The sequence below is a fragment of the Lissotriton vulgaris genome, chromosome 4_1 (assembly GCF_964263255.1).
Source record: "Lissotriton vulgaris chromosome 4_1, aLisVul1.2, whole genome shotgun sequence".
Lineage (NCBI taxonomy): Eukaryota > Metazoa > Chordata > Amphibia > Caudata > Salamandridae > Lissotriton > Lissotriton vulgaris.
In genome coordinates, this window is record NC_141691.1 from 664,120,909 (window position 1) to 664,265,087 (window position 144,179).

Genomic DNA, 144,179 nt, shown 5'->3' on the forward strand with positions numbered 1-144,179 from the left:
GTCATGTGACAGGCAGACCTGCCCTTAGGGCAGGTATGCCTGCCACATGGCACCTGTGCCTGTTTTGGGGGTGCCAGAGGGTGTCAAAGTGACACCCCCTGCACCCTTGTGAATTCTTTATTTACCGATTCGGTAAATACCGAATCGGTAATGCCTAATCATTCCTATGGGCTTCAAAGCCCATAGGAATGAATGGGCATTACCGATTCGGTATTTACCGAATCGGTAATTAAAGAATTGTTAAGGATTCGGTAACGAATCCAGATGTTGGGACCTACATACCATTTACCGATTTTGAAATACCGAATCGGTAGGATTCGGTATTTTAAAATCGGTAAATGGCATTTACCTACATCGGGCCCCAAGTCTCTAGAGGCAGCTTTAAATGTGTCCCAAATGAGTTGAAGGGATGACAGTGGGGATTCATTTCCTGCAAATATTCTGGATGCAAAATCAAGAAAGGCAGGTGGAAATTTAGGATCTAATAGAAGAGAGTTATTAAATCTCCATCTCCTAGAACCTTTGATGGGAGGAAGCAAATCTAAGCTCAAAGAAACTGGGGCAAGAGCAGAGCTTAATATAGAGCCTATATCAGAAAGATATAATCTGTCCGGGATTGAGAGGAATGAGCAGGTAACTAGCAGGTGTATTCTTGTAATGTGGGATGGCTCCAGGAGTCTACGAGAGATCTCTGAGAGATATTGGAGGTAAAATTGAGTGTGCATGGAAGAAAGTGAGAATCTAGAGGTAGATCTTCTATCTATAAAGGGATCAATAATCATATTACAATCACCACCCAAAATTAAGTAATCATCAGTATATTGCATCAAAGAGGAGAGGGTTTGGGGCAGAAAAGTTTATCTTGGTTAGTGGGAGCCTTTATATTAATAATGGTTAAAGGAATCTTGTTAATCAGTAAAGATGCTGTAACCCATCTACCTTAATAATAATTATCTTGACTAATGAGCTGAACGTCCAAACGCTTGTGGCAAAGAATAGCAACACCATTACGCTTCCCTGAACCTCGTGATGCAAAAACAGGGCCTACCCAATGACGACGTAATTTAGTCAACTCTGTATCTGTTACATGAACTTCTTGCAATAGAGCTATATCTCCTTTTAAATTTGCAATATGAGATAAAACTCGCTGACGTTTAATGGGAGAACCCAAACCATTAACATGCCACAATATTATATTTAAAGACATCTAAATATAGGTATAAAAAACGAAACTTTGATAAGAACAATTATATGCATGGATAAATAATAGTACATCATAAATCAGATTATTGTATTGAAAAATTGTGAAAGAGAAATTTTAACGCTAGAAAAATTAAAAATATAAGGTAGGAAGAGAAGTGAAAATAAGAGAAGAAATATAATAAGTTAAAAAAGAAATAGGAGAAAAACCAGCAATTAAGATGAGATGGGAGATTAGAAAAATAAAGGAAAGAAAGAAGGAAACAAAAGGATAAAAGAGCAGAATAGACAGAAATTGATTAAACACAATACAGAAGGAAATGGAAAAAATTATAAAAACATACCACAAAAAGAGCTGAAACAAGGGGATGGTGAAGCCACATGAGGAAAACAGCACGATCAGGCCGGAAAACTCCAGGACAACAACGGAGAAGGGAGACATCATCCAGGCGAAATAATGGGGTCCCATAACCGAGGACCATAAGAAACCTTATCTAAAGACAAAGGGAAAAGTTAATACATGAAAGAGAATTAACAATAACAAATACCAAACTACATGAAGTATAAACGGGTTAAAGATTCACAACAGAACAACATAAGGACATTCAAGACATTGATGAACGAGGAATCTCCATGGCGTCTTCTTTACATGAGTCCAAGAAGACTTTTAGTCAGGCCGGATCTTCGTACGATGTTGTTTTGTTATTAAAAGTCGCCTTCATAAGACAGGGATGGAATAGACCATATTGAGCATTCAAATTGCGTAGGGCTTGTCTCATATCCAAGAATTGTTTCTGTCTGTCAGCAGTCACTTTAGCATAGTCGAGAGAAAAAGATGTTGGCACCTTGCCAGGAAATTCTTCCCTTACTCTTCCCTTACTCTTAGCATCATGTAGGACCTTGAGTAGATCTGTATTTCTAAAAAATATAGAATAACACCACGTGGTTTCATAGTAGATGACATCGCTTTTGGTGTTTGTCCCAACCCATGGGCCCTTTGAATGTTTAGTTTTGGTGAATCAGGAAGACCTAGTAGAGTTGGAAGAAAGGATTGAAAAAAGCTAAGTGGATCTGTACCTTCAAGACCCTCCACTAGGCCATTATGGGTAAATTGTTACGCCAATTGCGATTTTCCAAGTATTCGATTTGCTGTTTAAGATGTAAAATCCGAACACGTCATTCCAAATGCACAGTTTTTGCTCTATTTGAGACCATTTATCTTCAAGACATTGGAGACGGATATTGGTCTCCTCCATGTGTGGTTGAGGGCGCATATTTCCTGAAGAAGTAGTTCCATGGATAATGGCGATGAAGAGTTAGGAGGTCAAGGTGCATCTATTTTATTCCATTTAGTAGAGACTACTGTTGAGGCAGGAACAGCTTTTGAAGATTGTTTGGGAGTATTACGAGGCGTGGTGGATAACGTGCTACTTATGTGAGGGAAATTAGGGTCTGCGTCCGCTGTGTCTTGCAAAACACTGAAAGGATTGTAGTCTTCCACACTCTCCAGAGAATTAACCGAATTTTGTGTAAGACGTTCCTTTGCCATGCAACACGTTAACAGGAAACTCTTGTGGAGAAATAATTGGAGTAGAAGAGCAATGAAGCCTGTAAGGATTTCAAATACATTGAAAATAGGCCAGGAGATAAATGAGCGTTATCTCCATGAAAATGTAGTCAAGTTGTGACCATATCCCAAGTAACTCAAGAATATGTGAAAACAGTGAGGAAATATATGCAGATATCAATGAAACTAATGTGCAGCAGGTGACCGATAAGGAGAAAAGCCCCGGCGTCGCCTTAAAAGGAAAAAAAATGGCGGCCACATTGAAGCGAGCGTTTCTGAGAATTGCAATATAAATAAGGACAGCACTCACCTTGGGCTTTAATGTTCAGAACAACTGGTAGCGCTTGCCATCACACTTCTCTGCCGAGTGTTTCAAGGTCCAAAATATCCATTAGAAAGCCTGGAGAAATCTCAGCTTCTCACGGTGTTGCAGAGCTCCGTACGCGAGCAGCCATCTTCTTGGGCTCAGAAGTCATGCCCGCCCCCTATTATATCTTACCCTAATGGAGGGATACTCAGGCCCCTTAGGCATTGCGGGAATCAGGCAACCATGCTGTGTGCTATCTCTGTAAATAAAGATGCATACTTATGGCAAAATGAGCGCAATCTAAGGTAATATACAAAGGGAGGATAGAACCATACTCATGGCCTATTGTGCGCACCTCTGCAACCTTTCATCGCATGTGGGCATGGCACGTGCATGCATCACTCCAAAACAGCAAGTCACAGCATCATGTGCAGAGGAGGGCTTGTGAGATAATGTTAGCAACAATGAAAGAGTGGTATAGTGATAGGCAGGCCAAGGGGCTCATGGAGCCCCCATATTGGAAAATTAATTTCCAAGTCGGTTAAACGTGCAAAAATAGGGGGGCCAAGTGTCTTATTTAAAGAAAACATGCCATAATGATAAAAATGTCAAATAGGCTCGTGAGACACAAAAAAGTAGTGAGCACAGTTGTTGGTTCATAAGTTTAAAAACAAAATAACTGAAGACCAAATTTATAGGCCAAGTCCCCAAGAAAGCCAATATCTTAAAGGAGGGTCAAATTCAAGATGGGAAACTAAGTGTATGATTGTTCAGACCACCCTAACCACTGCATTAGACGCTCTGTATGGCATAGTACATGGAAAAAAATGTATAGCAAAAAGAGCCACAAAAGAGAGAAAAAAGAGGGGCACTCTGGAGCAAATAAGGTTGATCAAGTTTACTCCATGGAATATCATCATTGAGGCCCATAATGTGTTTATGGAGGCGAATTATCCAATATTATTCTCTATAAAGCAAAGTGGTTTTGCTTGTATTATGCTGTGTCTCCAGTATTGTCCATTCAACGTCATTGGGAGTGTGATGAACTGAGCACTCATTTTTGTGGTGATCCTACTGCATCTAATACCACTTCTGTGTTCATTTATGTGGGTTTCAATGAGTCTTGTGATCACCACTATGTACCTACGTCTGCAAGGGCAAATGATGCAGTTTTTGTATTGCTTGGGCGACTAATCAATGTCCAAGTGTGTGTATCATCTAGAGCTACCTCTTTGGTTGGCTTTGTGAAATTGCAGACAGAACAGGTGCCACATGGGTATGGTCCCTTAACTGGTGGCAGATTCCATAAGCTAAGCTGTACTCTTTGTAGTGTGGGTTTGGTCTGATATGGACCACTATATCTCTCAAGTTACTAGTCCAGTTGAAAGCAAGCAGGGGAATATAGATATCAAGGGAACCAGGTTTTAGCATGCCCCAGCGTTTATGTATAATCGTTTTAATTTTGTAGGGAACTGGAGGTGCAGGTGGTCACGCATGTAAGCGTGTTGTTAGGTTCTTTTGGTCTGGTCTCAAGCAGGGATTCCCGCTTGTTGTTCCATGGCCCTTTTATTAGCATGATTAATGATATGTTGTGGATAATTCCTTGCTCTCAAGTTGTCTGTCAAGGAAATGGGCTGGTTCTCAAAATCCTTGAATATGCTGTAATTATGGCAAATCCTCAAAAATTGTCCAAACTGGAGATTGTTCGAAGAGTCTTAGGGTGGTGACTGTCATATAGTATTATAGTAATCAATGGGCTTTTAGAATTATATGTTAACCTTGTTTGTGACATTGTAACACAGCCTTGATTACACCTTTGAAAGATTTTCCCCATAATATGGCTAAAAGGTCCAGGCCATGACTGCCTTTACTGCTTCCTCTGCTAGTACCTCCATTTCCTGGTCCAAGTATTTCACTGTTCTGTTTGCTGACAGACAGGGTAGATGTGGCAGGATTCTGAACCGAATCCACTCTGGCGTCTCAGGGAACAGGATGGCACTCGTTATTTTTTTTTGGTTTAAATTTGTTTTATTGGTTTTAGAGAAACACAAATACAATGCCTTGCTATCTTGAGTCCACGAGATAATGCAAGTAACAGATGGAAGCAGCCTCCTTACATAAAGATGCACGCGACCTACATGTGCAGTTAGACCCCCCAGTGTCCTCTGGTTGAGTTGCCATAATGGCAAACAGATCTAGCCAATGGACTCCTATGAACCCAAACAAAAGGTAGTTAAGTCAACAAACCCCCCCACCCCAACCAGTGTGCCGAAATGTGTGAATGAGAGAGGCCGGATTCTGCAGCGGTGTCGTTTGCGTCTGTTAGACGTAGTGGGCGGAGGTATCTCGGGCACATTATTTCATTGAACTCTTGGGATAGAAGTATTAGTAGTGGTTGCCAAATTGTGTGGAAAGTGGCCGTGGTCTGCGTTAGTGTGGCTTGAATACGTTCCATCCCCAGTGTGTACCAAAGTTTGAGCAACCAACCTGTGTGAGTGGGCCGCGTATTAGTCCCTGAAATAGACAGAATGTGTTGGGAAGCTGCCTGCAATGCCAGACACATTTGTCGCCCCAAGTGGATTTCAGTGGGAAAGTGAGTGTGTTTGGAAGGCCTAGAATGGTGTAGGCTGGTAACCGTGGGATTTCGGTATCCAGGGAGGTGTCGATATCATTCAGGACAGACGACCAGTATGCCGTGACCTCTTTGCTGTCCCACAGAGGGAGCAATTCCCCACACCCCCTCCAACAGGTCGAGCTGCAGGACGGGTTTCCCCTATGTAACCGAGCAGGGGTTGAGTACCAATATGTAGCCAGTTTCATAGCCGATTCCCTACTCACTGTGTTCCTAGCCACATGGGTGGCCCTATAGTAAATTGACTGCCACTCCTGGGGTGTCAGTGCTCTCCCTAATTTCCCTTCCCAGGGCTTCTGGCTGGCCGACTGGTGTGACTCGGAGGGAGGAAAAAGCATCTTATAAAGATCTGTAATCAAGCCATGGTCTGAGTCTTCTGTAACTAGCCATTTTTCAAAGCTTGTCATTCCCCTATCGACTAAGGGGCTGATCTCGGGTTGCGTGAGCCAATGCCGGAGTTGGAATATTGAAAAAGCTGTGGCGATTTGACATCATAGAACTGTGACAATTTGGAGAATAGCAGGAAGCTCTCTGTGTCCAAAAGATGTCCCGTCGATCTGCAGGTGGAGCCTCGCCATTGAGGAAACATATGGGCAAATGTGCCTGGAGAGAAGTCCGGCTTATCCAGTAGAGGGTTAGCGGGGACGGGAATGACGTGAGTGCCCGCTTGGTAGCCTCTGAGTCCCACACCCCCAGTATTGTGCGTGTTATGGGCAATTTCTGAAGATAGCGCGGCCTGTGTGCACGGCGGAGGAATAGTATTTTTCGAGAAGGAGGTCTGGGTTATTGCCCTATCTTGGAAGAGCCACCTCTTCTCTGATTCGGGCCTGTACCACTCCACCAGATATCGTAACTGTGCCGCTTGAAAATATTGTTGCAAATTTGGATTCCCCAGGCCCCTTTCATCCATCCCACAAAAGCTAATTGTCTATGCATTCGTGCCCTTTTCCCCATCCAGATAAAGTGCTGGATCGCCTCTTGCAGCGTCTTGATAGTCCCGGCGGGAGTTAGCACTGGAATAGTCTGAAAGATGTAGAGTATCTTGGAAAGTGCCGACATTTTTACAGCCCCGATCCTCCCCAGCAAGGACAGTGGTTGTTTCTGCCATCGACTAGGTTTGCTACGTATCTGTGATGTTAGTTTGGCGTAGTTGAGGGCCACCTTTTGTTCCCTGGATAGTGTGAGGACAATACCTAGGTAAGGAACTTGCCCTTGAACCAGTAGTCCCCCTCCATATGTGGGCTTGCCGTGTTGTATGTGGGCGTTGTCACCAAGTGGCAAGATCAACGATTTCCCCCTATTCATCCTAAGGCCCGACACTGCGCCGAAGGTCTCCACCTTGTCTAGAAAGGCCGGTCGCGATCGCACAGGATCATCAAGCGTCGCCAAAATATCATCAGCAATGTAAATGTATGTAAATGTATAGGCATTTATATAGCGCACTACTTACCCGGAGGGTCCCAAGGCGCTTCGACCGCTGCGAAACCCTTCCTGGCTTCCCTGAGAGATGGTCCCTTAATGGGTATCTCCAGGGTGAGACCAGGCATCCCCGGCGGTCTGGTGGGGCCGTTAGTGAAGATGAGGCAAGCTAATGCCCAGAGTTGCCGAGTGTGATCGCTGATCAGAGTGGGCACCGAGGCGAGAGAATTATCGAGTCCGCTGACCCTGGTCCAGAAACCTGCCGCGCCGGGAATCGAACCCTGGTCCCGGGCCGTCCTCTGCTCTCGGGTCTGCCGCCTCTAACCAGTGAGCCACACTACTTCACTCAGCGTAGAGGCCTATTGGATGTTGCTCTCCGCTGAAGGTTATGCCGCAAATTGAAGGGTTATCTCGCACCCTCTGTGCTAGCGGCTCGATATAAAGGGCGAACAGGAGGGGTGAGAGTGGGCACCCCTGTCTGGTGCCACATTGGATTTCGAAGGGGTGTGAACTCAAGCCATTGATACGGATCCTCGCTTGTGGGCGAAGGTAGTAGCTTGCAACCCATGCTTGAAAGCGTTCCCCAACTCCAAAGTTTATGAGAACCTTCTCGAGAAAACCCCATGGACGCGATCGAACGCTTTCTCAGCGTCTAGGCTCAGGACCATAGAATCTGATTGTTGGAAATGGGTTTTGTCAATCAAGTGGAGGATACGTTTGGGATTGTCACTACATTGTCGACTGGGGATGAAACCCGACTGGTCCGGTTCTATGATCCCCAGAAGACAAGGTCCCAACCTGGAAGCTAGTACCCCTGTGAACAGTTTGAGATCAAGGTTAAGTAAGGAAATTGGCCGGTAAGTGGAGCACTGGGTGGTATCCTTGCCCGGCTTAGGCAGCACTATAATGTCAGCCTCTAGCATGTCAGGTGGGATGGAACCAGGGCCCTGGAATTAGTTAAAGAGTTTAGTAAGAATCTGGGCCAGAAGCGGACAGAAACTTTTATAAAAACTAGAGGAGAAGCCATTTGGGCCTAGTGATTTCAGGGTTTTGAGGCGGGAAATGGTGCTGACTACCTCCTTAAGTCTGATGGGTGCGTCTAAGGACCCTACATTTGCTGCATTCAGCGGTGTGGTGGATGTGCCCTGTAGATAAACATTGGCACTGTCTACTGGTGTGGGGTGCGCTTTGTAAAGAGAAGCATAATAGTCCCTGAATGCCCCCACTATTTGTGCCTCGTCGTGGATCTCCTCCCCTTCCTTGCTGTGTAAGGTTAGAATTTTTGAGCGCTGGACCTTAGCCCGAAGTGCGCTCGCTAGGAGGCGTCCTGTTTTGTTCTCTCCCACGTAGTATGTGTGTCGCAGTCAAAGGGCAGCGTATTCATCCCGATCTGTATCCAAACTAGCCAGTTGAACTCTTGCGATTTTTAGCTGTTTCCAAATTCTTGGAGCCCCTGTTCGACTGTGCACCCGTTACAGTTCAACCACCTTGGCCGTCAAGGCTTCCCGTTCTGTTTTGTGGTCTTTGGCCTCGGCCGCCGAAATGGCTATTAGTTCGCCCCTCACCACCTCTTTTAACACCCCCCACACCGCTGTCACAGGTGTGTCCGGACGGTCATTAAGTGCTATATAATCAGTAATACGTTTGTGGATTTGTTGGACTAACTCCTCACGTTGTAGTAAAGGTTCCCTCAACCTCCACCGACCGGTTAGTCGCTTGATACGTGGGACTCTAAGCGTTATTTCCACAGCCTCTGGATCATAAATGGCAGCTGGGTTGATATCCACATCCACTATCCTATCCCCCAATTCAGAGGAGCCTATGAAATGGTCTAGTCGGGTGTACGTGTTGTGCACATGAGAATAAAAAGTGTATTGGGAGGTCTCGGGTCCCTCAGCCCTCTTTGTGTCAGTCACTCTGTCCCGCCCTCGAAATGGGACCTGTATTGCCAAAACGGTGGCCCGATCTGTCCTTTTCTGTATTCATCCCCAAGTTGAAGTCTCCCCCCATAAGTAGGACAGAGTCGGGGGAGCGTAGGGTTTCAGACAGCATTTTTGATCAAGGGCTCCTGATTCGTGTTAGGGGCATAGAGGGAGCCTACCGTCAACGTCATGCATCCCACCATAATGCTGTGAGCAAGGAGTCTACCCTTAATCTCCCCAACTTTATCTCCAACCTGACCGCGAAAGTGCTTGGCAAACAGAAGTGCGACCTCTGCCTTTTTGTCAAGAGTTGAGGTGAAGAACTGATGAGGGAACGCACAAGATCTCATCCTATGCCAATCTCTAGGGAGTGAGTGGGTTTCTTGGATTAAGCAGATCTCAGCGCCTGAGTTTTCTAAATATGACAGTACAGCACGACGCTTAATAGAGTTGTTGAGCCCCTTCACATTCAATGTAAGAACCTTCAACGTGGCATCAGACATCCTAATTCCAGGAGGTAATCCCTGCACAGCCTATTATCCGCCTGTCGCCATGTACCCGGCGCGTGGGCCACAGCCCCTATCGACACACTGGTTCCCTCCCACCCCCCTGCCCCGCAATTCTCCCAACTTCCACTCCCCAACCTGACCACCCACCTTCCCCCTCCCCCTCCCCCCTCCCCAACAAGCCAACTGTTGAGCGTCCCTCTGCTTGAGAAATGGCTCACCTCCTCCCCCTACCCTAACCCCAACACCCCCTCCCCCCACATGCACCCTAACCCCAACATAGAAACCCCAATGTCGTGTCATAGCCCCAGGCCAGATAACCTGCAACACAGGCCTGTGGTGAAGTTAAGTAAGGAAACTTGTGGCAATGGTGACCTTTCCGGCCCCCCGTCCACCTTCCTCCCCGACCAGCATGGTTGTGATGCGAAAGAGACCCCTCGCCTGGCAAGGTCATTCCGCTGCCAATGCGTCTCTGGACACCTCTTGGATGGCTGAGGCCTGTTCCCGGGCCACGGTGGCGGGATCCGGTTTCAAGGTGGCTCCTGGCGATCGTCTGCAGCCAACCTTTTGCCACCCACTCTGTGAAGGTGGCTGTGGTAGTTCTTGTGAAGGTCGTTGCGAGACATCTTGTGAGGGGAGTTCCTCGTTAAGTTCAATTCCTAGCAGGGCACAGGTGTCTTGTAAGTATCTCATCTGATGCAGGGACCCATTCAACTTAAAGATCAGTCTGAAGGGGTGCCCCCATGATTAGGGGACCCCCTTATCACACAGGAATGTTGAGACCACTTTAAATGCTTTCAGTTTATGTAGAGTGATGGCCGAGAGATCCTGATAAAGTGCCACTGGCTGCCCCTGGTACTTGAGAGGTTGGTTCCCGGAGGATTCTCTCTATTAAAGGGAAATTGGGCAGGAAGGCTACGATGTCAGGTGGGGGGGCAGGTGCGCGACGCGCCAGGCCGACTCTGTGCACTCTGTCTATACGAATGTCGAATTCATTTGCCTCCCCCAGGATCTCCTGAAACATGTCCTGTAAGAAGCCAACAATACACTCCCGCTCCACTTCAGATGGCACACTGCGAACCCTGAAGTTGTTCCGTCTGGATCTGTTTTCGAGGTCCTCCACATGCGCCTGCAGATCCACTTGTTGTTCACGAAGGCGAATGAGTTCTGCCCCTGGACTGTTCCGCCTCTTTGACAGCCGCAACCCGCTCGCCTAACCAATCAACGTCTCAGCGAAGTTCGCAATGCTCACCGGCCATTTCCTGCTTCAGTGCTTGAAAGTCCTCACGCAAGGAATAGAGTTTTGAGGAAGGACTTGGTTATGGGTACCTCCCCGCCCTCCTGGCCTGCGAATTGCTTAGTTGATGGAGAGGGGGGCCTTTGTCACCCTTGGGGGGGCCCTTGATGAGCATGTCGGTGAGCGTGCGCCCACCTCTTCTCCCCGTGGTGGCCATGTTCTGCCGCCGAGCTGTACCCTTCCAGGCAGCTAGGTCTCCTAGAAGCTCTCGAGCCACCTGTATGTATGACCTGTTCACTGGCCGGGGTCTGTGTCGCTGTAGATGGCTATGGCGATGGGGAGCAGCCCCCGTTATTTTCTCGGCCTTCCTCGTGAATCCGACCTGGTGCTAGTACCTTGTCACCCACCAGGAGTGCAGCTCATAGGGCCCCCTATCACACCAGGGATCTGGGGGACAACCACCGGCCCTTCAGAGAATCCCCTTTGGCTCTCCCCGCACGTGCTGATGGGGTCCGAGGATAGGAAGGCGGGCTCTGGTGTGGGAGATGATCCCAGAGGCGACTAGGGTATGGGCTCGGGAGAGTGCCAGCTCAGGGCCAGTCGGACCCCGCACTATCGCTTGGGGGGGTGCTCTGTGAGTCCTGTGTGGGCTGGTTCTTGATAAATGAGCAGTTCTGACTGTCTTCTCTTGCGGGCGGTTCGCCGCCTCTGCTGGGCCGCTGCGGGCAGCTTCCTGCACTACTGTACTCTCCCCAATGTGCCCCTCTATCACCGGGTGTCACGGGGGGGAGCTCGCTCCCCGTCCGATGTCAACCGGTGCTGGGATCAGGCGGCCGCCATCCTGCGGGTATCTGCCAGGGCTGAGTGGGGTTGCAGCTGGGACAGTCAGTTAGGCCTCAAGCCTCGGCCTGGATTTTCGTGCTGCCGAGATCGGACCCTAATGCGATCTAGGCATCCAGCTCTGCACTTCGCCCGCCGCCTCTCACGTCCCCGCCGCAGGGTCTGCGCTTCACCTCCTCTCCCAAAGGCGCTCAGCATCAGCAGGAGCTTGCCAGTTTCCGGACACACACGATAGGATCCACGGCCTACCCAGGATCGTCAGGCCCAGGCGCCCGGGTCTTGATTTTTCACAACAGCCGCCAAGGGGGTCCTGCGGCAGCAGCCAGCTGCTCCGGTCTCCAGCGCCGATCCCTCTTTCGCTCTGGCCCCTCACCTCTGGCCCCTCCAGGCCGGGAACCTGCAGATGGGAGTGAGCTGATGTCAGGCCTGGGGCACTCGTGGGACTTAGGCGTCCGCTTCACCGCCCCCGGCCCACGCAGCCGCCATTTCGCAGCGGCGGACCTCAGAACACAGCGTCGGCCGCACAATGTCTCACAGTGCTCCAGGCTACGTCGCAGGTGAACTCCTCGTGTCTCTCCGGTACTCCCGGCTCCGAACCTCAACAAACGGGGGTATTAATGCAAAGAAAAGGCCGGTATAGGGGACCCGGAGCGGGGAGCCTCGAGGTCTTGCTGTCACTCAGGTCGCCATCTTGGCCACGCCCACTGCACTCGTTCGTTTAACGAATTCCTGTATGGCTCCATTTACAGATTCGGTTGAGTGGTATCCACAGGTGAGTACTGCTCCAACTGATCACAAATGCACCTGGAATTACCCAGTACAGGGCCGCCTGACCTAACTTTTTGAAAGCACAAACAACAGCTTTGAAAATCAGGTGGCGACTCAGGCAGGTACTGTGAGCACAATAGCAGCTCTACCCCAGGTCACTCCCTCCTACGAGATGGGGAGAATCTGCAACACTCACGCCAAATGACCCACAGTCTGCTTTGCCCTCGAAACCTCTTTCCACATCTGACACCCCTCTCCGTAACTGGCCTGTGCCTCCTGGCTCCCTTATACCACTTGCTAAGATTTTCTAGCAAATGGCAGCAGAACAATCATGTGGAAAACAGCTGTAATGGTATTTGTGCATGCACAATTTCTACTTTTACAGTGATACTCTGACTGAGGGCCACAATATTATTAAGATTGCATGCTATCTAAGTGTGTTAGCGCTTTACCTCGTGCACATTTCAGAGTCCATAAACTGTGATCCGATTATTCGAATTTCACAACTGAGGTTAGTAAACAAACCAATACATTCAAATGGCGTGAAGCAAATTAGGCTCCACAACGAATACAGGGAATGATTACGTTTCAAACCATGGAGGGTTTTGGAGGTTAAAGGTTTACAGAAGGCAGAATAATAAAGTTAGTATCAATTAATCAAAGATAAATGCATAAAATAATATGTATTTCAAATTGAATGAGAGTCATATACGTAAGAGGACAAACTAGAATGAAGTCACCTCAAAGGGAAGGGTTCAGAAACGTAAATGTAAATTGATACTTGTGTAGCGCACTACTCACCCGCAAGGATCTCAAGGCGCTTGCACAAATACCGCTGTGGAACCCATCCTGGCTTTCCCTGTGAGGCGTCCACTCCTGGGCACCCCCAAGGTGGAGGCCAGGCATCCTTAGCGTTGTGGAGATTAAGCAAGCTATTGCCCAGAGTTGCAGAGTGGGACTCCATGATTGGAATAGGCACCGAGGCGACAATTATCAGGTCCGTGGAATATTTGAGCACAAGACCCACCGAGGCGGGGAATTGAACTCTGGTCCCGGGCTAGACCTCTGCATCAGGGTCTGCCGCTCTAACCATTGAGCCACACTTCTCCACTCTTCCGCTCTAACCATTGAGCCACACTTCTCCACGTTAGTTCTTCCAGAAAGAGAGTAATCTAAATCTCCTAATCTGCTCTGAGCGGCATCAACAAACAGACTGCCTCATTAGATACTGTGCACTAACTTAGATCACACGATTCTAAAAATTGCTACACCTACACACAGTAATCATGAAAAAATGCTATTAGGTTAAAGAGAAGTGATATAATTGTATGATTGTTAACTTCTCAGGACCTTTACAATAGATCTTCTCTCAGCCTCCTTCAAATTTACACTATATGTAGCAAGATGAGATACAGGGACCAGCCAGTACTCTGCAGGTCACTTTGCGAATACGCTGCTCATTATAACATTCAATGATTATCACAGTGAAAAGAAAACTTTTCATATAGGAAAGAAAACAAAAGAACATTGCTTTCTATAATTAGGACTCCAGCGTTTTCTAGAAATTAAATGCACGTGTCACAAAGGAAGATGACAACCTACGTTAGCTATTTTAAACGCAGGCCTACATTAGCTATGGTAAATCTGAACATGAATAAAACAGTTAATAACATTTGTGTGTCTATGAGTTAATGGTGATTTAATGCAAAAACAGTTATAATAAAAGAGAAATTTGAAGTGTCGCCTTTCTTTTTCAATATCTCTGTCAATCTGCTTTACATTTTCAGTACACGTTTTTAAAACCGGTCTTTAATGCAGTGAATAATATTAATTTAAAAATGAGCCCTATACCCATGGAGCTGTCATCTACTTTTTTACATGCTGTTTTTATCTGTGAGAAATTCCCTTATGCTGACTACCTATGACATTATCGGGACTGCTTCAAAAAGCTGACCTATCCTCTAGAGTACCTAAGGTGCAGCATCATTTGTGCTTCATCCATCATAGTCAAGGTATTTTTTTCTGAATAAGTAAAAAGCAACATTTATCAAGAGCTCAGCAAACAACAATTACCCCCAGGTCCCTCCGTCCTCGACACCTTCATAATATAACTAGTGGAGATGTCCATCTCCCGACAGAAAAAAACAACAAGAGGCATGCTGGGACACTAATACTGCCCCTCCCCCCGGGAGTACATAAGCAGTACTTACCCAGCAGACCTCCTGTTCTTTTTTTCTGTCTGTCGACAGAAAGATGGTGTGCTGATGCTGCTCCTGCTGGGCTTGAGTGGCTTCTCTTCTTCCCCCCCGCCCTGCTGCCTGGCTGTTTGGGCGCGGGGTTCCCTGGACTGCCTCCTGGCCTGCCGGGCTTGCTGGGAGTCAGTCTGTCTTGGAGCCGGTGTTCTGCTGTGCTCTTCGTGCACCTACCGGTCCTTTGCGGCTGGGGCTGGAGTTCCAGGGAAGTTGCTTCCGGGTCGCGGGCTCGTCTTCCCGAGCTTGGCCGGGGAGACGTGCCTCTCTCGATGGGCTCCTGCTGTTCCTGGCTGTGGAGAATGTGGGGTGGGGGCCTTGTTCCTGGGGTTGGCCCCCGCCCTGGGTGAGTCCCGCTTGCGGGGTTTTCTTTCCTTCTAGCATGTGGGAGCCTGCTTGGTTTGGACGGCTACCTTTCTCCCTGTGCTTTGCGTTGATGCCGCGCGCTGTGCTTGCACTGTGGGGGGCTTGCTGATGGTGGGCATGTGGAGTCCTTTCAGCTGCTCTTGGGGGGGGGCGTGTGCTGTGTCACGTTGTTCCCTTCTGCTGCCTGTACGCATTCCCCATTACTCGCACTCGTGTGCTTTCTGCTGCTGCACTGCAAGTTTTATTTTTCCTTCCTGCCGATTTCCAGTTGGATTCTTCCGGTAGCTGGCCCGGCTCTGTGCCTCTGCGACCCCCGCACTGCCCCCGGGCTGTCTCGGGTGCGGGGCTGGCGCTGCCCCTCGGCTGAAGGGCTATTTCTGCTGGGTTCCGGTTTGCCCCTCTGTCTGTGGCGCGCCCGGTGCTTTGGTGGCTTTCCTTCTGTGGCTGGGACGTCCCGTTCTTCTGAGGCTGCTTGTTTGGAGTCCGGGCTTCTGTCTCGGTGGCTGTGGGTCTTTCCGGGTTCCTGCGGGTCCCCTCGGCCTCTTCTCCTTCTCGGTTCGTTCTGGTACTGGTACCGATACAATGTCTCTTCCGGACACCCACGTGGCAGTTCTTCTTCTTCGTGGGGATGTGTGGCTCGCTGGTTGGAGCGGCTGACCCTGATGCAGAGGTCTGGCCGGGGACCGGGATTCGCTTCCCCGCCTAGGGCGGTCTTGGGCTCTTGCTTCACCGGACCTGGTCCTTCTCACCTCGGTGCCTGTTTCTTTGATGGTGTCCCTCTCTGCAACTCTGAGCTGGGGCTTGCTTATTCTCCACTTCGCTGGGATTGCCTGGCTGGGGTCCCTGTGGGCCTCGTCCGTTTGGCCCTGGCCTTTCCGTGCTTGGCCGGTTGGGTTTCGTGGGTTGGCGTCCCTGGGTTACTTTCTTTTTGCGTACTGCTGGATGGCCTTATGGCTGGGGGTCTCGGGCGCTGAGTTGCTTCCCTGTTCCTCGCCTGTCGGTGTTCGGGGGTCTCTAGGGCTGCTCGTGCTGGGCTTTGGCTTTGCCTGCGCCCTTCTCTGGGTCTGTGCTGTTTTTTCCCTGTGCGGATGCCGGCCTTGTGCTGTTGGCCCCCGCTCTGGCTGACTCGCCCCCTTTTCTTCTTCTATGAGTCTCGTGGGCTGGTCCTGGATGTGGTGGCTGGCTAGCCTTCTGGGTGTGCCATGTTCTGGCGTCCTTGTCTCCTGGAGGTGCCGTGGTTTGTGCCGGGGCCTCCTGCTTTGGGGGCTTGCGTTTGGCGCTGTGCTTCATCCCCTCTTCGTTTTTGGGTTGTCATGCTGCTGCCACCGGTGCCCGAGCTGCTTGCTTCCTGTGTGTTCTCAGTGGCTGGTGCTTCTGCGTGCTTGTGATGCTCAGACGCACTGGTGTTCTCTGGTGCTCCCCCCCTCCTCCCGCGGTGCTTGGGTGTCTGGTGGGTGCTGGTCGGTCGGGCGCTGTGGTTCCTGTGCTCCTCTTTTTTATCTGCGGGGTCGCGTTCTGTTCCTGGCCGGCTGCCTTGCCACCTGCCCTCCCCGGCTCTGGTCTGTTCTCGGGGGCGGGTATTTCACGGGGCTTCTCGTTTGGGGGTGCCCCTGCTCTTGGCCACTGTGCGCTTGGGGGGTTTTTCCCCTCCGGGGTTGGCGGGGGTTCCTGTCGCCTCTGTGGGGGCTGGTTCCTTTCGCTTGCTCTGCCTTTTGTTGCTTGCTCCTGGGGTTTTCTCTGTTTGTTGGGTACTCCCTGATTGCTTGCTTGTGCCTTGCCCTCTGCTGCTCGTCTGTTTTGGTCGCTTCTTCGACATCTGCCTTCTCTGTGGGGGGCTTTGTCTCCTCGGCGGGCTGGCTGTGGTGGCCTTGCTCCGGTGGTGCCCTGGTTCTTCGCCTTCCCTTCCTGGCTTCTTTGGGGTTGGTCGGCTTTTGGGCTGCTCCTGGTTCCTGTCCTTGGTTGCTTGCCGGTGTGGTGCCAGGGGCCCTCTGGGGTGCTTTGTCCCCTCTACCTGTGCTTGGTTGGCTTGTGCTGCCTTGGGTGCGGCTGTTCTGTTCTGTTCCGCCTTGCCTGCGCCTGTCCTCCTCTGTTCCCTGCGGTTTTGCTGGGTCTGGCCTGGTTGATGGCTGCTTGTGCGCCCGTCTGGGTCTTCCTGGTGCTCTGGGCTTCCCTTTGCTCCGGCCTGGGGCTTTCGGTGTTTGTTCTGGGGCCTTTTGTGTGCCTGGCCAGGTTGCTTCTGCTCTGGCTCTCCCCGTGCTTACCTTTGGTTTGCTTCTGGTGTTCCTGGCCGCCCCTCCTGTTTCAGACGTTGGTGCCTGCCTGGTTTCTTCCTGGCTGCTGCCGTGTCCTGTCGTGTCACCTGTTCTCCTGTGTGGTGTGCTGTCCCCATGCTCCGCTGTCTGCTCGGTGGGTGTGCTTGGTCGGGCCGGGTTGGTTCCTACTTAGCCTCCTGGGGCTGCTGGGTACTGTTGGCTTCTTGGTCCTTCTGCTCGCGGGGGTGTTTGCTCCCTGGCTTTTTCTATTCTCGTCTGGTCCCCTTGGTGGGTGCCTGGATGTGGTTTTTGGCTGGGGCGTTCCGCTCCGGCCTGTTGGGCTCCTTTTTGGGCTCTGCCTCCTTGCTGGCCTCCCTTTGGGTCCTGGCGGGGTGTTCTGCGTTGGGGCCGCTTCCTTGGGGTTCCTTTTGGGCCTTCTCCTGCTGTTGGTTCTCTTACCGGGTTTGTTTTCCCGGTGTTGTGGGCCTGTGTGGGGTTCTGTGGCTCCGGTTCTGCCGGCTTCTTGCTGGTTGTGTGTGGCCTCGGGCTGTGCCTCCTGGGTTCTGGATGTGCTGTCCCTTTTCGGCCTGCTCGGGGGGTTTTTTGCCGACCTTTTCCAGGTTGTTTCCTGGTTGTGTGGTCCTGGCTCGCTTCTTCCTCCCTTGTTTCCCAGGCTTTGTTCCCGGTGTGGGTCTGTTTGGGTGCCCCTCCCTCCTTGGTTGGTGTGCGGTTCTGTGGGGCTCGTGCCTCTGCGAGTCCCTCCCTCCTGGCTGCGGGTTGTCTGTGGTTTCCTGCTGCTTGGTCCTCTGCTCTCCTTCGGGGGTTTGCTTGGGCCTGCTGTTCCTCCTGCGTGGTCGGGTGGCTTGGCTCTGGTCCTGGCTTCCCGGTTGTGTTGGCGTTTGTTGTCCTCATTTTTTGCGGTTTGCTTGGCTCCTCTCCGGCGTTGCTGGGTTGGGGCCTTGTGGTGTTGGTCTGGGTGCTGTGCTCCCTGGGCTTTCTTTTTCCCGCTGCTCCTGCCCTTGCTGCTGGCCTGGGTTTGGGGTTCCTGGGCGGTCCTTTGTCTTTTGGGCGCCTTCTTTGTGCTGCCCTCTGTGCCTCGTTGGACGGCTGCTGGGGTTTCCCGGTTGCTCTGTGCTCCCCTCCTGCCTTGTGTTCCATCCCTTTGGGGTTGGGGTTTTCTGGGCTTGTGGTCGGTTTCTCTGTTCCCGACCTGGTTGTGTCTTTGTTGCTGGTTTCCGGTCTTGTTGGCCTCTCCTTGTTTGATGGGCTTTCGGCTGGGTTCCGGGGTTCCGTCCTGTCCCTGTATTTTGGGTCGGGTTTTCGGTCCTGTTCGGCTGCTGGGTGCTTGTTGCCTCCTGGGCCTTCTCGGGGGGGTTTTCCTCCTCGGTTCATTTGGGCTCGTGTCCTTTCTTTTGCGAGTTTGGCCGTGTTTCTCCTTCCTTTTTGGGCTGGGTGCTTGTGCCTGCGCTCTGTTGGCCGTTCCTTCTTTGGCTTCTTCCGGGTTGTCTCGTCTTCCTGGTGGATCTGCCTGGCCCTGTGTGTCCTTCCTGCTGGTTCTGGCCTGGGCGGTCTTCTCCGGTGGGTTGTTTTGGCTGGTCTTGGTGTCCTGGTCCTGGTCCCGGTACCGGTTGCCTGTTTTTCGGGTTGGCGGCCTCCTTTCTTTGGTGCCCTGGCCTTGTTTCTTTCTCCCCGGTCCTTGTCCCTGCTGTCTTGTTCGGGGTTGCGGGCCGGATGTTGCCTGCGGTCTTCCTTTCCTCCTTCTCGGTGCTCCCTTGGGTGACTGCTTTGTTGTGGTTTCCTGGGTGTGTTTCTGCGTGCGGAAGGCCGGGTTTCTGCTTTGGTATTCTCCACTAGTTATATTATGAAGGTGTCGAGGACGGAGGGACCTGGGGGTAATGTCCTATTACATATGGTAATCTTCATTACTCCGGGTCCCGTAGTCCTCGACACCTTCATACGCCCCTCCCTCCCTCCCGGGCGGCCGGCCTTCCTGTCTGGGCTTGTTAGTACAGGAGGTCTGCTGGGTAAGTACTGCTTATGTACTCCCGGGGGGAGGGGCAGTATTAGTGTCCCAGCATGCCTCTTGTTGTTTTTTTCTGTCGGGAGATGGACATCTCCACTAGTTATATTATGAAGGTGTCGAGGACTACGGGACCCGGAGTAATGAAGATTACCATATGTAATAGGACATTGAGTGTGTGCTAAACCTCCACATTGCCCTCTGCATCCTGACAGAGATTCAGTCTTCGTTGCACATCGTGTGGCTGCAACAGCCACCCTTTTTGACTGCTAGACTGTGGGATACTCTTTGTAGGTGCAGGACTGTGATCTTCCCACTGGGGTTGTGGGCGGTGGTGCTGGAATTTGAATGTGGAACAGACACTGTTCTCTGCTGGTCTATCCCGGATACAGGGGTTTAGAGACACCATCAGGGATGGGCAATATCTGAGTAGAGCATTCGGCGGACAGTGGAATGATGCTCAGCGCATCACGCATGAGGCCACCCTGACAAAGGCGCTCCTTCAGGGAGTGCACTTTACAAAGTAGTCTGCAGTGATCAACAAAGTGGGACATGTTTTGTAGCGAGACAAGGGCTCGGAGTAGCAAACATTTCCGGAATTACATGTGAAAGCCCCCTGACCGACTCTCACAAGGATGTAGCAGAACCCTAAGAGGACCAAAGCGTTTTCTTTTTATTTTTGGAATGTGTATTTGCTGTGATTTATTTCTATATAGTACATATAATATCATACAATTTTTCTGCACGAACGAGGAGCCATTTATTTGTACTTTTTGAAGCATGATCTACCATTCAAACATTATCAGCTGTTTTCTAGGATTCGAATATAAATTTCGCTCACAGACACTGTTCCTTGATGCTAAGGACAATGGAAATCGTGGACTGTCAGGAAGGTATATATTCTCAGATCTCTTCAATTGTCTATTTCACAGTCAGATCATAGTTGTGCTTCCATTATGTTCTTTTATGGGAGGTCAGAACTAACAGCTATCTGCAAAGGGGCAAAGCATCAAAATGGTGCAGTGAACCATCTCTGCTTTACAGACATAATGCTGGTAAACCATTGTGCGGGCAGCGCAAAAAGTCAATTCAAGTGTGGGTATTCCATGTTGGTATTGACAGTTCTGCCATGAAATCACCGACTCACCAACATGTTCAAAATTGTCTTGAAAGATAATCTTGACCTTTTCATTGTTTGAGTGAAACGGATTCATATTCTCCAAACTCATCATCTTCAACTTCATGTTTTCCCTGAGGTTTTCAGAAGTTAGGCTGTGGGTCTCAGTCACTAAGTGAGCAGTGACTGAGCTGCTGCACCGCTTAAACAGTTGGAGCTAGTAGAACAAATAGGTGCTCCTAAGGGATCCTTGGCTCGTTTTCAGTAGTCTGACTGAGAAGAATGGGAATATCAGGAAAAATGCAAGAGGTACTGTAACAACCAACCAGACAAAAATATAATAATAGAAATAAACAATGTAAAGGTCCAAATCAATGTTTATTAAAGAGGTAAATATTGTAAAATTTTACAAAAAATAAAACGAACAATACAAGGAGTTGAACAGCAAAGAGTGAAAAGCACAAATGTCCACAGCAAAAGTGTCAGATTGTCACTAGAGAAGGAAGAAAATCTCCAAAAAATGGTAAAGCCACCTTATGAATGTGTTTAGGGGACAAGGAACTATAGATAGGCTGTCTCATGAGCATCAATGCTCATCTTGGATGAAGAGCTATGGGTGGTGAGGAATTGAAATGCAGTTTAAATCAGCCCCTGCAGATGGAATCAGTAGGTAGTGTCCATTGTGCCAATGCCAAACCTAGAAGCAGGTGGACAGAAGTATCTGTAAACCAGACACATGGACAGGTAAGACTCCAGCTGAGAAGGGGCCTGGCAATTGTGGAGTTCAATATGTGATTCTCAGAAGCTTGCCAATCCTAGCCTTGGTACATCTGGCTCAAAGTTGCTGCAGCCTCTCCGGCTTCAGTAGTCCAAATACTGAAACATGCCAAGCTAGATGAATAGGTTATTTTGCAGCAACCAATCCAAATGTACACATCTACTTCTTGCTGTCATAGCTCCAAGTATGTGGGTTGGGTGTTTTTTGAGCCAGCCTCCAATTTGATTTGAGGTGCTGTAGGTTTGAACTGGGATAAAGGATGGAATTTTCCAGTTCTGATGAGCTTGAGGACTGGTCTCAATAAAATGTGTCTATTAGTGATTAGTTGCTTTCTGGCTCCAGTATCTTCTCACCTTACCTGCCCTTGGTCTTCAGGAGTTATGAACCCAGAATGTAATTAGACAGTGACCCATCCGCCCCGGAGGTCAATCAGGAACCTGTCTTTCATAGCTCTTGAAACATGGCCTGGAGAATGAGGCTCCCCTCCAGAGCTTGTAACACCTCTGCCAGTTTTCTTTCCACAGGCAACAAGGATTTTTCTAAGCAACATCAGATGGGAAATTATCTTTTCTAAGTACTCAAGGCTTCTTCTGGAGGCTCAACCTGTCCCAAATGACTAATTTATGCTGTCTCAGATACCACTTTATCTGCAATCTAAGATATTTACTACTCTGAGAGGGGGACCTCTGGTGGAGTCTCCCACAGTGCTCATTAGGTAAATCCCTTAAGGCAGAGGGTGTTGTAAGAAAGAATGGAATGACCTCCCAACCTCATGGCCTGCAAAACAGTTAAGCCCAGTCCACTACAAAGCCATTCATTTCATATCACAGACTGGGCTTCACACAGACTTGGCAATCAGATGAATCAGTGGCCAGTTGAAGACCCAGTAGTTGGACAGAATAGACTAGGTTTGTGAGGCTTTTCGCGCCTTTGGGGAAATTGAGCTAACTTCTCTCCATTCTGTCCAAACTTTTCGGGCAGTTTGAACTGGTCACAGAGGTAATTGGTAATTGGATATATAACCATCACAGAAGGTATAGTGCCTCATTAGTTCTCCTGGCTGGAAAGACCCTACAAAATATTTGCATACCTTAAAACCTGAATGAAATAACGTTGTTCTGTTTTCAGGTTTAATCTTTTCTGAACAAACTGCATACATGGTGTGCTTTTAATGGCAGAAGTTGCCATCAAACAATAGATTAAATTTAAGATAAAATTGTACTTTTCTTTATGAGAGATAGGCTGTTAGCTTGTCACATGAAAACTAGGTCATGTGACAAAAATATCCCTATGCACACCCATATAAACAACACATATCAGTAGGGCAAAGGGGGTGCTGAGCTACTACAGTTTGCATGTAATGTGTAGTTTATTAGTATATGACACACCTCAGCCTGGTAACCCCCTATAGCCGTTCCACTATAGCAGGGATTGTATTGAAAGTTCAAAACGAAGTCTCCTAGCAGAGCACATGTGGTTGAGATCTGCCCGGAAGTCATCAGACCAGAGGAGCAGACAAAAACTCTTGCTGTATAAAATTAATAGAGCGATTGATGGACGGAGTGCCTCAGCAAATCAAACACTCACCCCCAGTCAACTGATCTGGGTTTAATCCACCAGCCATGTCTTCCCTGGACCGGAAACAAGCATCCTGGGACCGGTTTCGGATTCATAATCCTCATCAGCCAACCGATCTTGAATACAGTGGTAGAGTGAGCAAGGGACCCACGTCTGGGCATACCCTGCCAACTCAGGGCGAACAGAGCGATACCAAAGGGGATGATGGCTGGAGTGCCTGAGCAAATTAAACACTCACTCACAGTCAACTGATCTGGGTTTAATCCATCATCATTCTTTAGCTCACTCCACCACCCCAGTTCAGACATGGCCATATGCAAATCAGTCTGACCCTGTGCCTCATGGGAACAGTCTAGCCAGAACTGCCAAGCCATGTCTTCCCTGGACCAGAAACAAGCATCCTGGGACCGGTTTCGGATACATAATCCTCATCAGCCAGGCTATCTTAAATCCAGTGGTAGAGTGAGCAAGGGACCCACATCTGGGCATACCATGCCAACTCAGGGCGAACAAAGTGATACCAAAGGGGATGATGGACGGAGTGCCTGAGCAAATCAAACACTTACCCCCAGTCAACTGATCTGGGTTTATTCCATCATCATTTTTTAGCTCACTCCCCCACCCCAGTTCAGACATGGCCATATGCAAATCAGTCTGACCCTGTGCCTCATGGGAACAGTCCAGCCCAAACTGCCAAGCCATGTCTTTCCTCGTCCGGAAACAAGCATCCTGGTACCAGTTTCAGATTCATAATCCTCATCAGCCAGGCTATCTTAAATCCTGTGGTAGAGTGAACAAGGGACCCACGTCTGGACATACCCTGCCAACTCAGAGCGAACAAAGGGATACCAAAGGGGACGATGGACGGAGTGCCTGAGCAAATCAAACACTCACCCCCAGTCAACTGATCTGGGTTTAATCCAGTATTATTCTTAAGCTCACTCCACAACCCAAGTTCAGACAGACATGGCCATATGCAAATCAGTCTAACCCTGTGCCTCATGGGAACATTCCAGCCCAAACTGCCTAGCCATGTCTTCCCTGGACCGGAAACAAGCATTCTGGGACCAGTATCGGATTCATAATCCTCATCAACCAGGCTATCTTGAATCCAGTGGCAGAGTGAGCAAGGGACCCACGTCTGGGCATACTCTGCCAACTCAGGGCGAACAAAGCGATACCAAATAGGATGATGGACAGAGTGCCTGAGCAAATCAAACACTCACCCCCAGTCAGCTGATCTGAGTTTAATCCATCATCATTCTTTAGCTCACTCCGCCACCCCAGTTCACACCGAGTGGGACGGGTATGCTCAGACGTGAGTCCCGTGCGCTCCTTGCCACTAGAATCAAGCTAAACTGGCTGATGATGGCTAATAGCCAGAAATAGGTCCTAGCATGCTTGATTCGGTCCAGGGAAGACATGGCTTGGCAGTTTGGGCTGGACTGTTCCCATAAGGCACAGGGTCAAGACTGATTTGTATATGGCAATGTGTTAGACCTGGCACCTTGGCGTGAGTCTCCCTTCCACTTTTTGCTGATGTGCCTCAGATGTTTTGCTGGTGTTCGCTGCTCAGGGCACTGTGCCACGGCCAATCCGTGCCGCTGTGCAAGTGCTCCCAATGTAAAGTGTATTCGTGTAATTGATTTCCATGATTGGCTTTGGATTTACTGTCAGTCCCCAGTAAAGTGCACCAGGAGTGCCAGGGCTTGTAAATACCGATACAGCTTGTGGGCCTGCAGCGCTGGTTGTGCCACCCACAGAAGCTGCCCTGTAAAATATGTCTAAGGTCTGCCATTGCAGAACCTGCGTGCAGTCTGGTACTGTCATGCTGGCTGGCAAGTGCACACACTTACCAGCCTCTAACCCTTCCCTTTACTTCATATCAGTCACCCCTTTGGTAGGCCCACGGGCAGGGTGCATTGTAAGCATAAGGTAGGACAAGCCCTGATGTGCGTGGCATCTCCTAATAGTGAATTACAGCCATTCTTGTTTTTCACTATTGCAAGGCTACCTGTTCTCGTAGGCCAGAATGGGCTGCTCAATTATTACACTCTATAATTCCAGTAGACTCAGGGAACATGGTAGGAAATCAAGTTTAGTATGCCTGAACTCAGAATAATATAATACTTATTTTAGTAAAGTTTATTTTAATATCCTGTGTTTGCAAATGCTACTTTTAGAAAGTTAGCATTTGCTTGCCTAACCATCTCGGCCCGCCTCTGCTCGTATGTGTATTTGCTGTCTGGGTTGTGTGAGTGACAGGGCTGGGGAAGACAGGTGGTGAATAGAAAGATTACACCAGGATGGGTGGGGGGAGTGCCCCTTGACTCTGAATAGGCCTGTGCTCTGCCACCTCAATACCGGCTCTGCCCCCTGGGGAGCGGCTGACGACTCTGCCCTACACCTTGTAAGAAGAGAGGGGAAGATCGTCAACAGAGTACTCCTGGACTGTACTTGTCGTCACAATGCTGGCTCCAACTCCTGCGGAGCGTCTGTGGGGCCTGCCCTGCTCAGTGAAAGGAAAACCCAGAATTCGCAAAACAAAGTACTCAATTGCTGAGATGGACTATGCAAAGGCCCCCCTGGCCGGGAAAGACCAAAGAAACGGTGCATAAAAAGAGGAGCTCCGCTCCAATCAAATCAGATCCAGTTTTGATCATGACAAACCTCTGCCTGACTAAAAGGACCAAGAGTAGCTGAAGGAAGGAAACCTGCAGTGGTGCCTTGCTGAGAACGGAGAGGAAAAGACCAGAGAGGACTTTGAAGACTTGTGCCTGAAACGATCTCCAAGGGCTTGATCTTGAGCTTGCCCCCTGAACTGTACCCCAGGACCAGTGGGTTCAATTCTGCTTGCGCCCATCGGCTGCTGGGCCCTTAAGTTCTTTTCCCTCGCCAGAGTCGTGACTCGGGTGCCTTCGCCCTCCTGAGGTCGTGACAGCTCGGAGCCTGGCCGCCCCGCCGTAGAGAGCCCCGCTCAAGCTTGAGTCGCTCTCCTCATCACTGCCGGGCCGCCCGCTCTCCTGACACCTCCCCTGCTACGGAGCACGTTGTGCGCCTCTAATCTTCTCCCGCCGGAATCTGCATGGAGCGCATCTGATAGCCCCGGACGGTCCGTACGTCGAAACGTACCCGACTATCTTCCTTTGCCCTCCTGCATACCAAGGCCCGTGCCGCACCTCAAGAAGGCCTTCTGTACATTAGTACCGGAGGCCCGGTGCTGCACCTGTCTGCCCGAGAACGCGACGACCCACACAGATCCACAGGTACTACCCGGCGTACTAAGAAGAAGTACGTCCCACAGGCCTGAACGGCGCCTCGCCCTGTGAGTTGCTCCAGACCCCGGATCTCCGCAACCCTCAGCCGTCCCGCTCACCCGCCTCGCACCTCGAGGGGGCTTTGAGCCAGATAAATCCCCGGAGAACCGCCAGCCTTGTCCCGGGTCGGCCCTCACCTGAGGCCGCGCCTGAAATGCCTCGGAGACCCGCAACAAGGTACACTTGAACTCGATCCCGAGTTCACATCGGATCCAGGGTCCGCAACGTTTGTTTCCCCTGTCGTCCATCATTCACCGCGGGTCTCTTCTCTAGCGCGAAGCGCGCATCGACCCACAGCATACCTTGCTGACAAAGAACACTTTAGAACAATTGCCTATTTAAATCTGGTGGCCTAATTTGCTAAACGTTATACATGGTCTTGTGATAATCCTGCATATGAAGTATATCTTTTACATAAAGTCTACGTATTTTTGATACAACCTTACGACTAGTGTCCGTCTGTGGTGGGTCAGTGGGTTTACTGTATGTTATCATAAATGCTTAACCAACTATCGCCCTGAAGATTAGCCTAGTCTGCTCGCGCCACCCTACATAGAGGGTGAGCAAGGGTTATTTCTAAGGAGTAGTTCTCTCACCCTGACTAGAGGAGAGGGTCCCTGTTTGTCACAAGTGCATACCTGTGCCAACCAGATACCCCAGAGTCTAACACCATGTCTGAACTGGGGTGGCGTGGTGAGCAAAATAACAATGGATTAAACCAAAATCTGTGACTGGGGTGAATGTTTTGCCATTGTGCAACATTGCGTTCATCAACTGTTATTTTTACATTTGTCACCTCGAGTGGGACGGGTATGCTCAGACGTGAGTCCCGTGCTCACCATGCCAAGTGAATCAAGCTATCCTGGCTAATGACGGCTGACAGCCAGAAACCGGTCCTAGGGTGCTTGACTCTGGTCCAGGGAAGAAATGGCTTTGCAGTTTGGGCAGGACTGTTCCCATGAGGCACAGGGTCCAGACTGATTTGCATATGTCCATGTCTGAACTGGGGTGGTGTGGTGAGCAAAATAACAATGTATTAAACCCAGATATGTGACTGGAGTGAATCTTTTGCCATTGTGCAACATTCCGTCCATCAACTGTTGTTTTTGCATTTGTCATCTGAGCGGGACGGGTATGCTCAGAAGTGAGTCCCGTGCTCTCCATGCCACTGGAATCAAGCTATCCTGGCTGATGACGGTTGATAGCCAGAAACAGGTCCTCGGATGCTTGATTCCGGTCCAAGGAAGACATAGCTTGGCAGTTCGGGCAAGACTTTTCCCATGAGGCACAGGGTCAAGACTGATTTGCATACGGCCATGTCTGGACTTGGGGTGGCGCGGTGAGCTCTTAAGGATGGATTAAACCCAGATCTGTGACTGGGGTGAATGTTTTGCCATTGTGCAGCATTCCGTCCATCAACTGTTGTTTTTGCATTTGTCACCCCAAGTGGGACGGGTATGGTCAGACGTGAGTCCCGTGCTCTCAGCGAAGACATGGCTCGGCAGTTCCAGCTGGACTGTTCCCATGAAGCACAGGGACAAGACTGATATTCATATGGCCATGTCTGTACTGGGGTGGCATGGTGAGTAAAATAACAATGGATTAAACCTAGATCTGTGACTGGGGTGAATGTTTTGCCATTGTACAACATTCCGTCCATCAACTGTTGTTTTTGCATTTGTCACCCCCGAGTGGGATGGGTATGCTCAGACGTGAGTCCTGTGCTCTCAATGCCACTGGAATCAAGGTATCCTGGCTGATGACATCTTATAGCCAGAAACTGGTCCTAGTATGCTTGATTCCGGTCCAGGGAAGACATGGCTTGGCAGTTTGGGCTGGTCTGTTCCCATGAGGCACAGGGTCAAGACTGATTTGCATATGGCCCTGTCTCAATTAGGGTGGAGTGGTGGGCAAAATAACAATGGATTAAACCCAGATCTGTGACTGGGGGGAATGTTTTGCCATTGTGCATTATTCCGTCCATCAACTGTTGTTTTTGCATTTGTCACCCCGAGTGGGATGGGTATGCTCAGACAAGAGTCCCGTGCTCTCCATGCCACTGGAAACAAGCTATCCTGGCTGTTGACGGCTGATAGCCAGAAACCAGTCCTAGGATGCTTGATTCCGGTCCAGGGATGACATGGCTTGGCAGTTCGGGCTGGACTGTTCCCATGAGGCACAGGGTCATGGGTCAAGACTGATTTACATATGGCCAGGTCTGAACTGGGGTGGTGGGTTGAGCAAAATAAGGATGGATTAAACCCAGATCTGTGACTGGGGTGAATGTTTTGCCATTGTGCAACATTCCGTCCATCAACTTTTTTTGCATTTGTCACCCCAAGTGGGACGGGTATGCTCAGATGTGAGTCCCGTGCTCTCCATGCCACTGGTATCAAGCTATCCTGGCTGATGACAGCTTATAGCCAGAATTCGATCCTAGGATACTTGATTCCGGTCCAGAGAAGACATGGCTTGGCAGTTTGTGCCTTACTTTTCCCATGAGGCACAGGGTCAAGACTGATTTGCATATGGCCATGTCTGAACTGGGGTGGCGTGGTGAGCAAAATAACAATGGATTAAACCCAGATCTGTGACTGGGGTAAATGTTTTGCCATTGTGCAACATTCCGTCCATCAACTGTTGTTTTTGTATAAAATGAATAGGTTTAGTGGGACACGCTACACAAATACATTTAGGCACACACATCCTATGCTACCTTAAGTTGAAGACAAAGTTAAACATGATCTGTCCAGGCCACACATATTTAGCACACATGTAACTTGAAGCCTAAAGGACTACTGCCAAATACATAAAAGAACATGCTAAACAAAGAGGAGTCTATTTTCTCCTATACATTTAAACTAGTTTAAATGTGAGCTGCATAACTTTAAAAACCAAAATGTCATGAATTTGGGAAATAGCTGATGCTCTAGTCAAAAACTTCAGTTACCAGAATGCGGTATTAAATGCATTCTTTGTCAGGCCTCAGAATATGTGTTATTCGTAGTACTTTGGGGAATCCTTGAGTGCACTTTCTTTGTTTCACATTTTCCACATGATGTTGTGTGTGACGGTACAAGAAAACACATGGTTTGCCTTAACCTAACTGTAAATTCTAATATTGTACAAAAAGGAATCCAGAGTTCCTCTTATAAGGACGGAATCTCTGGAATTATGTTTGGAATATAACTTTTTGCTAGACAGGAAGCAAGTGACTCTGCATGTTCCTTGCTCCAATTGGCTTTGTTGCTGCCTGAATTGATCTGTCTGGTTACTTTAAAGGGGTTTTCTGCGTCAGATATTTCCCTCTAAGCAAATGAAGTTTTCTGCAGTCTACTTTCAATTTCTTCCTCCTCCTCTTCTCAAATCTGGACTTGGAGGCAGAAAGAGAAAGCAGAATGCCTTGTCGTTTCATCATGAACTATCTCTCATTGATTTCAAGAAGACGTTCTCTTGACAGAACCCTTACTAAAGCACTACCAAATTAATGCATCTCATCAAATTATACAATCTTTATTACCACAACAAAACAAATCACAAGAACACAGTAAAGTTCAGATAGTAAAACTACAAAATTATTCTTTTAAGTTCCATTTTTGATCTGGGCTAGACAGCGCATGAGCTTTCTCGAAGAGACATATTGTGTTCTGTCTGTGGACTTACAGGCCGCCCATATCCTAACATTGCTAAACTTCAGGTCACTCTCATTTTCGTTGATGCCATTCGTCATGGCATGCAGGAGTCATGCCTTCTACTTGTGTTTGGCCCTCACATAGCGCATGGACCAAGTATATGTCTCCTTACACTGCTCCCGGTTTGTGGAGCTATTTTTTCTTTGTATTCAAGCACTCCATAGGACCCGGAAGCTGAGATCGGCCCTGGACCAGGGTTCAATTCCCCGCCCCGACGGGGGTTGGGCTCAATAATTCCATGGACTCGATAATTCTCGCTCCGGTGCCTACTCGACTCACGGGTTCACACTCTGCGACTCTGGGCAATAGCTTGCTTAATCTCCACAACGGCCCCTCGCGGCGGGATGCCTGGCTTTCCCCTTGTGGATACCCTGCCGGGGCATCTCACAGGGGAATACCAGGACGGGTTCCCTAAGCAAGCGCATAGATGCCTGCGATGTGGGCGATTTGTGCTATATAAATACATGTACATTTACATTTACAAGTCAAAATATGCTTTATTCGAGGTTTCACTCATAAAAGCAGATCATTTAACATTTTAAAAATACAAATAAATTTACAGTTAATTTTGTTAAAACTGAAACTTCCATTTACATTTATTGACTAAAGCATTCATTTTATAGTTATTTGACTTGGGTTACAATTCCAATTTTTAGGATTTAAAAACAGTGAAAAATTGGCAATATCTTAAAATTTGTACAAAAGTTAAAATTTACCAGTTTAAAACAGTTTTATGTGTAAAAACATATGCATAGATTACAGGTGAATTAATTGGACAGAGAATAGACAAATGACTAGCAGTCTCTGTCTGATCGCCCATGCCCATCCAAGATACTTGGCAGTAGCTATTAGTATCCATGTCAAACTGTTAGTGCATATAATACGCAAAGCAACAGAGCTGCTAGTGGTTCCCAAGTTCTTGCACATCAGTGTTAACCAAATACGCCGTGAATCAGAATAGGCTGTGCAAAAAAATAAAAAATGACCAATTGTTTCTTTGGCGATACCACAAGCAGGGCAGCTCTTGCTAGCTCCAACATCCCATTTTGCTGTCAAAACTCTAAGGAGGAGTGCACCTGCTCTCAGTTGGAAAAGAAGCTTTCTGTCACCTGGCCTTGTTATGATGTCCCAATAGGGTTCTAAGCATGGATAATGTTTCATTTCTAAAAAATTTCTGGCCATAGATCCTATATTTGAGCTACCCCATCTATGCATGCACATGTACATAAAGAATGTATTTCTTAAAAAGTTGCTAAAATAACAGCATTTTTTTACACAATTCTATGTTATTTTAGTGCTTATTCCGTCCTCCATCTTGCCATAATGCTACCACCAGCTGATGGTATTGGAGTAATTTAAATGCTCACCAGTTACATTACACAATGACACATTCATTGTCGAAGGCAGAGAGAAGCTTAAGTGATTTGACGTAAAATAGGTGGGAGGTTAGGCTTTGCCAAGCAGATGTTTAGGGGGTGGAGCATTGCTAGGCTTAAAGTACGAGACAAGCCAAGGACACCAGTACTGTAGCGGTGTACTGGAAGTGTAACTAACGTAATAAGTGCAGCTGAGTCGCATTTAGCAAACACGTGCTTAGCTGTTTTTTCAGAAGTATACCCTTTTGATAATAATGTGCTTTAGCGGATGTTCTATTTAATATTCAAATGTATGACATATTCTTGGTCAGAAGAATGTAAAAGAAACAGTCCATCGTATTGTAAGTCGAAGCTCAGATTCCCGTTCCACAAAGCTGATTGAACTTCCGCACAAGCATTTGCTTTTTATATTAAACTCTGTACAATAATGCCAGCAGAAGTTTTGTCACATTTTTTTTTCGTCCAGCAACATGGGTTCTGGATGAAGAAGCACCTTAGACCTCACTTCTAATGGTCCAGGATGGGGTGGCACCATTTGTCAGGACAGACTCTCAGCTTGCAGAGTCCAAGTGCAGATTCAGGTAATTGAAGTCTTTGATATCCCTGAGTCTTGGAACAGGAGGCAAGCAAGCAAGCCCCTGGAGTCACTCTGGGTTCAAGTGATGCAGGTCCAGACCTTCTCACGTAGGCAGGAGAACAGCAGGCTACAGGACTGTTCAGCAAGGCAAGAGTACAGGAAGGAAGAGTCCAACAAAGCAGCTGTCCAGCAGAGTGGTGGTCCTTTCAGCAGCACAGTAGTTCTTCTTCCTAGCAGAGTAGTCACAGGTAAAGAAGTGTATTCATTTGGTAGTGCCTGAGGTACTGTAGTTATACTCAGTAGTGCCTTCGAAGTGGGGGAGACTTCAAAGAAAGCTTTGACATGTATAGAGGTTTTATCTTTATGCCCAGGCTCCGACATACAACTGGGAGGTAATCACTTGTTTTTTGGCGACAGAACACATCCCTTTAAGGTGTGTTAGCTCCTCCCTCCCATCCTGCTCAGAATGACCCATCTACATGAAGATGAACACTCTGGCACACCTATCCTTTCTTTGTGTGTGACTGTCCAGAGGGAAAGCAGGAAGCCAGCTTTCACCCACCCCAGATGTCTATTCCAGAGACAGGCCAAAGGCACCAAATGGCTAAAGTAAGTAAATGCAACTTTCTAAAAAAAAAAAAAAAAAATCGCTAAACTGGAATTTAAAATCCAACTTCACCATAAGTTGTGATTTTAAATTGTGAGTTCAGTGACACCAAATTTGGAAAGTTTATCTCTTCATAATTGGGATTTACGCCTAAAAGATGCAATACGAGAATCCCAATGTTCTCCTATGGGAGCTATAAGCCTTGCAGTAGTGAAAAAACGAAATTGGGAATTTTTCACTACCAGGCCATGTAAAACTTAAAAGTATATGCCCTGCCTTATAAAATACATTGCACCATGCCCAGTGGGGTAGACAGGGCCTACTTTAGGGGTGACCTATGGGTATAAAAATGGAGGGTTTAGGCCTGGCAAGAGGGTTACCCTGCTAGGCCGAAACAGCAGTTTAAACTGTGCATACATGCTCTGCAATGGCAGGCCTGAGCCATTGTTAGAATGCTACATAAGTTGGTAGCACAATGAGTGTTGCAGTCCCACTAGTAGCATTTAATTTACAGGTCCTAGGCACATGTAGTGCTCTTTGCTAGGGACTTTTAAGTAAATTAAATATGCCAGCTGGGGTTAAGCCAATGTTATAATGTTTAGGGAAGTGCGCACAAGCACTTTAGCACTGGTCAGCAATGATAAAGTGTGCAGAGTCCTAAAACCAGCAACAATGAATTCAGAAAAATGGAGGGAGGCAGGCAAAAAGTTGGTGGAAGAACACCCTATGGTTGTTAGGTGAAACATGTGTCCCCCAGTGCTGAAAGTGGGGACAGCTAACCAACCTCTTGGGAGTTCTGTTCACAAAGGTGGAATAATCTGGAGAGTTACCGTCAGCACTGGCGTGGTCTGTCCCCGGGTGATGCTCCACCGTAAAGTCCATTCCCTTTAGGGGAATGGACTACCTTAACAGTTTGTGATTTTCACCCCTCATTTGCATGAGCCATCTGAGGGCCCTGAGGTCTGTCTGAACCAGGAAGTGATTCCCAAACAGGTATGATCTCACCTTCATCAGTGCCCAGGCTACATCGAAGGCTTCTCTTTCAATAGCACTCCACCTCTGTTCTAGGCGTGGGCAGTGCTTGCGGAGTTGCACTACGTGGCATTCTGCAGAGCTGGATAAAACTCAGTTGAATTCCATGGAGTTCCACGGGCAGGTAGAGTTGCTTCACACACCCACCCCTAATTACGAATGCACTGGAATAAGTCAGCGCTAGTAGACTCTAGCGTTGAGAGGTGCAGCACTAGAATGAGGCTCAATCGAAATACAGCTTTGCTGGAATAATGCAGCACTGAAGAAGCCTACCCTAGAACAAGTGAGCACTGGAATGAGACAGTAGAAAGACACAGCTGTTGTATTAAACCACGATACTACGTAAGGCAGGCTGCACCAAACTAAGACAGCAATGGAGGTAGACTGAAATGGAACGAGGCAGTATTCAGTGGCACTGCACAAACTGAGGCCAAACTAGAAGGAGGCAGCGTTACAATTATGCACTACTGAGTAAACTGACACTCTAAAAAGACAATATCGGAAAGAAACCTTTTAGTAACACACAAAAGAAGCACTAGTCTGAAATCTGACTGACCCAACAAGGCCCCACTGAAGGAGTAAGCGCAACGAGGAGGCAGCACTGAGAAGAGTCAGCTCGGATCCATGCTGCACTATAAGAAGGCAACATTGGAAGCAGATGCTTGCGAATGATGCCTCCCTGGAAAAGGCTATGTGGCTAAAGCTGCACCATCCATAGAGCAGCACTAAAAGGCGCCACCTAAATCAGTCACAGACTGAAACAGTAGTGACTGAGATAGCATTGGAATACGACAGTACTGCAATGAGGTTACGTTCACTGAAGCAGCAGTTTGCAGTCTGTGCATGCTGCATCAATCGGACGGTGGATCAAGAAGCAAGGTAGTATTGTTTTATTTACAGAATGCTGTGAAAAAGATAATCGCAAAAAAGAAAATGTTAAAAAGGGTCTGCAGGTGGGAGGGACGAAGCCCCATGCTCTGACACAGGAGCTGCTGCTGCTCCTAAGCCTCCATTTTTATTTGTCCATCTATAGCTTGATTTCTATCTCCTCCATCCTCTCCCTCAGCTTCTATGGGGATAGGCCATGGGAGGAGACAGTGCTTCAAAGGAGCTCAAATCCAGAGATTTCCCCCTCAACTGCTGCAGGTGTTTCCTCAGAAGAACCATTCTTAGGCTTCGTCATTTCATCACTCTCCAGGGAGCTAGCTTTTGCACAGGCCCTCAAGGCCTTTTGAAATTTCACCTTCTTGGTGACTCCCTGGGCAGGGTCCCCCACCTCCTTGCAGAAAGCTTTTCAACTAAGATACTGTTTAATCTTCCAGCTTGGCCAGCCCAATCTCTATGGTTCTAGTTACAGAACCAGCCAGTGAAATGATGTCGAGGGTGAATCAAAAAAGCACAGCAGGAAAAATGTAAACAATTCCAAATGGTCTAGGATGTGAATGGGTAGTGTACACCTATTTACTGTATGACACTGCACAATCACAAGTTCTATCCTCACTAGTAGTCATCAATGTTAGAAACTGAGTTTCTGGTTGGTAGAGGTATGCACCCTGTCCAAGAAGGAACCATAATCCTAGACAGGGTAGGTCACAACACAGCCTAAATTATCTGTGCTCACATTCTGGTAGCTTGGTACAGAGCAGTCAGGCTTAACGTACGAGGCAATGTGTAAAGCATTTGTTCAACACTTTGAACAGTAACACTGTGAAAATACCACAAAAGTCTTCACAGCTGGTTAGAAAAATAGATTATGATTTATTAAATCAAACAAGCCCAAAACAACAAAAATCCATTGTGTAGAAGTCGAGAATTTTTAAAGAATAAATGTCAAAATAGAGCTTAAAAGCAACAAGAGCTTAAATTGGTTATTTGGTCACACTAGACAGGGGCAAAGTCAAAAGGAACGGGTACAGGGACCCACTTGGGCCCATCAAACGAAAGTACCTTGATCCAGGATGCGTCATCATCGATGAGGATGTGCTGTGCAGATGAGGTGATGTGTCAGTATCTGCTGATGTGTCAGTATCAGATGTGTCAGTATCGGGCCACGCAGGGGATGAAATGCATCGATTATCTCCATGCAATTGTGGCGATAAATCGGTTCCAAGTGCAAGCGCTGGTTCCTGATGCGATGCGCGTCTGCTGCTCCTGTGGTGCGTTGATCCTGTAGGCGATGAGCAGATTCCGAGGACAATTCGCTAGGTCTGCTCCACACAATGACGAGGAATCGCTGGATCCGATCACAATGCACCAGGTCCACTCTCTGCATTGATGAGGATGCAATGGTTCAGACTCAAGCAAAGGCGTAAGATGCGCTGGATCTGATGTGGATGTGTGGCTTCTTAGGCCTCACTTATGAGAGCACAGGATGGGGGTGGCACCACTAGGCAGAGAAGACTCACAGTTTGCAGAGTCCATGTGCAGATGCAGGTAATTGAAGTCATTGATTTCCCTGAGACTTGGAATAGGAGGCAAGCCAGAAAGCCCTTGTAGTCACTCTGGGTTCAAGTGATGCAGGTCCAGTCCTTCTCACCCAGCCATGAGAAGAGCAGCAGCAGGGCAGCTCAGCAAAGCAAGTGTACAGCAATGCAGAGTCCAGCAAAGCAGCAGTCCAGCAGAGTAGCAGATACTAGGATTATATACTGCCAGGATTATGGTCCACCCACCAAATTCAGATGCAGAATGACCTTTGGATCAATCACAGAGGAGACTACTCTGTCTCTGCATGGATACAACTCCTCTGATGGTCCTGTGGAGTAAAGGCTGTAGATGCAGACATCGAATTCAGCCCATCTAGTATAGATGGACGGAATAAGAGGTCAGTTTTCACTGCCCGATACTGCCAGGAAAACCCTGGTGGTAAAGGGCAGTGAAAAATGCTAAATGCTCCCCTCGCTATGGAAGGTGCTTTGGGACTTTCTTTTTTGAAAGAAAAAAGAAAGCTATTTGGTTCTGGGCTCCATCTTGTTGACAGACCCCAACCCCATACTGTAAACAGCACTGTCAAGAACCGCCGTGATGGCGGCTCCTGCTAATACTTTAGAAATGACTGGCAGTTTGGTGGTCATTTGTAATTTCGGCAGGTGGAATAGTCTCGGCGTGGCAGACTTTAATTCCTTGGCCAGGCCAACAGAGATGACTCAGTCTGCCAAATTATACATTTGGCCCTTAATCTCTTTATTGAGCACAACATCCTTTAATGGGGGTTAAGCTGGGAGCTGTATCACACAAAGTCAAAGTCAGACACCATTACTGCAAGGTCCTACTGAAGCTCCACAGTTCTTGGAAGTTGAAAAATTGTTTAAGACCCAACTTTCTGGGGCAGCCCCTCCTGACCACTTCGAAAAGCTCCCAGGACATCAGAGACAACACTTAGGGGCCAGGACTCACTCTAGAGGAGGCCACCAGCAGAATCCAGTCCTGGTCCAGCTGTTATTGATCAACTGGCCACTTCAGGAAAAAGGCCCCTTCCAGCTTATTGAGTTCCAGTAGCTATACAGGAGGTCAGCCCAACTGACTCATGAAGTCCACTTCCTAGTCCTGTGTGCATGTGGGATCAGGTCTACCTTCTCAGGTCTCCATACAGGTCACATACAGAAAGTCCACTCTCTTTTGTTCTTCCTCAGGTCCAGATTAACTTACCAGTGGGTAGGAGGGATTCTTGGACACTCCCTGATCAATGAGAAAAATGTTTCAAGGGGCAACCCTTCACACTTTTGCAACACATCCTGTTTGTCTGGCTGCATATGAATCCACAGTACTATTTTGAGTAAAATCCAACCTACTAGCACCCTTCTGCTCTGTTGTGCCATCCTGTGTTGTGTTTAGGGAAAAGAGTAGTCTGCTTCTCAACTACACCAAACTGGGTTTGGGACTAAATCCCCCGCCCAACGGGTCGGTGCTAAGTTGGCCACTGAACAAACGCTTCTCTTCCCCAGGTCTCCAGTTCCACTTAACAGTGAATGAACAGGTCGCTCCCTGGTTCCCTCAAAGTTAATGAAGGTCCTAAACCCTTCCCACTGTCCTTCCTTATTTGAGAGGAGTCAGACCTACACCACTGCTTTTGTTTTGGGTGACGTATTCTCACCTTGATGAGGGAAAGCACAGACAGGAGCCAGCTGCTTTCAGGCTAATGCTAATGCCTAGCTTCAGGTCCAAAAGTCTAACTTTTTGAAAGCTATATTCTTAAATATTTATTAAAGATCTGACTTCACCAATAAATTGAATTTCTAATAAGCATTAAAAATAGTGGTGATATCATTCCAGTACTTGTACCAAACCTAAGATAGCAAAGTCATTATTTTATCTGAACTGTAGTTTTTATTATAGAAACATCTACAGTCCTTCAAATTAAAACAATGTTTGGGCAGTTGTCACTGTAGGTTCATGTAACATTACATTCTTGCATGTGCTACTTTTAAATATGAGGCACGTTACCATTCTGAGAATCGGTCCCTTTGCGAGCGCTATTTTTGCATTTGGGATTCATCATCCCAAATGCAAAAATCGCAATTCTAAAAATCGCTACATTGCGAATAATTGCATTTAAGGAATCTCAATTTGAGATTCCTTAAATGCAATTCATGAACCATTTTAAAATTGTGAATTCGCAATCTGGGTCAGCTATTTACCGCGAAGTCTAACTATGTGGTAAATAGCGAAAACTTAGAAAAATGCAGTGCATTTTTCTAAGTTGTATGTTACAAACAAACATGTCCTATGGACATGTGTGCACAACACCAGTGTACATTACCATTTCAGGGGTGCTACAGGGTGTCCTTTGGACACCCTGGCACCCTTGAAATCGCTTCCTTATTTGCGAATCTCTATTTGCTAATCGCAAATAAGGAATGAATGGGAAGTCATTCCTTATTTGCGATTCGCAATTAGCGAATCGCAAATAAGGAAGCTGTAGAAATCACAAAAAATATTGCGATTTTTACATGAATCCCGTTTTGCGAGTCTTTAATAGCGATTCCTTAAAAATCGCCATTAAGGACTTGCAAAACATGACAATGATGAATCTGGGGGTTAGTGGTTTCTAATTTAATATTTAAAAGTAAGTTCTTTCCTGCCATAATTGTTATTTTGAAAGGTTCCCTACAGGTTTAAAGCTGTAGGAGTCAAACTGTACAGGTCGGCCTGAAGCCATTTTTTACTTTGTCAGCCCATTGGATGGCACAACGTACTGCAGGCCACAGGGGGCATTCAAACTTTTCATGCCATTGCTATATTTTCCTGCACCATAAACTATGGCCTTGTTGGGAAGTTAATAACTCTAATTAAGGATTAGCCAATTCTACCATGTATTAGGAGTCAGAGCACACACACTGTGTCCTATGTTATGTTATGTTAGACAGTATTTGTAGAGCGCAACTGTCACTCCGATGATTATCATGATGCTATAGTAGTTTGAGTTGCGGGCAGAAAGAAATTGAGAACTGGAATGAAAGGGGTTAGATGAGTGTTCTGCATAATGCATCTGGGGGGGGGGTGAAAATCCAGGTTTTCAGGGTCTTCCTGAATAGGGTTTCTGATTGAATGAGACGGAGGCTACTAGGGAGTGGGTTCCAGGCCTTTGTGCCTAACACTGTGATGGATTTGCCCCCTTTTGAGATACATCTGAAAGCTGGGGGTTTCGGAGAGCAGTGGCGCAGTGTGTAAAGTTAAAAATCAAGCAATACTCTCAGCAAAAAATAGGGATGATCAGGTAAAAAGAGTGCATTTCTCACAAACAACTTTACTTTTTCTCTATAAATAAATATCTTTTGGTATTACTTGGAAAGGTTTTCTTCATTTCTACATTGTAGTAGCTAAATAGTAAACATTGACTGCCAATTTGTTGATTTGACATCTGCCTACAATAAGGGGAGTTGAGAGGTAAAAATAGGTGAACTAACCCTAAAACTGGACGACAGCCAATATCAATATATTAGGGAACCTCTACAAAGAGGGAACTTTTAGAAGCCTAGACAGGTTAGTGACCTACAGTGGGCTGCCAGGCACACAATTCCAGGTGTGATCACACAAACATTTTGAAACATATTAAGGGACATGGACTCTGAGCCACTTACGAATGACAAACTTCCAACCTTGCTCACCTTCGCAGATGGTCGTGGAATGGTATCTTGACTGTACAGGATACCGATTTTGTTGGCTTCCAATAACCTGTCAAATGTCCTGAAATAGAGAGGAAGGACTCCTGGGTAGACCTAAGAGGGACAAGGAATGGAAACAGATGCTGGGTGGTCATACATGGTGTTAAGGAACACAATATTTAAATACACGCTATTCAACAAGTCTCACGCCGGCAGGAGCAGAAAACAGGTGCCATTTTTGTAGATCTTGCACTTGGTGGTGCCCTTAGAGACATAGCCTGCCATTGGGAGTCCCCAGAAGGCCTGCCGCACAGTAGGTGGTGGATGGAGATGGTCAACTTGGCATCTAAGGAGGGAGAGGTGTTTGAAAAACGTCCCTGGTGGAGCAATGTATGAGGGTACTGACAGCCTTTGAGACACCGGATGATCTTGTTGCCATGCCAAGCCCCTCAGAGAACTAAAAGGACGGTACTTTCGGCACAGCTGAATACCTGGCCATTAGATACCTCAAACAGAGTTTAGCACGATGCTCTGTCTACACCTGACACCTTAACGAAGTCAGCATAGTATAAGATAAGAATTGCACAGAGCGGCCCATATCAGAAGTTATATAGGATTGGACCAGTTAATTAGTACAAATAACTTTATAAGTTTGACATGCTCTGTAGGAAGCTGCCTCTGAATATAGGATACCAAAGTAAGGTATATTATGCACAGAGTCCAGTGGGTCCCCAAAGGTAGGCAGAGGTAAAAGTAGATACCTTACTCTCTATTTGTGATAGTATGGGCGAGCAGTAAGGCTTTATCAGAGAGCAGTGTTAAGCATTTAAAGTCACACACTCTGGCAAGAACCAGATTGTTATTCAACTGCTTTATTGGAACTGACTTCCTTCTTTTGTTTTACTGATAAATAATGTAAACACGATTGGTAACTGCTCAATTACGAAGTGACAAGTAATAGACGTACTAACCACTTTATTGTACTATGAGACAACAGCCTCTCAGTCTCAGCAGCTGTAAGAGTAGCTCAACATCAATATTCTAACTGACACCAACAGTTCACAGAGCACTCCAAGATACCACATCGGAGAAGGAGGAGGATGGGGCAAGGAGGAAGGGAAGGTGAAAGGAAGATAAGGAACAGATAAAGTTAATTATACATTAATACTTAAATACAAATGACAACACTTTTCCCTCCTATAATAAAATGGAGGGAAAATATTTTACCAATTTACCCTATAGACACAAGGATGTCTAGAAATTTGCATATATAGAGATATTAACAAATTATACCACAACATAAAAAGATCAACCCCCAGGAGGAAAATCCATACAGACTATCAGTGGATAACATAATGTTCATGCCACATAGGGACCCTGTGTGACCTGACACTGTAACAATTAGCATTATGATTAGAACTCTCTTGAGCACCCTAAAGTTAGTGTAATGGGTCAACTTCTGTGGAAGTTCCTTAATAGGATTAACATTCTTCCGACAAGAATGGCCAAGAGTCACCACATTATTTTTCACACCTATTACTCTGATGGGCTTGGAAGATCTGCTTCCACTTTTTATTGGCGAGAGTCAGTAAGTTTGACCACCACTTTATTCTCCATCTTCCAATTACCTTTCTGAACACCATGTTGCTGATCATACCTCTTTTTGTAGACTTTCTGGTGCCGTTTCACTTGACAACCCATCACAGCTCTGCACACCCACCTGGGTTCACCTCCTCCCAACCAATTTGGATTCATTTCATTCCTGGCAGTCTACTCTTGAGGGACAGAAATGGAGAAATATTAGTAACTGAATTGGGTGAGGTGTAATATGACCAGGGCATGTTTTGAAGAATCTTATTCACAGGTTTCCCTGACATGTGTTCTAGCTGAATACCTTCTTCGATCATGCGATTAATGTGATCAACTAACCCGTTTGATCAGGGGAAATAAATGACAGTCTTAAAATGATGTATGGACATTTTTTCCCAAAAATCCTGCATTTCATTGGAGGTATATTGTACCCCATTATCAGTTATAATGGTACTGGGCACACCTTCTGTCATAAACACATCCGTCCAAAAATCTATCAAGGATAGAGTATTGATTCTGCTGACTACCTTGGTTGTGACCAAGTGAGAATGGTATTCTACAAGTACCAACATCATTTTTCCTTCCCACACAGAGTTTTTAGAGGACTGATAATGTCTAAGCCCAGTTTGTCCCAGGGTTTAGGGGGAACACTCACTGGAGACAATGGGGCAGACCTTGTAATCTTGGTTTTATCACACATGGCACAGATTAAGAAAACTCTGACCATACCTTCCACAACCTGATCCATACCTGGAAACCAGTAGGAAACTCTAACTTTGAATTTTGTAAAATTCCTCCCCAAGTGGCCCTCAAGAGCAAACTCAGGAGTCCTATCCAATAGATATTTAGGCGGTACAAGTTTATCCCCTCCGAAAACAATGCTTGACTCCTGTCGAACTGACCAAAAATCCTTGAGATCATCCTCTAAACTTCCTGGTTTAGTGGGCCAAATCTGTACAATTTTTTTCTTTACCTTTTTGAGGGATAAGTCCTTGACCATGCTAGTTTCCCACTCCTCCTTTGAAATTCCAGGAATCTCCACTAACAATATAGAATCTACAATGTTATCACCTTCTGCTCCTTTCCCTTTACAATGTAATCTAGATAAGCAATCAGCCACTATGTTTTTATGCCAGGTACATATTCAACCTTAAACCCTGTTTCTCTACCTTTTGTTGAAAATATATATACAAGGAGTCTGTGGTCAGTACAGACTGTGATTGTAATCCCCATAGGAAGAATTTGAAATGGTCAATGGCCCAAGCACATGCCAGAGCTTTCTGCTCCACTGTGGAGTAATTACATTTAGCATCCTTTAACCCCTTCGATGCTCATGACGAGCTCAGCTCGTCATGAGGTACAGTGGAGCTGTGCTTATGACGAGCTGAGCTCGTCATGAACAATGGGAAAAAAAGAGAGCCAGCACAGGAGGGGAAAACCATCAGCAGCGATGGTGTTAATACCCTAGAGGCAAATGCCACAATTCTCCCATTACCATCTAGTATTTGAATAAGAGATGCCCCAATCCCTTTAATTCTGGCATCTGTGGTTAACACCGTATTGCGCTTTGTGTCGAACTTACCTAATGATGGCGCATCTATAATAGATTCTTTAGTGAGCTCAAAAGATTTTTGGCATTCTAAATCCCACACAAACTGCATTACTTTTTTTAACATGTTTCTCAAAGGGGCAGTGATATCAGCAAAATTCCTCACAAACTTAGTCATGTATTCGACCAACCCTAGGAAAGGTTTCACTTCCTCTTTGTTAGTAGGGGCTAGTGCCTCCCTTACTGCTTTTACTAAATACCATTTTGGCTTAACCTCCTGTTTTGAAATTGTGTGCCCCAAATAATCTACAGAATCCACATCAATTTTGCACTTATCTCTCCTGATAGTTAAACTAGTCCCCTGAGTGCCTATAACACCTGTCTTAAATATTATTATGATGGTTACTTGATGCCCCATAAATCAGAATATCATCCTGAAAACAGCGTACATTTTTCCCCCTTGGAGTATTTGTTGCATAACTCGTTGGAATACTGCAACTGCAAGGCTAAATGACATTCTGCAGTACCTGAAAGCACCAAAAGGTGTTATGAATGATGTGAAGGATTTAGATGGAGTTCTATTTGATGATACGCAGAGGAAAGGTCAATCACGCTACAGTGCTTTGCTTCTCCAATCACACTAATCATTTCAGGAAAAAAACAATAATGACTCCCATACCTTTATTTTATCTTTCTATTTGGTATCCCTTTCTCCTGTTCAATTTGAGGCATCCGTACCCAGTTTGTAACTCTCTTATCCTCATGATTATCACTTATAACGTTAAAATAGAATTTTATGTAGTGCTTAATGCCACATTGTCTGCCTTTTCCAACCTTTGTAAAACACGGGCTAATATTACCCTACTTAATGACACTCAATTTCTCATTCTCAGAAAGTCAAAAAACCAAGAGGTTGCTCTTGCCAGATCTCACAGGTGTTTGAACTCAGGTCAGCTTCGACCACTTAACTCGCTGGACCAGCTTGTAGTTAACTCCTAATATGTCTACCTCTCTGCTCCTCGTGTGACACAGTCTCTTACATGTTCTCAAATTTGGCTTCATTTATTTATCTAACATCACCCTCTTTGTCAAACTATGCTTCTTATTGGTATAAATTATCTTTTTTATGTTGCATGTATGTTGAATAGGCGTAATATTTGTGTCCATGGCATCAATTCAATGCTCTCTAATGTTATGACCTCCCTCTTTAATTTTCCTCTTTTCTGGGTCTGGTTTTAGTCTAGACCTTTTGTTTTCACTCAAAATGTATATATTATATATACTTACCTACAGGAGCTTTCAGTCGTGCCTCATCATCCACTGGTCTGCTGTTATGTCATTCACATGTTGCTTCCTCCAACTGCAGCATACTCATGGGACACAAGGTCAGTCCACTTTAGCCAGCCACTGGCTTAGCTGATTGTGAGTGATGGCATTCTGCTACTGAACAATGATCACATCTGTACAATAAAAAGTCACCTTGTGTGTCAGGGGTTACTGGTTCAATGTGAGCTTTTACATGTGTCTTTATTTATATCGAAATCCAAATACACACATATATAACATATATTCCTTCCAAGATCACCAGAAGAAAATAGCGGCACTCTGGGGGGTATCATCCTTTAAGAAAACAAGAAAAAATTACTTTTATCATTTAAAAAACTATTCACAAAGAATAAGCACTGGCAAGCCCAAAAGGTCAGAAACCAACAGCAGATCCTTTGGCTTTGCCAATGCCTCTTCAACCTTTTGCTGCCCTCATTGTCTGTTACTGTTTAGCTTTATACCACTATAGTTTCTAATTTGTGTTACTTAGTCTACATTTCATACCCTCTCTGAAGACTTTGGTCCATATTTTAAGATCTCTACATACGCAATGGTGTAAAAGAGGGAAACATAGCAAGTGCAACCTCATCATTGACACCTCTCCAATGTATGTGAAGAAACCAACACCTAAAAAGGTTTAGAAGAATGTTATGTGTGTGTCGTAATCTATTTGTATTGTACAAACAACACATCTCAGGCCCCTCTCCCCTGATCCCAAATAGAGAGGAGAAGCTTCTCCCTCACAAGAAAAAGCTAATAATGAGTTGCAGAGGCAATACATTTGTCTTTAATTATCAAAGCCCGCACTCGTGGTTAAAAACACAAGGCCAAGTTTAGACCATATTAAGTCGAATGGCTGATATGTTTCATTGCCACCACTAATCTTTTGTCAATTTCTTCAGGGCAGGCGGACCTTGTATCACCCATACGTGTACCGGACCTATATGTGTAGAACAAATAAAAGGAGAACAGACCGCATGAAGACAGACACATTACATACGTGGAGCACACTGCCCGAACATACCCCATGATTAGTAGCAATAGTTACTAGATGGCCTACGGGTGAGTGCCTACCGGTAGGCCACAGGAAAGGAACGTGTAGTGTTTACCAAGCAACTTTTTTGCAACAATGTCTGTTAAGCCTGCAACACAGAAAGTATGCCTTCAGCCTTGCTTCAACCAAGTCTCTACTTTAGGACATCAGGGCATGGATTGTTATCAATACCATGCAACTCCTATACACATGACTGTGAACCACAATGTCGATGTCAAGTGTGGCACCACCGTTTTTGCTGAAAGGAAAACAGGTGGGATACCTTTGTGGTACCTTTGTATTCTCAATGCAATCCCTCTTTACCACTAATGGAATGTGACTTCTCATCATTACAACTTTCTTTAAAAAAATTGCATATTATTCGGACTTTTTATTAAAAAAGGCAAGCCAGTATGCCACCATGCTCATACCACATACCCTGCCTTCTCGTTTTTTCACATTTCCAGCCCTCAAACCTTCAAAGGCAACCATTGGAGGCAAATATGGCTGCAACTTCCTTCTTTCTCCTAAATTTCAAAGTGTAGATTCACGAACCTCTCATCTAAACAGCACACACAGTCCCCAACCGGCTTCCACATCTTAATTATACGGGGAGAAGAGGGAATTCTACCACTGCCCGGTATGTACTCCATAACATTCTGTGTACTCCCCTCACCATCTCCACCTCATATTTCAAAGCCCCTACCACTTTCTGCATTTCTGTAGCCTACTGCCGGTGTCGGCGTCTTTGTGCCTCAGCGGATCGCATTCCTTGTGCTTCCGTCCTGCTGAAATTCAATCTGCTACATGGAGACATCATGAAAGGCGGGCCAGAAGACAGGAGCATAAAAATTCAACTACACATCAGGCGCCATCTTAAAATCATGCCTATTCTCTAAAAAGCCATGAAGATAAAGAAATGCTTTATTCATCTGCCCAAAAGTGGTAGCCAGTTGTAGTTGTCTAGGGACCTAGCTATTCAAACAGTCACTCCCCAATCATTATGTGTTTGGGCACACCAACCCCTCATGTGTGACACTATTATTAATCGAATGAGAGACCCCCATTGTATTTTTAGTGGTTGTAGGATGGAACAACGCAGGGAAATACTCTGCATGTGTTTACCACACATTTGTTACCCCACAATCATTTGGAGCCCATATGCTTTTAGAATGTATGCCTTTACCATGCATTGTATATATATATATATATTTAAATATAAATGTATATAAAAATGTGTTTATGGAGGGAGACCCAACACACCCCCGAACTTACCTTAAATGCTTGGTAAAAGCATAGGTTGTAAGAGCATATGCGTTCTAAAAACATGAGTGGTAACAAATGTGTGGTAAAGGTACAACGTGGAAAAACCACATTATAAAGGCTGTTTCCCATTTTTAGTTGTCATTGCCCGCTGGCCTCAACTTTCAAAAAGAAAGGAAATTTGCAACCCAAAGACAGGAGAAAACAACAGAAAATAGGCACCCCTGGACATCAACTTTTACAATCGAAGCATCCCGGAAGCATCCCGGAGAGGGCAATCTTTAGAAAAGTGCCAGTTCTTTTATTCCTAACTGATCTGGGAGCCCCAGACCATTTGCAGACCAGATAGCCTATGGAAAAATCCTTTCTGAGCCTCATCTTTGTAGGACTAGTCTCTAATTTTATGCTGTTCTACCATGTCGTTCAAGCCCCCTTGATCTGTTTTCTCAGAAAAAAATCCAATGGGCTTCTTTCCTATGTATTATCTCATCTGTTCCAGCAAGCCCTTAGTCCATTCAAGTTCTATTCACTTGAAACTTGTAGTAATGCCAATGTAGTGCGACCCACAATCACAAGTCCACCTGTACACCACGTAGCCTGAGTTACTGTTTGAGAACTTATTCTGGAACCAAGTACGACCACTGTTAAGGGCAACACTTTGGAGGTTGTCGATAGTTTACAAACCATACAGCTCCCACATGGAAAATGGCCCTGCAGGAAATTGGAGGGGTTTTGCCATTGGTTTTTGGGGTTTGTAATGACCAATTGATCCCTTAAATGCGAGGCTCTACGAGAAGCAAACCTTGGCTGTGACATTTTGTTAGAGCCTATATCAAGAAGGTGGCAGTTTTTTCGTATTATCTGTCTGACTTTTGAAGACAGTGGATCAAACGTCAATACCACTGGAATGCATGGGTTGTTAATTTTTCTATTTGTCTCCAGGAGCGCAGCCCTGGGGGTACTCAGTGCCCTTTTATGAGCATGGTTCACTACTTTCCTGGGGTATGCCTTTTCCCTTAACCAGTCTGCCAGAACCAACGACTGAGTGGCAAAAGTGGCCCTCAGTACAATACCTTCTATATCTGAAAAATTGTCCCACTGGGAAATTGTCTCTCAAAGCCCTGGGGTGGACTGATGAGTAATGTAGGAAGGAGTTCCTATCCGTTTGCTTTTGATGGACAGTAGTGTAAAGCCTATGGTCTTCAGCTGTGATTTCTAGGCCAAAGTATACCTCTCTGTCTCTGCTTATGGACCACGTGAAGTGGAGACAGGGATCCAGCCCATTGATCCAATTTAAGAATTGCATTAGAGCTCTTTCAGTCCCAGACCAGATGCAAAGCTCACCATCAATATACAGTCTGCGCAGACACAAATTTGTGAGAAATGGATTTGAGTTGTGAAAAATGCAACTCTCCTCAAATTTCCCCACTTAAATACAGACCATATTGTAAATGTAAATGTACAGGAATTTATATAGCGCAAATCACCGAGCGGTTTCTAAGCGCTTGCTTAGGGAACCCGTCCTGGTATTCCCCTGTGAGATAACCCCGGCAGGGTATCCGCAAGGTGAAAGCCAGGCATCCCGTTGCGAGGGGCCGTTGTGGAGATTAAGCAAGCTATTGCCCAGAGTCGCAGAGTGTGAACCCGTGAATCGAGTAGACACTGGGGCGAGAATTGTCGAGTCCATGGACATTTTAGGACTCAAGACCCCGCCGAGCCAGGAATTGAACCCTGGTCCCGGCTGACCTCTGCTTCCAGGCCTGCCTTCTCTAACCAGTGAGCCACACTTCTCCTATTGGGGGCAATTTTTACACCCTTCGAAGTCCCTGATTTCTGTAGGGAACAACTGGGCTCTATAGCTGAAAAAGTTCCTTGTCAGTGCCAGTTCAATGCATTTTAATATGAACGACTGGGGAGGATCATAAAACACTTCCTGTGCCCTAAGAGCTCACGCAGCTGCCATCAACGTGGCTTAGTGGGGAATGCTGGTGTAAGCAATTGGATGTTGAGGGCGAAAGGAAACTGAGTAGAAGGACCATATACAATATCTTGTAGTACATTCAGCATGTCTAGGGTGTCTCGTACATAGGCAAGTTGATTAATGATTGCTTTCCCAAAGAGAACCCGTTGCTCAAATACCAAAATCTCTGGGCCTATGGCTGACAATGGGGGGAAAAAAGATGAAGGACGGTGGAGATTGGTAGGAAATACCCAAGGTGGATCTTTTGGTTTATCCATGAAAAACATATGGAGGTGAATTTCTGAATAGTTTTAATTAAATCCATCCTACGTTTAAAAGGGTTATGTTGGGGTGTGGGAACAAACCCCAGGCTGTTATTCAGGACCTGAAGCTCGGTCTCTGATAGACTGTAGTCGGATAAGTTGACCACAATCGAAGAGCTCATTGTGGGCCTCTCCCCCTGCTCTGTGTTATTCTGAGAGAGTTGTTCTGCCATGCTGGATCCTGCCTGACTCGACCCCTGCCTCTCCCTCAACGTCCTATTTGATTCTCCTTTTGATCCTCTCCTAAAAAATCTTCAGCAAGGCACTTAGATCATCAGACTGTCTAGTCTGTGGGTCAAAATGTCCCATTGTTTTTAAACAGGTTGAGGGTTGATTGCCAGAGCCCTCTATCTCACTACTGGTGTTATCTAAAGTCCAATTCTGAGGTGTATATTTCCTCCTATAGAATCTACCAGATTTTTGCTGGTTTAAATTTTGTACAGGACTTATGTCTGCCTGATAGTACTTATCCTCCATGTATGGAAAAGCCCACTCATGTGAAAACATGTTCAGATTTCTACAATTGTAATGCGATGACCAGGTATAGAATAGGCGCACAACAAGATTATGGCATTCATTATATACTCCCTATAGAAAATATGCTACAAAGCAAAGAAAGGAAGGTCACCACTCTTCCTTACAAACCCAGAAGAACTCTTCCGGTTGAAACATTCAATACATATCTTTGCTGAGCACTTCCAATGACTTCTATGTATGTACAACACTATTCCGTCAGTCCAAATATATTTAGTAATTGTCCACAGTATTTAGATTCCAGAGTGTCCAAAATCAAATCCAAATTAGTAGAGTCGCCTCTATTGAAACACCAAGGTATGTTGTTACAGCATCATTTCCTTTTATTTCAATCCTGTTTTCCATCAATCAAAAAATAGCAGCCTACATGTGTTTCGTCTGGCATTAATGTCATGCCTTTCGACTTCTTCAGGGCTGCAAGCCAAGAAGATAGTGGTATTTACAACTCAAGATTTATAACACTTTTTGCATTTAATGATTAGGGTAGGGTGAACACCTACATGTAGGGTCAAGTTCATAGGATCCAGGTGATTTGTACAATAACCAAATTGTAGAACGCCCGAATATAATAGTGCATACCCTGGTGTAAAGATAATACAAGAAAAGACCCTAAGTCCCAAAGTTGTCAGTAATGGGTATATAGAAATTATTTACCAGATTAAGTACTCTTCATTTATAGAATGAAGAATACGTTAAGTTCCTCTGGGGTACCCCTTCAAATCAATAGACAATCATCAATGTATAGTCCCCAGAAATAAATATGGTCTATCCAGTTCTGACCTTTAGGGCCCCAGATCCACTCCGCCTCTAAGCGTCCCATGAAGAGGTTCGCGAAGGACGGAGCAAATCTGGAACCCATCGCAGTTCCGAGTTTCTGTCTATACCATGTATCCTCATACAGAAAAAAAGTTATTCTCCAATACCATTTTGGTCATTTCTAAAATCATCATTGTGTGATCTAGGTATTCAGCTGGTCTTTGGTTCAGAAAATGTTCTAGAGCCTGTATACCTAACTCGTGGTTTATGTTAGAATATAAAGAAACAACATCTAAGGTTGCTAAAATCATGTCAGACTCCCAGTTAACATGATTCATAATATTAAGAATATGTTTAGTATCTTCTATGTGAGAAGGCAGATTCTGAACTAATGGTCTCAAATACAGGTCTACAAATTGTGAAAGTCTTTCTGTGGGTCCACCAATTCCAGATATTATGGGCCTGCCTGGTGGTTTCTGACGATTTTTATGTATTTTCAGCAGGGTATACAGGCATGGGGCCCTCGGACATTTGACTCTCAAATACAAATATTCTTCATGATCAAGTAAAGTACATTCATACCATTGCTTCAATTTAGTATTGATCATAGTCATAGCCATGGGTAATGGGTTAGTACTTATTTTCTCATAATACCTAGAATCACTGAGTTGCGAAAAAATTTCAGAATCATAGTCTTTTTTGTCCATAACCACGATGTTGCCACCTTTATCGGCCGTACTTTTTACTTTTTGACTTTACTTTCGCTAGAGTGAGTATACTATTAGTATAAATATTGTTTCCGATGGGGGAAGCTCCTATAAGTTGCGGAACTAAGGATTGCCTCCTATCGTTTCAGAGCCCAACTTTTGGTTATATTATTGGAAATCCTATATAAATGAAGAGTACTAATTCTGGTAAATAATTTCTATATACCCATTACTGACAACTTTGGGACTTTGGGTGTTTTCTTGTATTATCTTTACACCAGGGTATGCACTATTATATTCGGGTGTTCTACAATTTGGTTTTTGTACAAATCACCTGGATCCTATGAACTTGACCCTACACGTAGGTGTTCACCCTACCCTAATCATTAAATGCAAAAAGTGTTATAAATCTTGAGTTGTAAATACCACTATCTTCTTGGCTTGCAGCCCTGAAGAAGTCGAAAGGCATGACATTAATGCCAGATGAAACACGTGTTGGCTGCTGTTTTTTGATTGATGGAAAACAGGATTGAAATAAAAGGAAATGATGCTGTAACAACATACCTTGGTTTTTCAATAGAGGCGACTCTACTAATTTGGATTTGATTTTGGACACTCTGGAATCTAAATACTGTGGACAATTACTAAATATATTTGGACTGACGGAATAGTGTTGTACATACGTAGAAGTCATTAGAAGTGCTCAGCAAAGATATGTATTGAATGTTCAGATTTCTTTTAAGACTCTTTCTTTTTTGATTCACAATATAGGCTTTATAGTCAGAGAGGTCGCCCTGGATTCGTGTCAACTGTTCTATAGCATATGAGATTGCTGAATCGTTTTTTAGAGCCTTCTCGAGGTCTCGAATCTCCTTTAAAAGCTCCTTGTTCAAGCATTTAGTGGTATTTTTTATAAGAATTAACCAATCTTTTGTGCATTTGTTGGCTATCTAACTCCAATCTAAATGAAACTGCCTGCCATCCCCAAAATGTTTAGGCTCAAACCTAACCAAGAGACGCGCAGGAGCAGCTTTGGCGCGTAAGTATTCTGAAATCAACTCCTCGTGAAGGGAAATATGTATCTGGAGTTTTTTAGAGTTGGACAAGTTCATCCCTAGCGGGGCGCACTGCCAATAACGGAGTAGCAGGCAATCATAAATGCCCCGCTAAATTGTCAGCAATGTGGTCATCTGTAAACGCCAGGCAATTTCTTTCCATAGTGCTTTAGTGGCTCTGATGTTATCAAACTTGCCCCAATAAAACCTACACAAACTTTACCCTAAGTTCAAAAAGTAACAGGGAAATTTTAACTTGCTCTCATGGCTGAGAACAGGCCTCCTCCGTACTGCGGGAGCCGTAGAGGCCCATGTTACGCTACTGCCAGAGGCCGGTTTCCTCTGCCCGCATTTAATGATGCATAAATGATGCACTATAGGTGTATACAACAGCCTAAACTTTTATTTCACTTTTTCTGCTCTATAAGCAGTGCTTAATTTATAAACAATATGATTGCAGGTGCAGCAAGCAATAAATCTGTTGACCCATTCCACTTCTATAATTGCATATGGCTTGCTTTTCCGGTGTTGCTACTTGTTTAGCCAACTGTTTGTCCTTGTCTATTTTCCAGCTGCTTTGGGATATGCGCACCAGGTCTCTTGCACTCAATAACTCTGCTAGAGGCTGATGTCCTACAGTAACAGCCTCTGCACCAGATCCATGGTTCTTACGTCTTTGCTGGTAAGGTTTAGCGGACTTGCTTCTTACTTGGCCTCTGGTCTCCACAGCCATTCTCCCACTCCTTTGGGGTTTTAAGCTCCCTTCTTGCTTCCTAACGTCTAAAAATGGCACAGGGGAGGTTTCAACTTATAGAAAATCAGGAGATGGAAGAGGTCCACTTGAACACCTCTCCATTTTGGAAGTCTGTTAGCTCATACAGGCTGGTCCATGGTCAGGAAGCAGGGAGGCAGCAGGGCGAGTTATGCACCAGCAAATCTGGCATAGATATACAGAAATTATTAATTTACTACTGATCCAGATGACATCACTTGTGCAGCAGTGCCAAGTCTGAGCCATGCAGCCACAGCCTTTTATGTCCACTTGATCTATGTTTGGATGATTGACTTTACTGCTCTACCAATAATTTTGGGACCTGGGCATAGATGATCAGGCAGCCAGGATGGCCCAAATAATGTTTACTCAAGACCAGACTACGATGCCATAGGAGGAAGTGAAATGGTCTTGGTCCCTTCTACAGCAGATTGGTGTTACTGAGGAGACCTCGTGGAATTTCTTCAAAACTGCAAACATTGAATGAGGGTTGGATCAGTTGGTTCTTCCACAGTAAGGGTTAGCTATCTCTGCTTCAATGGCACAAAAGAAAACATCCTAAAGAAAGAACCAGCACATTGTGTGGGCCATTACCTTGGACACAGGCGCAGCCTCGAAACACAAGACAAACAATTAGACCAACTGTCTCCAACAGGTAGCTCAGGTGCTACTGGTAGCAATCCAGTACTCTAAAGGTAGCTCCCTGAACTGCAGCCTAGCATTGTACTTACATCTTGACTGAACACACATTTTTTTCACTTGATAATGTGATATACATTCGGGGGATCTATGACGTTACAACGCAGGCTATTACAACCCCTGCTGTTACAATGCGGTTTTTACATTGCATACCATTACAACGCATAGTGCTTTTAGGCGCTGGATAGTGAATTATTTAATTTACTATTCCAACTCCAGTCCCCATGGATAGTAGGGAAGGTGTTGGATAGTAAATTAAATATATTCCCTATCCTAGAGCGCCCCCCAGCGCAATGCGTTGTAATGGTGTGCGTTGTAATGGTTGCGATGTAATGGTAGTGCGTTGTAATGCTTGCGTTGTAAGTGATGTTTCCCACATTCGGGTGGTCAGTACAATAATCCTACAAAGTGTGGTCACAACTGAAACATTGATCAAGTCATTGATAGCTTGGATCTATTTTGATAGATCAGAAGTAGCTCATATTTTAGAAAAGGTTGGAGATCTCCGAATTAGACATTACCTATGATTGAAACCAATTTTTTTCTTCCTATTAATTGAAGCAGTTAAGGAAAAAAACTATAAATTCCCATGATGTCTAAGATCCCAACTCTCCTGGTGTTTCTCATGCGCTCTAGTAATGCCCATGTGTTCTATGTGGGCCTTTGCTCAAAACTAGTCAGCTTGCTACAATGAATACAAAATCAAGCAGCCAGTCTGTAAATGAATGTGAATGAGCTACCTCAGTGAAATATATTGTTGCTTCTGGCATTTTGCATTGCACAGGATATCTGAAGAAACTACCCCATCTGTGGAAGAGGTGAGGCGCAGTGGCCAGGGTGACTGACTCTGGAATTGGGGGCGGCTCACGGTTCAATCCCGGTGCCGGCGGCAGATCAGTCCAGCACCATGTGACTCTGGGTAATAGCTTGCTTAATCTTCCCGACGGCCCCCAGCGCCTTGACACCTTCGGGTAATTGTTTGTGCTTTACAAAATACTGGACATTTACATTTACTTATCACTGTGAGCCACCCAAGAACCTTCTGATGTCCAACAGACAATCAAACCACCAGCAGAAGTTCAAGTTTTAAAGATACGGTGGTCCATTTCCAGGAGTCAAGGGACCCAAACCATGGATCCTTCTTGATCAAGGTTAGCTCAGTACAAGACAATTCGAGGTAGCAACTTGGCCCCCTAAACCAGGCAGAATAAAGATTGCTCAGAAAAACAGCAGACATAGCCCATTTATCAAGTGAGGTGAAGAAAATAGTGCGATTTGATTTATTTACCAAAAATAATTTCTCAAATAATCAAAAGAGCCCAGCTAAACCGACAGTTTTCTCAAGACTTACGAAAACAGACTGTTAAACTAAGCCTGTGACTAATGACTGGGATCGTGTGAAGCAGAAATCAAGCACGGATTAACAACCCACCAAACTCTCATACAACCCAGGCTCTTGCTGCCCTCGACTAGGGGCAAATAATATGGTTGCCTGCTGATTAAATACTCCCAAACCCCTTCACTGTTATTAAGATTCCAAAGAAGAATACTCTATACAACAACAGGGATATGTGAAAGAATGTCTCACATAATAATGCTGACAACATGTTACAATATATCGTCTTACTCAAGGAATTAAGGAGCATCGCTGTAACAAAGCCCTCAGGACAGCTGGGCCACAAGGCAACTCATAGAGTGCTATATGAGTCATAATAAAATATCATTATTCCATCTACTGCAGTGTTAAATCCCCTCTCTCACAAACTTGGCAAGATGAATGAAGCTCACTTGCTATTAAACAGGTCACTAAAACTTACCCACGATTTTAGTTTCATATACTGTTCCTCTTTGAAGAGCGCACACTTTACAATCAGATATGATGACAAATTATGTTATTTAGAGGTTAAAATCAAAGAGCCTGATTCACAAAGGTTTTGCTTTGAGTACATGTGCCCTACTTTTGCTGCACTCTTGCCTTATTAATAATACCAGACCAGGAGTAATAATTCACATACACAACAAGCCTTTGTAAACTGGCCCAAAAGTGTGGAGAAACAAATGAGGAGTGTGGGCTAAATACATGCTCTGTTTCTTGCTTGGTCTTTTGAGGTTACAAGCTACTTGCAAGTAACTGTGGATCTGATTCAAAAACAATTAACTGTGACTTACTTATAGTTAACTTGGTTTACTCCTGAATACCAATTTGAGAGTGTTAGACCTGTCTGGCCCTTTGCGTAGTCCCTCCAATTATTTATTTATTTTGTCCCCTTTCTTTGCCCCTCATGCACTTGTATTTTTGTGTCCACTAGGTTTTTATGGTGTTGGCCTGGGGGATAGGTGTTCTTTTACCCTCCTAGCTTTTCCCCTCAGGCCTAGGTGCCTTTCATGACAGGAATTCGCCTAGCTCAACAAAATGGTGGATTACAACTGCCACAACTGCCATCCCCTGAGGGAATTCCCATAGGACAGCATTGAGGCCTTCTAGAACCTTCAGGATCCTGCTGGACCCTGTGTGACCAGCCTATAAATAGGGCAGGGGTAAGGCAGCCATTTTGTAGTTGAAAGTGACCAGAGAGAGTGAGGGTGGTAGACAGGGACAGGAGGGAGGCGATCTTGTGAGGAGGACAGCGCAACTGTAGAAGTAGACCGACTCGTGGGCCGGCTAATTCCCCAAGCTGACGCTGCCCCTTGTGAATTTGACCAAACCCTGACTTGTGAGTGACCACACCAAAACTCTGGAGGAGCTCCTGCCTCGACATCCCCTGAGTCTGGTGAAGACTGAATCAGAATCAAGGCACTGACCAGCGCTGTGGCGTTTTCACCAGGAGGACGCTGTGAGCAGGGCAGCAATCTCCCCTCATAGAACTTCTAAGGAGAGAACCCTCTCTGCAGCGGAGGTCGCGCAGTGTGTGAAGGTCCGGGACTTACCGGCGAACGCCGTGAGGCATCAGCTGATCTCACTTTAGTGAGTTAGTGCCCCTTCGCGACGTGTCAACACTCGTCTGCGGAGAGAAGTGAGCCGTGACTGGACGGAAGCCGTCTGCGAGGAGGTGAAGCCCGAGGTGAAGTCGAGGGCGGAAGGCGGTGCAACGCTGAGGGAAGCCAAGCGGGGATCAGGACCTCGCATCCGGAGAGGTGGAGCTGACACCGGCGGTGAGGTAATGTGATCGGGAGGAGGCGGTCTTCGTAAACCTCACCAGAGCTGGCCCAACTCCAGCGGGAAGTAAGGAATCGGAGCACCGGAGGACAGAAAGCCGAGCCAGCCCTTCATAGAAAGTAAGCCGGGTGCTGGTGGGAAAGCGGGAGGCGTTACAGCGCCAGACTAGGGCCCTGTGAGCTGCCGGAGCCTGAAGCTCCGTCGTGAGACTTTCCGGCTTGGGACTCTGTCTGATTGGGAGCGGGGCTGCAAGTTAAAACTCGCATTACAGTGACTGGGGTGCATCTGGAGACGCCGGTTTCTTTCTTTCCCCCCTTTCCTCTTCCTTAAAGGGGAAAGTATTGGATTGTAGGACTTCCCTAAAGACTAAGAAACGGTAATTGGGGTATTCTCGAGGCGATATAAGAGCTCTGTGGAGCCAGAGGTCTTCCACTGTAATTGAAGCAAGAAAAGCCTTAAAGATTAAATGAGTAATCTGTATATTTTCCTCTGATTGTGCAGGGGGCTGAATCTTCAGCTGAGAACGCTGCTGGGGGTGGATCAGAGTGCAGCTGAAGGCAAGCTAACGTGGTTTCTAGGCTGATGTGGGTAAAGTAACTGACTGGTTACATGACAAAGAGCCTAAATCTAATGTTGTGAGCTAACCAAATGAAATTGTTCATGTTAACAGGGAAATAGTCAGTGCTGTGAAAAGTACTGTTTAGCCTAAACTGAATGTTATTTTAACAACATGAAATAATTGAGGAACACTGTCAACTGTTGTTATAATTCGTCATAAGCTGATTGTATGTACCTATCTTCTAAAAGAAAAAGGAAAAGAAACAAAGAGAAACTTTTATAAAAGGTACTGGTATTTTTCTACTAAGGTGTGGTGTCTTAATTTTTGAGTGGAAATTCATTGAGTTACTGCTGGGTTGTTGGCATCCTTTACACATGTGCCTCTATTAGAGATTGTCTTACCCTAGGCCAGGCTACCCTAGGTGACCTGACAACATTAGGTTCCAACAAATTGGTGGCAGCGGTGGGATGTAGAACCTGGACTAGGGTTTCAGGTTCAGGAGTTGCCTGACCTGGAGGGTGGGGTACCGGTAACTAAGGACCCTACCGGTGTGACTACCAGGAGTACCTCTCCGGGTAGGAGAGTGCGGAACTCTGGGAGGGGGTGCAGAGGGAGGAAGGACTCTCCTCTGGCACCGGACCAGCCACACGATGCAAATCCTGGGTTGGGTGGCCAGGTTCAGGGGTTGCCTGACCTGGCGGGAGGAATCTCTGTAATCAGAGTCCCCCCGGTTGTGACTCTTAGGGGTACCACTCCGGGTAGGAGGGTGCAGAACTCTGAGAGGGGGTGCAGCGAGAGGGAGGACTCGCCCCTGTCACCAGTTCAACCTAAGAGTTTAGACTCTAGGTTGAGAAGAAGAGTGGTCCAAAGGTACCACGGGCCTGGGGCTACTGCCCCCCACTCTGAGAAGTAAGCAAGGGCCAGAGACTTCTGGACTGTCTAGAGGTCAGTCCTGGCCGCATCCCACTAGGGAACACCAGTGGTGTGGTTTGATTGGTGAAGAACTGGCGGATGCCATTGAAGTAACGGGCCTGCGTCCACCTTTTTCCGCCCCAAGCAGGGAAGCCCATCAAGGTGATGATCGGTCTACCCTGGCTTTTGGCTGGGGGGGGAGACATGTAGGACTTGGCCCTTTCCCCAGAATGTTTCGTTTTTTATTCCTTTAATTTAGGGTGCCCCCTACTGTAACAAAAGGGTATAGGCCTTGTGTAGTGAAGAAAGCCCTGTGTATGTTAAACTAATGTTAAGGTGCAGGTGCTTACTTCCCCTAACATGGCCGCCACTGACCCGTGCTACTGCAGCGTGGTCTTTGTGGGCGCATTCTAGTAGTCAGGAGCTGGCTAGAACCCTCAAACAATGTATCCATACTAGCCTGCCAGCCTGTCCATAGCCATAATGGTGGAACCTACTAGAACCTCCTGGAACCTTCTGGAACAGGTGAGGTGGCACCAACTGCCACTGCCAACTGTCAACTGGGACTAAATAAGGAAAGGGAGGAAAACTTTCCTGTCAGACTGAGAGAGCACAGACCTGGGGGAGAACCTACGCAGGAGCTTTAGGCGGTGGGGCCTAGACAGGGACCTATGACCCTGGTAGAGACAGGGCCTAGGTGCTGCCTATCAAGTGTTGAGGTATCCTGAATTTGCCCCTCTGACCTGGCCCGGCGGAAGGGGAACCCCAGGTCTGCTTGAAGGGAACTGGCTGAGGAGACTTGATACCAGCCATCATCTCCAACCCCCCCCCCCCCCTTCAAGGAACCCAGAGACTGCAATGTACAAGGGCGCAAGAAATATAAAGCGCCAAGAAGAAACCCAATCACCACAGGACTTTTGAGAAATCAACCAGGTATTGGCGCTGTAACACTCCCTGCGCTCCCTGACGCCACCTGGGATCCCTTTTTCTGGATTGCCACTGTTGTGTGAACTGTCCTGTGGAACCTGCTGATCTGACTCCAACTAATATAAACTGTCTGCTGGCTAAGCGCTCTTATTCCCTGGCACTAGCACCCTGCACTACCTGTCCTGAGGAAAGTGCCCCACTGAAGTGAATGCTAAGCGCTATCTCTGCGTATCGCTAGCCTCCTGAACTGCTAGCCTGACTGAATTGCCTGAGGCTCAAGCACTGTAACTGCCTGCAGAAGCGCTAGAACCCTGAAGCGCTATGACTGCCTGAAGTGCTATCCTGCATCATTTGAACTGGCTAATTTACTTCAGCTTGCTGAACTGGACAGAGCGCTGTGTCCCAGGTGCTATCCCTCCGATCACCTGCTGAAGAGCTGTGCCTCCTTGAGAAGCGCTTATGTCCTGCAGACTGTTGGGCCCTGAAGCGCTATACTCTTAAAGCGCCACGAAGCTCCTGGGCGCTATTCCTGCCTGAAGTGCTTTTGCCCCGATGAGCGCTGACTCTGCCTGAGACGGCTGTTGTGCCTTCAAGCGCTGTCGCCCCCAGAGAAGCACTGCCATTCGTGACCTGCTGACTGAGCCCAGCACCGTGAAACCCTTGGCGCTAGGCCCCTTGGAAGAGCGCTGTGATGCCCCTTCAAGCGCTCACCTGCTGGCCCTGAGAATCTGTGAGACTGGGAACACTGTCAATGAGCCCCGTGGGTCCTAATTATTTATAGAAGGCCCCCCCTTTTTGTGACATGGGCAATAGCCCTTAATGACAGGATAAGAAACCCCAAGATTGCTCATTTCGTGACTGGACTGAGGAGGAAGTAGTCCCTAGCTGTGGAATTACTTCAGTCAGATTGCTTCTCGGCAGGGACTGAGTTTCACAAGGAGAAATCCCCCTGCGGGTTCATTGATTTATCCATGCCTAATGAAATGTTTTGCACTCCTGCCCCAGTGTTCTAACTTCTACCTACCAACAGGGATACTCTTGAATACTGAAATGTTTTATCCCTGCGTCAAGAACTGCAGAGCAAGGAATTGGTTAATTGTGCCTGTCTAACGAAAGGTTTTGTTCCAACTTGAGAATTCCTGCTCATGTGCCATTGTTTTACTGGTTCTTAGGCACAGGGTTTAGATATAATTAATGGAAGGTTGATCCCTGCTTGAGGAGAATGTTATTCTGGGTAAATGAAATGTTTAGTCCTACATAAGGGGCTGTTATTTTTAAGCTGCAGGAGCTAGGAAAACCTTATTACAGGCCCTGCCGATTCGAGGAGCTTGCTGCGCAAAATTGCTAATGGGGCCTGGGTTCTAATGACCTGTTTATTCCTGATTAAGGAAATGGTTACTTCCTGGAAGAAATGTTGTTGATGCATTGCCTACCAGTGTAAAATGAAATGCTGATTAGGAAGTAATGAAAGGCTATGCCTTTATTGTATGTGTTGCATTGGTGAATTGCTCCCTTTACTCTAACCCAATGGGATGTTTACCTAAGGGGATGCCTATTATTCTCTCATAAAATGTTGTGCCTTTTTATGGGATACTTACTTGATGGAATGTCCTAACTTCTGCCTACAGAACGGTTTATTTCTAGCTGAAGAGAGGCTACTCTAGTTTAAGGAAATGTTTTCCCTAGCATTGGGCTGTTTTAGAGGTCCCAAGGCCCACAGTTTATAGGCCTCAATTCATAAAAAGGTTAACCCCTGATTAGGGGCTGTAATAGAATGCCTACAGTACCAGGATGAAGAGAATTAGCGAGGGCTCGGCCCAAACCTTGGGATTATCTATATTCCGCCTAGTGTCCTGTTCAGCCTAGGCCTTATGAAAGGTTTACCTGTTAGTAAATGTTTACTCCTGCTCAGAAAAGTGGTTACTAGCATAATGAGATGCTCACCCTTGCTGGGTGCCTTGTTTTAGAATGCTTGAGGAGATGGTTAATCCTGCACAAGGGGATGTTTTATCTTAATGGAATGTTTTCTCCCACTTAGTGCTACATTTACTGGAAGCCTACAGTTATTTATTTACATGCTTTCTGCTGTAAAACACTCACCCTTGCTTGGTGAGAAGTGGGTAACATGCCTACAGATCTAATACGATGTAATGTCATTTAGTCGCCTTTTGTGATGTATTCCTTACAGGTGCTGACAAGAAGCAAGGCTATGGTCAGGCCTGTGGTTATCTACATTTGATAATATCTAATCAGTATTTATTTTATATTTAATATTTATTCACCTAGTATTTATTGCCAAGTGTGAAATACATGTATTTGAAAGGAAGGCTAATAAGGTAATAATACTGTGAATTCTTGAATACCCTGACTCTGCTCTATATATAAAAGTTATATAATTTTTATACATACTCACTGGAGTGGCGTCACTCATTGCGTGCCCAGTTTTCTGTCTCAGTGGTTGCGTGTGCTGTATGGTCGCTTTACACATAAGCTTACGGATGCCTACCCGCTCGTGCCATGCTACCCTCGGGGAGCTGGTGAGCCCAGTTCCAACAGAGAGGCTTACTCCTGAAATCCAGTGTTAATGCAGAAATATGGAAAAAGTATGTCATACCACTGCTAGGGAAATCTTTGTGAAATGATGTTAGAAATTACCTTCTTTTTCATGGTACTCCCCTAGGTTTCTGCCTATTTTTGCTTAACCTAGTTTTTGCCGGCCATAGGACTCTCCACACTTTGCTCCTGCTAACCAGTAGTAAAGTGCGCATGCCCTGCTTTCTAAACATGGCAGAAATGGCATATACATAGGCCACATTTTCAATTTACTTGGAAACCCCTTAACATAGTACAATATGTACCTAGGGCATGTACATTAAATGCTACAATGAGTTGCTGCACTCACTTTGCCACTCACTAAAGGTACTGTCTCCAGGCCTGCAATTTCAGTCTGGGTGTGCAGTTTTAAACTGCCATTTTGACCTGGCAAAACAAACATTTTGACAGGGCTAAGCTTTCCTTTTTAGTAGTCCTTAAGGTAGTCCCTAAATGTTCAGAGGGCAGGGTGCATGATATTTAAAAAGTATGACATGTAAATTTAATGTTTTGTATGTCCTAACAATGAAAAACCTCTAAAGTTGTTTTTCACTGTGGCAAGGCTGGTCATCCTATAGGTTTACACTTGTTTACATTATCAAGTTTAATAAGCATTAATTCAGTTTGGGAACAACTAGAAAGTGGTTTATTGACTAATCTCAATAGTAATTCAAAATCCTACTTGAACGTCAAGTCAGATTTTTTATTATTATTTTGGAAATTACAATTTTACAAAGTTGCCAATTTCCTGCTATAATCCAAAGGGCATTCCTCCCAATGTGCAGCTGTCACCTGACCTCTGTTGGCTTCCTGTGGTGAGCTGTGTATTGCTCTCAGATACTGGACAAAGGATCATGGGAGTGGGAAGGGGAAGGGGGACTCCTCCCTTGAGAGGATGGCTTGAGGGTAGTGCCCAGCCCCTTCCTGAGCTTCAAAGGATGCCTATATTTTCACTAGGCATACACCCCTTTGTATCTCTAGTCAAGGTGGCGCCAAACCCAATGGTTGTACAGGAACTGACCAGAACTGGTTTAGGGGGTGGACAAAGTCTTGCCCTCCACCCATAGGCTGGCATTCTACATTTATTTGGACCCCAAAAACTTGCTCTCAGAATACTCCTGAACCTATGAAGACCAGAAGGATTTCCCTGCTTTCTGAAATCTGAACAAATACTGTATCTGCTTGCTATGAACCAAGGATTCCAGATGTGACACCAAGGGTCAGTTGGCCGACCTACTGTTTCAGCTATAGGGACACAACAACCTTCCAGAGGCACTTTCTCTGATACTGCCCAAATGAGCAATACCAATTGGACCTGCCTTGGCACTGCTGCTGGCTTCTATTGGAGCGAGTCCCAACCCCCAAGTGGTGCCTGCCAATTCTAGACCCTTGGCTGGTGTTAGTGTACTCCTCCTCTCCCAAACTGCAAGAGATGTGACTTTGAAACTTTTTGCCAACGTTTTGCTTGGAGAACTAATAGAGACTGGTGTCACAGTCGAAGGCACATCGGTCAATGCTGAATCATCAGTCTGCCTCAGTTTGCTGGTGTTGGGACGAAAAAGTTCTTTGCATACACCCATGCCCTGAGTGCCCATGTGTAGTGATGTCTCGGTCCCCAATGCAGATTTTTGTTGTCATATGCAAACATGGATCATGTGTGTGCCCCATGACATAGGCCTCACAGATTATGGTCTTGTCGGACTGGGAGGGGTACCCAAAGAGCTACCCTCGTAGTGGTGAGAGGCTATTGACTTCACCAAGTGTTTAGCAGCATGAGGGAGGTTGTTGCAGCATACTCTATAGTGATCAGTAGGAGTCAACAAGGCCTTTTTAACCTGTGTCCAAGAGTGAGGCCTACAGGCTCACTAATTTATAAATTCTGCCGCTGTGCGCTTAACTCTCCCTTGGCTTGCATTGGTTTAGTGTGAAGTGCTGCACAGCACATGAGTGGTATATCAGCGTTGGTTGTATGTGTGCCTGGGAAGTGTACAACAGGGATAATACAGAACCAAGTAGTGCGTGCAAGGAAAATGCATGTGCTGGATGTATGTGTGCCTAACTCACTTGTATGCTAAATCCTGCTGATCTGCCCTGAGCCCGCGCTGAGTAAGTTTTCAGTCATAAGTGCTACGAGGCCTCCGGGTAGATAGCGCTATACAAGTGCAGTTTCATTCATTCATTCATTCATGGAGTACATAAAGGATACAGTGCTGTGTAGTGTGTTTCCTTTTTAAATGTATGTGCTAGCTGTATGTGTGCCTATGGGTAGTACAGTACATGAAGAAGACTGTGCTTGCAGTGCACCCTGGGTTCTATTTTGGGAGACCTAGGCTTGCATGGTGAAACATGGGGAGAAGGTAGAAATATCCCCTCAGACTGATTTGTGTATTTCTGCATTCCTGTAAGCTAGGTGGGACAGATACTCGAGCGGGAAGAGCAAGGCTTCATCTGCATGCTTCAAAGAGTACTCTGTGATTCACTCAGAGGTTACAAGGAAGGGACCTAGGCACATCTCAGAAGAAGATGGCGCCAATAAGAGATTCACAAAGAGCCCTAGAGCGACCTTTTGATACACATTTCACTGTGGCTGACATACAGGTGTGAACTTTAATCACCCCCATGGCCTGTGTCATGGATCTATCAGCTTGAGAGCCGCTCCTGCTGTGACAGACTGCTTTCAAGAAGCAGAAGAAGATAAAAGAGGAGAAGACACTTCAATAGAACTAAGACCCCAAGATAAACTTCAAAGACTCAGATTCCAAATCACATTTGGTGTCTGGAAATGGACTATTAGAAGGAGAGCTTGAGACCCCAGAAATTGTCATCTTCCAAGCGGCCAGACAGGCTAGAAAGCTCTGCAAGGCTTCTGCCTGTGACTAGGACTGGTGGCCAAGGCCTGCTAGTCTCCGTGCTGAGTAAGGTGACATCATGCATGGAATACAAGATGACCTGCCCTGGAGCAGGGAGAACCTGCCTGCTTGCATAGACCAGTGTGCGCTTTGAGGAAAAGGAAAGCATTGGAGGGAGTGAGGTTGTGGGGCGGCCTGTCGAGTGGACTCCCTTCGTGATGTGTGAGAAGATGGCTGCTGCACCGATCGGGTCATTGCCCATGTGCAGAACGAAGTTGGCGACCCTCATATGCCAGAGGTGGACCACCATGAATTGAGCCATGTGCATTGCTGCACCAATTGGGCTGGAGTTTGTGCATAGTGGGGAGCAGCTGCCCCGTATAGCAGGAGGAGCCGATGTTAGAAGACTGTCGAGCGGTAGCCCGTCCATGGGAGTGAGCAGCACATCGCTATGCCAGGAGGAGCCAATGTCGAGGAGTTCACTTTGCCAGTTGGACCAGAGCCTCTGCACCATAAGGGTATGGTGTTCCCATATACCAGAGGGGTCACAGGGACCAGCAAGTCATGAGAACTAATCAGAGTAATCGCATAGAGAGGTGAGGCTGCTGTGGGATACAGTGCACCCGCCCGGCATGAAGGATTGGCACTAGTATCTTTGCACCACCACCCCATCGCAGAAGGAGCCAGAGATTTACCCATCAAAGAGGAGCAGCTGAGAACCTCTGGCCGCTGTGGAGGCGGGCCCACTTGTGAGGACTCTCCGACTGGCTAGTGCAACCCACCTGGGCCAAGTGCAGTAAAATTAACCTGAATCAGCTGTTGCCGCTCCAGTGCCCGTGGAAGGGTTTCTCTCAGGAATTCGAATCGCTCTGACCCTCCAAGGCGCATGTAAGACTGATTTTGGGCCAGTCATTCCCAGGGGCACTTGCTGCTAGTTTGCAATGGGATACCACCAATCACCCCTGGGGGAACTTGCTACTAGTTAGCACTGTAACACTGGAACCGTCTTTACCTTAAAAGAGAGTTAAAGTGGACTCTTGTGACTTGGACTCCTAGTGGGGCTTATCCTGGATGTTGCCTATATTGAATAGGGAATGACCACTGCTGCTAGAAGCGAGGAGGGAGTGGGATCCAGGGAAACACCTAATGAAACACTGGAGCCCTGCCCTCAGGGGGAGTGTGTAGTTGTTTGTGAATGTCATATTTTTCCTTGTGTTGGTAGTGGTAGAAAAAAAAATTCTCTTCTTTCATAAAAGTGAATATTTAAATGCATAAATATATATTGCTGCTGCTGTCTTTATTTTGAGTTGTAGATCTGTGTTCACTCCCCTGTATCCACACCTCTCCTCCGAGGGAGTCTTGGAAGCTGCTCTACCATGTTACTGCTGAAAGTCAAGTGCTGAAGGAGTACTTGGCCCAGTTGCTCAGAATCCATAGTGGGTCGGGCCCTGGGACATCAGGAGTTAAATGCCTCCACCCCTGTGGCAGGATACAGTAACTCCTCTTTGTCCCGCTGCCCTCTACAGGGGGTTCTGACTGCTGGTCTGCACTAGTGAAGGAAATATGAGTTCCAGAAACGTTTCTACGTTTATACGTGGAAGACTTCACTGAGCCGAACCTGATTGACGTTGAGGCCTTCCTGGGAATTTGCCTACTCAGAGCTTTGTTGCCTTTATCAATGACCCCACTCTTTAGCGACCCACTGTCATCAAGCCCCGCTTTGAATATGGCTTGTTGCACTGACGCCTCATGGACGGCCACTTTTCCTCCATAAAGGTTTCAAAGTCAGTAGGTAAACTTTTCACCAGGATGAACCTGATCCTGGATTCTGAGTGCTAAACGTTATTGGCGCTTTGCACCTTTTGGAACTATTTTTAATTCATTTTTTAAAAATTCCTAACACCGGTTTGACTTGAAGGATTTTTGTTGTTTTGGTATCAGTTTATTTATCAAAATGTACTCTGGGTTTCTTAATTGGTTTGGGATTTTTCTAGTTTTGAGCTTTCCCTTTATTAGTTTTGGTGCTGCATTAAATACTATGCACGTTGCCTCTATATTAAGCTTACTGCTTTGTGCTAAGCAACCAAAGCAAAGCTTTATTTAGTCACTTTAGTGCTTTATCCTGACAAGAATTGTGATTATCATTTGAGGTGGGTTTTCACTACCCTCAACTAATACTCCAATTTCTTACAACTGATCACTGTGAATTTGCCCCGAAATGTCCAAATACCTATTTGCAAAAGTGCGAAAAAGGCACATTACCTCCTATTTGTACTAACTGTACACGAATATTCGAATGTATTTGCCAATTTTGCTATTTTGGGCCCACAGACAAAGGCATTTATTTATGAGGACTTGAATTAGTACTGCAGGAGTACTACTTCACTTACTAATTATGCCTTTGTCAATCAGCCCCTTTGTGGTTTGCCCTTTTTTTGCCAAGACGAAAACCTACTACGGTAATCTTTTCATCAAATACTCCACTTGTGCAATTAGTGCAAAAGAGACACTTGTGAACTGCATTATGGCAGTATATATAGTTAGCAAAAACAATATATATTATCTCACTGAAAATACATTTTTTGCATATAAGTAAAATGTAGAGATGTGAAAAGCTAAAATCCATCCACAAATTGTCCAGGTGTTTTTTGTTGATGTTATATTTTTAAATATTTAAATATTAATGTATTTTTCAAATGCATTAGGACCGGAGCGATAAATCTAAAACACATATAGATGGTTAGCTCAGACATTAAAGTTAGACTGATGGTCTCTGGTGTGTTGGGGATTGGCCATTTATACATTATTCATCTGGACTGTTACGTGTCATTAAGTCCTAAACTCATTTCCCTTTACTTCTTTATATACGCCAAGCAGTAAGGCTTGGTGTACATATATTGACCGCTGCATAGTATATATCACAAATCAATATGATAGACTTTAGAGAGAAAAGGTTGCGCAGGCAATGTTCCTAAGGTTGCACGGGGTGGGAAGCGCCAACCCCTCCCCCACCCACCTAAAAAAAAAGACTAACGTGCGAGATGACGCAGCAAGAACGAGAGAACACAAGCATCTCCCTTTGGGTCCAAACGTTTGATGCAGTGGCGGTGCGTCCATTGGGGGCGTTAGGGCAACGCCCCACTAGCCTGGACGACCCACGACTGCACTGCCAACATGTGTAATAACTTAGCTTTTTATTATTTCCAAGCAGTGAAAAATGAATCGGTGCCGAGCGCACTAAGGCCCCGGGAGAAGCCCGACAGGATCGGGCATCCATAAGGAAGTGGGCCGGCCGGCCCGTGGGGGGCGGGGCTGTGCCAGAGAGTGACAGGCAGGCAGCGCACAGGCAGAGGGTGACGCTACTGTACTGCCAGTGAGTGCGCATGTAAAAGGCCGGAGAAGACCAGATTTTGACTGGCCCGCGCATGCGCATTCTTTAAACTCGCCCCTCTGCCACTAGGGAATATAGGCATGGACCCGGGGCCCCGGGTCTCGTAATGGGCAGATTTCAGTCTGCTCTGCGCTGCGCCAGGATTGGTTGGATGCTGCAGAAGGATGGTGCCGCGCGTGGGTGTTGGCTGGTCTGAGCCAGAATCGTCTGTGATTGGCCATTGTCCCGCCTCGTCACTGCGCGTGCTGGAATCGCCAGAGAGCTGCTCACATCATGGCCAGTCACCCACGACAACAACACCATAAATGAAAGTGAAACTAGTAAGTGCCTGGATCATGTGATGACTGCTGAGTCACAGTCATAGACTAGTGAGACTAGAGTCAGTGGGGCGCGTGAGTGACTGAGTCTGAGGACGGAATGACTCAACTGTGTGCTGACTACTCGTCGTTAACTTGTGGTACTGGTAGTCGTCGTCGTGACCACCAGTACTGACTGCGTGTCGTCGTGTGTGTGTGTGGATTCGACGGTCGGACCGCCTGCTGCTGCCACCCACCCCACGTAAGAAAGACATTTGAGTTACTTAAGTTATGTTTTATTTATTGTGCAGATGCGTGGCTGCGTGGCGGGGGAGGGGGTTGCTTAAGGGTGTGAAACCTCCCAAATAAATGCAGTCTTGCCTTGGTTAGTAGTAGGGTCCAGGGCCCTGAGTTGGGTCTGTTATGCGTCGGGTTTTCATTTCTTTCGGTGAGCACAGAATGAAAGTCAAAACAGGGGCCCTTCTGTAAACGGGAGAGCAGGCGGCAGAGATAGCTATGACAACCGCTTGCTTTCCTTTGGTGTTGTTGTACCAGCAAGTAACTTGTTCTATAATTAAATCATTCATCACTGATATTTTTGCTCCTATTTCTTAGTACATTGTCCTGTGCCCCAATGACAGCAATGGTCTATTTTACATTAAATTAATCAATGTACACACGTGAAGAATATATACATTCTCCATACATACATACACGTATACATAAATGCACACATACATACACACACACATACGTACATGCATGCATACATACACACATGAGTACATACATACATACACACACACACACATACATACACACAGATATACACATGAATACATTCATACATACACATGCAAAGAAATGCAAAACGTGGTAACACTCTAGTAGCTACCCACAATCAGAAAACATTATGTGGTCAATCTGGTGATCCAGTCTGGTAAAAACGCACGTGAGTTTAGTACAACAGCTGTTTGTAATTTGATTTCTTGCTGTTAACCACAACTTCCCGACACTCTTCAAACGTTTCAATCATCGTCCAGCCATATGTGCCAAAGGGCAATATAAACACGAATTAAGCGCTGTATTGTTTTTCACATTACATTTTGTGTAATTAGTTTTCAAGCAAACACGTGTTGGATGCGGATAATGATACGAGATTATTATTAGTATGAGTTTTAAAGCACACACGTTATAAAAGATGCTTTAAGGGGAAAATCTTGGTTTTAAAAATAACCTAAAGGTAGAGGAAGCAAAACCACTAATGTGCACATGTTTTCCATAGTATTCTCTTACATGACTAGAGAGGAAATGCCTTTAAAATGTTTCAAAATTAATCTGTGAAGCTTTAATTATGTCATTACCTTTGCGTATAATAACTATGACCGCTCTTAATTCGTAAAAAAAATGCATTGCAGGGGACCAAGGTTTTGTTTTAGGATTCCACCGCCAGTGCTGCTGACAGTACATCAAAGCTGTCTAGTCTTGAGTCCACCACCTGGAACCTCTTCTGGATCACAAAATATTTTTGATTGGTGTTTTTTTATGACCTTGGTGGTAGGTTAAGGCAGTGCTTGCCAGAAGCACCTTTAACCACCGCAATATGAATACAGGATACTGGATGTGCTAAGGTGTGACAAGAACGTTTGTGCACATTTGTTGTGTGGCATTCTTTTGGGTGGTGATGTGTTTTTTTGTGCTGCTGTCTTTTTGTGATGCACTATTATAATGTGATGTTGCTGCGATTGTTGGGCTGTTTTCTGTTTTGTTACGATGTGCCCTTTTATGTTTTGTGTTTTTGTTGCTTTGCTTATGTTATTGTGCTATGTTCTGTTGTTAACTTTCGATGTCATTAAATGCTGATACATTTTCATCCCAAAGCAACACATCTTGATTGTTACTGTGACAAGCAACCATTTATCTCTGCCTAAAATAGCGATGCTGTAGATATGCAACTACTAAAGACGCCACACGACCAAAACTTTGCCAGAGATTGTGGACTGAGTTTAGCACTCACAGTGCACACTTTATGTGATATGCCCCCCCATCTCTTGCAACCACCGGCACAAAGCCAGTACTGAACTATGGTGAAGTGTTTCTTAAATGTTTGCCATGCAAAGCTTATTTTTGTGGCAGGATCAACCAAAGTGTGAATAAATCAAAAACACGACGAGAATGATCAGATAGTTAAATGGTATTGTAGGAAGAGAGGAACAAAAAATACATAGGTGCTCCTACATAAAATGTACCATGCTGCCACTTGTCTGGTAAATCTTCACATGAGCACATAATAGTTGGCAGTGTACATGTGTTGCATGTTCACCAGATTCACATGCAGGCTTTAGAGTTTCTTTCAAGTTTCAGAGATTATCATCTCAGGCGTGGCAGTTGTGGAAAATGGAAGCTGTGATACTAGTAACAATACTGGGCAGAACAATTCCAGGTCAGAGGTGGAACTTCCAGGGCACGGGAAGTAAACACAGAAAATACGCACTTTAGTAAGTGTCTGACAATGTCTGATGCTGTTTCAGCTTTTCCAGTGATGCATAGTCCATTACCTAGTCTTGCGTTCACTACACTTTGTTGGGTTTCTCCTTCCCGGTTCTCCATTCTTGGCATATATTTCTTCATATACAGGTCTTCTATGCATTCCTTGGATTGTTTATCTGCTGTCCTTTAGAGCTGGCTTCCAGCTTCATTGGTGCACACTCTTAACTCACATTTGGCATCTGGTTAGCTTCCTTGAGATGCACAAGGCAATAATTGGAACTTTAACTGATAAAATTCGAGGAATACTCCCAGAAAAGTATGCTACTCGTAGGTAGGCTCCAAAACTATTTTATAACAATGTAAGAAAAAAAATTGGGGTGGTACATCCATCTGATTCTAAATTTCAAAATTATGGAATTCACTTCCACCAAAGATAGAGGCTGCCATAAATCACCTGGAGTTTAGAAGCATGTTGAAAACATAGCTCTTCATTATTTCAAACCCCAGGGTACACAATAGATGAAGGATCCCACTGCTAACATGAAGTGGAGACCTAGCGTAACATTGAGAAATTAGAAAGACTACAAACTTTGGACCATGGCCTAAAAATTACAATGTCCAAAACAACATATCTTACGCATCATCGACAAAGAACGAATGCAAGAAAGATACACAAACAACAAATTCAAATGGGAAATTGCTCTTTTTGTGAAAGTGTACTTCCGAAAATCACCTGCTCTTACCACCTTTGCTCTGTTCTTGCTCTCTGGGCTACCCAGGGCACAGAGAAGCTGGGCAGCATCAAATGAAGATAGTTACTTTGGGGTTCCCTTTCCCAAAGGCTGTGCAAGGTAGAAAGGGAAGAGGAAGGCATGTTCAGGTGACCCCAGAGTACTCAGCACAGCCACACATCATGTAAATGTAGGCTAACTTAAAAAGCCTACGATAATATGTGCCTTTTCAAAAGTTTTCTCACGTGCATCATGGTGTGGAAATTTACTCGCATCAAGCCAATTTGGCAGCGTCAGTCTGTATACAGATAGTAGACAACTTGGAACTAAAAGTATGATTGGGAACGAAAACCGATAGATTTTTTTATTTATTTTTGTTTCCTTCTTCTTTTCATCAAAAAAAAATCTGAAATACCGCGGTTGTTGCAGAGTCGGAAATGCTGTCTGAACCACGCTGAAATTAATCTAAGATTGTGGTAGAACTGAGGGCAGGCAGCTGCCAGACAAGAAATCCCATTCGGCCTGGTAGGACTTGCACACAGTATCAGCTCCCAGAATCAGCCGCGCGCTCGGTTTCTAAATTATGCACATTTTTTTGGAGGGATTAACCACGGATTTGGTTTTCATTATACAGAGTAATGGACTTGAAACAGATATCCGAAGTGTACTTAGCTTTCATTCACGTTGGCAATTTACATAAAATGTCGCCAGCTCTTTGCCTTCATTTTATTCTGCTTGAGGTATTATTATCCGTCATCTCCACAAAGTGCTGCCCCCCAGCTGAGATGAATAACGCGGGGTTTAGCGCGCCTGAGAAAGACTATATGGCGCTTGCAACAAAGAGTGACCACACTAGTAATACTTGACATCGGTGGCGGTGCCCCAAGCCGCTCCGCACTCTTCCGTCTTCCGCACAGGCCGCAATTTGGCTTCCACTCCGAGCTGCGATGACGGCTGTTGTTTTCGATAACCCCTGATGTCGATAGTTTCTCCAGGGTGGCAGGTACTATTTATAGTTTATGGAGGACAGTTGAGTGCAGGATAAATTAAGGATATTGTATCGAGCGTGACAAAAGGACTATGCGGCTATCTTCAGGCCAGGCAAACTCCACCCCCCAAACACTGACATAGTTACAAACAGATGCATACACTAAGACACCCAGGTATAAAATTATTCGTATTGTAATACACCAAAACATACACTAACGTATATATTTTCACATCTTGTGTACCTTTTGTAACTTACCTGGTTGTTTTGTAAAGCGCTCGGACACCTTTGGGTAAAGTTCGAGCTATATAAAAATGCATTAAATAAAGTAAGACAAATAAATAAAATGCCTGTACTGAATACATATACAATGACACATCTAGGCACATACTTAATAATAACATGTCATTGACACAGCTCTTGAAGAAAGATGTGGTGTTTTTTTATTTTGCAGAAAAAATGCTGTAATCCAATGCTGTAATCCGATAGCGAACATGCAGAGAGTAAAATTCTAAGCAAAACTGTAGCATATGAAAAAAAAAACTGTTTTAAAACGATAAAAAAAGTTTTAAAATTGCCACATGTATTTCTTGAAAAAAAAATAATGTCCTCAGATTTCCAAATTAAATCTTGGGCGTATCATTGTTTAAAGTTCACAGATGTTTGGATGCTGGTACGTCTTCATCATTCTCTGTCACTTGAGGAGCTTCCTTGGTGTTTAACATATCTAACATTAGCACATGTCCTTGTGTAATGATAGAAAGCAAACAAAAAGAAATTAACAATGATGCTGCTTCACCTTTTCGAAGGTTCTTTACATTTGGAACAGTAAACAACCATGTCTTTGAATTGCGTACAAGTTGGTGCAATACTGATATTTCCTGAAGGTTGGTTGGAGGTAGATGACGATGCTTCTGTGTGGCTAAATGATGTTCTTTTCTCCTTCAGCTTTCTAAGATAGGTGGTTGCGTGATTACTCCTGATGTGCTTCCACATCGAGGATGGGCCGCAATGCTCTCTATAGAGAGCAAGCTTGTTCAAAATATTGCTGACTTTAACATTCAAGTAATTGAAAAATTTGCTGCGCTTAAAGACAGGCGTGCTGAATTTAGATACAAAAAGTAAATATGTTGAATGGTGATAGTTTGTGACCTGTTTAGTTGGTTCTTTTGTTGTTTGCAGTTTAAACCAAAAAAGTTGTTTGTTTTGTTGTTTGCAGTTTAAATAAAAACAATCTGTGAGGTTCTCAGCATTGTATCTTGAAGTCTGTAATGAAGCTCTGTTGTTATACTGAATGAGCAGCTACCTAGTATGTTATATGACAGCTCTTTAATAATGTAATCCCTGCACTTTCAAAATTGCTTTATTAACCTTCCTGCTTTCTCAGATTTGCTTGGAAATGCACCATTTTTCCACTATTTTTTCAAAATTTTCTCGGGGGGAATTCCCCCCGAACCCTCCTTAGGGGGTTCGGGCTCGCTCGCTACGCTCGCTCGCTACGGTGCAGTATCATTATCACTTTACGCCCACCACTTTCAAATGTCACCAGCCGCCACTGGTTTGATGGAGTGTGTCCTGCTGCTTCAAGGACCACTTACCAACATCACACGAGTTAATAGCAGGCAGACGGCGCTGAGCAGTAATAGCTTCTGCAGTCAGGCAGCAAATTATCTCGAAAAGGTACCGACAATTTTAAAGGGCGCATCAGGTGCATGCCGTTTGTGATGTCATTTATGACAATATGTTGAGCAATTTTCATTTGCAGTTTTTGGTTGCTTGCCCTACGTTAACTTTCCAGTCCGAGGCTCGTGATTGTAAGCCAGGAAGTGACGTCAGTGCAAGATTCAAAGGCGAGTCTGCTTCTCCATTATGCACCGAAGTGAAGTCATGTTTTCCTGAACTGTTGTATTTTTATTCGATCTCGTCATAATTTCTACAAACATTTTTTTAATCCGTAAAGTTTTATTCCAGCTAGGGAATGGTTGAAAAAGTAACTTTTGCAACTCAAGCATTGAGATATTTGATCCGAGACAAACCTTTAACATTTCAACCAAACAGCAAAGTTCTTTATTTTAAATAATCATGCAGGTTGTAAAGCAGTGGTCTTCAAACATTTTTATGTCGTGCCCCCCACCATCAGTGAAAAAAGCACCCCCCCTCAAAAATGTTCATAATTATTTTATTAGGCTGGTAATATTTCAATATGTCTAGACTTATTTAAACATTGCAGTTAAGTTCTGTTACAATTTTTAAAATGTAATCAAATACATGATTGCCAAACATATAAAAATATTCACAGTGTGATTATTAGACATGGGGTTGGGAGTTTTGAAGAATATTTGGAGTCCCTTCACTTTTGACACCTCCCAGTAAGATATAAATGACAAAATATTTTAGTGATGGCCCATTACATAGAGGCTTATTGCTGCTCATTTTTGAGTGCTGAAAACACAGCACTGTTATGAGCATAATGTTTCTTTTGGTCAGAGCCTGGCGCCGACCCCTGGGGTCACCTGAGGCCCCACCTCGGGCGCATTTTGAAGACCCCCCTGCTCTAAAGTGAAACGGTTTAGAGCCCTCCAGATGATAATGCGCTTAATATATAAACTTACCTCTATTCCCCAACAATGGGCCTGATGTTTAAGCACATTTCTCCAAGGACACAATGGATAAAGCTATTTAATACAGCTGGCCCTATTTTCTTTCTAGATTTTACCTGCTGCAAAACTGAGGACAAATAGTGCAGGATATGCAATTTGTGAACAGACATTAGGTCATGTGCAATTGGTGCCTGGAAAAATACTACGCTGTTAGGTAAACCAGAGTTTGCATCCAAAATGTAATTAGCCTTTAGTTGTAGTCAGGACCTTTGCATACGGTTTGCAATAAAATGCACAGATTACAGCAGCAATTTTTGGTTACTTAGTCAATCACAACCATGGTAACATTTGAGAGATGTAAATCTTATGAGTAAACTTGATTCTCCCAGTCAATTAATGACTGGGAGAGTACACTCTCCCAGTCATTAAACTATTAAATAAATGTGCTTACTATTAAAGGCACACAGGACCACGCTCACCTCTACCAATTTAAACACTAGAAGTTAGAGTGCTAAATAACGTAACTCACATCATCAAACTAGAAGCTGAACATCCACTCTTCTTGTTTTTGAGTGCACAGTACAGAGGAGCAGGGTGTTTGAAGTAAGGGCACACGTCCTAAAAAAAAGAAGTGGGGGGACTAACCAAGTTAGGTGGTATGGATGTAACATCACAGTGCATGATATCATGGCACATGACATTGCACATGACATCACAGGAAGTGGCCTCACATCCAATGACTGTACAGGAAGTGACATCACAAGAAGTGACATCAGATCTTAAGACCTCACTTATATGTTTAGCAGGTCTACCATGAGTACATTTGAGTGCATTACAAATATATATGCAAACACTCCTGATTTAGGCAGAAAACTCACAGCATAAAGCTTCTTTTACCTAAGGATTGAACAAACTAACTCCTCTGCCAGCCTACTTCACCAGGCTTAGTATTCCATATGCAGCGCATTTTCATTTAGATGTGATTGTTTGAACTGCCTCTGCACTCCAGAGGTGAGACCACTCTCCTATGCGAAGTATGCTTACTTAGCCTTACCCACCACTGTGTTTGTAGTGGACACCCACACTGGTTTTAGGAGATGGGGCTCATTTTTCAGCAATAGACCATTATTGAAAGGGAAGAAAGGAGAAAGAGAGAAAGGAAAATACTGATCACAGAGGAAAAAGTGAAAAAAAGCAAGTGTAAAGTAGTGAAAGAAAAAGGTTATTGCAACCTTGGTATTCAGCAAGAGGACCTTAAGAAAAAAATTTGGCTCTGCATTTATGTTTTTATAAACTACACGCTGGCTTCCAAAATCTCACTTCCAAGCTTAGCAGCAGACATCTCTCATGTTCTTATTGTTGGCATAAGTATATCTAAACAACCCTCACATCCATCAGCGCATCCAGAAAGCTCACCCTGGAATTAGTACAACCAGAATACTCACACAAAGAAGGGACCATAAATTTCACAGTAAGAGGTATCAGCACACATCAAAGTAAGTGCAAGCCAACCCGTATACAAGGATGAGAGTGAAATGGTGATGAAGGTAAATCACAAGAAAATGACACATGCAATCCCAGTCCTAACTAGCACTTTCAAGAAAATAGTGGGTTCAGAAGGAAATATTGCTAGTTTGCATAGAAAAGCTACCCAAGTGGGGTGATGTAGGAACAGCGAAAGACACCACAAACTATGGCCAGTTATCAGAATCCACATTAGACTACACTCACTTATAAGTCCTTTGCCTATCCTTGACATGTTACATTGCCTACATGGTGCGTTGGTGACGGTCTATTGGACCTACTTGTTTACAGTAACACTGACCTGTGGGCTCACCTATTCATTGCAACTTCATCCTGAAGGGGCCAGCCCTAGGTAAACACATATGATCTTTGATTTCATGCATAGCAAATTTTGAATTACATCAGTATCTCCTTGGAGCAACACTGCAGGAGGTAGGTGTGAGAAGGGCAAAAACCAGGACCACCCATATTCTGGCAGTGTAACAGTGTGACAACATTTAACATAACCATATCCAGCGCTCTGGAATTTCAAAATCTACAAAAACCAACTTGTCTTCCTTTCAAGGAAAACAGCTCTTCAACAATTTTTGGAAATTCGTTTTTGTTGTGGTGTGACAGGTTTAGATACTTATGGACAAAACTGAAATATCTGGGTCAGGGAGGAGCAAGCAGGGTTATGCAAAGCGGCCCTTATTTGGAAGTGAAAAATGTACAGTTTCAGCATCAACTATACTACATACAATGTGGGGGACCCAGGGGCAATTTTAACGACCAGCTCTGAATACACGCCCAACAGACATATACCACAAAAGAGTATCAGAGGGTCGAGAGTACACCAGGCAATAAGTTCAGGACAGAGAGGGTGAAAGTGAAATGCTATCTATAGCCATATGACTGGAGAGATAATGAAAAAGGCCAGGTCAAGTACGTGTCTGGTCTCTGGCACCCATCAGTCACCACTCGGAACCGCCCTTCATCATTTGGGGCTCCGAGGACCAACACTGTACATGATCTTGTTATCTAACAGAAAGAAGTGGGCCTTCCTGTTAGTCAGTGTATGTTGGAATAAGAGTGTTGGTGATGTGGCCAATGTGGTAAAAAACTGTGCAGTGCAAGGGAAAAACCCTGGAAAAAAGTGAATAAAATTGGTTTAGGGAGCAAGAATTTTTTTTAATAGGGTTAAACTCCCAACACCAATATTAAAAATAGCCAAGACAGGGAAATTATTATAAACTGTCTAGTGGTGGGACGTGGTCGACATGTTTCAGCAAATAGGGCCAATAGTCTTGCTTTCTTCAGGACCTCTATATTTCGCTACTGCAAACAGAAAAAAAAACCAAAAAAGTGATAGAAGTGTCATACATAAGGAGAAAAAGGGTACTGGAACTGTAACAATGTGTAAATGTCACCTGGACATCCTAGGTGTGTTGGTTCCAAGTCTTCTCATACAGTCTGCATTGGACTGAAAAATAAAGACATGGCGTAAGCATATCACTCACCATCCGTCCCGAAAATGCCTTCTTTCTCAACCTGGTAAAGTTATCATCTTGGGTGAGATCCATGTCAAAAGACTATAGATAACCACACTGTTTATACTAGTGTAATTGCATTTTCAGAAATTGAAACCTTACAAGTTTCTCACACTACTTCTTACCTGGTTTTTGAGAAGTAGATACCTCACCCCACCTGGCTGCGGCTCAGGATATTGGTGAAGCACCGCTCTGTAAGGGTGAATAAATTCAAGGAACTGAATTAATCACCGCAAAAATGCTGAACATAGGTCTGTCTAGATTGAATCAGTGTCTTGTAAGAATTACTCATGAAATCTAGCATAGCAGGAGGGGCTGTTTATAGAGTGTTCAAGCTGCCCCAAATCAAATAATCATAACTATAACCCTGTTATCAGAATGGACCACTTGTTCAGATTGGGAGGATGCACATTCATGTCTCAGCACCTAGATGGTATTTCCATGGTCTCACGTTGCTTAGACGATTAGTGATCACACATCAGGTGTTATTAGAGTAGATCAGCTGGCTATGATGATAAAAGCGCATGTTAGTATTTGGGCACTTAAGTATAACTACTGTGGTCTAGCATTGCATGGATTGACGCTATCAAGAGGGCTCGTTTTTTAGTGTAACTGATAGCGATAGAATAGTAGTACACAAGCGCATATTTATATCCTGGCACAGAAGCAATGCGCCCGTAGTTAGGCATAGCCTTGATTAGCGCTCTCAAAATTAGCACGTCTGCTCGAGTTAGATTACAAATAATCGCGGCAAATCGGCATAGGGAAACTGACCAGTCTTCCTTTCGAGGATGCAGAAAATGAAAATGAAACAGGGGCCCCAGATAGTAAGGACACTCACCTAACCGTCGGTACTCCAACGCGGCATCTGTGCCGTCTTGGGGAGGTACCGATGGGTTGTTGTCCTACGGTTTTATTAGACCTCCAACCATTGGTCACAAGAGTCACGTGACGCGTAAAATGTGCGCCTCACCCGTAGTTTGTATTACCGCCGTTGGGATAGGATAATCCAACAGCGAAATTAGCCAATGGCGAGCTATCTAGATGTCATTGATAGTATAGGTCAATGAACATCGACAAAAGATGCCGATATCGGCATATGGAGAACAAGGTGATGTTTTGAATACTGTAAAGGACTGAAATTAAAGCAGGATTAGCCAGTAGTGTGCTATCAAGATCTTTATGCAGAATTAGCTTGTAGTGTGCTATCAAGATGTTTATTGGGGTTGTAAATAAATAAACATCGACACGAAGTGCCGGTTTCGGCATTTGGTAAAAAAGGAAATGTTTTAAATAAGAGGTTTCATTTAAATCTCCAATAGTTAAGGGATATAAGCTGGATCTATCTGTTAACCATAGTTTTTAGTGAAAGGATTCATGACCACAACTATCTTATAATAATCTCAGAAAGATGACCAGGGTATGTCATCATTTAACCCTGTGCGGTCTGTGCCGAGCTTCAAAACCCATTTCTGTTCTTTCTTGTGGAGGAATTCGCTCACATTAGTAACATGAGAGGGAATAAATGGTGGCCACTAAACTCACTACCCACTTCATCACCCTAAACCACTCACCTACATCATTTATGTGGACAGTCTTGGAAAAACCATTTATTCCCTCTCATGTTACTAATGTGAGCGAATTCCTCCACAAGAAAGAACAGAAATGTACATACCCTGGTCATCTTTCTGAGATTATTATAAGATAGTTGTGGTCATGAATCCTTTCACTAAAAACTATGGTTAACAGATAGATCCAGCTTATATCCCTTAACTATTGGAGATTTAAATGAAACCTCTTATTTAAAACATTTCCTTTTTTACCAAATGCCGAAACCGGCACTTCGTGTCGATGTTTATTTATTTACAACCCCAATAAACATCTTGATAGCACACTACAAGCTAATTCTGCATAAACATCTTGATAGCACACTACTGGCTAATCCTGCTTTAATTTCAGTCCTTTACAGTATTCAAAACATCACCTTGTTCTCCATATGCCGATATCGGCATCTTTTGTCGATGTTCATTGACCTATACTATCAATGACATCTAGATAGCTCGCCATTGGCTAATTTCGCTGTTGGATTATCCTATCCCAACGGCGGTAATACAAACTACGGGTGACGCGCACGTTTTACGCGTCACGTGACTCTTGTGACCAATGGTTGGAGGTCTAATAAAACCGTAGGACAACAACCCGTCGGTACCTCCCCAAGACGGCACAGATGCCGCGTTGGAGTACCGACGGTTAGGTGAGTGTCCTTACTATCTGGGGCCCCTGTTTCATTTTCATTTTCTGCATCCTCGAAAGGAAGACTGGTCAGTTTCCCTATGCCGATTTGCCGCGATTATTTGTAATCTAACTCGAGCAGACGTGCTAATTTTGAGAGCGCTAATCAAGGCTATGCCTAACTACGGGCGCATTGCTTCTGTGCCAGGATATAAATATGCGCTTGTGTACTACTATTCTATCGCTATCAGTTACACTAAAAAACGAGCCCTCTTGATAGCGTCAATCCATGCAATGCTAGACCACAGTAGTTATACTTAAGTGCCCAAATACTAACATGCGCTTTTATCATCATAGCCAGCTGATCTACTCTAATAACACCTGATGTGTGATCACTAATCGTCTAAGCAACGTGAGACCATGGGAATACCATCTAGGTGCTGAGACATGAATGTGCATCCTCCCAATCTGAACAAGTGGTCCATTCTGATAACAGGGTTATAGTTATGATTATTTGATTTGGGGCAGCTTGAACACTCTATAAACAGCCCCTCCTGCTATGCTAGATTTCATGAGTAATTCTTACAAGACACTGATTCAATCTAGACAGACCTATGTTCAGCATTTTTGCGGTGATTAATTCAGTTCCTTGAATTTATTCACCCTTACAGAGCGGTGCTTCACCAATATCCTGAGCCGCAGCCAGGTGGGGTGAGGTATCTACTTCTCAAAAACCAGGTAAGAAGTAGTGTGAGAAACTTGTAAGGTTTCAATTTCTGAAAACGCAATTACACTAGTATAAACAGTGTGGTTATCTATAGTCTTTTGACATGGATCTCACCCAAGATGATAACTTTACCGGGTGAGAAAGAAGGCATTTTCGGGACGGATGTTGAGTGATATGCTTACGCCATGTCTTTATTTTTCAATCCAATGCAGACTGTATGAGAAGACTTGGAACCAACACACCTAGAATGTCCAGGTGACATTTACACATTGTTACAGTTCCAGTACCCTTTTTCTCCTTATGTATGACACTTCTATCACTTTTTTGGGGGGTTTTTCTGTTTGCAGTAGCGAAATATAGAGGTCCTGAAGAAAGCAAGGCTATTGGCCCTATTTGCTGAAACATGTCGACCACGTCCCACCACTAGACAGTTTATCATAATTTCCCTGTCTTGGCTATTTTTAATATTGGTGTTGGGAGTTTAACCCTATTAAAAAAATTTCTTGCTCCCTAAACCAATTTTATTCACTTTTTTCCTGGGTTTTTCCCTTGCACTGCACGGTTTTTTACCCCATTGGCCACATCACCAACACTCTTATTCCAACATACACTGACTAACAGGAAGGCCCACTTCTTTCTGTTAGATAACAAGATCATGTACAGTGTTGGTCCTCGGAGCCCCAAATGATGAAGGGCGGTTCCGAGTGGTGACTGATGGGTGCCAGAGACCAGACACGTACTTGACCTGGCCTTTTTCATTATCTCTCCAGTCATATGGCTATAGATAGCATTTCACTTTCACCCTCTCTGTCCTGAACTTATTGCCTGGTGTACTCTCGACCCTCTGATACTCTTTTGTGGTATACAGTTGCAGCATCAGCCTGCTACCCATGCTTCAACGTCATGAGTAAAGAATGAAAGAGAAAGCATTAACCTTTGATGTAAAATAGGGGAACTGGGAGAAATAAAGTGATGTCCATCTAATGGCTGAAATGAACAATGTGAAAGCAGAAAACCTGGGAGCAATCCTGGCTTCCCAGCTTGACCATATTGTGTGATCCTAGGCAAATCTCTCTTTTGTGTTTGATAGGCTGTAATGTGGCACCATGTATAATAAGAATCTAGGCCACCCATGGAATGCACTTAACACTTGAAGTTCATGTGGCTTCTACCTGCCAGCCACACTCTAACCTCAAGTGCCAAGAATTAAAAACAAAACATTAATATTTGATGTGAAATCAGAGAAATAAAGAGAAGTCTATTTAGTTGCTGAATTGCATAAAGTGAATGCAGAAAACCTGTGTGCTGCCCAAGACCTCCGGTGGGGGCCACAGTGATGATTGAGGGGTGTCACCCTGGTGCATTGCTCTATTGAGAAGAGGGCCATTTACCTGTGCAATGCCATGACCTCAAGGGGACGTTTCCCTGTATATGGCGTTACAAACCCGTATGCTAGGAAGGCGCCAAGATGAAGTGAAAGGGTCGTCACCCTGGAGCATGGAGATGTGAAGGAAAAGCAAGCCATTACCTATAGAGGAAGAGCAACAATTCAACTACCAAAAAATCTAGGCAGGCCCAAAACCTGCCGCCAGATTCAGGGCGGATTACCGCATAGATGGAAGAGCGTGTGGACACCTGCTGCCTCTACCGTAATATCAGACTTCTGCTCACAGTCAAGTTGCGGAGGTGTTCCAGGGCACTCCGGATCTCCGCTCCAGTGAGATGAGTAAGTCTAAATACTGCGTCACCAGTCTTTTGGGCCAACTTGCTCTGACTGACACATTATGGCTTTCAAGCACTTTGACTTTCTCAAAGCCATCATGGAACTTCAAAGACTTGAACCCACTAGCGGGGCCTAGCTGGAATGCTGACTCATTTATTTGGGGAATTACCACAATCCTTTGACAGGGAAGTGGGACTCAATAGCTGACCCAGGGAAACTGAGGGGCATATTTATGAAGGTTTTGCGTCATCTTTGTGCAAACCAAGGGGATGCAAGGGCGGCGCAAAACCTAAGTCCAATTTATGAAGCAAAGCAAGGCCACCTTGTGTAACCCTGCATGGCTTGATAAATCCAGAGTAACGTAACACAGCTCAATTTGATGCATTGCGTTACTCTGCCCCTGGGAGGTGTTCCGTAGGTGGAGGGTGGGTGTGTTCCCACGCATCCAGCCTTGGATTTTGGCACATTCCCAGATTTACAAACAATGGTAAACATGGGAATGTATCAAAATGCTATGCCACCCAGGGAAGGCATAACAAGGAGAAATATATTTAATTCTTTTCGTTTTTTCCTCTTTCTATGTGTGCTGCATTCAGGAGCACACATATCGAAAGAGGAAAATACCTCAGGCTTGTTGTTGTGCGGGAAGCTATCTCTTCCTGCACAAAAACAATCCTGCTTACAACGCAAGGGTTTTTGCGCCATGGTGCCTGCATTGGCACTAGGCAGCACATTGTGTGCCAGCGCCGGGAAATGACAGGAATGCACCGTTTCTTAAGTACAGCACCTTAAGTGCCTTAAGAAGACTGTGTATATTTAGCTGTACACAAATTACAAAGGTGGATGTACGTGAACACCACTGCACTACCTATGTAATACCTATCTAAAGCATAGTAATGCAAGGCAGCACAATGCGCTGCCATGCCTTAGTTTTTTTTTCCACAAAGCCACACAAAAAGTATCCGATGAGGGTATTTCCTCTTTATATGAGTGCTGCAGAATTCAGCATCTAGGCAAAAAGGAAATAACAAGTACAAATATAGATATTTCTCCTTCTTACGCCAGCCTCAGGTAGACTCACTGGTTTGGCGGCAAGCCTATGTTTACAAGTCTTTGTAAAAATGGGGTTGTGTCAAAATACATGGGTGGATGCACTGAAACGCACAAGCACCTCTCATGTAACGCCTACTTGATGCAAAATAATGCAAGGTAGAGCAATGTCCTGCCTTGTGTTTGTTTCTGTTTTTTTTTTACAAAGCCTTTTTTACAAAGCCAATCAAACAGGATTTGTGTGGCAGTATAAATCCCAAAATAAATTTTGCACCAGGGTTGTGCCAGAAAAGTGACACAACCATGATGCAAAATCAGGGCCTCAATTTACACATTTATTTTGTCAAAACTCTGTGTTCCTAGTAAATCTGAGGTAATAATAATAATGGTAAGGTACCTCTGGTGGCTAATGCCTTTGCTGAAAAGATCTGTGTTTTGTCTAGTCCCAGTTTTAACTCAAAGTTGCATAAAGGGGTAACGTGTCGCCTGAAAAACACATTGTGTAACATGTAGATGACAAATGTTTATTTTATGTAGATAGGTAAGTGGGTTACTGCTTTTAACACAAAGATAATTGTGTTACTTGCAGTTACATTGTATTCCTTCTAATATGGCACAGTGATCAATGAGGGGTGCCATGACTTCTACACCCTGTAACCCTCACTGTCTTATGTAGCATACCCTGTACAATGATTTGCAAACTTTTATGGTTTATTGTCAATGTAATATGTACGTATGACGTAAAGCACTCTGACACCCAGCATTGGGATGAGTAGCACTAAAAAAGAAAAACAAGTGGTATTTAAAATATTTTCTGTAAATACTGGGACAAACCGACACATCTGGCATTCTTACAGTGCATGCGTAAGTCTTATATAGAAGGACTGAACAAAGTCAAAAGCATGCCTCTCTTAAGTACCTGTGAAGTAATAAAAAGATGTGAGCCTTTTTTTTCACCTCCACTGCATTTGCATTTAGATGTGAGGCTCAGGTAGCTCCTAGCCAGGAAACTCGAACAAAAGGAGGCCTGATGGCCCTTTAAATTCGGCTTTTCTTATGGGCCCAGCTGGAGTCTGGTAAGCCCCTGCGCCACTTGCATGTGTTGCTCGGATCGAAGGCACACAACATGCAGGCACTGCTGAATGTGTTCTGGTGTTTGAAAATTATACTGGGTCCAGTTTAGCATATTTTACAGTGGGGCCCAACTTCTTCACAGGGTGTGAAAATAGTGAGTAGACATTGTCCACCCGCGTGTACCCCGACTTATGCCCTGGTTTTCAGGACAACCCCATCGTATACGTCTTTAAATAAAAAGGAGACATTTTTGTTGTCCCAGCATCCCATTCTCCAGTGGCAGTGCTTTTTTTTAGCCTGTGATCTTCTCTCCTAGCCAAATAATACTATCTTCACAATGGATATATCAACTGTTCATTTCATTCTCTTCCTAATATGTCTTCCACATGCACATCAAACGCTATTTCTGTTACAATGGCATTTAGTAATTGCCTTTGTATCTGTATTATTTGTACTACTTCTCTTGTTAAGTGTTCCTTTGCAAGTGATCTGCCACCTAATGGGTCTTGTCCGTGCTATACAAAAATGCTAATAAACAGATATTGGCAATGCCAATAGGTCTGGCATTGGACAACAGCCTTTTGATCATTCTTGTTTTGTTTTGTCGTGGTTTTGCAAAACCTTATTATTTGGAAAGCTGATTACTCCCCACCTATGTTTAAACAAAAGCGTTACCACTGTGCTGCTAATTGAACACGATAAAGCAGTTTCCTCATATAACACAGTTTAGCAAATAACCCATTGATGAAGCTGATAAACTGGTTCTGCAGAACTCTCTGCCAATTAATTTATATGACTAAATATTGTGGCTTTCGTTTTGTGTACAATTTTGGAGTAGCTAGATATAGTTACACTTCATTGTGTACTTAGTGAAAAGAGGATAACTAAATACAGAACAGTTACAAATGGATACAAACGTTTATGCTGTGAAACAGGAGCAGTCAGTAAAACAAAGGCCACTGCAAAAGGAATTAACAACAGCTTTGGCAGGAGACAAGAACTGATAATGCTGGAATGTTGCTTGTGCTCACATCAAAGTGGCTTGCTATCACATCAGGCTCTAAACACAAAGCAAATCTAAAGTAGTTATAAAGTCAAAACAAAAACACTGGCAGCTGAAGGGAACTGTCTTGTTTTCAGATGTGCTTCTTATGTAAGAGAAAAATGCAGTTACTCAAAGTGAAGTTAACTAGTGGCTTAAGTAGACCGACTCACTGTCCCAGGCTGAATGCTGTAGTGGGCAGAAGCAAAGTATGACTGACACAACAGACCAATGGGTGAAGAGAGATGGCTGATAGCCCCTTTAAGTAAGTATACTACATATATAATGTTAGTCAAATGAAAAGGTCTTGTCTAACAACCAGACCTAAAAAATACCTGCTAGACTTGGAAAGTGACCAAAGATATTTTATTTGCTATGGCTAACCTTCCACGACAGTCTGGTGATGAGAAGCATTTACAGGCAATGTGACAAACTATAAGTTCTCTTTTCTCACACCCTTTGGCAGCATGGAAAAAAGGATTAAGACTTACTCCTGGGAAGTGTGATTTGAGTGCCAGAGCACAATCCATGTTACAGGGATACATTTTCACACTGCTCTGTAAGATAGTGTCTGATTTTTCTGACCAGACTTTTTTCAGTTTTTTGCAAGACTTTATTGTTTTTGGAGCTCTTACATAGCAATGGAGGAGAAGGGCGCACAGGAGGAGAGCTGGGGCTGAAATATGAAGGACAGTTTACAGAAGGAACCATGCTTGCAGTGAGTCAACAGCTGACAGTATTAACAAGAACCATAGTTGGGGCAAGTGCAGTACATCTAGAAGATGCCTTGAGGTTTCCTTCCTAACATTAATTTGAACCAGTGAAGAGGAGAACCAACTGAGATGAATAGGAGATGCAGGACCAGATCACTATGGTCCCATTGGGCAGGGAAGGAGCAGCACCTCATGCACTTTCTGGGGACCAGGTTTGATATCTTCCTATTGAAGATGTATTACCACCTGAAGTAGAACCCCTAGAGGTCTCCTGATTGACGCTACAAGCACTGCAGCACTGGGGCTTTGATATTGCCATTTTGATAGGTAACAACTGGCATGCTATGCCATAACGCTTAGTTCACCTACACCTCATTTCTGAAACCTCATCCTTCGTTCACTTACACTTACTTTTCCCATATTCCCGCCTCTTCTCCGTTGCATACCGCTTCACCTTCTTTCGAACCCTCTTCTTGAAATCCAATTCATCTGCTCCCCCATTTCCATGCTGGGCAACTCACCCAGGTCACTCACCTTACTTTCTTCACCCACCTGCTGTCTCCATCTAACACCAACCACCCACCCTCGTTGTTAATTCCTCCAGTGCAAAGTCCTTGACCCGCTGAGCATCACAGAGTGGCACATAATTACTCCTCCCATTTGAAGGGGATTGGGGCTCACCTGGAAGATGCTACTAGCTCTCATAATATCTTCGGAAAAGTGATTTCTTCCCCATGACCACAATCCCAGGTTGTAAGTTTAACAGTCAGTTGATTGTTATATAAAGTTCAGCTCACTAGAGCATGCTTGTTTACTGCCACATGCTTTATAAAACACAATAAATACCCCCCCCCAAAGAAAACGCAAATCGATTTTTTGAGGAACATTATAATGTGTGTAGTGTTGAAGATTTTTGAAAATTCCTAGAAAATCCGGAAAGATACAAAATTTCAGACATAAAACTTTGATTGGTACATTTCTGACTTTCTTCAAAATGTTCCTCAGTAAGGTACCTGATTCTGGGGTTTGTCCACGTCGTGGTAAACGTCTGATCTTTCTTTGTGAGCAATAAATGCAGTCAAAACCTTCGGGGAGATGCTACTAGCTCTCATAACATCCTGAGAAACGTGCTCTCTCCTCCAGGGCTACAACCCCAGTGTGTACGTTTTACAGTCAGTTGATTGTTAAAAAAAGTGCAGCTCACTAGAGTATTCTTGTTTGCTGTCGCATGCGTTACAAAACTAAATACAAATACAACCCCCCAAAGAAAACACAATTCTAGACTAAGGGGCATATTATCAAGGGGGTTTATATCCGCTTTTTTGTCTTTAAAAGCCAAGAAAGCGGAGATAAAATTATCTCCCTATTACCTAGCTGCCGCTAACACCAGTTAGCAACAGCTAGTAGGAGATAAGTTATAACGACCATCTTGGGCCCCACTTTGCATGTCAGTGATAATTATCACTAATGAGATGCAAAGTGGGCGTGCCAAGATGTAAGCGATTGAAAACAGTCGCTAACATCGCCATCTCCTATTACCAACTTTTGGAGATATTCGCGCTAAGCGGGAATATCTCCAAAAGCTAACACCTGCCCTGAGCAGTTCTTAGCCATGTTATCCAATGGGAGGTGGATAACATGGCTAAGAGCATTAGCTCGCTAATGCATGAATATCGCTGACTTTTCAGCGATATTCATGCTTTGCGGCGATTTTTACCGCATTTGCGTTAAACCTTGGTAATACCAAGGTTTATGTGCGGTAAAAATCGCTGCAGCGCTGCGGTAAATTTTTGTCTCTAACCAAGCAATAGCGATAATTATCGCTATTGCTTGGTAATATGCCCCTATGTCTTTATCAATTAATGTGTCACTTGATCCTCTATAGAGATATGTTTAGTTTCACAAGAATTATGAGGAATACCACTGTTTCTTTAGAAATGTATTATGCTGTAGGTATGCTGTGCTGTGTTATACCGCTCCAACCCCGATCAACAAAGAGGAGGCACAATTTTGAGTTCCTGTGATTTTTCTAAAAAAACAACTGAGCACAAACTAAGCACTTGGATCATTTTGCTTCAGTCCGGTGCTGATATATAATGTATTTATGTCCAAACTCGTGGCAGCCAAACCTGTTTAAAACGATGATATTTCACGAAATCCACTGTACACAATATCGTGCGTCTTGTATTGTGTTTGTTTCACAACATTGAGCACGCAGAACAACTCGTCCCCCCAAATGATGACGAATAATGGAGTATTGCCTGCTGTGGAGACTACTTAGAGAGAAGAGACACTTACGGAGTGCATGTTCGGTCCATTAGGCGAAAAGTCAATAGTCATTTTCAGCTTCCTATAGAATCTGTCAATTGTCTTAACAATTGCTTCTGAAGGCCGTACCCGGGTTACTCGTTAGCGTCCATGTGAACGCTGCAAAAGTGGCTTAAAGAGTTTTGATTGGCCCTGAGCAATCTCACCTAAAAGATTAAATAGATGAATTACCTTTCCATATCCCAAGCGACTATCTCTGTCCCTCCTTCCTCACTGCTATTGTTTTGGACAATGTGTCAAAGCCACCATGGGGCACTGCCAGGTTATTTAAGAGCCGCCTTGGATTTCTTTCCAGTACCAGGAAGGCATAAACTCGTAAATGCACGATATTGTATTTACTTCTCTTCTTACCAGATTCTTAAGTGTCTTACTGTCGCTGTTTCTTATCCAGACCAACAGCAAAGAAAGGCAATTTGATCACACCATTACAGTGGTCTAGACATTTGTCTTTGTTTTTTTGAGTCCTCATTTTCTCTTGTCAATCGACGCCTTTCATCCATTTTCAGAATTCAATTCTGTCTAGTTGGATTTCTGTCTCAATCACTTAAAAAATGACAACATATTAACCTTCTGTTAACACACAATCTATGAAACATCAGATCTATCCTTCTGAACATCTGGCCGATTTGCATCCAAAAGTGTCTATATATCATTTATTTTTTATAAACTGGGGCTCAAATCCAATGAGCATATATATTCAATTAAATGCACTATTCTATATCAGAACATTTTGCGCTAAATTAAATGGTATGCAAATATCTATCTTGAAGGAATTTGGTGTCATCAATATATTTAAAATCAAAATATGTTTTAAAGTGAGAGCTACAACCTGTGGGCTTCATTCACATAAAACTGGAGAAAATGCAAAATACACACTGTGCATAAATAGGTGTACTTTTCTTTGAAAAATAAGACACGACAGCGTGTGTTGGGCAAATTGCATGTACAAATGATATGTGAATTACGAAGGTTTCTTTTTAGCATATGTGCAGGTGTTGGGGCTCATACATACTATATATGTGTACATATTATGACGTCCATATATTCACACTATATGCACAGTGAATGTGTAACTCACGACTGTACTACTAACAAATGAAAAGGAAACAGTTAGACAGCAAACACGCCAAGGAATGAATACCTGGAATTTTGTAGAAAATATCCAGGAAAAAAAAGTAGCACGATGCTTAGATTTCAACTTTGCAAAGCATTGATGAGAGTCATTTTATAAAAAAAAACGAGAATCTGTCTTGAAATTTTCATTGCAATGGATTAAACAAAAACAGCTTTTGGAGAGTCAAAGATATGTTTAAATATTTTATAACATTTTAAAAAATTTAATTAAGGTGTTGACTCAGTCGAGGGCCTTTTAAGTTCTACGGCGGCATTAGAGAGAAATTGAGATAAATTGCAAGTAGATTGAGTAACTGCAGTGACTTCAGTTTTCTACTTTCAGATTGATACTGTGTAATTCTTGTTTTGTTATTGAATCCTAATCCAAAATGGTTGCTGCACTTCTTTTTGCCATGTGTTTTGCTTTATGTTTCACTTTGTTATAAATCTCTGTCGAAATTGGAAGGTTCTTGCAGTTGAATTTTATTGACAGGATATTATGATCACTCTGATTGTGTCTGCTGTTTTGGTATCCTGTCATTAATCTATCAATGTATTAGGCAACTAATGTTTTGACTCCTGTAAAAAAGTGAATTATTAGTTGGTGTGGATTTTAGTTCTCCATAAATGATAAATTGACTTACTTGTTAGGTCTAGTCAAAGGTTTCAGTAATTTAAACCTGGTGACTATGGCACAGAGCAGACAGGCTTAATTTATAGAAAATGTGTAAAGTATTTACAATTACAAAACAGGTTAAAAGTAGAAAACACAGAAAAATCCGACTCCAATTCATAAAAATAGAGTAAAATTAGTGAAACAATGATACCAAAATGATACATAAATACGCAAAAATGACAAAAATCCAATGAAAAAATGAATTTTTGTAAGATTCAAGAGACGACAGCAGCAAAAAAGCACATAATGCAATGGAAATCAATGGTCAAGGTAAACCGGGACCTAGGTGAAATTTCAGGCCCACCGCGTTGGAGTATGGGTTGAGTACAGCAACCCAGTTAAACCCCGTCAGAGGTTTAACGTTGGGACTTAGGGACTGATTACGAGTATGGCAGTCCATAGAACTGCTGTACTCACGCTGGTGGTCCGACCACCACCACACTGCGGCCTCACCTGCATTATTGCAAGTGTAGTCGGACTGCCATAGGACCGCTCCGTCCACCGGGGATCCAGGATCCTGTGGCAGTCAGGCTGATGGTGCCGCTGTAGCACCGCCAGGCATATTCCGAGGGTTGTATGATGGAACAACGCATGCATTCACCATGCATGCCTTTACAAAGTGTACACTACCTCACATGAACCACTACCACGTACCCCATTACCACGCATGCAATTACAGTGCTCATTCATAAGGACTCATTAAAAGTGCCATTACCACACATACAGAAACCCCACCTACCAATACAATGCAAACTTTTACAACAAAATTCTGCTACTGCAGCAGTAATTTCTAGACTTGAATGGCGTTCAGTGTCTGGACCTTAGTATTCAGTCTCCTGAAAGTAGTTGAACGAAAAATGCAACAAAAACATACCTCAAACAATGCAAGTAGATAATCCTCTAAAAGGTCAGTCTTCTCCAGCTCTATACACTGAAATCCTCACCCTGTGAAGTCTTCTTGATTGTGAAAGAGACTGCAGTGAGATTGCAGAAGAATGCAATATATGCACAGCGCAAGATTCCAATCAATATAGGGCAGGGGTCTCCAACCTTTTCTGTACTGAGAGCTACTTATGTTCAATAAAATACATTAACAACAACTAATATTATTAGTGCAGTATAATTTCAATTTCTTTATATGTATATTAATTCAACAAGCAAAATCTTTCTAATTTAATAAGCTGGGCGGCACACAGGTGAGGTACTCAGAGTTAGCTCACGAGCTACAGCAGCTCACAAGCTACTGGTTGGAGACCCCCGATATATAAGGCAATACAAGGCAAGGGGTGTCTGGAAGAGGAGGAGCCACATGCTGTACGACAGCAGATAAATGCACTTTGAAAAGGCGTTTTTAGCACAGAGATAGTTAAAGTCCTTTATCCTCTTTGCCCATCCTGGCAGCTTTAAGAATCCAAGAAATGTTGAAGGCAGCTGCGCTTCTTGCTCTGTTTTTGCATGGCCCACTACCCCCTTTGCCGTCCAGTGATCCCATTGCCCTGCCTTGCTCATGCCCAGAAACCTTTGTAGCAAGGTTTTGTTTCCGGGTGGTTTGGGAATTTTTCAAATCGAAACCCAGAAGCTGTGAGCTGCAGGAACTAGTTGTGTTGAGGGATGCTTTTGCACTGCTATCCTCTGGAACCAGGTTGAAGTGGAGGGATCCAGTACATAAATGCCTGGTCTGGAGCTGGAGGCAATGGACAACTGCGTCCGTTTCCCTGTGTCCGCTGGGGAGACTGTGCTAGGCAGAGGACCTTTTCTGGGAGTACGTACTGCACTTTGATATCTTACATGACAATGCCTTTACCATACATGCCTTACAACCTTGACCACGCATAGGCCTTTATCATTCATGCCTTTATAACTAAATTACTTGTAAAGGCATGGGTGCTAAAGGCATAATCATGGTAAAGGTGTGAGTGCTGAAGGCATGCGTGCTAGAGGCACATGCGTGGTAATGGCTTCATGGTAACGGTCACAAGTGGTTATGAACGCGTTGTTAGGGCTATGTCCCTATTCCGAGTTGCCCTTTTACCGCCCTTTTCATGGCGATGAGCCTGCCATGAAAATGGTGGCAGAGAGGCAATTAAGGGGGCCCTAATAGGGCCCCTTTCTGCACCAGTGCCTGGGGTGCATGCCGGGGTACCCCTGGATTTGCAACCCCAGTCCCTGCATGGTGTGGCAAGTTTGCCACACCGTGGGGGAACATGCAGTTGGTGCACTGATGGCAATGAACCACCGCAGCATTGCCCCCCATACTAGGACTGAACTCCTACTCTGGTGGGCAGGCACACCATGGCTTTGGCGGTCCCACAGCCGAAGGCGCATTGGCGGTGCCGCTGTAGGATTGCCAAAGTTGCAACACAGAAGGCTGTATCAGAGGACCTCCTCATGAAGTCGGATAGGTGTTGAATTAGGTCCCACTAAAACTATTGGTTTTAGAGGAAAACCTCAAAGCAGCATAAGTTCCAATTTCCAACCCAGAGAAGCCCTCTCGCTGGTCAGATACTTTTGGCACCTTTGCTCAGCCAGGATTTATACCTTTGGATTTCTTCTCGGAATCGTTCAGTGGGGCAAGGCTGTGGCTGTATCTGAATTGGAGTTCCATAAGACCTGCTGACATCTCACCAATGGTCCTCTGTTCCACTGAAGCAGATTTGCTGCTGTGGAGAAACTCTGAGCATAGGGTTTTCTTAGCCTAGTGAGGGCACACCTTGGTCAGATAGGCTAGGGTACAGTAGTTGGTCCCAGTCCTAATGAGGGATAGAAATTCCCTGATTTTCACAGGTGGAGTCCAGTTCAACACAGCCAAAGATCCCAGCACCTCACTCAAGACTCACTCCATCAGAGGCCGTCAGCAGGGTCCAGGTGAGGTCAGTAGGGCACTAGTCAGCTGGGCACTTGGGAAAAAGGGAAGGGCCTCTTACAACTTTTTGTAGCCCTGTCACGATACAGGGATTGAGCCAACTAACCCATGGAATCAACTTTGATGACCTGGGTAGAAGAGCAAGCAGATTCAGACCTTCAGTGCCTCTCAGGTCACAGGCAGCAGATCCAGTTCTCTTCTTTTTTTCCGTAGGTCCAGAAAGTTTTCTGAGGAGGGTGCCTGGGGATGCCACATTTATGCTTTGTACTAGCTAATGAGTGGGTGTGACTCCAGGATTGTCTGTAACAAATTAGGTAAAAGGTCCCAGGGTTAATCCGGTCCACATTTGCACTAGTTCTTGTTTGCCCCCTTGCAGACAACCCCTCAGTATCATTTACTCTCAAAATCCCAGATGATGAAAACCTTCTCACCTTATGCCGAGCCTGTGTGCACACACAGAAATGTGGCCAGAGTAATGTCCTCCTCCTGGTCACTGTAAACCAATTCTGGGGGTTGCTTTCCCCTGACTGGATTTTGTGTCTGACTCACTGGGAGGACAAAAGCTAGAGCCTTTCCAGGTGTCACCTAAGATTTGCTTGTGACATGGAAGATATCATTAAAGCAAATAAAGTTCTTGGGTGTATACCAATTGATCTTTCTTCCAATGTGAAGAGAAAACACCTCCCCACACCCACACCCACACCCACACCCACACCATTGCCTCTGATCTGGGATCAGTTTTCAGACCTCTTCAGGACTATGCGCTAAATGGACTACTGTTGGAAAGCTAATGTAAGTTAGTTGGACGGCGTGCATTCCACAAAGTCTCGCACACCTTAGGTCAATACATAACGAAGCCCAGCATAAACAAGCCTTTGACAGACACTAGATATCTTCTCAATGAGTATCCTTTTGTTATCTCATGGTCACCTTCGTGCTACTATATACACATTGGTACAAGGTAAGTGATCTACTTATGGATATCTTTCAGGGATGTATGACGTTAGAACACATACATTGACAACGCGTACCTTTACAACGCGTTCGTAACAACGAAAGTTGTTACCACGCATTGGGCTGGGGGGCGCAAAATTGATTAATTTAATTTACTATTCCAACACCAGTCCCCGTGGATAGTAGGGAAGGTGTTGGGATAGTAAATTAAATCATTTACTATCCTTGAGCGCCTCCCAGTGCAATGCGTGGTAACAACTTTCGTTGTTACGCCCGCGTTGTAAAGGTATTCCGTGGTAATGCTTGCGTTCTAAACGCTGCATACCAGTTAGGGGTGGTTAGAAAAGTTGATGTACACACTGCTACCAATTCCTGTATACCATAGAATTTCAACAGTGAGTAACCTGACAATTTCAATATCAACCCTTTACAAATAACCTGGCATGATCGTTCAGTGAGCTTGACATCTAAAAGGGACTTAAGTAGTGAGTTGCAGGTCAACAGATTCACCATTTCTTCCTTACAAGTTTGATAAATTGACTACCATTAAATTGGTTAATAGACCTTTTGTTTATAGCACATAGAAATAGCAAAGATGTGCTATATAAATACACATGTAATAATCTCAAAATGGAAGTATAACATCTGAGATTTACACAGAGATGCTTTGTTTCATGTGGTTTCCACAAATAAACATGACATGAATTTAGCCCTGTTAGATCTGGGGGTCTCTAGCTGGCAGAGGTAGGTACCAATGTCCAAATAGGGACCCTTGCTTCTAGTCAGGGTAAGGGGGATACATTCTTTGGATAACCCCTGCTCACCCCCTTGGTAGCTTGGCACGAGCAGACAGGCTTACCAAAGGCAATGTGTGAAGTATTTGTACCAACACTCACAGTAACACAGTGAAAACACCACAAATGGACTCCACACCAGTTTAGAAAAATAAAGTATCTTTATCTAAACTACACAAGACCAAAACGACAAAAATCCAACATACACAGTTCAAGAACATGATTTTAAAAGAGTTCTAGGGTTTGTGTCAAAATAATCCACAGTTGCGTCACTTTTATCCCAAAGTACCTGTAGGTGCGACAAAGGTTCCTAGCGGCAACTGCAGCGTCGAAAAACAAATGATGCGTCACTCCTCAGACCCTGGGGAGGCGATGCGATAACCTCACTGCATGCAGCAGGTGTTTTGCTATGAATCCGATCTGAATGGGGAGCGATGCATACCTTGTGTGGATTCCGGGGTGCAGGTTCTCCGGTGGAAGCGTCTCATACAGGCATGATGTGACTATCTTTGGGTTGGCTATGATCTTCGATGCAGTGGTGATGCGTGGCGCAGCATTGATTCTCTTCTGCCGTGGCCCCTCAATGCGATGGCGTTGGGCTCTGCGACGATGTTCGCAGCGGCGTGATGCAGTCCGCAAGCAAGCGGTGCGACGTTCTCACAGCGACGCCAGGCGCTGCGACGATATTCACAGCGACAGGAATCTTCCCGCACTGGGGCGATGCGCTCTGCAAGCAAACAATGTGTTGGTTCTTGAAGCTGCAACAGGCGCTGTGACGATCTTCGCGGTGACGGGAATTCTCTTGCATTGTCGACGATGCACTCCCCAAGTGAGCGATGCTATCAAAATTGTAGATCTTCTTTTCCAGCTCCCAAAACAACGGGCAACAACCTCCAGAGGCCCCTCAAATGGATCAAGCAGGTAGGTCAGAACTCACACAGCAGAGTTCAATGGGGAAGCTAAGGGTGAAGTCCTTTTGTTCCTGGGACTCCTTAACAGGAGGCCAGCTCTTCTCAGGCCCTTGGAGATCTCTTCAAGCAAGGGGACACAGCAACAGCAACGTCCTTCCCCTCTCCTTGGCAGAATAGCAACTGCAGGTCAGCCCACAAACACACAGCAGGACAGTCCTTCCTCTTCAGTCTTCCAGCTTTTCTCCTTGGCAGAAGTTCCTTCTTGATTCCAGGATGATCTTTTTTTTTTTTTTAATTATCTTTGTTGTCTGAAGGCAGGGAGGCCTTGGCCTAGTCCAAACCAGCTCTGGCCAGTCCCGGAGAGCTCTGTTTACATGACTCCTTCTTTCCTTTGAGAGAGAGGGGCAGGGTCGTCAGCCGCCCAGCAGGAGGTGGAGCCAGCATTCTGAAGGCAGGCACAGCCCTATTCAGGCCCAGGTGCTATCCCCTCCCACCACTCAAGATGCAGATGAAGCTATTCAGCCTAGGGCTGACTTATTCAGCCCTAGTGGGGACACTGGTCAGGTCATCATGGCAGTTAGCAACTGCACACAGGCACTGCGGTGGCAGGCCCGAGACAACATTTTAGGGCTACTCATGTGGGTGGCACAATCAGTGCTGCAGGCCCACTAGTAGCATTTGAAATCGTTTTAGTGTTTTTTTTAAACATGTATTAAATACTGACAAAACAAGTATTAATAAAGTGCACATGCCTCAAATTTCGTTTTCTTCACATTTATCCTGAAAAATACTAGAAAATGACAAATATGCTTTGAAGCCTGCATACTCAGGAACACCTTGACCAATGTGTACAATGCATGTTAATGTCTTCCAATAAATTGAAAACCTTATTGCCTTCCAACTACTCATTTGGACACACCAAAAGTTAAACAATCTCTGAGCTATTATGGAAATACTCTGTATTCGGGTTAAATAATTTCCTGTTGTATAAACATCTTAACAGTTTTGCTACCATTGAAAAGTTCCTAAGCGTATGCTTCACTCAGAAACTTTCCTTGTATTCTCTTTATGTCATGACTCAACATGGGGACATTAAAGGTCAAGAACAGACTGGTTAAAGAATAACAAATATATGCAGAAAAAGATCAAGGCCATAGGCATGAAGGTTGTGGAAGGCTGGACAGTGGTGACTGGAGCTGAGCTATAGAGGTCGGATATCCAGGTCAGACAGAATAAATTAATCAAGCAGAGCATCAGAAGGATTGCATCCAGGATGATTCAAGGAACCAGGTAGGGTCAATAAATTGCCCCACACCTGCTTAGTTCTATGATTCCTGTATGCTCATGCCCTGTTTTGAGTTCCCTTTTGTTTTTTTTCCCCAAATTCCATTATGTTTTATGTTTCCTACCGCTGTTCATACTGTTTTTTTGTAGAAGACTCCTGCTTCCCCCTTGAACATGCAAGGTGATTTCTTACCAACACCACACTAATACCTCAGTGTCTCGTAGTGCTTGTGAGTTTGGGGAACCTTTCATGAAGCATCAGTAACACTAACTGATCCTTTAGTCTGTGGCATTGCTTTGTCATTTGAGAGAGAGAGAGAGAAAGAGAGAGAGATAGAGAGAGAGAGAGAGAGAGAGAGAGAGAGAGAGAGAGAGAGAAAGAGAGAGAGAGAGAGAAATTGTACTCACCTGAACCACTGTGAAACGATTCACCAACATTCTCTGGCCCTCCCCAAACCTAATGCCTATCCTCCCAGGACGTAGAACAGCCTTCCTACAGAAACCGTCTCGTGTGTGAACCGCCCAACCATAGGTCGGTGGTTCCACGTACCGAATTAGGATGCAACCGCACATGGTGTGCTCGCAAGCTCCCATTTCCATATGGGAGCTTGTATGGCAGGTAGAAACTGCATGGTGCCTGCCACATGGTGCAGAGTCTTGGTGCCCACTAGGGCCACAATCATAGGGCTAGGGGGAAAGGGGGCCCTACTAGGGCCCCCATAGTCGCTTTCCGACAGCCTTCCCATGTCGGAAAGGACGACATGGAAAAACTGTCGAAACTGACATCATAATCCCGACAGCAGAAACGCCATCCCTAAGGGATTATGAGCGATTTCCGACTGGCCGATGGGCTCCTTGAGTCTGTCGGAACCGAGTCGGTTTGCCATGCCTGTTTACACTCCAACCGCCGACATTGTAATTCGGTGGTCGGAATGTATACTTTTCATGTTGGTTGGAAAGTTTCCAACCAACAGTCAGAGGCTTTCTGATCAACATCGAAATGAGACCCTTAATCGCTCTCTGTCTCTAAATCTGATTTCACAAATTAGGATTGTTGCCATAGTACAATTCCACATTGTGGAAAAGCAGTGCTGCTGTGCAGTTATACATTTTGTCTTTAATGTTTTACACCATGGCAAAATAAAAAAACGTTTCCATGCGGAAAAACACTTTCACTATGTCAACACAATCGTTAGAGGCTCTCTGATCCCTTTAACACCCTGGGAAGGGACCTACTTCTGCCCTTTACTGTTGTAACGAATTATCTGACCAATGCCAGGATGGGAAAAGGCATGAGAGAAGCTTGTAAATGCTCACAAACATACGTGTTTCTGGACATCCATAAATTGATGGGGGCTGATTCATAAAAGGTCTTTGCATTCGTGGCAGGGTCCGCACACTCATGGCGAGCGCCCTGTATTGGTGTTGAGACCTTCTCAATGAGTAACTGCAGGTCAGAGGTCCCGCCATGAGGAAGGGCCACCCTGACATAACGAGTGCGGAGGCCCTTTGTGAATCGGGCCTACAATGCTTAATATCCAGTGTAATACCCAAGACCCACAAATTGCTGGGGATAAATACCTGTTAAAATTGTATGTTGTGGAAGGTACAAATACGTTGGAGAAAATTAATTTTAAACTGTTTTGTGACAACTGATCTGTATTTGTAGCTTTAAATGTACATTTTTTGGCTGAAAGACACTTTGGAATTTGAGACTTTTTGGTTTGACCCCTCACTGTCCTTGGTGCATCAACAAAGCCAGTGGGTAACTTGAGCCATTGGCTTAAAAAAGCAAAGAAAACAGTGTGATCGCTTAAGCCTCAGCCTAACCTTAAAAACAAACTTTGCAATACATGCTCATTTCACATCTTTTGTCATTTGTTTCACAAAAGTGCTTTTCCTTGGGTTTAATTTTTAGGTCGAGCCTAGAGGCAGCGCGCATACGCTGCTCTGCAAAGCATTTAGTAATTCCTCTGTGACATGAAACACACCTACTGCTTTTTGATTGGTTGCTTGGCCTGCCTTTATAAATTCTATTGTTTTGGTTGGTGCACAGGGTACATTTGTCCCGCTTGTGGGCGTTTTGTCCCAGCCCTGGTGATTGCTCCTGCTACATGGATCCTTTCAGTTTGGGTCATGTATTCTGGTTTCACAGCACTACTTTTTCTTTATTTTTGGCATTTCATGCAGGCCAACACAGCCTCACAAATACCAGACGAGTCTCCATTCCAACGTGTATTGTTAAAGATGAAGTGTTGCATATGTGTGAGGCTGTCTCGACCACATACAGCTGCTGTGTGAAAGTAAAACATAAACAAAATTAACATGAAGCACAGCACCCATCTGTGAAGCTGCATTTTCCAAACAATAGCCTGTGTAAACAAACTTTCTTTTATTGCATTGCGCACTCTTCTCAGACAGGTGCTGGGCTTTACTTTCTTACAGCGGCTGTACGTGGCCGAGACAGTCTGACACATATGCCAGACTTCATCTTTACCTGTGCTTGTTTCTGACATGCTAACCTACAGCCTCCCTCCCCTCCTTCCTGTGCCCTTCACTCCCCACCCCCCACATAGTGCTTAGAGGCATTCCCACATTCCTGAGCGTCTGGCCCTCTATGGATAGCGGCCAAGTGGAGTAGAGGGCCAACCTTATACACCATTTGCCATTTGCTGCCAGGAGCAGGTGGCCCGGAGAGGCCCTGCCCTTTCTCTCCTTTATTTATTGTTTCACTTTTGCATGTGATACAAAGGCGTCTCTGATATCCCGGGGCTCCTAACCTCCCTCTGCCCCTCCGACCCCCAGGAGGAGCTGTCTCATACCTGCACCGGCCAGGTAGCACTGCACATGCCTCTCAGCATCAGGCAAAGCGCAAGAGGGGGACGGCCAATGGCGGGTATAAGATTGCTGTGAGCCTTAATGCAAGCGGAGAAAATGGGCCACCATCCACTGGTTTGAAGTGTAATCCACTATAATTGAGGTACAGTGGGCTCCTGAGTCCTGATGCCACTACGCCTCTTAAAATATTGATAACTGTCCCCTTGGGAAGTTTGTTTCTGAATGCAAAATCAGTTTATTCCCCGACCACAAAGCAGAAAGGTACATTATTCTTCTCTGAGTAGGGCCTCTTAGGGTGGTAAACAGGACTACACTCACGCATGGAGTTGTGTAGAACTTGAGAGCTCTGTTAACATTTATTGGGGACGGCCTACAGGTAATTGGGCTGCAAGGAACAGAAGGATATGAAGAGGAATTAGATAGTGTGAAAAAGGCAGCTTTATTGAAGACAGATGCACCTACAATAAACATAACCTCGGCCTTGTGTACAAAACTAAACCTAACTATACATTGCTTCATCTACGTATCCTCCTCCCCCACCCCTAAAGTTTCCCCAGCTGTTCCCCAGCCTCCGCCTTTATTTGAAACTGTTTAACATCCCCAACTCATTCATTAACTGTTGAACCTTTAAACCCTGTAACCTCTTTCCTACTTCTTTAAAGATCTAACTAAGTATGTCCTATCTTAACCTTAGTACCTGCTCCAGTATTAACTTGTTCCTGACCCTAAAGTAAACTGTAAACCTGTACATAGCTAGCTACCAGACACCATTCAGAACAGTCCTCATACATTTTTGACCCCCCTTAGGATATTCTGGGGTACCTACGAATATCTAATGACCTGTCTAATACCTCCCTAATTTGGATATGATACAATTCCATACCATAACAAGACAAATGTACTCCATCCCCCCTGAAAAAATATATAGCATTATATTTCAATTCCGGGTGCTCCACCCTCCCAAAACCTGCTTTGTTACAAAACACTCTCATGTCCCTATTTATCTTCCTCCTGGCTTTGTCAATGGCATGGGTCTTTCTGCACCCCTCCACTGCCTACTAGGTATGAATTCAGTAAAGATTACATGATAGCCTGACCACCTCTGCTTAATCTCTAACAAATCTCTTTTTATTTGCTTTATTAATTCCAAACTTTTGCAAACTACTAGGTCATTCTCCACTAGGTATATAACTAAAACATCAGGACAAGCATGGCGATGTAACAACAAATTTAAACTTGGAGTAAGTTTGTGCCAACACATGCTGCCTTTTCCGTGCCAACCTATGGTAAACAGTGCTGGGTCCAATATAATGTTTACACCTTTCCCTTTTTGAATCTCATGCTTTTCTGCCCATTTCACGAAAGAGTGCCCAACTATCCAAATAGATAGTGACACCGACTACGGCCCCGCTGCTGCACCTGAAAAAACACATGCGTGAGAAAAGAAAACTACATAGCAGAATTATCCCCACCTCCCTTTTTGAAGTAACGCTTATAGCAATCCGACGACCAGCGCCCCAAGCGCTTTAATTTCTCTGGGCCCCACCCTAATTGTGCCACATCTGAGGTCACCCCGATTCTAAAAGAATGCGTGCCAAACTCCGCAGGAACTGCCCCCAACTGTTGCAGAGCCCTTCTCATGACCCCCAATAGCTGAGCTGCGGTCACCCTTCAACCAGATCTTCTGTGAAAAAATTCCCCTGACTCTGTACCTTCCCTGCGAAGTGTCCCTCCACAGCACGGGGCATATGCTCGGGTCCGTGCTGGTCCCCATTACTACCCATTTTCCCTCACCTCTCTGGTCCATTTTTGAGCACTTGAGGAGGATATGCACTGCCCTGCTTTCAATGTTCTGCACCTCAACTTCCTCCCAAAGAAGCCCTGGGATCCCTTTTCTCCACAACAGTTCCGATACTCTAAAAGACCCAAAATACAACCACAACATAAGGGCAGAAAATAAGACTGCTTCCTCCTGACAGTAGCATATTCCCTGAAGGACTGCCACTATATTGGCTAACAGCCCAACGGACAGCGGCGTTCTGACTCTCTGACCCTTTACCGACTGCCTGGCCCAGGCCTTGAGCATGCGCTTCCCTTATTCCCCTGCCGACAGCACCTAGCCCCACCACAGCTTGCCCATGAATGCAATCCCAGCCAACTTTGACGCAATGGTGCCCCACAATAAGCCTTTTTCTATTATGGACATGTTGAATTGGATAACATCTTCCCCCTTGCCTAAACTCCTGTACTTCACTGCGCCCCTCCCTGCAAAAACTCAAGCCCAGCTTTGCCCATGCGCTTTCTGCTAATGACCTTACCACCAGTTGCAGCATCCTTTGTCTCCTACAGACCACATTCCTGCTGGCAACGGGGTCTTGAGGATGTCTGCTACCATGGCCAGCCCATGGAACCTCTCAAACTGCGAACGAGACAAAGCATCCGAAATGTCATTGTCCACCCCATGGACGTGTCTCGCTCAAAATTGAATGTGGTGCTTCAAACAACTCAATATGAACACTCTCAAAAACTTCAAGACCTGCTCATCCCTAGCTGACTGCCTGTTCACCACTTGCACCAATGACATGTTAGCCACTCTGAAATTGACCTTCTGATGCGCTAGGCTCCTCCCCCATACTGTAACAGCCACGACCAATGGGAACATCTACAAGAAGGCAATGGTCCTCCCTCCATTCTTCCACTGTTGCGGCCACTCCTCAGCACACCACCTGTCCTGCCAGTACAACCGGAACCCACAGGCTCCTGCTGCGTCTGAAAATATCTGTACATTCCAGACCCAATCCGTCAGGTTAGCCATAGGAATCCCATTGAATTCCTCCAATAATATGCACCACATGCGTAGATCATCTTTGGTCCCTGCTAACAGTCTCATGTGATGATGTGGCAATGTCAGTCCCGCCAGTGACCTGCCCAATCTCCTACAAAAGGTTCTCCCTGACCTGACCATCCTGCAGGCAAAGTTCAGATGTCCTAACAGCACTTGTACTGTCCTTACTGTCACGTTTTTCCTGGCTAACATGTAGTCAATCAACAACCTCATTTGTAGCTTTTTGTCATTTGGTAGCAGCGCCTCCTTGGCAACTGAATCCAATTCAATACCAAGAAATGACAACACAGTACTTGGACTTTGTGTATTTTACGGTGCCAAAGGCACCCCTAGTGCCCCCTTGAGCTCTTTAAAACTTGTCAGCTGTTGCTGGCAGTTCGCAGAACGAGGCCGACCCACTAGGAAGTAGTCATCAAGGTAGTGTGTCACCGTCTCTTTTTCTGTTCCTCATGAGAAAACCCATTGTAAGTAGAAACTGAACTTCTCAAATAGGGCACATGATATTGAACATCCTATGGGCAAGGCCTTATCCACAAAGACCTTTCCGTCCAGCTGAATACCCAGCAGCTGAAAGTCCTCAGGGTGTACTGGCAGCAGCCGGAATGCAGCCTTAATGTCTCATTTTGCAATCTCAGTACCTCTGCCAACCCTTTCCTCTAGCCCCCTGGCTAAGTCCACTGACGAGTATGACACAGATGTTAGCTCCTCAGCTATGAAATCATTCACTGACACCCTTGCAGCCAGGACAAATACTGGCCTGGCTCTTTTTTGGGGACCACCCCCACTGAGGAAATGATCAAGTCCTTGATCAGACATTCCACAAACGGGCCCTCCATGCACCCCTCCGCAACCTCTTTCATCAATTTGTCCCTAATAAGCATGGGCGAATTTTGCGAATCTGGCGTTCGCGAATTTGCGTATTTGCGAACTCGCAATCCGCAAAATCCGCGAATTCTCGCGAATTTTTAATTTTTTTTGTGTTCGCAAAGGTTTCTGCCAGTTCGCGAGGGTTTGGGACCAGTTCCCAATTGCGAACTTACTTGTCGGCTCGCAACGGTCGCGACTATGTTGTTTCTACGTCTGGTTCATCATCACAGGTTCCCAGCACCCTCTGTTTCACCACTGCCACCCTCTGTTTCACCCATGCCACCCTCTGGTACATCAATGCCACCCTCTGGTTCATCATCACTGTAGATTATGGGGGGGGGGAAGCAAGCACACCTGCCCTGCTTCAACTGACATGAATTAATTTGGGGTTGGTTTATTAATGTGTCACTGTTTTAAAATTCCAGTCTGGCACCTGCTTCCTTATCAGTAATTTGCTTTCTGTTGCAGTGCAATTTTTTTTTCCAGGACCTTTGTGGCCTACTTGTAGCTATTCTATGAGCCTGCTGAGAGGGTCAGAGCAGGGTCATACAATTGTTGCAACTAGCGACTGAACTCTGGAGGGGCCCCAGTCTGGAAGCACTACAGGGAATGGTTACTAATGATGAGTTTGAACTTTTGCACCTGCTGAGTGCTTTCAGTTTTGCAAAACTCATTTTTCTGCAATTTCGTGGGATTCGCGGGGTGCGAACTTGCGCAAGATCGAATTTGGAAGCCGCAAATTCATGCAAATATGCGTTTTGTTTTTTTGCGGCGTGTTAGTTCGCAAGATTTTGTGCATTTTAGCGAGCCGCTTGTAGCGCAACGGCGCCAAGTTACCCTCGCGGTTGTTCACGGGCGCGGCCATCTTGTTTGCATGACGTATTTCCGTTTCCGGGCGCGATGTGTAATCTCGCAAAGTGTGCGGCTCGCTAGTACAATTTTGCGTGTGTTCGCGAGGAAAATCTTGCGCGAACTTACCCACGCGGTCGTGAACGGGCGCGGCCATCTTGTTTCTCATTCATTGCTATGGTTCTGGGCATGCTTTTTGTATCCTCTCTGAATCTCTGCCATCCTTTGCTTGTTTGAAGTTTTTTTTATCTATTTTACTTATTATCTATCCCTCTATTTTTCTAGCTCTATATTTTTGTGTTTTCTGCTACTTTTGGTTAATTTTAAACTACTTTTTTAAACTCTTTTCTTTTCTTTTCTTCTCATCCCTATTCTATTTTCTTTATTATTTAGCTTCCTTTCTGACCAGACCATGGTAAAGGGAGCCGGGAAGCATCCCGAGAAGGGGAAGGGTCCCGCACCCTGTGCCCGGCTCCCGTGCGGGCGTTTGAGGGGGGAGCAGGTCGCACCCCGGGAGATCTTCAGCCCGGAGGAGGTGGCCGCACTAATTTTTTATGTTCAGCGCCGCCTCCCCAGGACCATCATGGTAGGCGGCAAGATCGCTAGCGGGTACGGGATCCAGGAGCGCCGGAAGCGGTGGGAGAAGGTGTGCCGGGCCATGTACCACCACTCTCGGGTCCGGCGCACCTACAACCAGGCCACCCACCGCTGGACGGATGTCCTGGACCGGGAATGCGATCTGCTCAACCTGCTCGGCCTTGAGATCCCCGGGCTTGGTGAGTAGTAGTAGCTATTTCTTTACTATGTTTTCTCCTGCTCTGTGTGTTATTATCTTGCAAATTTTTGTTTTTTACCAAGAGCAATAATGCTGCTGATTACATTGTAGGTAAATTATATTTCAAAATCTTCTGTGCATTTCAGGTGCACTGCTCTCCTTCTCAGTAGCGCTTTGTTTTCGATTTTGTGCTCATTTCATTGGCCTGTGAAATTATGCATGAGTGTAGTTTAAAGAACTGCCTAATGCTAGACACTAAGGGTCAGATTTTTAATTACCGGCGCATCCCTGCAAAGTAGCAGGGATGCACCAGTAACTGTGCGCCACGCCACCACCACCCATGGTGCGCCGTATTTACAATGCGGCGCACCATGGGCCAAAACCGTCACCAAAGCGTTACGCATCTGTGCCGTAAAGGCGGCACATTGCTGGAGTTGCGTCGCAATGATGGCGCAGCTCCAGCAATGCTCTGGGGTGCCCTATCTCCCCAATGCTGCGTCAAGCTGTACGTCTGCATCAAGCAGGCGCAGGGTTTAAGTCACGCATCATTGTCCTCAAAGTAACTGATTGAAATCTTGTAGATTTCCCTCAGCCACTTCTAGGATGCGTTCCTGCGCAGGAACGCCCTCCCTTGCACCGGAACGTCCCCTGATGGCGCAGGGCTTTTCAGCGTGATGCATCTCCCATATGCGTCACGCTTTTAATATACGCCGCACCATGGCGCCTCTTTTGTTCTGCCGCTGCGTCACAAAAGTCACGCAACAATGGAGCAAAAGAGCCGCAAGGGGCTTCTAAATCAGCCCCTACAGACTCAAGTCCAGTCCTTCCTTTGTACACATGGCGATAAGAAGAAATAGTGGTGGTGGATTAATAGTTTGAGTATTTTAATGACTGGTTAATGTAGTAGGAAACTTTAGTGTTGTCGCTGATCTGCAATCACGATGGACTTTATCTGTCACTTCGCGTGCTGCGGACTGCTGCCTGCCAGTCCTAGGCAAACATTTTTAGTACTTTGTTTAGTGAGTTACATAAGAACTTTCCAAGTCGACAGTCCGCAAATCAAGCAATACTAATAACGTGATAGACCACATGAGATCGGTCAATATATCCCGTGGAATAGTTGTCTATTTGCTATTTCGCCAAAATATTTTGTTATTGTTCTTTTGAAATGTTTGATTTGGTTGACAAATCTCATCCATGTTTTCTGGTCTTTCTTTCTTTCATGTTGTACATCAGCTCCCCCCAGGGGCAAGAGGACACAGGAGGAGGAGGCTGCTGTTCGCCAGGATGCAGGCCAGGATCGGGCAGGCGAGGGCTCCTTTGCTGGCCCCGGTAAGTTTTTATTTTAATATAGAGTACCTATTTTTTCCTAGCGTTCCTCATTCGATTTTTTCTAAATCGTCTTTGATCTTCTTGTAGACTGGATCTAAATTCTTATCCTGCCTGGACTATGACTCCCTGTGGTATTCCTAGATTATTCTTATTAGTCTGTCTGTGTAGCTAACTAAGATTGCACATTTAGCAATTCCATTGGACTCCCATTCTAGTCAGCAATAGCTCTATGCACTGAGTGCAGTTCTCTGGGATTGTCCATACTGTCTTTTCAAGTCTTCTAAATGTTTATGCTTTGACAATTGCCAACAATAAAAAGGTGAATGACCACCAATAAAGAATAAGATACTACTTTACTTTTGGTTTGGATAGGAGGACAATCCATTCTACTACTGTTGCAGGGACAAATCTGCACAAACAGAACTATGGACACTAAATAATGCATTGCTTAGCTTATCAATTATAATCGGTGCTCTTAGACTTTTCACATACCTCAGTGATAACAGACTTTGTAGTTGAACCCCCAATCTCCTTACTGACTAGATAGTGTGGCAGAGTCATTTAGCTCCCAAAGTCACCGATGATTGATCCCCAATGATGATTAGATTATCCAACGCAGGACAAGAGTACAGAGTCAGAGTCAAGAAGTGCCAGAGGCACAGACTCATGCTTGCAAAAATTCCAAAACCTTTAGCTCAGCCACTCTATTCTGGAGGACTAAAAACCACAGAGTCTATTTAAGTTTAAAAGGTTTATTAAAAGTAAACACATTTATTAAAATCAAGTTTGTCATAAAAGTAAACGTTTAACTGAAAATGGAAAAGTGCTTAGTGAGGACGATTAATTGGACACATTTCTTGTGGTCGAGCCGAGCTCTCACCTGGTTTGAACTTGATCTTGCTCGTGTTCTTAGAAGTCAAGCTTCTGTCTGTTAGGAGAAAACGTAGTGCGTGTTAAAAATAAAAAGCAAGCATTCATCAGTTGTGCCAAAAAGTGCAGCAAGACAACAGCCTTCCCTGGAAAAAGGGACATTTTTACTTTAAAGTAGACAGCCACAAATTATTACATTGTTTGCTGTTTTTTTAATATTTCTTTATTCCTAGACCAAATATTATATAGTAGTGAGTGGTGTATTCTAACATTCTTAAATGTTCTTTGTAGGTGGAACATCTGGTGGCGGGGCCAGCGCGGAGGTGGTGGTGGTGGATGAGGGTAACACTTCTGGGGAGGATGCGGTGCAAGTGCCCGACGACACCAGTGTGCCTGTGAGGGTTCACACGGTGGTGGCGGGCAGAGGTAAGCTATATATTCCTTACTTATTGAGATTGAAGACTGCAGAGTGTGCTATCTGGGGCTCTGGGAGGGGGAGGGGGCGCACCAGCAAGTGCAAGGAGCCTGCGCCCGCTATCTGCACGGGTGTATTATAAATCAACCAGGTAGTAGCCTCCTCTAAATGTACTTCGACTTAGCTGTGTAGTGTTTGGCGAGAAGAATCCCAATCAGATCTGAGATGAACTTGATGGATGGGATGAACGAAAAGCGAAAGAAGGGTGTAAGTAAGTGTGGAAGGACGAGAAATTTAATGATGACTGGCAAAGAAGAATGATATGCGTTTGCTTGGTCCCCGAGGTGGCTGGGAAGGAAAGAATATGGTATGGTGCATGGCTGGGTGAATGATGAAGCAAGGATGGGTGGAAGGAGAACAGCCTGGTGGGTGAAACAGAAACTGTATGTGTGCATATACTTTGAATGGATGGATGCCTGGATCATGGTACTATCTGACTCTTAGATAGCATATACTCTTAGATAGCATATGTGTATCTAGAGAGAGTAGACGGTCACTGGATGAACTAAGTGTTACTTTGAAGAGCATGTAACACCGCACCCGCACATCCGTTCCAGTGTATGAAAGGCAAGGAAAAGAAGTTGTAATTTTGTCCAAATACTACCATGAATAGTAGCAGTAGTTTGTATTGCAACTGCAAGCACAGCATATATCCGGTTCTTATGGTGGACACTCCCTACCTCTCTTAATAACTTTAGTTTAGTAGTAGTAAGTCATTCATGTGTAGGTGTATCACTGTTCACTCAATAATAAGCAAAGCACCTAAAGTCATCCCATATGTAATCAAATACATCCCATGTGAAGTGATAGATAATCAGATTATTTAGCTTCTTCATTTTCCTTTTCTAGTACTCATTTGCACTGTAGGGTGAAAGCTAAATTAATTAAGCAGTAGCCCTTTTAACAGAGTATTCTCAGTGCCACCCGTAATAGAAAAGTAAGAGCTTCACCACATGCATGAACTGGACCGGTACAGTAACGCAAGTCTGTCTCACTTATCATGGTGTGCGTCTGTTTTTCTCGGGTGCAAGTTCACTGCGCTGGCATTATGCCGGCTTGCATAAGATAACGTACCAATTTTCCTAAACAAGAGAGAAGAAGAAGAATAAGACTGGTGTACTGTCATAGTCGACTGTAATGGAAGTCCATAGTGCTCGTAGAATTTGTTCCTTAAACTCCCACTAATGTTAGAGCAAGGATGAAGAAGTGGGAGGTTAGATAGATACTGTCCTCAATAGTTATGTACTGTGCTTTCAATTTGCTACTTGTACTGTGACACAACTTTCTGCTCAATCATTTTGTGTTAATCTTAAGGAGCATTGGTTACAGACTATGTCTTTCTTTCTTCATATAGTTGCTCCTTCCAAATCAAACAGACCATCAAGGAAGGAGCTGGCTCGAATGGCCTGGCAACGGAGGCTGGATGCCACTGTCGCCGAATATCGGCGGCTGGTGGCCCTGGAGGAGGAGGACACACAGTCTACCGGTACAACATCCACTGGGACAGCTGCATCCTCCTCCGTGCCCCCACGGGCTGCCAGCCAGCGCAGTGCTCCAGCGGTACGGAGCCGGGCTACCAAAGCCAACCGCCACCGCCGAGCAGCAAAGACAGCAGCTGCCCCCCACAGGAGTTGCAAGGCACGCCAGCACCGCTTATGCCTCAGAGTGTCCTACCTGGAGCAGGAGGTCCTAACGTATAAGACCTTGGTGGAGGGCCTCCGCTCCAAACATGCCACCCTCCGCAAGGAGTATGATGCCCTGGCCGCAAATGTGAACAGCAGCCTGCCGTAGTGTCCCTTGCTCCTTTTTTAGAGACTTTTGGGGGGTGGGAATTGGGAGTTGGGTTGTTTTGGGGACTTTTGAAGGACAATCGTTGGGGTTAGGGAGGGTCTTGTGGGAGATTATTTTGTTAGGCCTACAAAAATATACTTTTTGAAACTTTATCTGAGCATACCTGTTTTTTACTGCTTTTGAGTCTGGTGGGTGGGGGTTTAACAGAAAGTTTGTGTTCCTGAAACTTAAGTCTGTGTCATTTTCTTCGTTTAAGTGTAAATGGCTAAATGTTTTCAACACTAAGTGCCTCTCACAGAGTAAGTGAATTCAAGAGTCCTAGGACTTTAGTAGCACTACCGTCATACTCTTGTCTCTCCTAATACTCCATTATACTACCTCCCACCAAATGCTTATCTTACCTGTAATTTGTGTTTGAAAGTAGGGCTAGGCCCAGGGCTGGCTCCACGGGAAATGGCGATTAAGGTTGGCAATCCTGGGCGGATGAAATGTCCTCCTCATTGCGGTGGTACTAGTGGTGTGACACAGTGGCAGTTGCATGCCTATGGAAAAAAAGAAAATGAAACCTGGTTTGTCCTTACTGTAGCATTACAATGGTATGATAGAGAATATAGCAGGTGACAGTACATTAGAACAGTGCCACAATGTAGCCTAACAAATGGTAAAGCATTGAAAGTATAACTAGTACTTGCGTTGAATTTCTTTGACATTGGCTACTACTACAAGAAATAGTACTGAAGCTGAGTAAGTCTAGACTATATCCTCGGATTCCTTCACCAGCCTGTTGCAATGACCTTATCCTCCCCAGCAAGTGTGGGAATTATTGATGTCATTTAGTCACACATCAATCAAAACCACACAGCCCGGGGGAAGAGGGTTATGTTTTGGAAAATGGATGGGAATGGGGGTTTCTTTTTTGGTAGGTTTTGTTGAGAGAAGAAAAAAAAAGCACAGCATGGACAAACAATAATTGAAGATAAAGAAATCTTTGGGTACAAAGCTAACCATACATCTTTTAAGTGACATAAAGGAAGTGCATGCACTACTGCATGCATTGTTACTGAAAAGTAAGTAGTACTTTCGACAACCGTGAATGACAGAATGCGACAGTACAGGGCTGCAGCGTTTTCACTTGCCTATCTCTGCACTCTGAGAAACACTTCTTACATTAAATTAGGTTTAAAAAATAGCCGAAGTAAAACCTATAGAATGGCTGTAGGGATCAATTTAGAAGCAGAGAGAGATCCAAGAAATGCAGTCACACTCATAGAAGAAAGTTGCATGCAGCAAACAATTCCTCTTATTAGCGGCACTCCTCCATTCCAGCTGACGCTTCGTCCATCAATGTTGGTGACCAGAAGACACCCTGTCCACTCCCTGGCTGGCGGATGCTGAATTGCGGCTCGCTAATGTGAAGCCTGACTCCATCCTTTTTTTCCCCATTGCACAGACTGAAACCCAGCCTGTAATTATTGAACGAAAAACAGGAAGTGATATTACAACAACACTGATAAATAAATATAAGGTATGTACGCTGTGTAGTGCAAAAAGTCAAACTTTGATTTTCCTAATAGACAGTACAACATTTTTGAAAGTGCGTACTCTGTGTGAGTCTCCTTTTGAAGGATAAATAAGTATGGGCAAATTAATTTAGCGGATCTTTCCCCTCAAGCTAGGTGTACTGTAAACTGTGTTTTAGAACAAAATTAGACCTTCCCAGCAGTGCTCCCACCCAGACCCTTACTAAAGCCAGTCGCAAAAATGTAGAAGACCCTCAATCAGATCTCAAAAAACGAGGCCTAGCAGAAAACTGGTGACAAAACGTACTTTGAAAGTAAAAGTAGGCCCTAATACCCCCTTACCCACCGTGGATTGTATTGAAACCACTTGCAAGCAAGCAAAAGTATCCATAGCCAGCATCGCTCCAAGACTCGAAAACCCCCCACCCAAACACATGCAATAGAAATACTGCTAACCCTAACAAGCCCTAAGTTAAGAATAGTGGCAAAGGCTTTCTTTAACTATGCCAAATCCCCCCTTTCCCACCATGGATTTTCTTCAAATGACTTGCAACCAAAATTACACATTCCCACGAGTGCTCTAAGACCCCAGAACTCAGTTGCAAAAATCTAGAACACCCCGAAACACATGCAATCCTGCTGCTAGGGCTAACCCTAACGAACCCTAAGTTACAAAAAGTGCCAAAAGGCTTTTCCTTATCGATTTTGTCCAAACCACTTCTATCCGGTATTAGACCTTCCCAGCAATGCCCCAAGACCCGCCAACCCACCCGCAAAAAAGCACAACACCCCCAAACAGCCAAAAAGGAAAATCTCATACTTACAATATTTCTCGGCCTTCGGACCAAACGCGCTGTGCAGCTAGGTCATAACTCCCGTTTTCCACCACGGATTTCCTGAAAAGCAAATGCAATCAAAATTAGAGTGTCCCAGCAGTGCTCCCAGACCCCAAAACTCACCCACAAACACCCGGAACCCCCCTAAAGAGCACCTCAAAGGCAAGCAAGTCAGCAAAAACGCAAATAAATTTTCGCCTCCGATTTGGTCCAAACCACTTTTATCCGGTATTAGAGCTTCCCAGCAATGGCCCCTGAGCCGTCAACCCAGGCGAAAACTAGTAGAAGACCCCCAAACAGCCAAAAAGCAAAAGTACAAAAATGGGGACTTAGTCATTTTCTTGGCAATTTCCAAAATCACTCTGCGCGCGCTCTGCAGCTAGGCCCTAACTCCCCTCTTCCACCATGGATTTGCTTCAAACCTCTTGCAATCTAAAGTATCCATAGCCAGCAGTGCTCCCAGACCCCGAAACCCACTCACAAACACCAGGAAGCTCCCAAACAGGTCCCCGAAAATGCTACATTGAGCAAAATGTCAGAAATAGCAAAAAAAAATTCTGCATGGATTTTGTCCAAACCACTTCTATCCGGTATTAGACCTTCCCAGCAATGCCCCAAGACCCGCCAACCCACCCGCAAAAAAGCACAACACCCCCAAACAGCCAAAACGGAAAATCTCATACTTACAATATTTCTCGGCCTTCGGTCCAAACGCGCTGTGCAGCTAGGTCATAACTCCCGTTTTCCACCATGGATTTCCTGAAAAGCAAATGCAATCAAAATTAGACTGTCCCAGCAGTGCTCCCAGACCCCAAACCTCACCCACAAACAGCCGGAACCCCCCCAAAGAGCACCTCAAAGGCAAGCAAGTCAGCAAAAACGCAAAAACAATTTCGCCTCCGATTTGGTCCAAACCACTTGTATCCGGTATTAGAGTTTCCCAGCAATGGCCCCAGAGCCGTCAACCCAGGCGAAAACTAGCAGAAGACCCCCAAACAGCCAAAAAGCAAAAGTACAAAAATGGGGACATAGTCATTTTCTTGGCAATTTCCAAAATCACTCTGCGCGCGCTCTGCAGCTAGGCCCTAACTCCCCTCTGCCACCATGGATTTGCTTCAAACCTCTTGCAATCTAAAGTATCCATAGCCAGCAGTGCTCCCAGACCCCGAAACCCACCCACAAACACCAGGAAGCCCCCCAAACAGGCCTCCGAATACGCTACATTGAGCAAAATGTCAGAAATGGCAAAAAAAAATCTGCATGGATTTTGTCCAAACCACTTCTATCCGGTATTAGACCTTCCCAGCAATGCCCCAAGACCCGCCAACCCACCCGCAAAAAAGCACAACACCCCCAAACAGCCAAAAAGGAAAATCTCATACTTACAATATTTATTGGCCTTCGGTCCAAACGCACTGTGCAGCTAGTTCATAACTCCCGTTTTCCACCACGGATTTCATGAAAAGCAAATGCAATCAAAATTAGAGTGTCCCAGCAGTGCTCTCAGACCCCAAACCTCACCCACAAACACCCGGAACCCCCCCAAAGAGCACCTCAAAGGCAAGCAAGTCAGCAAAAACGCAAAAAAATGTTCGCCTCCGATTTGGTCCAAACCACTTTTATCCGGTATTAGAGCTTCCCAGCAATGGCCCCAGAGCCGTCAACTCACCCACAAAGAAGTAGAACACCCCCACAAGTGCAGAGTCTTTCTTCATTGGGCGTAATCCAGCCCTCTGCTTTGAGGGAAATAGGAGTCTGGAGGAAGAGGATAGAGGAGCATGTTCTTGTGAACTTGTGAACCTGAGGAATGCAGACTGCGGCACCTTCAAATCAATAAGCAAACAAGTGAAGACAGTTCTGCTGATAGGCTTGTTTTTGTGATTAGGTGATTAAAGTTTGAATTATATTAACTGTGCACAACAAAGAAAGATAGACACACAGGAATAAAAGTGAATAAGGACGAAAAAGAAAGTTATTGATTAATTGTCTCATTTTCAGGGCTCGATATCAGTGAATAAGAATAAGGCTTCGTCATCATACTCTGCGAATTCAGGCAGGGTGAGGTCAGTGTCACCTAACAGAGAAGAAATTCCCTCATCTACGTTGCTGTCCACCTCGTCTTCATCCGGCGTGCTTTCTCGTACTTTGTAATCTGGTGGTATGAGGCGCTGCTTCATCTTGATCATTGTTAACCTCTCCACATTTGTGGGCGAGAGGTGGCTCCGTTTGGAAGTTACAATGCCACCAGCAGCACTGAAAACACGTTCAGAAGACACGCTTGCGAGTGGGCAAGACAAGTAGTTTATAGCCAGGTTGGAGAGCTGTACCCACAATTCTTTTTTCCCATGCCAATAAGCCAATGGGACAGCATTAACATAGACCTCTGTTGAGTCATTCAGATAGTCCTGCACCATCGACTCAAGGTCCTCCAAGGTTCCTCCACTTTACGTACTTTTTGCTGTGACCTTTTGAGAACCAAACCCAAGCCGAGTTAGCCAATCCTCTTCTAAATTCAATGTTACTGTTGTGTCTGGTGCAGATGATCCGGTTGCTGGTGTCTTTAACGGCTGAGAGGTCACTTGTGCCACAGCCACAGGTGCAGAAGTGGATTCTTTTGACTTGGGATGGCCTGCTGATGCTGATGTACTGCCTTTTCCTTCAATTTGCTGCCGTTCTCTTTTAAACCTCTTGGCTGAGAAGGCTAGCCAATGTTTGTATTTTGTAACATCTTGATCACCAAAAGGAAAGAATGCTTGGCCTGCCAGCGCCTTTTTGTAGCGTGGATCCAGAATAGTAGCACAAATGTAATGCTGTTCTGAGTGGATCATTTTAAGACGTTCATCACCAAGTAGGCGCTCTAATAATTTCTCCGCCAAAAGAAAAGCGTCTTTCTTTTCTTCATCTTTTTGAAACATAGAAGACACCGCCTTCAGTTGGTGCTCCAGCATACGCAACAATGGGATAGCTTTTCCCAAATTACAGTCCTCCTTGCTGACTGCACGTGTGAAGACCTCAAAAGGACGAAGCATGTCTGTCAGGCTTTTAACTAGGTTCCATTGCGCCGCATCTAGCCTCAGGTCCTTCTGAGCTGTACCCAGTGTTAAGAAATAGTGATCGAGTACCGTATACTGCTCATACAGATGCTCAAGCATGTAGAAGGTTGAGTTCCAACGTGTTGCCACCTCCTGGATGAGTGCTTTCACTGGCATTCAACGTTCATGTAGCAGGCTCCTCAGATGCTTCCGGGCCTTCAAAGAATGGCTGAAATGGTTGCACATTCTTCGGCAGGTGGCCACTAACTCGCACGCTGGACTGTCTTCATCACTCAAGAATTTTTTAACAACCAGGTTTATACAGTGCGCCAAACACGGCACTCTGAAATATTGACCCAGCTCCATGGCCTTAACTACATTGGTGCCATCATCCGTGGAAACATAACCAATCTGGCGTTTTTTGGGGACAGCTAGTGAAAGACCTTTGTGTTAAACTCATTCAAAATTTTTTCTGCTGTGTGACGTTTCTCCAAGCCAAACATGGCTAGTGTTGCATGCTTCCGAGCAGTTTTAAAAACTTGGTCCGGGTCAACACCTGCGTTTAGCTTTGCTTTAACCCCTTAAAAAGAGACCCAGTGTGCATTGATGCACATGTAATCAGCTCCTGCGCCACTGGTCCACATGTCTGTTGTCAGATGTATAGTGTGAACAGCACTCTTCTGCAAAGCTGCCCCAATCACCTCCAGCACATCTTCATGTAGTGCTGGAACCGCAACTCTGGCAAAATAGAACCGGCTAGGAACCTTCCATTTAGGGCAGAGCGCTGCCACTAATTCTAGAAAACCAATCCCTTCTACAAAAGAAAAAGGGAGAAGGTCCAGAGCTAGCATTTTAGCCAGCTTAGTGTTATACAGACGCGTCAGTGGGTGGTTGCGTTCATATGGCGCTTCTGTAAACAACATGGTTCTAATGTTACTCTGGACCAAGCATTTACGGGATGATGATGATGACTTCTTCGACCCAGTTACGCTCGCTGATGAACTTTTTCGCATTGGTGTCTCACTCTCTCCCACACTCTTAGTGTGGCTCACATGGGGTGTGCTGCTGACAGGGGTACTGGGTGTAAGTGAAGTATTTGACACGTCTTCTTCCTCCTCGTCATCATCATCAGATGAAACATCAATGTTTTCTTGACTTGCAATTTGGGCTTCCTTGATCTCGTTTAGGTGCGCAAACCATTGGACAGTGTGCTGTCTCTTAAGATGACCTCTCTGGCCTCCGGTAACATAGTTGGTACCAAACTTACCATGACTAACTGCAAGCTTACAAATGCTACAAATGGTGAAGTTTTCCTTTTTTGGGCAAACACTAAAGAAGTCCCAAACTGCGTACTTGAAATGTCTTTGGGGGCCGGAGGAGGCGGCGATACTGGTGGTGGTGGTCCTGCTGCTAATCCCAGATGAAGTGGAGGATGTGGATTGCCGAACTTTAGTACGTTTTGCACTTTCACCACCACTAATTGAGGTCGAGGTGGATGGAGGTCCCTTCTGGCGAGGAATAAATATGGAAGCGGTACGTGTTGGTGTACTAGTTAACTCCAATGATTGTGGTGTTTCTTCCATTGCCTCCTTGTCGACAACATCATCACGCTCAGCAGCTTCTCGGGCTAGGGTCAAAATGTCTGTTTGCTGCATGCCCGCTGGGGCTGCAGTGACCTTTATGATGACTGGGTCGTCGTCGTGAGAGTCTTCATCAGCAGCAGTATCCACCACTTCTTGTTGAGCCTCATCACACTCCATAACTATGAGATGTTGGACGAGCTTCCTTTTACACTTAACTACCTTTGTCAGATCATGGTGTGCCTCACTCTCAGACGGCAGTGGTGCTGGTTCCCAATTTTGATCCGTATCATCAGAAGGAGGTGTGCTTAAAGAAGATGTAGACACCACCCTTGATCTTTTCCTTGCTAGGGATGAGGAAGACAATGAATGATCAGGAGGAGTGGCTTCCTCAAATGATACCTCGGCTTGATTGTAGATTTCCTGATGTGCCCCTACTTCTGGAGGAACAACTATTGTGGGCACTTGTGACCCTCCATGCACCTCTGCTTGCGCATCTCCTTGCGCTGCCTCTCCTTCCACAAGTACTTGGGCTTGTACTTACACATGTGGTTGTTGTTGCGGCTGTGGTTGTTCAACACTCGTCAGATGAGTTACAACAACCTGTGTTGATTGAGGGACATTGCTGCTACTTTCTTGCGATGAGCCAACATCACTGGTCGATGGTGATTGAACAACTAGACTAAGTGCCGCTGCAGCGCTCAAGGGCTTGGACTTCAGTTGGCGTGGTGGTGGCACTGAGCCCAATGGAGCGGGGGTGCTGCTCCCAGCTTGGTCCCCAGCAGATCCCGCTGCTGCTGCAGGTGTACTTTATTTTTTACTCCCAAAAAATGTGGCGGGCGTTACACCAGTCTCCTTGGTAACTTGCTTCTTCTGCTCCTTACTGGCAACTTTCTTGCTAGAGGAGCTACGGGGAACTTTTTTGGGGGCCATCTTCTTCAGAGGTCAGAACAGCAGGCCGCAGTTGCACGAGTTGCAGAGTTGTCTGTGGCCAGACGTGACGTCGCGTGACGTTATGCTGCACACACACAACGCTGCAGGACTTCTTCCTGGCACTGGTGGTTCTCTTGAGTCTTGTGCACCTAAAAGCAATGGAAGACATAGGAACATCAGTTCAGTTATACACCCCAAAAATCGAAAAACACAGAAAAATCAGCACAATCCCATGCCATCCATGATGTTTTAATTCAAGACACCCCCCAGAAAGACTAGGCCCATGCACCACTCACTACCCCTGGTGAAAAGGCCACAACAACAGCCCAAAAAAACGAAAATCACAGAATATTCAGCACAATCCCAAGCCATCCATGATGTTTAAATTCAAGACACCCCACAGAAAGACTAGGCCCATGCACCACTCACTACCCCTGGGCATAAACGTTGAAAGCTAGGCAAAATGGTTGCAGACCTAAGAACACTGCCTGCATTCAAAATGGCCCCCTGCCTCCCAGCACATGGCCAGGGCCTGCCTGTAGCAGCACTCAAAATGGCCCCCACCCACATGGCCTGTCCCCATGAACACCCCAAAAAATTGAAAAACACAGAAAAATCAGCACAATCCCATGCCATCCAGGCCCTCCATGATGTTTTAATTCAAGACACCCCCCAGAAAGACTAGGCCCATGCACCACTCACTACCCCTGGTGAAAAGGCCACAACAACAGCCCAAAAAAACGAAAATCACAGAATATTCAGCACAATCCCAAGCCATCCATGATGTTTAAATTCAAGACACCCCACAGAAAGACTAGGCCCATGCACCACTCACTACCCCTGGGCATAAAGGTTGAAAGCTAGGCAAAATGGTTGCAGACCTAAGAACACTGCCTGCATTCAAAATGGCCCCCTGCCTCCCAGCACATGGCCAGGGCCTGCCTGTAGCAGCACTCAAAATGGCCCCCACCCACATGGCCTGTCCCCATGAACACCCCAAAAAATCGAAAAACACAGAAAAATCAGCACAATCCCATGCCATCCAGGCCCTCCATGATGCTTAAATTCAAGACACCCCACAGAAAGACTAGGCCCATGCACCACTCAATACCCCTGGTCAAGAGGCCACAACAACAGCCTAAAAAAACGAAAATCACAGAAAAATCAGCACAATCCCAAGCTATCCAGGCCCTCCATGATGTTTAAATTCAAGACACCCCACAGAAAGACTAGGCCCATGCACCACTCACTACCCCTGGGCATAAAGGTTGAAAGCTAGGCAAAATGGCTGCAGACCTAAGAACACTGCCTGCATTCAAAATGGCCCCCTGAATCCCAGCACATGGCCAGGGCCTGCCTGTAGCAGCACTCAAAATGGCCCCCACCCACATGGCCTGTCCCCATGAACACCCCAAAAAATTGAAAAACACAGAAAAATCAGCACAATCCCATGCCATCCAGGCCCTCCATGATGTTTAAATTCAAGACACCCCACAGAAAGACTAGGCCCATGAACCACTCAATACCCCTGGTGAAAAGGCCACAACAACAGCCCAAAAAAACGAAAATCACAGAAAAATCAGCACAATCCCAAGCCATCCAGGCCCTCCATGATGTTTAAATTCAAGACACCCCACAGAAAGACTAGGCCCATGCACCACTCACTACCCCTGGGCAAAAGGCCACAACAACAGCCCCAAAAAACGAAAATCACAGTCAAAAAGGCCTCAAATCCAAATATCCAGCAGCATCCACAAAAAGTAATCCTTTCAGGTGAAGAATCCGAATGAAAGTGACCAGCACATGAAGAAAGCACTGGGAGGAGCCTGCTGGACAGGAACAGGAAGTTGGAGACTGTGGGGCACTTCCTTCCTCCCACCCCCCCCCAATAAAAATGGACTCCTTGCAAAAAAAGTGCAGGCAAATGTCAACCTGAGGAGTTATTCAGATAAAAATCATCATTTCCAGAAGGTTTATGCTGCTTGCTGGTGGATTTCTTGTGCAGAATTGCAAATTTTGTAGTTTTGCGAGTGCGAGATTGTTGCTGCCTGCCGCCTCTACGTGTTCGCAATTGCGAACTCCCGCGATACGTGATCACGGCGTACTCGCGTTGACAAACTCTCGCTGTGCAAGGTGGCAAGCCGCGAGGACGTAATCGCGGTCGCCAAACTCCCGCGGGATCCCGCAGCAAGATCCAAAATGGCGCAGCACTTGCAAAATATCGAGAAAAACAACTCGGCAAACGCTGAATGACGGTAAGTGAAAGCCGCACGTCGCAAAATTGTATCACCAAGAAAAAAAAATGCACTGCGTGCGAATTTGCGGATTTTGCGGGAAATTCGCGAATCTCGCGGATTGCGAATTTACCGAAAATCCGCAAAATCCGCGAGCGGAACGGATTTTCCGCCCATGCTTAGTCCCAAACTACTGCCTTGTGTGCCACTACAGACTTTAAGTTTTCTGTCCAAAGTGCTGACCATGTCACAACAACACTGCAATCCGTATTCCCCACCCAACGATTTCTATTGTGCAAATTGCATTTTAATAGCTTCAGGGCTTACAAATTTCAGCACTGTGTAAAAAGTTTGGGTGGGGAACATTGATTGCAGTGTTGTTGTGACATGGTTATAGAGGGATTCTGGGCAACGCAGTTTATCAGAGGAGTAATAGAGGCCGTGCAGTTTTAGTAGTTTGGTGAGGAGTCTAGTACGAGTTTGCATGTCACGTGAGAACGCAGCTGATGAGATGTGGGGTGATTAAGGCGAGCGTTTGTCTCATTCAGTCAAGCTTTTTTTTACAAGAAGAGTGGGAATAGAATGCAGTTTGTCCGTGGGACGGATTCGTAACAAAGAAAATTATGACAGGACCTTGCTAACAATTGTCGAATTTGAGGTTGAAATAATAAGTGCCACGGTAAGTGCGCCAAAGAATATTATTTGAACTGGGTTCAGTACAGGGCTCTAGGGGAGAATAGAATAGCTCAGATTCTGGCCAGCTTGCAGCGATGTTAGAACGAGAGACGACGGGGAGTTTAAACATTAAGCATGGGAGTGCTTGAAGCTATTTATGTATATAAATAATGAAAGCAACCGTTTGTGTACAGATTAACCGATAGAGAAATTTGGTAGATGATAATTTGTTTATTTTAACAATGATTATCATTGAACTGATCAAGATTAATTCCTTTTGCACTTTAGAAACCCCAGAAGAAGGGATTATTCCCGAAATACATTGGGTGACTTACAATAAAAACGCGTCATGAGGAAACATTGATTCCCCTGTGGTTTTTGAAAAATCAAAGGAACAATGAAAATGGGTATAATGGATTGAAGACAAGCAGAGAAATAAAAGGATGAACATTTTTTGTTAATATTTGGAATAATGAAAAGGTTGATTCAGAATTTAATTACTTAAATTCAATATAATAGGCTGTGAAGCTAGATGGGGACTGGAAAGTGTTTCCCTCGTGTTTTCACTTGTTTGCAGCGCAAATGGGCTGAGCGCGGAGAGCGAGCAGGCCGACAAAGTTGAAAGTGGACATTATAGGCATTGTTGAATAATTAAAGGAGAAAAATTAGTGCATCTCTCCACCACCTATGTGTTATTGTATGAGCCTTTTCCCATATATCCCTGTGCTCCTCTTCCTCCTCTGCCTCGCCCCTTTCTGTCCCTGCTGACTGTTGTAGCTACTGTGCTATTGTACGCTCTGTCCCCCTTGGTGGCCCTGTCCCGTGTATCCTGCCTTAAAAAACTGCACCACCCGTGCTTTCCTGAGTATTTTGATCATTCATGCCTAAATCGACCGTCTGCAGATTATGCTTGTTAGCCCCCCCCACACCGCGGGTGGGGCGATTCCGAAAGGGCCGGTAAACTAAGGGAAGCCCACTAGCCTTATAAGTAGTTTTTCTGAATTTCACTGCCCTCATGGTTTGCTGGTATAGGTCGGAGTCAATTTCCCCCCAATTTGCCTCCGGGTCCCATGCTAGCATGGCTCTAAACTCCTCATCGTAGTGCGACAATGCATAGCCCCCGTAATTTAAGTGTGCTCTTCTGACCACGTCCATGTACTTGAACAAGGACATGCACCTGTCAGGGTACTTCCGCAAAATATGCTCGCAAATATCAGAAACACTGCTGTTAAGTTTTCTATGGTCATGGGTACCCTGGGACTTTTTTACAGCTCCAATTCCTCTTCTTGTGATCCCTCTTTGGACCTCTGTTCCTGGTGCAGGAGCTTCAATATCTCAACATACTCTCCCTTCCATGTTTTCTCCTTCATGGATAGCATGAGGTGGGCCGTCAATGGCTTTGTTATCCCCATGTATGGCATTTTTGGCAGCTTGACCTCGCTACTCCCGTTTCCTGCCACCTCACCTGTCCTATCCCCCTTGGTGTTGTCAGTCTCCCCTACTTCCTTCCGCAGTTCTTTGCCTACTTTCTCAGGTGTCTTACCTGCCTCCTCCTCCCCTCTGTCGTCTGCACTTCTGTACCCACTCCTATGTCCCTCATATCTCTTCCTTTCCGCAATTTGATCTCCCCTTCCACATCTTCCCTGCTCACATCAGTACCTGTGGACACTTTCCGCTTATTCACAGCTTGCTGAACATACTCTCCCCCTTTCTTACCTGGCGTCAAGGTTGGGGTCTGCATTGGATCCAGCAGCCTAACCAGTCATGCATCGGGTTGAGTTGCATGAACGTGAGCCGGGTGAACAACTCCTTTTCTTTTGTTCGGTAAAAGACTAGGCACATCGTTACTCCTCCCCCCCCCTCACCCCTTGTCACCTCTTTTCACCTTCCTCCACTATCTCCCCTTCTTTGATACTGTCCTCGTCATTGTCCAGTTGTATGTCCTCCCATGTTCCATCCCTTGCTCAAATGTCACCCTTCTGTGCGCCTCCATACTCTCCCGCCTGCTGCAGATAAGTTCCTCAATATCCAAAACTGAATGCATCGGGGCTCCTGTTGCCCATACCACCTGCTCTTTTGCAGGCACATTCACCACTGACCCAGAAGCCGCATTGGCCCAACCCAACTATTTGCCTGCTATGGCACTCTCAAATCTCTACTAGGCATGTTACCTCCATCCCTCGCCGTAGTCCAGCCGGCTGTCCTAGAACCCTGCCTTCTCTTCGGGAACATGGAGCCGCATGTGACTCACCCCAGTTTGGTGCCTCCTTCACCCATTGTCTCTGTAAAGAAAAGGCAAGGTCCGGCAAACAGTTTCCCTGCCTGCCACCACGAATATCCCCCCGCACTGGGCCCGCCCTGCAAACTGGTGTCCGCGTCTTTATCATCCCAATGCTCCCCCCATTTTTCTGACCTTACAAAACCTCCCCTCCCCACTCCTGCAGAGTGGCCCCCTGTGTGCTGACCCCCCAGGTCCTGTCCTCTTACTCGGGCCCCTGCTTCCCAAAATCCTCATCTATCCTCCTTGCATCATCCACCCTCCTCCCCCTCACTCCACTCCAGCAGTGACACCAAGCACCTTCCTGCCAATCCCTGCCACGACTTCACCGCCTCAGCCCCTGCTCCCCTCTCCCTGGGGCCCCTCTCTACTCAACGGGTCTCTTCTGCTCCTCCTTCTTCCACCCCGCTTCAGACCACCTGTCCCTCAAACCCCACGGGGTCCTATCCAACCACCCATTCATCTCTAATGTTTTTGCTGCCCCATCTAATGAATTCTGGAACCCCCTTCTGCCCCCTGCACATTTTTCACCCCCCCCTTGATCCACAGGGCCCCAGCTCCCTGTCCCCTTCTCTACCCCCCTCCCACATCACCTGCCAGCTTCTGCCCCTCACTTCCCCTCTCCTGCCCATGGTCCTCCCCCATCCTGTACTGCCCCCTCCTCAAGTGCCTGGCTCTCCTCTGAGGGATTCCCCTGCCCCCCATTTTAATTTCCCTGGGGTCCCTTTCCATCTGTGGCACCAGCAGCACTCCTGGCTGCTGGGCCTTCATATATATTCCTCCACCAGGTGGCCCATCCCTTCCCTTGTTCAAATTCCAGGACCCGGCACTGAGCGGGACCCCACCTTCCCCCCTCCTCCTCTTTTGCCTGTGGCCACCTTGGTCCTGTGTCCCCAGCCCCTTGCACGTACTTTGCTATCTCCTGCCCTGCCCACTCTCTTCCATGGCAGGGAGCACACCCAGACCGCCGCGTCCACACCCACAACCACCCCTTGTGGCGGCGGCATCGCCTCCGGTGTCCTCATAAGGGCCATGCGGCTGGCCTCTGCCAAGAGCTGCATAGCCTCTTGCACTTTCCTCTCAGCATGCATAATCTTGATCCTGAAAAATCTTGCTGCCCTTTGCACCTAAACCTTCACAACTTCCTTTTTTTAACAGAAAAAAGATCAAAACCAAACAACTGTCCCTACACTGACCGGCTGCCATGTCACGTTTCCTAAAAAGGTGCCACGGTGCCCAAAATGGTCAGCTCTAAAGCCCTAGTCCGCCAGCCCAAAAGAAGCCCAACACCAGACCAATTGTCTCCAGGCTTCACCAGCGTCCCAAATACCCCAGGGTGCGAGTCTCACTTGCAATCAGCCACCCCCCCAAAGCTGCATTCTTTTCAGCAACACGTTGATGAAACACTTGGAAAAAGGATGCAGACATTGGCACTGCCCACCTCCTAAAGAGGCGCGCCTGGAAGGTTTGTGGAATTCAGCAGAGAAGGGAAGGATTGGGAAATCAAGGGAGGGTGGAGAGGAGGTGCAGTGGGGAAGGGCAGAGGGAGGGCATTTTTTGGAGTGATGGCAGGCTGAGAGGAGGGTGGAAGGGATCACTTACTGCTGCCCCCTGCCACAGTCTGAAAAGTATGTCATTGCTGCCAAGGGGGCTTTGGCTACAGCTGCAGCTGGGGCGGCTGTGGGAGGGAGTAGGGCAGGTGGTTGTGGGAGGGCGCAGGGCAGGCGACCGTGAGATGCAGCTGGAAAGGCACAGGTGGGTTAGCAGGAAAGGAAACATCCTCCAGGTTGGCGGCCCAACAAGCTAGAGCTGCTGGCTGTGGGCTGACTAAGCAACAACAGGGGTTGTCACAGAAGACAGGGAAAAACAACCCGGGGCATCTGAGAGTGTGAAGATAGGTAACTCCGTCAACCAGAGAGATTATCGCTCACCTGTGTGTCAGTCATCGTGTGAGATTTGTGCTCACAGTGTAGTCCCAGTGGTTGTCACACAAACAGTCTAGTGCATTCAGTGTTTTTCTCTATGAAGGGTGTTTGACACACAAAAGATAAGTATCGCCTTCCTTAGGAGATTCTCAGTCACCTTTAGTGCGCACTCGCTGGTATCGACTTCTACTGGTACCCTTTGTCATATCCACCGTATCTGACACAACTCCAGTATTACGAATTGTACGTTTTTTTAATCATTCACTGTTTCTTTTGTTTGTAGTCTTACGACCTGAAGCTGGATTTTTTCTGGCATTGTTGAAGCGACAACAAATTACTAAATACATATTCTCCAGAGTGCTACTCATGGGACCTGATTTCCACTCTCATGTGGTTGTCGCTCACTAGAAGAATTCACCTCAACACCTATTTAGGGCTCTTCACACACATAGCCACTTAGTGTCGCTTACAGCAAGTTATTCACTCTCACAGTCTGAGTGTTCCTCGCTGGGAATAATTCTCATTTGGTGATCAAGTGTCACTCACTGAGTAAGTCCTGCAGCTATACAGTGTCACTCACTTGGGGAATCAGATTGGCCTGCTCATTGTCACTGAAGGGATCACCAGTCTGTCACTCGCTGTGGGTACTGCTCACTCACACCTACCAAGTGTCTCTACTTGAGGACAATGGCTACTATGTATTCACTGTGAATAATTCCAATATGTTCATAGTACCACCCGGTCTGGGGATTCTTGGCTCCTGTTTGTTGCTCTAGGGGCTTCTAAGGCACTCCTGCTTTTCAGTCATCACTCCCTGGGACTGGTTGGCGAATGTTGCTTTATGCAAGGAATTGTGAGATTAATAACCATTGTACTCTTGCTTACTAATGTTCACTGTTAAGGAGGCTCACTCACAACTTCTGAATGCTACCCTCTGCAGGTGATCCCAGTGTCATCTTAAGAATTAGTGTGGGGCCCCAGGGCAGACGTATCTTGGGGTCCCCTGTTCAATGCAACTTTGAATTTTATTGCCCATTTTCTGCTAATTAAAGTATCTATCTATCTATCTATCTATCTATCTATCTATCTATCTATCTATCTATCTATCTATCTATCTATCTATCTATCTATCTATCTATCTATCTATCTATCTATCTATCTATCTATCTATCTCATACAGGAAGAGAAAGTAGGTGTAGAGAGTTTCTAATACAAAATTTGACAATGGTAATCTAAAGTGAGAGAAAAATCACATTACCTGGAGGCCCTTCGGATGGTGGGGGCCACTTCAAATTGATCACTTTGCCCATGTTTTAAAACAGTTCTGAGTGGTAGGAACCACTTCAAATTGACCACTTTGCCCATGCCTTAAAACATTTCTGAGTGATCATCACTCACAGCCTCTGATGTCTTTTGCTGAGAGACATCCCACCAATTGAGTGCCCTTCCCTGTAAGTGTTTTTCAAACCATATTTCGTTTTCTGTACTTGCTCGTCGCACCACAGTGTGGGTATTGTACACTGTGAGGGATTCTTTCTTCTGCTTGTCAAGTTTCATTCACTTGGAAAGAGACTCAGTCTTATCTTCTGAATGTGACTCATTGAAATGGCAAAGCTCCCCATATGGCTACAGGTATGGAAATTCTGACCTGCTGAAGTCACATGCATAATCACACACATACAAAGCATTTGCAATCATGAGCCCGGTTAGACTTGTAACACTCCCTGGTTTCTGCACCTCTTCAGTTCAAACCGGGATTTTATTTCAGTAGTCATATGTCAAAAGCTCCATAGTCCATTTACCAAGAAGCAAAGAAAGCACTGCTACCTTTAAAGGACATCTGCTAGTTTTGCAGTGACAAGCTGAGCCAAAGGCTACAGATCAGGCCTTGGAGTGTCTAATCAAAGCTATGATTATTTCTAAGCATGCATTACTTGCATACTACAGGAAAGATACGACGGATGACTAGCATGGGAAGAACGTAGTCCAAAGGTCTTTGAAATATTAACCAAGCCTCTGAAGTTATTTCAAAGTGTCCAGATTTGAGTGGTAAATGAGTTGAAAGCTTGCTAAGCAGTCAGATTTTTTTTATTTTTTACTTTTATTGAATAGAGCAATAGGTAACCAAAGGTACAAACATGTTACACTTTAGATCTCAATATCAATGCATTTCCAATAAATTTCTTAAATAACAGACAAGAGATAAAAAGGTAAAAGGGAGGTTCATCGAGATAGAAGAAACAGCCAACAACATCATTAAAATTTCCAGGACATTATGTACAAAATGTGCAATTTATAAAGTGCATCTGCAAGAACGTGCAAAACTGCAATAAAGTGCTACTGCAAAAGTGCAAAGAGTACAAGGAAGTACAATCTTAAAAAGTGCATGGTGCAAACTAATATAGAAAGAAAGTGCTAATAAAGTGCAGATGTCCTAGAGAAAAATAAACAAGGCTATCACATTCATAGATGAAAAGACTGTTATTAAAAATCATCTGAACTCGGTTTTCTTCATGAACCTGTAATAGTCTCTTAACGTGAGGTTTAAATCAATACAGTATGGGGATTCTAAGGGCCTCGCCCTTCGTCACCCTCCACCTTAAAGCACACATATCATTAGCATTGTTCAGACACCATTTGCATTTGTTTACACGCTAAAACCGTGTCCTCCAGTAGTCTATGCATACCTCCACCTGCTAACCGTAACATATACATTGGAAAGGTCTCACCTAGCGATCGCGCCACTTTTCCATCACCGGGCCCTCTGCTCCCGCGTATCAGCATATCTCGACTTCCAAGGGTCACTGCAGTGCGAGCCGTAGCAGCACCAACGTAGTCGAGCAACCCACAAGTCAAACATCATGGAACTCTGAGTGTTTCTCATCCAGTCATTCCTGTACGTCAAGTTGGCTGTTCTCATTCTGCTACTCATTTTGACCTCTGGGACTACGTCTCTGCTCCCTGAACCATTCCTTCAAATATTTCTGGAGTTCTCTTAGATCCGTGAAGAAGTGGGAGTGACCTTGTCTATTTATCCGCAATTTTGCTGGGTACATCATAGCATAGTCTAGACCAAGTTCCCGGAGTTGCTTCTTGTATGGGGTGTAGTGCCGCCGCTCCTCCTGCACTTTCGCAGTGAAATCAGGGTATAAAGAGACATCCATGCCTTCGAATTGTAGTTTCCCTTTGTCCCTTGCAACCCTCAACGCTGTGTCTCGATCTCTGTAGTTCAACAGTTTCGCTATTATCGGTCTCGGAGTGCGCCCGGGTGCGGTCGGGGTCCCAACGTGCGATGTGCTCTTTCAACTATAAACATCGGCGAAAAGACATCCTCTCCCAATAGGGTGGTCAGGAGTTTTTCCACAAATAGTTCCATTTTCCCGGTTTGTGTTGTCTCCGCAATCCCCGTTATGCGTATGTTCGAGCACCTCGAGCGGGCCTCCAAATCCTCCGACTTGTCCTGTATGACTTGGAGTAGTCTCGTGAACTTCTTGCGGTCTTTGTCCCATTCGGACTGTGCTTCTTCCACTTCCGTGAGACGTCTCTCGGACATGTCAATTCATTCCGCATGTTTGTCCACACACTCCGACATGCGATCCATTCGGTACGTCAGGGCGTCTATCTTCGAGCCTATGGATGCCATGCTGTCTTGTAACCCTTTTTCCATCGTAACCAGCATGTCCTTAATATCCGCATACAGTGAGCCCTCCTGCCTTCTGCTTGTCGGGGACGGCGCAGGTACCTGCGTTTCCGGCCGTCGCTGTTCGAAAGCCAGCTTGGATTGGGTTTTGTCGTTCTTGCCCATGGTTATACGTCGGCGTCCAAGATGTTCTGTCTCCCAGCACGTGAGCAGCGACTGTTCTGATGACTGTGCTTCAGCCACAAGGACCACTTAGTAGATCCCCGCGGCGCAGTGCAGCACTCCCGCTCCCTCACCTCGCGAGGTCAATCGCCAGTGTTGATGGCTCTCACCGAACCGATCTGTTGTACACCCTGTTGGGTCCCAATGAGATCTGTGACGTACCTTACGGTTGCAGGAGTCTTGGTCCCGTCGCCTTCACCCGCCGCCTTCTCACAGGCGACGCATGGGCCAGTGCAGGGGAATTCCGCCGTGATATTGTAAGGGGGTAGATAGCCGCAACTTGTTACCGCTCGCAAATCTCTGTGCCCGCTGTTTCAGTGTGGTCAGCTCCGAACGGTCCGAAGGCGGGCTCTTCTCGGTTTCCTCTCCGGCCCCTGTAAGCAATGCAATTCCTCCAGTCCAGACTCCTCCCGCTTCCTGAGCAGCGTCCGTGGCGGGATTACATTGTGGCCAGGCTATTACAGTACACTGGTGCGAGCCTCAATGCCATCCGGCAGACCGTGCCTCCAGCCGTGCGTGCCCCCTATCCTATGGGTATACAGGCGATATGCTGGACTATTTGGTATAGAACTCCAAGATGGCGCTTGCACTATAACACCACTCACAGCTCACAGTGCACTCAATCCACACATTCATGCCCACTGTGTCTTGACGGGCACGCCCGTGTTCAGCCTGAGGTGTGGGTCCTACAGGGTTTGCAGCAGACGCACCCACCTCTAGGCGTAGATCGAACTTCTCTCTCCACAGCACCGTGCCTCTGTGCTCTTCCCGACACCCAGCGAAGGTCATATCAGGGGTATGGGGCAATTGCTCCAACAAAGCTGCTCTCAATAATACAGAAATAGTCCTGTGTGCAGTTTATCAGTGAGCCTAGGATAATATTAGTGGACTGGAGGCAGGGTCAATTAACAACGAATACATCCAATATTCTGCCGCTTTTCCGCTGCCGTTTCCATGGAAGGGAACTGTGCAGGTCTCCGAGTCCCCCTCCCTCCGTCTCGTCGCTCCAGCACCGTCCGAGACGCTGACTCGCACCAAACATCGGCATGCACGGTTTCTCTTCCGTAGACCGCCGCTTTTCTCCGGGTCGCAGGCCAACCCCCGGTCCCGTCACTGCTCCGACTGGCACGGGTTCGCCACTCCCCTGCTGGCCGCACACAAGGGCACCTACAGCGGCTCGCAGCCTAAGCGAGTCCACCGGTTCAGGCCTGGTCCGCGAGGAGACTCACCGGTGTCCCGGCAGCTCCGCTCTTCATCGCTTTTCAGCGGGGTGCCTGTCGGGTGTCCCCCACCGTCTCTGGAGCATGTGCTGAGGCTTCAGGGGTACATTTCCTCCGTTAAATCAGGATTTTTAACAGGATTTTGTCGGCGATAGAGCGGAGCTCGGCCCCTACACGTCCTTCATCGGTGCCTGCAAGCTCCGCCCCCCCCTACCGCCCCATACTACTATTGTGCACTATTCATACTAAGGAAAAAAAAAAGCACCAAGGTAAAAGAAAGAAGGAAGACATCTTCAGGAAGAGTAGAACATAGCAATGCGAAGGTTAGATTTTCCCCCTTTCAGGCACTGGCTCCTGAAGAGATCTCCTTGAGAAGAGATTGTGCCTCTTCTACATCTGTAAACAAGTAAAATTTTCCTTTAACCAGGACCTTCAATTTTGACTGCTGCGCAATCGAGGCTTGAGCACCATTTGCCTTAAATAAATGTAGAATTGTTACAAATTATTTTCTTCTTTTTGCAGCTACTGCAGTCATGTCTGAAAAGATCCTACATTTTACAGTTTCTGATGCAGAAAACTGGCGTTGTTGGAAAGCTCTAGAAAGAATCCTCTCCTTGATCCTGTAATCAGCAAAGTTCAAAAGAATAGTTCTTGGAAATGTTGAATTCGGGAAGCGCTGGGCCGGGACCCGGTGAGCCCTTGTTATTGTCAGGTCCCCCTCAAATTCAGGTAGAACTACATGCTGAATAAAATAATTGGCCCACTGAATGGTATCGGAACCCTCTATTCCTTCCGGAACCCCCACAATCATTAAATTTGATCTTCTGGAGTGATTTTCGAGCTCCTCTAACTTGATTTCAAGAGAGCTTTTATTCTTGATTGCTTCCCTTGCCTCCCCCGAAACCAGGTTCATTTGATCTTCGAGGGTAGAAATCCTAGCCTCTTGAATGTAGGGCAGCTATCTCCACTTGCTGGTTATGTTTAAATTCTCGGATTTCATCAAGAATTAAATTCAGCATTTCACGGATGTCTAGCTGGTATCTCACCTCTGATCTCACCTCTGACCCCGGAGGGTTATCTTTTCCTGCCAAAAGTTTTATATTAGAATCTGAATTACTCTCATTGAGGCACGGCTGTACCTCATCGCCCTCTGCACTTGCAGCTCCTAATACCTTGCTTTGTATATCTGGAATGGGGGAACAGTTTTGCGCACAACCTCCCCGTCCATCTCCTCTTCTGGGAAGTTTCTAAGAGATTGCGAGGTATGTAAAAGAAGAGGTTCAGGTGTCTTGTCGTGGCACTGTGACTTAGATGGTTTTGTCGGGCCAGGGACATTGGGTCGTACAATATTAGCTGGTAAAGCTGGTAAGACTGGTAAGGCTGGTGGGGCGGCCGAAGTTGAGGTTATGGGAGATTGTACAGAGAGAGTCTTGGGAGTGGTTTTCTTTGCAAAGAGTGGATACTCCTTTAACTCTTTTCCTCCATTACCACTTTTATTTTTATTTTTATTCTCAGCCTCTCCTGCTTCAGGCGGTGTTTCCAAGGCGGATACCAAGGTGCTGGCTGGTACCTCTGCTTCTAGTTCTGGTTCTTGTTTGGACTGTATTGTTGAATTATAGATGTCTTGACGATCCATGGCGGCCTTCTTTGTCTCCTTGACTTGCAAAAAGGTAGGGGGAAGAGGAAATTCATCATCTGAGGACTCCGGCAACGTATCCCCAGCTGAGCTCTCTCCCCCAGTTTTATCTTTATTTTTGTCATTTTCCTTGGCTGCCTTTCGTGAGGCCTTTCTGGCTAAGGCTAAGCGAGTTCTCGCTTTCTGGCGGGCAGCCAACTTGACTTTACTGGGCTTTATAAGCTCCTCTATCTCCTTTTGAGGCTTGTCCATCTTTGTGCAGAGAATTGGCAACGTTTAGCCTCCTTGAATGTTTCCTTCTATTTCTCCCACAAAGAGTGAATTTTAAAAAAAATCCCTTTTTTTTTCCTTTTTTCCTCCCCAGGCGTTACTCACGGTGATACACACAACGAAGAGAGCTCCAAAAGCGTCTTGTCACACCACTGCGGCAGGAGTCTCTAATTCCAATCCTCCACCTTAGCCCTGGTTCCAGCCTCTGGCAAAAGTTCAAAAAGATCATACGGCAGCTGCCACAACCATAGCGACAACCAAAGCCTCAGCAACCACCTCGAAGCTCAGGGGGCAGTGCAAAAACCAAAAAGCAGCAGCAGCACCACAATTCCAAAGAAGCCGCTAAGCTCTGAGAACTGAGCCTCCAAGAACGACAGCTTCAGAAAAAGACTCTATGCCTCCAGCTCCGAGCTCCAAAGCGTGAAGATACAGTGTCCGAGGCAAGTTGAAACGCCGGTGCACCGGCACCCTGGGCGCTGAGTCTCGTGAGTAACAGTAGCTTTCACAGCTTCACAGCAGCAATGTAGATGTGCTGAAAACACCCCTGGGCTACGTGCACCAATCACGGAATATCAGGCGCCGCACCCCGCTGAAGCCCGCAAAAGCAAAGTTCACAGCAGAGCAGAGGCAAAAGCGGATCCTAACCGCAGGGTTTCTGTCAGCGTTTCCCCGCCATTCCAGGGGGCGGGGTCGCAGACCACGGGTCACGGGAGGCTACACGGAGGCGTGGAACTCCGTAGCCATCCAAAAGTCCAATGTGGTTTTAAGTTTCACTCACTTGGAAAGAGACTCAGTCTTATCTTCTGAATATGACTCATTGAAATGGCAAAGCTCCCCATATGGCTACAGGTATGGAAATTCTGACCTGCTGAAGTCACATGCATAATCACACACATACAAAGCATTTGCAATCATGAGCCCGGTTAGACTTGTAACACTCCCTGGTTTCTGCACCTCTTCAGTTCAAACCGGGATTTTATTTCAGTAGTCAAAAGCTCCATAGCCCATTTCCCAAGAAGCAAAGAAAGCACTGCTACCTTTAAAGGACATCTGCTTGTATTGCAGTGACAAGCTGAGCCAAAGGCTACAGACCAGGCCTTGGAGTGTCTAATCAAAGCTATGATTATTTCTAAGCATGCACTACTTGTACACTACAGGAAAGATACGACGGATGACTAGCATGGGAAGAACGTAGTCCAAAGGTCTTTGAAATATTAACCAAGCCTCTGAAGTTGTTTCAAAGTGTCCATATTTGAGTGGTAAATGAGTTGAAAGCTTGCTAAGCAGTCTAACATTGATAGACTTTCAGTTTGTTGCAAATGAATTGTGGCTGCCGCTTTTTCAAGCATTCCACCCATTACCTTTTTTGTGTTCTATTAGCATGACACACTAAGGCGCGAGTCCTTTGTTTGTACCATAACCAGATCCCTGGGGCGGAGGCGTTGAGGGAGCAGGACAGGTGAAAAGAAAGGTGAGTTATTGTCCATACGATTGGCTTAGGGCCTTAGTTATGCTCTTTACCAGAATCTCCAGTCCTCCAACCAGTTGCATTATTTCCACTCCACTCTTCTGGTTGGTACTGCTTAACCGTGCAATCATTCAAACCCAACCATCTGACCACAGTTTCACCTGCTTCCTTCTACTAAACTCCTATGTACTCATGAACTCATCTTTCATTCCTCAGGGTCCCACTGGGGCCCAATTATCCTCCTGACCATCCTCCTGTGGCCAGTTTTCACATCCCACAGCCCGATACCGTGCTGCATGGTTGTGATAACATGCTATTACCCAAAGCTAAAACCAATGGCAAAGACAATAGGTCTCAAAGGCAAGACCTATTGGCTTTGCCAATGCTTGTTATTACTGCAATTAGAACCCGTGCTTCTATTAAATTTTTAGGTCAAGCCTGGCGGCGACGGGCATGCACACCTTGCTCTGCGAGACTTCTGTTGTAGAGTATGGGAAAGAAGCCGCGTCCATTCTCCTCTCATATTTTTCATTGGATTGTGTCATTGTCTTTTGTAAATGTTGCCTTCGGATTAGTAATGGCCTTGTTAGTCCCCCCTAGTACAGCTTTGTCTTCATTTGTACCCTCCAATGCCGACTCATCCTTTTACTTCAGTTGTTACACAGGACCTGTTATTTAGTCTGTAAGCACTATTAACTTTATTGAGTTTCTCCTACTGCAGGCGGACATGCGCTGCTTCAGCTGAAACCGCTTGTGTGTTTTTTTAAGCAGCACGGCCGCCCCGTAACATGGGCTCCCTCTATCAATCACATTAATACGGCAATTATCTTGTGTCTGTTTCAACGCCCCAAGTTAAATTGATTTAGAAATGATTAGCAAATTAAGTCACGTGAATTTCACGGGCGCCCGCTTTCAATCACTTTAACCCAGCATTATCTCGTGTCTGTTTTAACCCCCAAGTAAAATGGTTTTAGAAATGATTAGTAAATTAAGTCATTTGAATTCCAGGTAGCACATAATCATGTGCTAATGGGCTAAAGAAGACAACAGCACATTTGTGTTATCTGTACTAAAGCCACCTGAAGGGTTGTTTTCAAAAGCCTATTTTATTAACAACAATACCACCACCACCACCAATACCACCAATACCACCACCACCACCAATACCACCACTACCAATACCACCACTACCAATACCACCACCAATACTATCCCCACCACCAATACCAATACCATCACCACCAATACCAATACAACCACCACCAACACCACTGCCAATACCACCACCACTACCAATAACACCACCACCAATACCACCACCAATACCACCACTAATACCACTACCATCACCACCACCATTAAAACCACCACCAATACCTCCACCACCTCCAATATCACCACCACCAATACCCCCACCACCACCAATACCACCACCACCACAAATGGCACCAGCACCAATACCACCAGCACCACCACCACTAATACCACTGTCATATGGATACTTCATTACATATATTGCGTTAAGTTAGCATGAGTGTATTACATGTTTAAACAGCCGTTTTGCCTTCGGCTTCAGTTTTGCACACGACACGTACTTGTTGTTGTAGCTTTCACCCTAGAAGCGGTGAGGTGTTTTATTTGAGAATAATATGTTATTCCTATGCTATCAGCTTTGCCTCGTACACTTGGTACAACTGTCTGCACACTGAGAGCTGCACACTCTAAGATTAACCTAACACAAGGTTGCTGGGAAGTCTGATCCTCGCACCACATTAGACATTAGACATAACACAAATAATGTTGATGCCAACATTTTGGGCTCTACGCGGGTTTAAGATAGAGTTACACGGAATGAACAAGGACACTTGGTGCTGCGCATGGAGAGAGCTGGTAGCTGTTGATGTGAACTACTCCTACTGACATTGAGAGGTATGGGGTCGCCCTGCTAAAGCCCGAATGAGACCTTCTTAGATATAAAATAATATACTAGATAGGGTGCGCGAAATATAGGTGATATCGATTCTATAGGTTTTGCATTATAACATGCTAGCACCTTTTGCTTACTATGGATTAGTGACTATGCTGCTAACTCTGATTTTTATAATCTGCATTTTGGTATTATACAAGATACTGCGTTTGAGAACTTTGCATTGAATAATAAATATTCCAAACATGCATGTGTGTTCTTTGACTCCCAGTTTTGGTTTGAAATGATTATATAACGAAAGAGTGTTCATGTGTTCCACGACTCCTGAGGTATTCTAAAGATCATGTTCTGGTTTGTCTAAGACATGGTTCATTCCATAATGATCCATGAGACACTGTAGCTAGCTAGGTAAGGAGATTCCTGACACTGAGATGAGTTTTGGATCATCCTAACTCACTAAGGTTCTAGATCTCTATGCACAGTTCTGTGGGAGAACGGAAACCCTGCTACACCACCACCACCAGTACCACCACCACCAATACCATCACCACCAATACAAATACAACCACCACCAATTCCACTACCAATACCACCACCACTACCAATAACACCACCACCAATACCACCACCAATACCACCACTAATACCACTACCATCACCACCACCATTAAAACCACCACCTCCAATATCACCAGCACCAATACCCCCACCACCACCAATACCACCACCACCACAAATGGCACCAGCACCAATACCACCAGCACCACCACCACTAATACCACCACCACCAGTACCACCACCACCAATACCATCACCACCAATACAAATACAACCACCACCAATTCCACTACCAATACCACCACCAATACCACCACCACTACCAATAACACCGCCACCAACACCAACACCATCACCAATACCACCACTAATACCAAAACCACCACCAATACCACCACCACCATTAAAACCACCACCAATACCTCCACCACCTCCAATATCACCACCACCAATACCACCACCAACACCACCACCACCACCACAAATAGCACCACCACCAATACCACCAACACCACCAACACCACCAATACCACCGCCACCACCAATACCACCACCACCAATCCCACTACCACCACCACCAATACTACCACCACCAATACCACCTCCGCATATATCACCACCACCACCAATACCCCCAGCACCATCACCATCAATACCACCACCTCCACCACCACCAATGCAACCACCAATACCACCAACACCGCCACCAATACCACCACCGATACCTCCACCACCAATACCACCACCATCAATACCACCAACAATACCAACACCACCAACAGTATCACCACCACCATTACCACAACCACCAAAACCATCAAATCCACCACCTCGACCACCACCCCCAATACTACCACCAAAACCATCACCAATACCACCACCACTGACACCACCACTTCGAACACCACCACCAATACTACCACCTCCAATATCACCACCAATACTACCACAAATACCACCAATACCACCACCACCAATGCTAATACCAACAATACCCCCACCACCAATACCACCACTACCAATACCACCTCCACTAATACCGCCACCACTAATACCACCACTACCGATACCACCACCTATACCACCACCACCACACCACTAATACTATCACCACCAATACCACCAACACCAATACAACCATCACCACCAATACCACCACCACCACCTCCAATATCACCACCTCCAATACCAACAACCCAACCAATACCACCACCACCAATACCGATATCACCAATACACCCACCATCAATACCACCACCAATACCACCAATACTAATATAACCCTCAATACCAATACCACCTCCAATACCACCAATGGCACCCCCACCACTACCAATACCACCACTTATACCACCACCACCACCACCAATACCATGACCACCAATACTATCACCAAAACCACCAATACCACCACCCCAATACCACTACCAATACTACCACACCACCAATAGCGCCACCTCCATCAACATTAATACCACCACCTCTACCACCACCAGTACCACCACCACAACCACCACCACCAATATCACCACCACCAATACCACCACAACCACCAATACCACCACCACCAATACCACCACCATCAGTACCACCGCCACCAGTACCACCACCACCGATACTTCCACCACCAATACCACCACCACCACCAATACAACCACCACCAATACCAATACCACAACCCCCAATACCACCACCACAAATCCAATACCACCTCCACCAGTACCAATACCACCACCAATACAAATGCCACTACCAATACTACCATCACCAATACCACCCCCAATACCACCACCCCCACTAATACCACCACCACCAATACCATCACCACCACCAATACCATCACCACCAGTACCAATGCAACCACCACAAATACCACTACCAATACCACCACCAATACCACCACCACTACCAATAACACCACCACCAATACCACCACTATTACAACTATCACCATCAATACCACCGCCACCACCATTAAAACCACCACCAATACCTCCACCACCTCCAATATCACCAGCAATACCACCACCACCAATACCACAACCACCACAAATAGCACCGCCACCAATACTACCAACACCACCACCATCACTAATACCACAACCACCAATACCACCACCGCCACCAATACCATCACCACCACCAATACCATCACCACCAAAACCAATACCACTACCAATACCACCACCAATACCACCACCACTACCAATAACACCACCAACACCAGCACCAATAACACCACTAATACCACTACCACCACCAATACCCCCACCACCACCTTTAAAACCACCACCAATACCTCCACCCCCTCCAATATCACCACCACCAATACCGCCACTACCACCAATGCCACCACCACCAATACGACCACCATGAAAAATAGCACCACCACAAATACCACCAACACCACAGCCACCACCAATACCACCACCACCAATACCACCACCAATACCACCACCACCACCAATACCTCCATGACCAATACCACCACCACCAATACTACCGAAACCAATACCACCACTGCAAATATCACCACCACCAATACCCCACCACCATCAATACCACCACCACCACCAATGCAACCACCAAAACCACCACCAATACCACCAACACCACCACCAATACCACCACCACAAATACCTCCACCACCAATACCACCTCCAGCAATACCACCAACAATACCAACACCACCAACAATATCACCACCACAAATACCACCACTACCAATACCACCATCACCAATAACACCACTAATACCACCACCACCAATACCACAACCACCAAAACCATCAAAACCACCACCTCAACCACCTCCCCCAATACTACCACCAAAACAATCACCAATACCATCACCACCAATACCACCAACACCAATACAACCATCACCACCAATACCACCACCACCACCTCCAATATCACCACCTCCAATACCAACACCCCAACCAATACCACCACCACCAATACCGATATCACCAATACACCCACCATCAATACCACCACCAATACCACCAATACTAATATAACCCTCAATACCAATACCATCTCCAATACCACCAATGGCACCCCCACCACTACCAATACCACCACTAATACCACCACCACCACCACCAATACCATGACCACCAATACTATCACCAAAACCACCAATACCACCACCCCAATACCACTACCAATACTACCACACCACCAATAGCGCCACCTCCATCAACAATAATACCACCACCTCTAACACCACCGGTACCACCACCACCAATACCACCACAACCACCACCACCAATATCACCACCACCAATACTACCACAACCACCAATACCACCACCACCAATACCACCACCATCAGTACCACCGCCACCAGTACCGCCACTATTACCACTATCACCATCAATACCACCGCCACCACCATTAAAACCACCACCAATACCTCCACCACCTCCAATATCACCAGCAATACCACCACCACCACCAATACCACAACCACCACAATTAGCACCGCCACCAATACTACCAACACCACCACCATCACTAATACCACAACCAGCAATACCATCACCACCACCAATACCATCACCACCAATACCAATACAACCACCACCAATACCACTATCAATTCCACCACCACTACCAATAACACCACCAACACCAGCACCAATACCACCACTAATACCACTACCACCACCAATACCCCCACCACCACCTTTAAAACCACCACCAATACCTCCACCCCCTCCAATATCACCACCACCAATACCACCACTACCACCAATGCCACCACCACCAATACGACCACCATGACAAATAGCACCACCACAAATACCACCAACACCACAGCCACCACCAATACCACCACCACCAATACCACCACCAATACCACCACCACCACCAATACCTCCATGACCAATACCACCACCACCAATACTACCGAAACCAATACCACCACTGCAAATATCACCACTACCACCAATACCACCACCACCACCAATACCTCCATGACCAATACCACCACCACCAATACTACCGAAACCAATACCACCACTGCAAATATCACCACCACCACCAATACCCCACCACCATCACCATCAATACCACCACCACCACCAATGCAACCACCAAAACCACCACCAATACCACCAACACCACCACCAATACCACCACCACAAATACCTCCACCACCAATACCACCGCCAGCAATACCACCAACAATACCAACACCACCAACAATATCACCACCACAAATACCACCACTACCAATACCACCATCACCAATAACACCACTAATACCACCACCACCAATACCACAACCACCAAAACCATCAAAACCACCACCTCAACCACCTCCCCCAATACTACCACCAAAACAATCACCAATACCATCACCACCGACACCACCACTGTAAACACCACCACCAATACTACCACCTACAATACCACCACCAATACCTCCACCACCACCAATACTAATACCACCAATACCACCACTACCAATACCACCTCCACTAATACAACCACCACTAATACCACCACCACCTATACCATCACCACCACACCACCAATACCACCACCACCAATACCACCCCCATCACCAATGCCAACAATCCTGCCCTCTCCAGCAATACCACCAGCAACACCACCACTAATAAAACCAGCACCACCAATACAACCACCACCACCTCCAATACCAACACCCCAACCAATACCACCACCACCACCACCAATACCGATACCACCAATACCACCATTCCACCACCACCAATACCACCACCAACACCACCAATACCAGCATCACCACCAATACTAATACCACCGCCAATACCAATACCACCTCCAATACCAACACTAATACCACCACTACCAATGCCATCACCACCAATTTTTATTTATTTAAGCTCTTTTATAGCGCAGGAATTCGACCTCCGAAGAGGTATCTCCGCGCTTTTGTTCTTTCCGTGTACTGAGCCAGACAGAGACATCTGTATAACATTGGTGGGAGGCAACAGGATGGAGAATAGGTGCGTCTTCAGGCATTTCCTGAATGCAGGCAGATTAGAGTTTAGCCTAAGGGTGAGGCAGAGAGTTCCAGAGGGTGGGGCCTTTGTATGATAGGGCTCGGCCTCCCTGTCTCTCTCTTTTAATCCTAGGGATCTGGAGCACCACCACCAATACCAATACAAACCACCACCAATACCACTACCAATACCACAACCACCAATACCACCACCACCTCCAATACCACCACCACCAATACCACTACCACCAATACCACCACCACCGCTAATAGCACCACTACCAATACCACCATCACCACAATACCACTACCAATATCACCACCAACACCACTAACACCACCAATACTACGACCAAAACCAGCAATACCATCACCCCAATACCACTACCAATACTATTACATCACCAATAGTGCCACCACCATCAGCATCCATACCACCACCTCCACCACCACCAATACAACCACCAATACCACCACAACCAGTAACACCAATATCACCACCACCAATACCACCACAACCACCAATACCACCACCAATACCATCACCATCAGTACCACTGCCACCAGTGCCACCACTACCACCGATATATCCACCACCAATACCACCACCACCAATACAATCATCACCAATACCAATATTACCACCCCCAATACCACCACCACAAATCCAATACCACCTCCACCAGTACCAATACCACCACCAATACAAATACCACTAACAATACCACCACCACCACCACCAATACCACCACTAATACCACCACCACCAATACCACCACCACCATTAATACCACCACCACCAATACCATGACCACCACCACCACCACCAATACCACCATCACCACCAATACGACCACCACCAATACCACCACTAATACCATCACCAATACCACCACCACCACCAATACCACCACCACCAATGCCACTACCACCAATACCACCACCACCACAAATAATACCACCACCAATACCACCACCACCACCACCACCAATACTACCACCAAAACCACCAATACCAATACCACTACCAATACTACCACATCACCAATAGTGCCACCACCATCAACATCAATACCCCCACCACCACAACCAACAAAGCAACCACCAATACCACCACAACCAGCACCACCAATATCACCACCACCAATACCACCACAACCACCAATACCACCAACACCAATACCACCACCATCAGTACCATCGCCACCAGTGCCACCAACACCACCGATATCTCCAGCACCAATACCACCACCACCAATACAACCATCACCAAGACCAATACCACCACCCCCAATACCACCACCACAAATCCAATACCACCTCCACCAGTACCAATACCACCACCAATACAAATACCACTACCAATACCACCACCACTAATACCACCACTAATACCACCACCACAACTACTACTACCACCACCACCAATACCACCACCACCATTAATACCACCACCACCAATACCACGATCATCACCACCACCACCAATACCACCACCACCAATACCCCATCACTAATCCAATACCACCACCACCAATACCAATACTACAGTCAATATCAATACCACCACCAATACCACCACCACCAATACCACCACTGCAAATACCTATACCACCAATACCACCAATTCCCCACCACCACTATGACCACCACCACTAGTACCACCACCACCAATACCACCACCCCAATACCAATACCAATACCACCAATACTACCACCACCACCAAATACCACCACCACCAATACCACCACCACCAATACCACCACCAATACCACCGTCAATACCACCACCATCACCAATAACACCACCACCAATACCACCACCACCACCAATACCACCACCACCAATACCAATACCACCAATAACAATACCACCACCACCAATACCACTATACCGATATAACCAACAATACCACCACCACCAATACCACCACCACCACCACCAATACCACCAATACCACAGTACCACCACCAATACCACCACCACAATAGCAATATCACCAAGACCAGTCCCACCACCACCAATACCACCACTGATCCCAATACCACCATCACCAATACCACCACCACCAATACCTATACCACCAATACCAATACGACCAATACCAATACCGCCACCACCAATACCACCACCACCAATACCAATGTGACACAACCAGCACCACCAATAGCACCAACACTACCAACACCACCATCACCAATACCACCACCCCCAATACCACCACCACCAATACCAATACCACCACCTCCAATACCAATACCACCACCTCAGCGCCTTTCGCTCACTAGTAATAGCAGGGGCACTGTACGAGGCCGGAACTCCCATCCCTCCTTGAGACCATCCCTCCATCCCTCCTTGCCTGCCATAATGCACAGCCCGCCCTGCACCAGGAATTGAAGCCATGGTCCTACTACAGCTGGAGTGTTTTTTAGTAGGCCAAAGATAGTAATGACATTACAATGCTACACTGCCCACTCAAATCACAGAGAGGGCAGGAAATAGCACCTGCTCTTCCTCCTGAGCCGCAACAGTGTGATCACAGAGTGAACGGTGTTGGAGCACTTTGTTAGTGTTTATAGCTCGGATCATATATAAATCTCACTTCACACTTTTTGCCTGTGTAATTTACAACACTTACACATCTTCTTCACTGCACTATTTATTACTACTTTGAAGACGTCACAGGCCGGTTTCTTCCTCTGATATTTTCAATCTAGCAAGCGGTCGAGAAGCCCCTTTATTGCAATGCAATAGGTCTCGCATTTGCAAGAGTTTAAGCTATTAGTATTGTAAATGACAATGCCTTTTATTTATGTTTTAAAACCCAAAATATAAATAAAAGGCATTGTCATTTACAAATCAATAGTTCAAACTTGTGTGAATGCGAGACCTATTGCCTTGTAAATGCTTGTTGAATATACCACAAGACTTTAGTTGTGTAGCAATGATTAACATTGAGAGCAGTGCATTTTTGAGAACCAAGTTAATGCCGGTCTTATTGCATAACTCACAGACTCTATGGTATCAAACGTCCAAAACCAGTAAATGGTGTCTTCCGCATGCTGTCTCCACCAAATGTCATTTGTATTTATTGCTGTAAGTTTTGAAAGCAAGGCCTGCTTCTCTGTACACTGTAAAGGTCACAGCTTTCATTCTAAGGGGACTTTCAAGACTGTTTCAGTCTGTTATTATGGGGGCAGTCTAGTGCATGCCCTTTAAGAAAAATGGCCTGATGCACAACGATTTTCCTTACATGTACTCTAATAGTACTCCTAGCTTGTTTAGGTGCTATTATGTTACGTTATGTTAACTGCTGCTTCTATAGCGCATAATCACCATCAGGTCTCTTAGCGCTTTGAGAGAGCAGGCTGAAGCCCAGAAACCACTGCAGTCCCCAGGAGCAAGTGTTACAGAAGATTAGATGAAATCCAACGCCTCCCTGAACAGGAGCATTTTGAGGCGTTTCCTGAAGGGGAGGAGAGCACATTCCTTATGGAGGTCATCGGGTAGAGTATTCCAGAGTT